The sequence below is a fragment of the Ictalurus punctatus genome, chromosome 1 (genome assembly GCF_001660625.3).
Source record: "Ictalurus punctatus breed USDA103 chromosome 1, Coco_2.0, whole genome shotgun sequence".
Classification (NCBI taxonomy): Eukaryota; Metazoa; Chordata; class Actinopteri; order Siluriformes; family Ictaluridae; genus Ictalurus; species Ictalurus punctatus.
Window position 1 is genome coordinate 4,995,260 of NC_030416.2, and position 140,000 is coordinate 5,135,259.

General features: G+C 40.0%; 8 protein-coding genes across 22 annotated transcripts in view; 4 read left to right on the forward strand and 4 right to left on the reverse strand.

The window, feature by feature from the left end:
- Positions 1–1,657, forward strand: part of nanog (nanog homeobox) — a 2,740-nt gene extending 1,083 nt beyond the window's left edge. Inside the window, exons 2-4 of the mRNA XM_017456798.3 lie at positions 1–87; positions 173–292; positions 444–1,657. The exon at positions 1–87 is cut by the window's left edge and continues 281 nt beyond it. Coding sequence (XP_017312287.1) covers positions 1–87; positions 173–292; positions 444–761 — 525 coding nt within the window. The 3' untranslated portion in view covers positions 762–1,657. The remainder of the gene's footprint in view (positions 88–172; positions 293–443) is intronic.
- Positions 1,658–12,722: 11,065 nt separating this feature from the next.
- Positions 12,723–20,569, reverse strand: tm9sf1 (transmembrane 9 superfamily member 1). 3 transcript variants are annotated; one of them, XM_053679601.1, is made up of 9 exons: positions 20,449–20,569; positions 17,073–17,269; positions 16,843–16,974; positions 16,476–16,598; positions 15,307–15,656; positions 14,855–15,009; positions 14,387–14,572; positions 13,938–14,211; positions 12,723–13,797 (listed from the first exon to the last, which is right to left on the reverse strand). In XM_053679601.1, exons 2-9 carry the CDS (start codon positions 17,259–17,261, stop codon positions 13,404–13,406), a joined length of 1,803 nt encoding a protein of 600 aa, XP_053535576.1. In that variant the 5' UTR covers positions 17,262–17,269; positions 20,449–20,569; the 3' UTR covers positions 12,723–13,403. The 3 variants fall into 3 exon arrangements, with proteins under 3 accessions (XP_053535576.1, XP_017322326.1, XP_053535577.1); XM_017466837.2 differs by lacking the exon at positions 20,449–20,569 and adding an exon at positions 19,634–20,434; XM_053679602.1 differs by lacking the exon at positions 20,449–20,569 and adding an exon at positions 19,355–19,594.
- Positions 20,570–20,572: 3 nt separating this feature from the next.
- On the forward strand, positions 20,573–30,996 carry fen1 (flap structure-specific endonuclease 1). 2 transcript variants are annotated; one of them, XM_017465059.3, is made up of 11 exons: positions 20,573–20,787; positions 22,928–23,064; positions 24,327–24,429; positions 24,910–25,012; positions 28,097–28,160; positions 28,311–28,420; positions 28,609–28,745; positions 29,035–29,233; positions 29,898–30,049; positions 30,453–30,567; positions 30,744–30,996. In XM_017465059.3, the coding sequence occupies exons 2-11, from the start codon at positions 22,983–22,985 to the stop codon at positions 30,819–30,821; spliced, it is 1,143 nt and encodes a 380-aa protein (XP_017320548.1). In that variant the 5' UTR covers positions 20,573–20,787; positions 22,928–22,982; the 3' UTR covers positions 30,822–30,996.
- Positions 30,997–36,476: 5,480 nt separating this feature from the next.
- On the reverse strand, positions 36,477–57,712 carry esco1 (establishment of sister chromatid cohesion N-acetyltransferase 1). The gene is made up of 10 exons (XM_017466843.3): positions 57,611–57,712; positions 52,794–54,794; positions 52,535–52,616; positions 52,246–52,324; positions 50,896–50,989; positions 50,070–50,201; positions 49,824–49,913; positions 49,464–49,607; positions 46,860–47,044; positions 36,477–36,876 (listed from the first exon to the last, which is right to left on the reverse strand). The coding sequence occupies exons 2-10, from the start codon at positions 54,774–54,776 to the stop codon at positions 36,729–36,731; spliced, it is 2,937 nt and encodes a 978-aa protein (XP_017322332.1). The 5' UTR covers positions 54,777–54,794; positions 57,611–57,712; the 3' UTR covers positions 36,477–36,728.
- Positions 57,713–57,771: 59 nt separating this feature from the next.
- On the forward strand, positions 57,772–85,046 carry rbbp8 (retinoblastoma binding protein 8). Of its 4 annotated transcripts, XM_053679620.1 has the most exons (20): positions 57,772–58,133; positions 58,419–58,551; positions 60,286–60,328; positions 65,085–65,180; positions 65,665–65,762; positions 67,501–67,573; positions 67,914–68,068; positions 68,530–68,625; positions 68,863–68,933; positions 69,218–69,279; positions 69,605–69,692; positions 69,828–69,942; positions 73,553–73,623; positions 74,476–74,584; positions 74,861–75,067; positions 76,841–76,874; positions 76,960–77,053; positions 77,951–78,092; positions 82,034–82,138; positions 84,620–85,046. In XM_053679620.1, the coding sequence occupies exons 2-19, from the start codon at positions 58,440–58,442 to the stop codon at positions 82,126–82,128; spliced, it is 1,761 nt and encodes a 586-aa protein (XP_053535595.1). In that variant the 5' UTR covers positions 57,772–58,133; positions 58,419–58,439; the 3' UTR covers positions 82,129–82,138; positions 84,620–85,046. The 4 variants fall into 4 exon arrangements, with proteins under 4 accessions (XP_053535595.1, XP_053535592.1, XP_053535584.1 ...); XM_053679617.1 differs by lacking the exon at positions 84,620–85,046 and having other exon boundaries at positions 57,773–58,133; positions 58,338–58,551; positions 82,034–82,341; XM_053679609.1 differs by lacking the exon at positions 84,620–85,046 and having other exon boundaries at positions 57,773–58,133; positions 58,354–58,551; positions 82,034–82,341.
- A 1,085-nt stretch (positions 85,047–86,131) lies between these two features.
- LOC108264909 (transmembrane protein 241) lies at positions 86,132–102,797 on the reverse strand. 4 transcript variants are annotated; one of them, XM_017466903.3, is made up of 15 exons: positions 102,566–102,796; positions 102,170–102,216; positions 101,852–101,929; positions 99,927–100,008; positions 99,747–99,824; positions 95,735–95,760; positions 95,302–95,353; positions 94,659–94,707; positions 93,659–93,704; positions 92,080–92,115; positions 91,934–91,968; positions 91,747–91,816; positions 91,422–91,515; positions 88,977–89,041; positions 86,132–88,853 (listed from the first exon to the last, which is right to left on the reverse strand). In XM_017466903.3, exons 1-15 carry the CDS (start codon positions 102,635–102,637, stop codon positions 88,790–88,792), a joined length of 894 nt encoding a protein of 297 aa, XP_017322392.1. In that variant the 5' UTR covers positions 102,638–102,796; the 3' UTR covers positions 86,132–88,789. The 4 variants fall into 4 exon arrangements, with proteins under 4 accessions (XP_017322392.1, XP_017322401.1, XP_017322410.1 ...); XM_017466912.3 differs by lacking the exon at positions 101,852–101,929 and having other exon boundaries at positions 102,566–102,797; XM_017466921.3 differs by lacking the exon at positions 99,927–100,008 and having other exon boundaries at positions 95,735–95,758; positions 102,566–102,797.
- A 249-nt stretch (positions 102,798–103,046) lies between these two features.
- Positions 103,047–117,778, forward strand: riok3 (RIO kinase 3 (yeast)). The gene is made up of 13 exons (XM_017466879.3): positions 103,047–103,294; positions 106,182–106,297; positions 107,232–107,374; positions 107,551–107,658; positions 109,397–109,506; positions 110,633–110,776; positions 113,162–113,289; positions 115,291–115,473; positions 115,818–115,977; positions 116,494–116,574; positions 116,669–116,758; positions 116,938–117,045; positions 117,174–117,778. Exons 1-13 carry the CDS (start codon positions 103,259–103,261, stop codon positions 117,279–117,281), a joined length of 1,515 nt encoding a protein of 504 aa, XP_017322368.1. The 5' UTR covers positions 103,047–103,258; the 3' UTR covers positions 117,282–117,778.
- A 10,159-nt stretch (positions 117,779–127,937) lies between these two features.
- Positions 127,938–140,000, reverse strand: part of LOC108255457 (receptor-type tyrosine-protein phosphatase eta) — a 21,014-nt gene continuing 8,951 nt past the window's right edge. For all 6 annotated transcript variants that reach the window (XM_017451921.3, XM_017451761.3, XM_017451612.3 and 3 more), the window contains 3 exons: positions 137,480–137,737; positions 128,677–128,767; positions 127,938–128,564 (listed from right to left, as the gene is read on the reverse strand). In XM_017451921.3, the coding sequence (XP_017307410.1) occupies positions 128,378–128,564; positions 128,677–128,767; positions 137,480–137,737 (536 nt within the window). In that variant the 3' untranslated portion in view covers positions 127,938–128,377. The remainder of the gene's footprint in view (positions 128,565–128,676; positions 128,768–137,479; positions 137,738–140,000) is intronic.

Genomic DNA, 140,000 nt, shown 5'->3' on the forward strand with positions numbered 1-140,000 from the left:
CTGAACGACCGCTTCAACGTGCAGAGATACCTCACCCCTGCAGAGATGAAGACTCTAGCAGGACTCACCGGGCTCACCTACAAACAGGTATACACGGCATAACTGTTCATTTCGTTTCGTCTTCTCATGGATGAATGCAACACTCAACTTGAAACTGTCTTCTCGTTTAAAGGTGAAAACCTGGTTTCAGAACCGCAGAATGAAGCTAAAGAGGCACCAGAAAGATAGTAGCTGGGTCTCGGAGAGGTACATCACAGCTGGGATCCCAAATGGACAGACGACCCATGCTCAGGTAGCTATCTGTGTTTATTTTGAAATGGTTGTGCTTCAGAACCTTAGGATTTTTTTTGTGAATTAAAGAATTGCTTCCTGTCGCATTGGAAGGCCTCCTGGTGTGCTGACTTTCCTTTTCTTTTTTTTTCTTTTTTTCTTGTCCCTCTCAGTTCCAGGTAGATGCACCAATGCTAACCCAAGATCTTTATAACAACCCACAGTTTAGAGATGCTGTATTCAAGAAGAGCCCTCCACAGACCTCCTTTTACCTCAACTACTCTCTGCCCCGGTCTCCTTCCCAGATCTCAACCGGTCGTCAGGGAAGTTGGCGTCTGCCCCCAGCTGTGCAGCACTACGAATTCCTCAATCCTTCCAGCTATGTGCCAGTTGGTGGGGATGCTGGTACTGGCGACGTTGGCACTGTTGATCCAGGCAGCAGCCCTACGCAGATGGCCACAGCACACAACGCAACACAGTGGTCATCTTGAGCAACTGCACTTGGCTGTCTGTAGTTTGTGACGTTGTGTGTAAATAGTTTTGAATCCAACTGCTTTTGATTATAGCTCAGGGTTTCCCTGTTGTACTCTGGAGGGGCTGGGGTCTGGCACAATTCGGTTATTTCTCTCCTCTGTTTGTTAGGTGTAAATGAAACGTGTCCGAGCGGCATAATTTGAACAATTCTAGACCCGGACTCTCCAAGAATGGAATTGGGAACCCTGTTGTAGACTCTGTGAATAGCTTTGATGTAAGGAACCCTTGTATATTTTAAAAAATTTGCTGAAAACAGTCGACTGTGCAAAATTGTCAATGCTTTATGAGCATGGAAATGGTTTTTGTCCCTCTTTTATATGGAAGATCTATTTTTATAACTTCAATGAACCTTCCAGAGTATTTAACGTCTTATCAGGTACCCTTGCTCTTCTTAATCTCTATGTTCAAGGTGTTTTCTTCAGCCCCTGTCTTTCAAGCTGTCTTTTGGAACCACTCTTGCTTGTACTACACTTGCATGTTGTCATGGGGTGATGAGGAATAAATGTTTTTCCCCCCCTGGTGTTCTCGCCTAAAAGCAAACGTTTGTGGCCCTAACTCTTCCTATATTTGTGCAGTAAGCTAAGGTATCCAAAACCATTTGTGTTGGTCATAAGTGTTCACTAGGATGCCAACTTGTGCTTTGTGTCTGGTTGGCTACCTTGAAGACTTGCTAAGACAACACTGACCAAAGAAGGCATGTGTGCGGTGTATTTTTATTTTATTTTTTTTCCCTTTCTTTTTCTTTCTCCATTGAATTGTGTAGCCTAAACCTTTACATGACTGCTGTTTAAGCCATCTAGGATGGATACAGGTTTTGGACAGTTGTCTTTTATATTAAATGTATTCCTTGAAACCTTCTCATACCTGAGGTAATTCATCCATGTCAATAACTAGCAAGCCCAACTGTCTGTCTTTGTATAGGATTTGTTTATTTTTAAGTATCTGAAGTTAAGAAAAAAAAATGAACATGTATGGAAATTAGGCTCCATCTAATTTAAATATGAATGTAACTTCTTGCCTGTGTCTTTAATGAATGTTTAAAGTCTACATCAAAACACCTTTAGGTTTTAATTTGGCAATTAAAACAAATTGAATGTTTTGATGTAGATTTAAAACATTTCACCATGGTGTTCTCAAGATGAAGATAACCCTTGATTAAATGAAAGTGACTTTCCAAACTATTCCAGTTTGGAAAGTCACTTTTTTTTTTAAATCAAGGATTATTTGGTGTAACTTTTAACATGAATCCTGTTTTATAAAAAAAAAAAAAAAAAAAAAAAAATTCTAGCTGGGGATAAACATGGACATGAATGCAGGTTGTCTAGAAATGGACTTTTGAGTTTTCAGGCACAAATGACACGATGGTGAACAAGGTGGCGCTTATGCCACCATCAAAGTTGCTAAGTTTTGGATAATGGTGGTCACACCCGTCTGTGTTTTGGATCATTTGCATTATCAGCAATTTATTTAGTAGTCTGTGTGCCAAAAAAATTCTCCACACAATTATACCACCACCCTGAACTGTTGACCCAAAGCATATACATGGTATTAACATCAAATTCTAACCCTGGCATTTACAGGTTGAAGCAGAAATTGGGATTCATGTTTTAAAATTCAGTTTTATTTGTATATCGCTTCTAGCAACGGATGTTGTCCCATAGCAGCTTTACAGAAATATAAATTCAGGATATAGATTTTAGAGGTATGAATTTATCCCTAATGAGCAAGCCAGAGGTGGTGGCGGTCGCCAGGAAAAACTCTGAGACAATATGAGGAAGAAACCTTGAGAGGAACCAGACTCAAAAGCGACGACATCCTACTATACTGTAGGTGACGCCGGCTAGTGCGATTATAAATAAATCCGGTCTGTAAATGTACTAATACGACATGGTTAAATAGTGCAATTGTGCAACCAGGAAAATTCATTAGTTTTTACATGAAGCCGGTTGTTGAACTTCTCCAGTGGTCACTGATGGAAACTTGAGTGCAGAACTGTTTGTGGCAATTACAGTCCTAAAGCTATCATAGCATAACTTCATATAGATTGAGCCATCTTTAGGTTTTTTAAGTGGTACCATCCTCAGCAATCTCAATGATCTTTAGGCTGCATCTTGTGGGGCCATGCTCAGCAGCATGTGACTTCCAATTGATGAGAACTCCAACCAGGAGTAGGGCATCAGGATGGATCAGGCAAGTCCAGAGATCATAAGGGGTCAGGATCACCGGTATTCCAGGAGTATCATGTGCAGTTCGACAGACAGAGAGGGAACAAGAGGGAGAGGTTATGGTAACACAGACATGACGGTACATATGGTGGCCAGCCACTCCACCATCGACAAACCCAGTTCACCAGAACATTCTATGCCTGTGAGCCCTCTAGATCTGCTCCTTTATGTAAGAAAAAAACTATTAACAAAAAGCTTGACTAAACAAATATGATTTCATCCTGGACTTCATCACTGAGACTGTATCCAAGTCCTAAATATTAATTGGAAGGCTGTTCCATAACTGTGGGGCTTTTGTAAGAGTAAGCTCTTCTTCTTGCTGTAGCAAACATGTTTCAAATTTGGTGAGCTTCTGCTTGTCCCAAGTGTAGACTTCAGATTCCTGTTTCTGGTCGTCAAGACTGGAACCCCATGTGTTGTAGCCGTCCACTTTTTAATCTCCCCAAATTACATCACCCCTCCATAGCACATCTCCATAGCAGCTATCTGAAGAATCATTTTGGTATTCATCTCCTTTTTTCCAAATCCTGGCTTTTCAACTGTCTAATCATGAATTTGCTTGTGCGTAAGAAGTACACGTGTAACATATGAGGTAGATTTTTTTAAAGAATATTGGTGGGCAAAAATATTGAGCTTATTGGCAGAATGATGGTTTATATTTTAGGGTGGTCCTTCTCTCACCCAATAAATATTTCAATACTGTTTATGTTCCCGATATCCGATATGCAGATCCGATATTATTTGTCACGATGAAAACCACCACTGAACAAACAGTTTTCTTTACAACAATTTTGTCAGTTTCACTTCCTCCTTGCACACAAAACCAAACAACTTATTCATACACCAGCCAATAGAGGGGTCTGAAAGAGTGCAAAAAATAAAGTGCAGTTACTAAAGTGTCATAAAATAATTCTAACAAATAAAAAAAAACCAACAACACATAAAACAATCTAAACCATTGCTAGCAGAACTATACTCCAACTACAATCGCTCACAGAGATAATAAATAATCAATTTCCACAGAGCTGTAATTATTTAGATACTTATTAGCAAAATAAAGGTTATACAGTAAACGGTCACATAATTTAGGCAGTCTTAAACAAGCGGATCTTGTTAAAAGCTACATACAGTGACCATGCTGGAACATCAACCCGGGAAGTGAACGGGAATAATGACGTACGGGACATTTTACAAGACTAATGAAGCGCACAGACGACAGATAGAGAATTAAATGAAGCGGTTTTATTTACAACATTCACTCATTCAAGGCGGTTTTATTTCATTCATGTAAAGTTATGTCTTTGGGACATAATTCTGTGAGTTTGTCTCTACTTCTTAGCGCCAAGAATCTCGTTTGTGCATTAATGGCTGTTATGTTAAATACAGTTTATTAATTGAAGCAAAGCAGGTATACTTTCCCCCGTGCACACCGTTGTTGACTCGTCTCCCCTGTGCGCAATTCTCAAAACGTATCATTTATCGATGGATCCGATATTACAAAACCGATATCCGATTATGGAAAAACGCTTAAATATCGGGAAAACCTATTATCGGTCGATCTCTAGTGGTGAACCATCCCAGAAGTGGCCGACCTGCCAAAATTCCTCCAAGAGCACAGTGGCGACTCATCCAGCAAGTCACAAAAGAGCCAAGGACAACATCAAAGGAACTACAGGCCTCTCTTGCATCAATAAAAGTCACTGTTCAGGACTCCACTATCAGAAGGACACTGGGCAAAAATGGCATCCATGCATCTGGATAAACCAAACACAGAATTCCACAGCAACAACATTATACTTACGGTCAAGCATGGTGGAGGAAGTGTGATGGTGTGGGGATGCTTTGCTGCTTCAGGGCCTGGGCAACTTGCAATAATTGAGGGAATCATGAATTCTGCTCTCTATCAGAAAATCCTAAAGGAGAATGTCCGGTCTTCAGTCCATAAATTGAAACTCAAGCGCAGCTGGATTACGCAGCAAGACAGTGATCCAAAGCATAGAAGTAAGTCCTAGTCCTAGAAGTAAGTGAAAGACCGATCTCCAATTATCGGAAGTGTTCTGTTGCAGTTATTGCTGCTTAAGGTGGCACAACCAGATTTGAAGTTTAAGGGGGTGATTAGTTTTTCACACTGGTGATAGGTGTTGGATCACTTTTTTATGCTTCAATAAAAAATAAATTTAAAAAACCCTGTATTGTGTGTTTACAAAGGTTGCCTTTGTTTTATGTTGTATTTGGTTTGAAGATAAAAAAAAACAATTTAGTATGAGATCTATACAAAAACAGAAGAAATCAGGATGGGGCAAATACCTTTTCACAGCCCTGTAATTTAGTAACATGTAGAACCACCATTAGCAACAATAACCTGAAGTAAAGTTATCCATCACATTGTTTTGTAGAAATACTGGCCCACTCTTTACAACATTGCTTCAGTTCATTGACGTTTGAGGGCATTCGTTTATGCATACGTTTGATCTCTTAAGGTCCCACCACCGCATCTCAATGGGGTTAAGTTCTGGACTTTGACTTGGCCATTCCAACACTTTCATTTTTGCTTCTCTAGCCATTCACATGTCAATTTTCTGGTGTGCTTGGCACCACTGTCCTGTTGTATAACCCAATTTCGGCCCAAATTTGTCTCAAGAGTATTCTGGTATAAAGTGGAGTTCATCCATCAGTACGTTTACATGGACAAAAATAATCTGATATTAACCAGATTAAGACGATCCTCTGATTAAGAAACTACCATGTAAACAGCAATTTTTTATTACCTTAATCTGATTAAAGTCACACTCGAAGTAAACACGAACCGAATTAAGACGTGTGGCGTATTCCTGTTTTAGTCGCATTATCGACGTGCGTTACAGACACGTACACACCTTAATCACACTATTAACGTCGTGTGGGAGTTTTCACCGCATTTTGACAGGACGCGTTCACACACGGCAGCGCTCGACCGTTTGACGGCAAACAAGAGAGCACGGCTGCGTCCCAAACCGTGTACTTACCTAATATATAGGTGAAATACATGTATCTGAGTTAGTATATAGCAGGTGAGTATGTGGTTTAAGACGCAGCCCAGGGCTTCAAGCAGGTGTGTATTTGCACGTACAGCACGACTAGTAATCAACCGCACTTGAAGCGTTCGTAAAATTAAAAATAAAAACACCCAAAACTGTATACGGTACCATAATGAAGACGAATTGTATACGTGAAATTCTGGTACGTGAAATAATCGCTCTATGTTCTATAACATGTAAAAGGGGAACATGAAAGGAATATTCTAAAAGCGACTCATGTAAACACCTTAATCAGAATATTATACGTCTTATTCAGAATAAGGTCAATAATTAGATTACGGCTGTCCGTGTCAACATACAGTGCGTTTACATGGACGACAATAATCCACTATTAACCAGATTAAGACGATACTCTGATTAAGAAACTAGCATGTAAACAGCCATTTTTAATTACCGTAATCCGATTAAGGTCATACTTGAAGTAAACACGAATCGAATTAAGACCTGTGGAGTACTCCTGTTTTAGTCGCATTATCAACGTGCATTACAGACTACGTTTACATGGACAGCAGTAATGTAATTATTGACCTTACTCTGAGTAAGATAATATTGTGATTAAGGTGTTTACATGAGTCGCTTTTAGAATACTCCTGTCATGTTCCCGTTTTACATGTTATAGAACATAGTTCGATTAACGGCACACGTCATGACGTCACCACGCCACGCCGTCCCTCTAGAATTTCACGTATCAACATACAGTCCGTCTTCGTTTTGGTACCGTATACAGTTTTGGATGGTTTTATTAAAAAAATTTACGCACGCTTCAAGTGCGGTTAATTATTCGTCGTGCTGTACGTGCTAATAGACAACTGCTTGAAACCGTGGGCTGCGTCCCAAACCGCATACTTACCGTCTATATAGTAGCCGAGATACATGTATTTCGCCTATAGTAGGTAAGTACGCGGTTTGGGACGCAGCCGTGCTCTCTCGTTTGACGGTCCGTAAAACGGTTCGTAAAACGGTCGAGCGCTGCCGCGTGTGTACGTGTCCTGTCGCAAAATGCGGTGAAAACTCTCACACGACGTTAATAGTGTGATTAAGGTGTGTACACGTCTGTAACGCACGTCAATAACGCGACTAAAACAGGAGTACTCCACAGGTCTTAATTCCATTTGTGTTTACATCGAGTACGACCTTAATCGGATTAAGGTCATTAAAAATTGATGTTTACATGCTAGTTTCTTAATCAGAGTATCGTCTTAATCGGGTTAATATCAGATTCTTGTTGTCCACGTAAACACCTTAATCACACTATTAACGTCGTGTGGGAGTTTTCACCGCATTTTGCGACAGGACACGTACACACACGGCAGCGTTCAAGAGAGCACGGCTACGAGCAAGAAGGCACATTTTTGGTCCGAGCAGGAAACGAAGGTAATGCTAGTCATTCTGAAAGAAATGGATATTATGAAGTGCCTCGATGGCCGAAAGAACAGGAATGGGGAGATATTTAAAAGAGTTGCAGAAAGAATGGGAGAGGAAGGTTACATGCGTTCTGCTGAACAAGTGCGAACCCGCTGGAAAATCATAAAAAGTAGCTACCATCAGGCGAGAAAACAGAACAACGCCAGCGGTTCTAATCCTTCATCTTTCCCATATTTCGAAAGTATGCATGACATACTCGGTCATCGACCTTTGTCCAACATATCCGAGAACGGAGTGGACATTGGGTTTGACGCGGACGAGGATGCAGTGGGCGGCGAGTATGTTTGAGCTGGTTGTATTTGCTTTTCTGCTATTAGATAACTAGTAGGTCACAGTAAACAGTCTATACTAATGTGATGTATTTACTTCGCCATATAGAGAGTGTCGTTGGGGATGAAGATAACGCATCATCACGTGACACGTCTGGTACTCCAGAGGAAAGCTTTTCAGCCACAGCACCAGATGTTGATCCACCCAGGACACAAGGTGACATGTTTTTGATGTAAATGCTATTTCGCTTAAATAGCCGCTATGTGTGTATGTATACGTATAAGACAACTCTTTGTAGGTATGTATTGGTTTGACTCATCAGGTTCAGTAGTTGTTACATAGGCTAGCTACTCTATGCTGCACATATTTGTCCCAGCGTTTAAAATATGCATAATGTAGATATTGACGCCGCATGGTGGAATCGACCTCACACCTCCAGGGTCGGTGTGCGTGGAGTTTGCATGTTCTCCCCGTGCTGCGGGGTTTCCTCCGGGTACTCCGGTTTCCTCCCCCAGTCCAAACACATGCATGTCCAAAGTGTCCGTAGTGTATGAATGGGGGTGTGAGTGTGTATGTGAGTGTGCCCTGCGATGGATTATCACCCTGTCCAGGGTGTACCCCGCCTTGTGCCCCATGCTCCCTGGGATAGACTCCAGGTTCCCCGTGACCCTGAAAAGGATTAAGCGGTATAGAAGATGGATGGATGGATAATTAACTGCGAGATGCACTGTGATCTCCCAGCAACAGCAGTTCATGATACAGATGATGAGGCAACAAACTGAATGGGTTCAAGACCAAATCCAGAAATCCGTGCAAAGAGAGGAGAGACTCCTCAGCGCTTTAATTGAGAGCAACGTCCGTTTCACCGAGCGCATGCTATCAGTACTTGTTGAGGTATTCCGAAGCACCGAGCCACAGCCGATGTCTGCATGTCCTTCTCTGCACCCCTTACACTTTCAAGGGTATCACACACAGCCATCTAACTCTCCCATGCATGGTCCTACTGTGTCAAACACATCCACTGCTCAACACGGATCAGAAGAAGCAAATAACTACGCTCGATCGTATACTAACCTGTGATGTAAAATCGTTTGTGAATGCCTGTATTGGCTTGAGTTTAGATATGTTTGCCTACCTCATATTCGCCTGTGTTACAGGAAAGAATGTTGTTATATAATTATAAAATTTTATTCTATAAAATTGCTTACTAAGCGAAACTTACACTCTGGACGGGGTTGAAATGTTTATTTATTTATTTATTTATTTAAACCTCTATTTTTTTGTGAAGTAATATTTAACATAAGCGAGCAGCACTTGAAGAGGTCCCTTTTTTTTTTTTTTTTGCATTTCAAACCCGTGTGCAGTGTCCCTGGAATTAAAGCATATAAAACCCAACAGAAATTGTGTTACTCATTAATCACAGAAAGAAACACCAAGTACTTTCAAACTTTTTTTTGCCTAGTTCACATTAAAAGAAAAAGTGCAGCACTTCTTCATAAAATAATTTCTTTGAATGCAGTTCACATCATGGACTGGAGATAATAACGCTGAATAAAGACTAAGAAGTGTGACTTTCCAAGCTCCTCAAAGCATGCAAATATGCTGGAAGTTAACCACTTGTGCCTAATGCATACTCTTCCGAAGGGGAAAGGTTGCTACCATGTATGCTGATAATACATGACATAAGCATCTGCGCTGGGAGTGTGTTTCTGTGGTGCACTGTGGGGCTAGGGGTAAAGCTCTCTCCATAACTGTTGCCTCCTCCAACCAGCACTGGGGGACTGGTTTCCCCTGAATGACCATCACTCCCTAAAGGTCATATGTCAACACAAAGTTATTGATGTCACTGTGATTTAATGTCATTTAATGTTACCAGCCAAGACCATGGTAAAATATTTTTTAACTTTAGCTTAGTACGTTCACACCTCCAGGGTCGGGGGTTCGATTCCCACCGTGGCCCTGTGTGTGCGGAGATTGCATGTTCTCCCCGTGCTGCGGGGGTTTCCGCCGGGTACTCCGGTTTCCTCCCCCAGTCCAAAGACATGCATGTCCAACGTGTCCATAGTGTACGTATGGGAGTGTGAATGTGTATGTGATGGACTGGCACCCTGTCCAGTCTGTACCCCGCCTTGTGCCCCATGCCTCCTGGGATGGGCTCCAGGTTCCCCGTGACCCTGAAGGAAGGATAAGCGGTATAGAAGATGGATGGATGGATGGGCCTTTTTGCATAGCTGTGATTGCCGCAGTACATGCGCTCCCAGAAACTTGGCAATTGATGCTCCAAAAGCTAGATAAAAAAAGATAAAAGTAACGTCAGCATTACAGAAGTATAGCTGAGATTATTGGTCATATTATCCGATAAACAATATACACTGCGACTTAGGCTCTAGTGGTTTACATACGATATATAGGTTTGAGAGAAGTGAAAAGCACTTATATTTTAAAGTAAATAAAAAAAATGTGTATCGTGCTTGTTACAGACATGTCATAAAACACTTCACAGGGCAGAGAAATACTTAAAATGTTACCTATGACAGGACAAATACCAGTAAAAACAACTGATCAAACAACAAATACATAATTCACGCTGTATACAATAAAGGGAAGATTCATGTGGCTACTTACTAATATCAGTCATCTACGACTGCCTGAAGCACAGATGACGGCCATCCTTTACGATTAACAGAGTCCCTATATCCATCTTTCGGCCGAAGTATGGGAACGTGCGTCCCGTCAGCGCATCCGATTATCTGTGGTGTGTGATGGTGCATTTCGGATCGGCGAGCAATTGCATTCGAGTCCTCCAGACTAGGAACCCGGATTAGATTTTTTGCATTCCTTTGTAAAACATGTACACAAACCCCTTGACCGTGCATTCGTGCACGCCAAATTGATTAGCTATTACTCGGTATCCCAGGCGGTCCAACGCACGTACAGTGTCTTCCTGGGGACTCATGGGTTAACAGCACCCTCCATCACGGAACATATTTTTACAAATGATCTCCGGGACACGCGGAAATTCTCTTTCCATTCGGCGTCATCAAACTCCATTAAAACAACTCTCTCCCACCAGTCCTTACTTCGTACTCACCTCCGAGTTTGTCGCGGTGGCACGAATGAAATCTTGCCGAATGAAAGTACAGAGGAGGCGTGTTGCTGGAGAATCCGTATCCGCCGTCGTCTATTAGCACGTACGGCATGACAAATGATTAACTGCTCTTGAAGCGTTCGTAAAATTCAAAATGAAACACCCAAAACTGTATACTGTCCCATAACGACGACCAACTGTATGTCGATACGTGAAATTGGCGCGGTGACGTAACGACGTGTGCTGTTAACCCATCTACGTTCTATAACATGTAACACAGGAACATGAAAGGAGTATTCTAAAAGTAACTCATGTAAAAGCCACTCATGTAAACACCTTAATCAGAATATTGTCTTATTCAGAGTAAGGTCAATAATTAGATTACTGCCGTCCATGTCAACGCAGTCTATGTCAGTCTGAATGACTGCAAGTTTCCCATCAGACTTCCAGACTGTTGTGGTGATATCCTGGGTTTGGTTTTTTTGCCCAACATCTCCAACTTGGTCTCATCAAGATCCAGAGATTTTGCTCAAGAACGTTTGTCGTTTATTCAGATGGAATTTTGCAAACCTAAGTTTAGCTGCCATGTGCTTTTTGGAGAGAAGGGGCTTTATCCTAGCCACGCTTCCATGAAAGCGTAATTTGTTTTTGTCTTTTTTTCTGATTGGACAGTCATGAACATAAAAATCGATTGTGCTTGTAGAGGCCTGCAGGTCACATGATGTACGTAGTGCTTGGGTTTTTCCTTCCCGTCTCTGAGCATTAAACAGGCTGACCTTGGACCAAATCCAAATTTTATATATTATTCTAGAAAATCTGTATTTATGGCCAAACATAATTTATGCCATCATAATTTCCCCATTTGGTGGAATTATAAAACTTTTTTTTTTCTTTCCATAAACATTTTATGAGGCTAAATAACTAAAAAAATGTTTGCACTTCTTAGCTTGTATTTTAGTTTTGTGCACTACATCGGCTGATCCGTTTATCACGGAGGAATCGCTTTAAATTGCGCAACGACCTTTCATCCTTTTCTGGAATTCTAAACACACCCATTTCTAATGAACATAATTACTAGAAAGAAACCATCACACCCACACAATAAATACAATATCAAACCCCACCAAACACTCCCAAACGTCTCAGCATTTAAAGACCGAGTTTCTTCTTTATGTGCTTTATGGGTTTAAGCTGACAGTTTTTAAATGACAATTTGCTGCATGGTTTTTTTTTTTAAGTCGGTAAAACATTATTTTGAATAAAAATTTAATGAATGACTTATTATTAATAATAATAATAAAAAAAAATTACAACTCATTATCGATTTATAACCTGCTAGGTTAAACAAAAGAAAGAAATACCAACAGCAAATCATGCGTTTCTAAGGTTTCTAAGGAATACACCTGGACCTGACTTTTACACCTCATTGTAAAAACTCATGAACATTAGAAAATCCAGCGGTTGTTATTAAACATCTACACAAAAATTAGAGATTCTTTTCTTTTTTTGTAGGAAAAAAACATGGTAGCTTTATTGAAAAGATTGTATATGTAAATCTGAAGTAAGATCACAGTAAATGGTGACTAGAGTAGAACATATTGCTCCCATATCCCACATTATTCCGGTCTGATAAAATGTGAGTCTTGCCAAGTTTTGTCCAAAGACAGGTAATAGTTCACTAAAGTAACAGACCTTAAACTAGACGGTTCATGTTTTGTATATTTAATTATGCTTAGTTATCCAATACTGCTATAAACAGATTTAACATTAGCATAAATAGTTTCAAGAACTTCTACTTTTGCTAGTTTCTTTCTTGTTGGTCTGATTTTTCCCCCACTTCGTCGTCATAAATACCCTTTCTAAAACTATTCCCTTTATGAACGTTTGACGCGCAACTCAATGCCACAACCGTATTGTCCATGCCACGTAAACCCCCCCCGAAATTTAACACCTATGCATCTATATATGTATGTACATTATATACACACATACATACATCCACCATCGATATGACACTTACATCCCATAACCTATAAAGTACTACTTCTGTGATTTCATTTTAAACTGTTCATCCGAGTATTGTATGCACTATGCACTGGACAAACCAAATACCATTACTAAACAAGTCAGATTCGATTTCAGTAAACTTTTGGTGCAACGGAGTAACAAATGGACATGCAGTAGTTTCCCACTCTGCTTTCATGTCGTTCAGATGCACGTCGTAGATCGTATAATTTAACTAAACTATGTGATCAAGCGTCGGTCTCTCTTCGAGAAAAAAGAAAAAAAAAAAAAAAAAAAAAAATTCACAAAATGTTTTAAAGAGACGGTTTATACTCCATTTCCCGAAAAATAACCCTCTTCCATTTCGACGTCCGAAAAACTGGCGTCCGGCGACGGGGAGGGGGGGTAGAAAAAAGAAAAGTGTACGCGTGTGTGTGTGTGTGTGTGTGTGTGTGTGTGGGGGGGGGGGGGGGTGCTAGTGCATGAATGTTATTCGCCAGCCAGCATCGTTCAGTCCATCTTCAGGCTGCGATAGATGTAACGGATAAATGCCAGCGAGGCCCAGAACGAAACAGTCCCGAGCATGAGTGAGAACACGAACGCGGTGAGTAAGGAATAGCCGAAGAACTCCATGCTCTGCACTAGACCGCTCATGCTCGACCGATTCCAATAGTAGAAAAGCGAGTAGACAAATATGAATAGGCCGGTGGATCCCGTACTCAGGATGCTTCGCCACCACCAGCGGTAATCTTCGCCCGAAAGCAGGAAGTAGGTGAGCGCCACAGAGATGCAGGCTCCCACAGACAGCAGGATGGCAAAGACGCAGAGCAGGATGCCGTAAAGCGTGTACTGCTCCCGACCCCACACGGTCGCAAATATGTAGTAGAGCTCCACTGAGATGGCACTGTGGAATAAGAGGGGTGACACGGACAAACGGAAATGAAAACGTTAGTTTTCTGTTTCAGTGTACACATCGCTGGATAAAGGCTCAAGACCAAACGTAAGACAGCATTTTATTGTCATTCTTATTCGCACACTGGTCACCTGAAAGGCAGGAATCCTCCGATGGCCATGTGCACGGCTGTGTGTTTGTACCAGCGCTGCTCTGGGATCTGGCGGGGAATGTTGCGTGTGCGACACGGAGCCTGAAAGCTGCCGGCCCGGTTCTTCCCCACAATTCCCCCAATGACTGTAAGGGGAAAACCCACTAGCACCCATGCCCCTAGCAACAGGAGCACTGTAGATGCGGGGAGTGCCTGTGTGGAACCACTCCACCAGTGTACAGAGTTTACTACACTCCAGGTCAGAAAGAGAGGGGCTGAGAGACAGAGAGAGAGAGACAGAGAGAGAGAGAGAGAGAGAGAGAGAGAGAGAGAGATTAAGTACAACAAAAACTGCTACACTAATGGCTTTTAATTACACTGTGAACATTAAGACATCAATCAATACAGAGAACAAAGGCCCTATTCAAAAAATGTTAAAACACGTCTCACCGGAGAAAAGGGTGGAGGTGAGGATGATGTTCCAAACCCAGCGGTGGCCATGGATCTGGGTGTAGAAGCTACACGAGCAGTATCCCGACACACAGCTAGTCAGCGCATACAGTACGATCGCTGCAGAGTTTATGGCTCCATGCCGATGAACGTTAAACATCCCGAGCAATGCCATGATGATGATTCCTAGCGATGGAAAGAGCAGGCCGGTATATTTTTTCAAGGCATTTGGCAGACTCAACTGAGCAGCTGAGGGTTAAGGGCCTTGCTCAAGGGCCCAGCAGAGGCAGCTTAGTGGAACTGGGCCTTGAACTCACGACCTTCCGATCGGTAGTCCAATGTCTTAACCACTGAGCTCCCGCTGCCCCGTGTTAAGTTTATTAAATCCTCTCGCGGTCACAAAAGCCAACATGTGCGTCCATTTAGTTTTTAAAAAAAAAAAAAAAAAAATGGTGCGCAGATTCTTACCAGTGGCCAAAGTAAGAAACTGAGCTCCTACTCCAAGCACGGCGCACAGCAAGCTTTTGTTTGATGGAAATCGAAAGACATCTGTGTGAATGATCTTCCAGCCGTTATCACCCTGATCCAGATCGTCGCAGCTCCCATCTTCTTCTACGTTATATCTGGAACAGTTATACAGTTGAGCAGAACTGAATCAGTAACAGAGCTGCAGACATGACCGGAACGCTTCACCTTCCTCACCGAGTACCATCACACGGAACCATACCTCGCACTAGCTACACCCTTCCCAGAAATGTCACAATTATTAGCAACCTATTCCTCTCAACCTTGTCTTGATCAGACGATTAATTTCTCCTGTATAAAACGCTACAGATGCTCTAGTTCCGCCACTCCATATCTGAATACTTTCTCTCATCTCCTTCTTCTGCGTCTCTGGTATCATCTCTATCCGTTCTCACCTGGCAAAGTCGTTCTTTAACACCCTCATAAGGATGATGATAACGAAGCCTAGCAGCAGCACCACCAGCACCAACGAGTTGATGATTGACAGCCAGTGGATCTCCAGAGTCTTCGGGAAGAAGGAGTAGTCCCGGAGGCGCTCGGCTCTGCGCGATGGGGGCAAGTGGCTCTCGAACCAGTGGACGCTGTAGGTGTGGGTCACCGAGAGACCTCCACTATTGCCGTCTACCCCGTCATGTCCGCCCTCCTCCAGAGGCACCGGCTTCACGTCTTTAACAGACACGTTGGCAAAGATCACAGAGTTGCCATTGTACTCAATATTGAAGTCCAAGTGGGTCCACAACCCAACCTGAGGAGAGGAAAAAAGGCAGGAACATTCATTACACCAGGGTTGTACAAATCATAAACTCATTGGATATCCTACAGCGCAAATGAAAGCGCCGGTGTCCAATAACTAGACTTAAAAGCAGCAACTAACGGAACTGGAACTCAAAAAGCGTGAGGAGCTCATGGAGTGCGTCATTCCTCTTATACCACTGCAATTTTCCAACAATTCATAAACATCTCCTAACAAGAAACATCACTACTGTACAACAATTATCATTCTTCTGTGTTATTTTTAAATTTTTTTTAAATCCACCTGTTATTAGTCTTCGATTATGTGAAGCTTCCGCCGTACACATCCCCGTGTATGAGCTGTTACTACACAAACGATAACACGTTAGAACGAAGGCATTAATATTAACCTATTGTTCGTGTTACAGCCAAAACTACTGTCCGAACCTTGCTGCCATAAAAAAAAAAAAAAAAACCTTTCTGACCAATCAGATTCGAGGATTCAATCACACTGTGGTGTAAACAAACATATCAGATGAAACGTTTTCTTTGGGAACGTCGATACACTAGACATTCTTTCTCTGGTTTTTCCTTCTTCTGAGGAATGAATGAATGAATAAATGAATAAATAAATAAATAAATAAATAAATTCAGGCTAGTAATTTATCCAGCTCTGTGTTCTGACAGTAAGTGCAAGAATAAAGTGTTACTCGGCAGCAGAATATCCAAAGCTGCAATAATAACAATAATAAGCAAAAAATTAGGACTCAACGTCAGCAAGCGAGGCAGAAAATCAGAGAAGCAGATTCAGAAGACGTTCAGATAGGCAGACCTTGTGACTGTGAGGCAGGAAACCACTTTCCTCCATATATCCCACAAAGCCCCAGATTGGAATATCATCCAGGACAAATTCAAAGTAATACAGCTCTTCGATTGCTTCTCTCAACTGATCCACCTATAAAAACAATACCATCACCTTTTTTTTTTGAAAAAAAACCCCCCAACAACAACAACATTATACAATACTTCAAAAATATAGATAACATATTTAGCATGCAAGTCTAATTTGTGGCAAAGAGCATTACATTGCAGCATCTGTCTCATAAAATCAATCACAAATGTAAGTCTGAAAATACGAATAATCCCAAAGAACATGATTATATGACGTAAGGAACGATTGCTGACACAAAAGTACATACATCTTTCTCGGACAGCGTGAGCTGACAAAGTGTTTGTCTTTCAGTGTTCTCCCTGAAGCGGATGTTGTATAAAGACTCTGCCATCCTGTCGCCATCCAAAACCTCTCCCAGACTTAAGGCTTTATGGCGCACCTGTGAAATGAATAAATCGACTATAAAGATAACGGAACGATGACGTAAAAAAACAAACAACAAAACTCCAGCTGAAATCAAAAGCCACAATCACCCACCTCTTTGGGTCTGCAGACAGGGAGGGTATAATAATGGTAGGTTTCCTGGGGGTTATGGTAAGGCCCTACTTTATTCACGTAAAGCATGACGGGATCGCCTTCCTTGTAAGTGGCTGTCCAGGCAAGTTGTAGGAACAGAAGGCACAGAAGAGGTAGCCGAGAGCCCAGGATCCAGCCTGGAGTCGCCATCGTGGTCCCTACGTGAGAGCAAACTCATTTAAATGTCACGTTCAAGAAAAACCTTAAAAGCTGCCAAAGTGAAATTTGGTTCGAAGTGAATGCTCAGACCAAAACGCTGACGTCAAAACCACCCCCTATCAACCAAGCGATGGATATAAAACTGAACAGAGCGACGGAAGACATGCATCGAAAAAAAAACAAAACAAAACCCACAGACAAACTAGGTTTACCGCTGACGAGCGACTACTGAAGAGCAAACTCCGCCCTGGGGGTGGGCAATACAGCACTGTGGAAAGGCTTTAGGGACAGGCAAAGAAATGCATACATTCATGCTTCTTCATATACTTTAACACCGGAGGCGGAGGTAGAAACCTATGGTCAAATCTGGCGACTTTTTGAGCAGATGCGGTCGATACGGTTCTCAAGTTCACGTCACAGATACCGGTTATATAAGCTGTGGCTCGGGTTTTACGACTCACCACCAGTGCGGAAGGCCTGACCGAGTTGGGTCTCCGTGAGCATACGTTCCCAACGAACAATCTCTGGTCACCAACGTTTGTCCCGCCCGTACCCTTCTTCACTTCGAAATCTCCTCTTGGCTATATTTACAAGTAATAAAAGCGAGCTATTACATCCATAAACATTTCCTGCATTTCTATTTCCAGACCACACGCTACCACTGCTTCTTTTTGTCTTCTTTTTTTTATAAGTAATTAGTTGTGTTTTATACGACTCCTTTAATACGTTCTATTTTTGTCTTTTTCCACTATAACGACATCCTCCTACTCAGCTGGACACTCGAGCTGTCGATCCGAATCTCACTAGCCAACGAGAGTAAAAAAAAAAAAAAAAAATAAGAAAAAGAAGATCTACGTCAAAATTCTTCTTAAGCCCCGCCTCACAGACGTGTGATTTGACACGCCGGAATTTGTTGCCAATGTAAACGAAAACTCCAGCAGCACGAACGGCGAAAACAAAAGGTTACTTGTACTCGTTTACTCGAAGAGCGCGTTACATTTTAGCCGCCATTTTCCGTTTCAGGGTGTTTTTCCTTCTTCTCTCATTGTATACTTTTGTTTGTTTCTTGGGAAGAAACAAAAACAAACGTCACGTTCAATACTTTCAGCACAAATTTCAGTGAAATTCTGGCACTAAGATAACGCCATACTCGTGTTCCTGCTGCTTCTTTACGTGCAAAATAAAATGAAAAAACCTACGCCGTGTGTAAACCGGAATGCTTTGCATCGGTCCGTGGGTTATTTTCCCATAACAACAAAACACTTGTCTCTAGACCGTGAAGTCGGCGCATGGAACATCCATCAGTCATAGGGATGGCTAAAAAAAAAAAAAAGCGATTCTCCGATTTTAATCGATCAACGTTGACGACGGTTTTAATTCTTGAATAAGTTGTTAATGAATTTCACTGTTGCACATTTACATGGTTTTTATTTATTTATATATTTAATTACAGTAACACGCACTGTGCAGTTTGTGCTTACCTTGTGTGCACTGTCCGCACGTGTTTATGGTTTCTAGTTACAATGTTTGCTACCCAAAGTAAAAAAAAAAAAAAAAAAAAAAATATATAATTGTGTGGGCTCTATTGTTAATGCAAACGGCTATTTCAGTAACATAGCTAAAGTAGGAGTGTTTCGGTCACCAGCGTTTAAAACGTGGATTCCGTGTCTGCAAAACGAACATTTTAAATGAAACATTGATAACTAATCGATATCGAATCGAAACCATATAAACGGGAATCCAATCGCCAAATCGGTCGCGATAACCGGGACTATTTAGTCACTCACGTTACAAATACGTTTGCTGCCGACGTAATAAACCGCTCAAACGTTACAGCAGTCTTTATATTATAAAATATAATATTTATTAAAAATCAATAAATAAAAATAAGGATTGTAGTCTCAAAAAATTCGTTCGCGCTCATTCGCACAGAGCATTCAGCAACCCTTCATTTAACGCGTTTAAATCGCGCTGTGACGTCATCTGGCGACTTCACGCGACGACTTGAGCATGGGGTGGCTACTTTCCCCTGAAAAACACTCAGCAACACAGATAGACAGATAGACAGACAGATAGATATTCACCTGGAGGCAGAACACAGGTAATAAAGTAGACAAAACAGCACAGTTTGATAGACCAAATAAATAAAGTCAACAAAAGACGCTGGAGTTAATCATTTCTACTTCCTTAGTTTATAGTTTCATAGTAAACAAGCTCTAACAATGTTAGCCCGTCTAACTGGATTCATATAGGTGCTAAATTACAGTACAAATCTCACTAGTTTGGCTTTAAGAAGAGGATATAGCTATGCGGCTAGCCTGTATGAACTGCTTCCGTACAAGCGAAATGCAACCAAAAAAAACCTGTTTCCGCTGCCTGAAATCCAGAAATCCTCCTCGGGGGCAGGAAAAGCAGTGGTGTTCTTTCTTTATCTCCGTATAGTCACTACTGAAGATGTGCATGTATCCACATATCTTAACCCCCCCCCCAAAAAAAAAAAAAAAAAACCCACAAAAAAACCCAACCAAACAAACAGGTCGGTTTACTTCTGTACCGCATCCAAACGCCTCAAGAGGAGGCGACTAGCTGCGGTATCCACGTCACCTTAAAATCAAAATATCGCCAATTTTCCGGGATGGGCGTGGCCAAGACTAACGCCTCACCTGTTTGGATACTTTCACTTCCTCGTTTGTGAAAATTAAAAAAGCGCAACAAAAATATAGAAACACTGCAAAAATGCTGTTTTTTTTGTTAAAAAAATATACATATAAATTTGCATACATTTTCAACAAGCTCACTCGGAGGCACTTTCTATGCTTTATGTGTGTGTGTGTGTGTTCAGGATAACTCGGAAATCGGAATTGTCTAACCTACTTCCGGCTTTAGAGCGTTCACGTGAACTCCGAAATCGGAAATAACCCGAATACTCGCAGTAATCCAGCGTGAAACTGGAATTAAAAGGGTTGTTGTTAACGTGTTGTTAACGTGTTGTTAACGTGTTGTTAACGTGAATGGGATGAATCTGTTAACACCGCCGGAAATCACACGAAAGCGCGGTTTAATTTAAAAATTAAATAAAACTCGAATATAAAGCGACGTAACATTTCAATCACTGAGGTATAATATATTATTTAACGATTTCACATCTAAACGGAAACTCAAAAGCCGGCTTAAACACCTTAAATCACTTCTATTGTTTTTCACTTCTCACGACCAGCGCAGTCATGTTGGAATGACGTCACAATATCCAGACTTCCCAGTTCCCACTTAGTGGCGAATGCAGCAAATATACAACCTGCAGCAACAACAACAACAAAAAAAAGCCACCGGTGTCCAGGCGGTCGCGCACCAGCCCAAACTAATCAAACCCGATGAATCGATAGAGCGCTCCTGAGCAACGCAGCTGTGTAAGATCTACTGGTAATGCCTGCTTGCGTAAGTCTTTGCAGCGCGCGAAAAAGACGTGCAGCTCATCCTGTCTCGCGCCCGCCTGACTAGTGTGGACTATCGTTTTTTGGTGAGTTATGTCGTTTGATTATCTTTCGGCTTCTTGCATGTTTACACGCTACCACACTTTCTGGAAGACTGCATGCAGTAGGAGTGCGTCGTGCTACAGAAACATACAAACAAACAAACACACACTTTTATGTCCTTATAATCAGCTCCGCGCGAATGCTTGGTGTTCTCGCGATGTAGCGCGCGACGTTGTTTACACGTTATAGTTCTATGTTTTATCCTAATAGGGTCTGTGTAGTGTTTTTACTGATAATTCATACATTATACATTGACAGAGGGTACATATACACATGTAATCAATGAGGACTTGTATAAATTATACACAGCATTGATGGCTTTTTCAAAATAAAGGTCCTTTTCTGTCATAAATTCTTTTAAATCCATAGATATAGTACTCAAAACAAACTTTTTAATCATCATTTCTACGATAATGGAATATAATTACCTCAAGAAGATTTAAAAAATCAATATCTGGCCCAAATATGTATACAACATTAACTCCATCTTAAGCATCACCTGGTTTCTTTATTTTATTTTTTTTACTTTTCTTTTTTTTTGGTCTAGTAAATGAAGTGACTCATTTTCAACCCGACCTCTTCAACCTCACTGTTTACACAGAAAGTGTTTGCAATTCCTAATCAAATCAGCCATCTCCAAATTCAGTAAACCATTGTTGTGTGGCCAGTGGTCTCTCCATTCCATTGGTTAGAGCGTTGTGTTTCCTGAAAGTTCATACCATTTTACCTACGTAGAAGATTCATATCAACATCGTGATGATGATGATCAAGACAAACCTCGCCTTGTGAAAGCCCTAAGGTTTTGTGATCGCAAAAATGAACCGCGGAATCAAGGAAATATTCGGAGGAGTGTGCGATTTTTCAGAACCGCGGCAGATTTTCTACAGGTTTGGGCCGAGAAGAGGTCACGAGTAGAGTCGAAAAGGTCTCGTTTACCGACAAACGTCACTGAGAAAGACAGTGCAGAACAATCTCATGCAATCACATAGTTTTCTGCAAAAAAAAAAAAAAAAAACCCAAAAAAACCCAACACACACTCAAAACTCAAAAAAAAAAAAAACTGCAGCAAACAATCACAAAATTACGCCGCAAAATCCTGTACAGACTGTTAAACGTCCTGATGGTATAACCCTAGCTACAGTTGCCATTTCCTTTTCAGTTACATCTCTATACATCTCTATAAATTTTGAGTATGTATGTATTAGAGACGCACCGATACTCAATTTCTCAGCCGATACCGATTATTCAGAGTGATATCGGCCGATACCGATAGTCCTGCCTTTTATGCCTTCTTTTAAAAATAATAATTCATTCCACGATTCTGGAAGAAATGCGAATAAAAACTTTATTCTCTCCATTTCAACACGTTGTTTCACAGTAACTGGTCTCAACACAAAACACGTTACTCTAATGAACATGAACACATGAACTCAATTCTGAAGATTAAAGCAAGATTATTAACTTATTGAATATTAGTCATTCATATTAACACTGACTGACTTGTAAAAAACCTGTTAGTCTCACATTCACTCTCCGCAAACACAAGCATTTCTACTTCATCATAAACATCAAACTGCTAATATATAGGCTATATGCTATTAAGTCATATTAACTTTAACTACATATGAGCTACACTACTCTACAAACGTATTGTTCTGCGCTATATATACTTTTTTTTAATTTTTACGTCAATTCCTCTTCATTGAAATCTTTCAACTTTTGTACCGGCGCGTTAGTTCAGCTCGAGCACCGCGACAAGCAAAAAAATAATCAATTAGACTCGACGCCGAAACTCCCGCTTAACAACTGCTCACTCCCGGTGTAACATTTTAATCGGTGCAGAGATTACAGAGATTACAAACTGCAGCTTTGGCATCATTCCACACAAGAGACATCGTCTATACACACAGCACGAAATCGATGTGTTTTCCCGCCCTCTTTTGATTGACAGGATATAATCCGCCCTGATCATGGGATGTTTTTTAACTATCGCGTGAAAAATTCTAGTGCATCTCTAGTGTGTGTGTGTGTGTATATATATATATATATATAAAATCATCTCAATTTTTATTTAAACACTTTTTGTTTTGACATTTAATATCATTGTTGTTGTTCCAAATGAAGTGTTCGAGTCTGTGTGATCTTTCCTATTCGGTTGGCAGTCCTCCACTCGATCGACATGGGAATTCACGGCCTCGCCAAGTTAATAGCTGATCAAGCGCCGACAGCCATCAGGGAGCAGGATATTAAAAATTACTTCGGTAAGTGTGCATATTGTCATGCTGTGCAATTTCACGGTGCAGCGAGCAGTTACGTGCGCAGGAATCGTCCTGCGCTCCGTTCGTCATGCTGGAAGTTTTCTTTCTACACTTCAAATACATTGTGTTGGGTATCGTTATATGGGTGATGTATAAAACCTACCGTTTTTAAACCTACTTTTTAATCAACAACAAAGAAGAGCATTGTCGCGGGGGTATGTATAAGGCATAACGGTACCGATATTGGTCTCTTTTAAAATATAAATTATAATTGTTTTTTTTTTTTTACCATAGTGCATAAAGAAAATATATTCGGAGTAGTTACTGTTACAGAAAAAAACACATTTATCATCTATATCCATTAAATCAGTGGACAAAAAGGGTCTCACCTGGGCGAATTTGATGAATCATTTTGTACGACACCTCCTTAACCTCCTCACACAATCCGCGCTACGGGTCAAAAGTTTGTGGACGCCCGACCGAACCGTTTCTCGTGATGTTAAAAAGCGTTCGGTCCGAATGTGCGCGAGGAAATGTTTGAAATCGCGCCAATATACTCGTTCGTTTCATTAGAAAGCTAAACATCTCGTTTGCAATTTTTTACAATTAAACGGACGACCCGGAGCGAAATATTCCGAAAAGCGGCCGATAAGAGTCCGGCGTCGGTGGGAACTCCTTTAATACTGTTTAAAAAGCATCTCGGGGAAATTCCTCAAGAAGTCAGTCGGGAAAACGCCGAGAATACATTTCTGGAAATTCTCGGCAAGGAGGGTGTCTACTTTGAAGACGCTAAAATACTCAATTATTTTGATTTATTTCATCACAACATAATTCCCAAAGTTCCATTTGTGTTTCTCCAGCGTTTTGATGACTTTATTCTTATTCTAAAATGTGGGGGGGGGGGGGGGGGGGGGGGGGGTGTACATCGGACATCATCCCAATTTGTTTTCCACCCAAACGAGGAATTCCTCATACATGAGATCGCCGTCGTCTTCGATCTTAAAAACGCATTACATCCATAACTGAAATGGTTTTTCTTTCCTCGTAGTCTGACGCCAGGTGTTTCAAATTGCTTATTATCGCAGCGCCTTAGGGGAAAAAAAAAAAAAAAAAGCATCAGTGTTTCCATAGGAACGACGTTACTTACAGGAAGAGACCGCTCAAAATGAACGAACAGCTCTGTTAAAATGTGCTTTTATATGTCTGGATCGTGTACAACTAGCGTGAACGCTTGTATTTCATTGTTCTGCTGTGATCACACCTAGGGCGCAAGATCGCCATAGATGCCTCCATGTGCATTTACCAGTTCCTGATCGCCGTCAGGCAGGACGGCAACGTCTTACAGAACGACGATGGCGAGACGACGAGGTATTGAACAAGTCGACGCTTTCCCACAGCGTTAAGTACCTGGAGTACGGTGCTGAGTCAGGACTCAAAAACGTGCAATGTTTTGAGTTCGTTACTGTGAAATAAGAGTCTGTTAATGTACACTCGGACTCGGGTAACATTAGACAAGTACGTAGAGCTTTTATTTCTCTTGCAGAGTGTAAAATCTACCACGTTACAATTGATTTAAATAGTGATGGTAATTAGAAAGCGATCAAACATGACGCTTGCTTTCAAACTGCGCGGTCAAGCCAGAAATTCGAGGGGTGCCGTAAGTGCCTGGTGGTTACTGTAAAACCCCATGTATACATGTAGTCTAGAGTTTCTGCCTTGTGCAAGAGAATTGTGAAAGGACTGTATCCAAAACATACGACGCAATTGTTCTGTGGGATCATTTAGGCTACTGTATAGTTGTTTGTGCTTAAAATAAGTTATTTCACGTCAATCCTTCTGCGTTGGCAGCCACCTGATGGGCATGTTCTACAGGACCATACGCATGCTGGACAGTGGCATCAAGCCTGTGTACGTGTTTGACGGGAAGCCCCCTCAGCTCAAGTCCGGAGAGGTAATCAACAGCACGGAGGTCCTAAGAGTCAGCACGTCAGCAGCCGTCCCACGAGACGATCCGAATTTACAATGCACCGAGAGGGAGACTTATTTCTCATTACTTCCAACACCGGTCTGCCAAGAACATTACGGACGTAGATGAAACAGCTAAGAGTGCGATACGAATACCGTTTCTGCATCCTGTATATGCGTACCACGTTTGCGCCTTTGTGAGTTCCAAAAAAGCTGGGACGCCGTGTGAAATGTCAACAAGAACAGAATGCGGTGATCGGCCAATCCCGTAAACCCGTGTGTTATTCACAATGGAACATAGAAAACATCTAAAAAAGTTGAAACTGGGGAAACTTTGAGGTAATTCTGAATTTGAAGGCCGCAACACGCCTCAAAAAAAAGTCGCCCTCGTCCGAGGTTTCTCCAGGTCCTCTGAATATTTGGATATGATGTACTGTAGATGTAGAGGAACATTATTGTGAAATTGTCCACGAATTGCAGATGCAGTTTTTCCACAGGTTGTTGAACCCCTGCTCATCTTTACTTCTGAAAGACCGCGTCTCTAAGATAGTCGTTTTTACACCCAGTCATGTTACCGACCTGTTCCCAATTAACCTCCAGCTCTTTCTTTTTCAGTAGCGCTTACCTGACCAGCCCTTGGTCGCCCCCGCCCCAGCTTTTTTGACACGTGTCGCGGCCGACGAATTCAAAATCACCTCGTTTTTTTCTTAAAGTGGTACATTTCCTCAGTTTAAACATTTGATATGTTTTCAGTGTTCTACCGTGAATAACGTACGGGTTTATGAGATCTGCAGATCATCGCATTCTGTTTTTATTTACGTGTCCCAACTTTTTTGAACTGGGGTTGTAAAACCAGCAACCTTCACTTAGATAAGGGGAAATGAACGAAACACACTTCGTTTTTTAAATCATAGTTTTGAGATCTTGGCTGACGTGGTGTTAGAAAAACATAATTTACATGAGATAAATATTTATATATATATATATTAGTGAAAGCTGAAACTCCAGTAAGCTGATTTTCCCAGTTAAAACATCCAGTGACGTACATTATGCACGATATGTGAGCATCTATTGTTGAATAAGTCTCTTACGTATAATTACAGGTGAACCGGCGATTTTCTTTCTTGTAATATGTCTCACGTTACCATTCCACACCGTCTCATTAAAATACAGTTGGTATAAAATGTGTAGACAAAAATTTCCGGTTTTTGTAACGTGGGGAAAAAAAAAAATCACACGCACATACTGTGAATCGCGTCGGCTCTTTTTCCACCTTTAACGTGATGTGGCAACCCGGCAGAATTTCAAGTGGGAAAAACACCGTGAATGCCATGGACGAGTGGAGAAAGTGGGGCACCGCGGCGACCGAGATTACAAAGAACACGATGGTAGAATCATACCATCAGAGAAATCAGAGAGGCACGGTCCTGTAGGTTCATTCTGTATAACATCACCGAACAGGCCACACGGATACTAGTCCAGGCTCTTGTGATTTCAAACTGGACTACTGCAACTCACTACTGTCACTCCATCAAACCCCTTCAGATGATTCAGAATGCTGCGGCGCGCCTCGTCTTCGACAAACCCAAAAGAACCTACGTCACACCCCTCTTCATCTCCGTCCACTGGCTTCCTGTAGCCGCCCGCATCAAATTCAAAGCCTTGATGCTCACGTACAAAGCTTGTCTGGAACACCACCCTCCTACCTCAAAAATCTCCCGAAGGCCTACGTTCCCTCACGCAATCTGCGGTCGGTTAGCGACCGCCGCTTAGTAGCGACCGCCGCTTAGTAGCGCCTACTCAGCGTGGCTCAAGGTCCCTTTCCAGAACCTTCACACTAACCGTCCCTCAGTATTGGAATGAACTTACGACCTCAATCCGGACCACACCATCTTCAAAAAACTGCTAAAGACCCACCTCTTCCGTCAACACATGACCAACCCATAAGACGCCAACCCCCACATTATCCTAAAAAAAAACAAACAAACAAAAAAACTTACTCTGGCTCTTGCACCTCGACTCTGCGCACTTTCTACAACTCAATTATAAATCTTGTACCGTAGCACTACTTGTATCGTCCTCCGCTCGATATATCGCTTTGCTTGTATTTCCTCATTTGTAACTCGCTTTGGTTGAAAGCGTCCGCTGAATGAGTAAACGTAACGCTGGGCGTGTTCCCTCTGACCCCTCCCTGCATCCGTCGTATCCTTCACATGTTTGGGTGGCTAGATAGGAGCGCTTTCTCATTAAAAAAAATCAAAAAAGCATCCGAGCTCGTCTAAATGACCCCAAACCACGTGGCAAAACGTGCTATGGTCTAATGAGACCAAGGTAGAACCTTTCTGAGCATAATTCTAAAAGATACGTTTGGCAAAAGGAAAAAAAAGAGCTCATCACCCAGAGAACACCATAGACACAAGTAAAGCGTGGCGCTGGCAGCATCGTGCTATAGGGCGGCTTCTCTACAGCTGGGACTAGAGTCAAGGGCTCTAGCCAAGATTGACGGAATCATGGCAAAATTTGGCGCAAAAAAAAGGACACCACGCTAACGATCCAAAGGACAACAAAGCTTCTTCAGAGGAAGAAGACCCAGCGTTTTTGGAATGGTCCAGCCAGAGCCCAGATCTAAACCGTATTGATTTGATAGATCAGATTCAACGTGTTTGCAAGGACGAGTGGAATCAAATCGCCGAACCAACAGAAGTTCGCACTCTTGACCAAAAAGACAGAACGCTCCTTTGTCACAAGGAATAGGTGCGTTCACAGAGCGCAAGTCACGCGGCGTGGACACTCGTGCACCCAGGTTATTGTAACCGCGAATTTATTTGGTTGATGCATCACACTGAAGGTCGAAAAGATCTACGTCTGCATTAGGTTGCGTATATGGCAGTTCACGAAGGTGATAGTCATTAAAGATGGCAGGTTAACATGAGGCTGTAGTGACCGAAATATAACGATCGCAATGATTTGAAGTCTTTGTTTGTTTGTTTTTAGAAGTAAAGAACGTTCCTAATGCCACTGAAACGAACTTTACTGAGGCTGTGCTTTTCTTCCTGGTCTCTCTTTGCAGTTGGAGAAGAGAGGGGAGCGGAGAGCAGAAGCCGAAAAGCTGCTAGCACAAGCACAGGAAACGGGTATAACCGAAACGCTTCACATCCCCGAACGTCGAAAAAACAAAACAAAATCAAATCTCCAGATTTGAGATGAGACACCTTGGTGTTGGCACAGTTCTGTAAACAGCTTTGTTTGTACGGCCTTTGACGTTTCATTGTATTGGTCCATAGGTGAACAGGAGAACATCGACAAGTTCAGCAAACGTCTCGTAAAAGTCACCAAGCAGCATAACGACGAGTGTAAAAAACTCCTCACGTTAATGGGAGTGCCCTATATAGAGGTATTGTTGTTGTTTTTTTTTCCCCCCTTCGTTCAGCAGAATTCAAATTTCTTCACGGTTATTCCTTTTGATCTGTGAACGTATTTACACTCGAGTGTCCAGATGTTAAAACGAAAAGCTCTTCAGGTTCAGTACACACACACACACACACAAACGGCGCGGACGCTAACGAGAACGTTCTCGTCCAGGCTCCGTGTGAGGCCGAGGCCAGCTGTGCGGCTCTGGTGAAGGCAGGAAAGGTGTACGCCACGGCGACCGAAGATATGGACGGATTAACTTTTGGAACAAGCGTCCTGCTGAGACACCTAACCGCCAGTGAAGCCAAGTACGTCGATCAAGCTGTTTTAGGGTTACTGATTCGGTCTTGTGTCATGCGGCATCGATCCTAGAAGAGTTGAATTCCGCCCAAATTCTGGACCAGTATTTCTTCAAGTGTTGTTTATGTTGAAAACTTAAGATCTCGCCGAGAAAGCTGAAATCCAGTAAGATCCCGATACAGTTAGTTGAAGCACTAATATCAACTCTGCTCACTGTGTGCGAGTCTATAGCAAGATAAATAAATAAATGTAAAAATGCAGACGTTTTTAACGGTTACGTTTTCGCCTCACTTGTAGGAAACTCCCGATCCAGGAGTTTCACTTCAGCCGCGTTCTGCAGGAGATGAGCTTGTCACATCAACAGTTCATCGATTTATGCATCCTACTGGGCTGCGACTACTGCGGCACAATCAAAGGGATCGGCCCCAAGAGAGCAATCGACCTCATCAAACAGCACGGTTCGATCGAAGAAATCCTCGACAACATCGACCAATCGGTGAGTTCACATACACGAGCCCATTTAGCGAGAAATCCATCTCTGCAGTATTTGTGTTCGAGTTTGAAGACGCATGCCGTTTAGGCCAAAACGGCCTAGGCCAGAGCGAACGGGTTGGACGTTTTAGATACCGTCTATCGGTTACGTCCAGCCCTTTATCCCGAGCCGGAGAAGTACCCGGTAGTCTCCATCAAGAACAGTTCCTCGTGCTGGTCGTCATCATCAGGGTCTAAGAACACGATCGAGTATAAAGAGCACGTTTAAATAAATCGGATAATTAGCGCGCATTTAATCGTTCAGGGAAGAGGTAGGTCTTCGGTCTTCATTCGAAGGACGCCACGGGAGGTTCCTTCCACCGCCCGGGCGCCGGTACAGAGTAGAGCCTTGATGCAAGTCTTTCTCGTATCCGAAGAGATAACGGGTCGAGTCATTCCACGTTTAACACGGTGCGGAATTTAATTTTAATTTAAAAAAAAAAAAACCCCATATAGATCATTTTAAATCATAACTGAGCGTATAACCCTGGTTAAACGTCTCCTAGTCGAGAGTGACACCGTTTCGCTTCAACGCAATCCTGACCGTTGTGTTGATCTTACTAATGTTAATACGTCTCTCTCTGTCTCTTTGCTTCCACGCATGCGGCGTGCTTCTCTGAATCCTACAGAAACACCCTGCCCCAGAAGACTGGCTTTACAAGGAGGCTCGAGCCCTGTTTCTGGAGCCCGAGGTGGTGGACTGTACCGCCATGGAGCTCAAGTGGAACGAGCCCGACGAGGACGGACTGGTCCAGTTTATGTGCAGCGAGAAGCAGTTCAGGTAAGCACGGCTGCGTCTCGCTAGAAACCTCTCCACGATCTTCACACTACCGATCCCTCCGAAGGATCGAGATGAATTGTTAATCCGATAAAACGGTAGAGTCTTCTGAATTTTAGAGTCCAGGTAGTGTCAGGATCATGCTTACTAAGAAAAAAAAAGAAAAAAAAAAGCGTCTAGTCTTCATGCAGTCCTTACTGTTAAATGTCGACGTTTTAAGGAGAGGAGAACATTTTAGACACGAGGCAGAGCAACTGTGTAATAACGAACAGCCATCGGAGAGAGGCGAATGAATATGGCATGGGAATGATACTGAAAAGCACCCAGCTATGCAGTCTAGTGCCTACGTACACGATTTAACAGTTATTATTCTTATTATTCTTATTATTTTTGTGTTCATCGCCAGTGAGGATCGTATCCGTAACGGCTGCAAGAAAATCATGAAAAGCAGACAGGGGAGCACTCAAGGGAGACTGGACACGTTCTTTACCGTCACAGGATCCATCTCTTCTAAACGCAAGGTGTGTACAGCGGTTTACTTTCGGTTTGATAGAATGTCTGCATGTTGCTGCGCTGGATGAGGAATATTTCAGCTGCTCCGGGGAAAAAAAAAATAAATAAAAATTCCTTACTGTGCGTCCCCAAGCTTCGTGTTGGTTCGGAGTCATTTTGATTTCCATTTTTCATGTAACTGCAGGAGCCTGAAGTAAAAGGCTCAGCCAAGAAGAAACAGAAGACAAGTGCAACACCAGGCAAGTTCAAGAAGGGAAAATGAAGGGAAAGAAAAGAAAAAAAAAGTCCGAAGTGAACATCTGTGGAGCTACAGCGGGCTGGAACGGAACAGTGGACTGTGCTACGACAGTCCTCGCGGTGCTTGATGTGTGTGATGTGTGACACAATGCTGCAAAACTTCCTGTTTGAATTAAATAAAGAAACTTTTCTGAACAATGCTTTTGTGTAAAAGGTATTTAATTTGACCAGGGGGTGTGTGTGTGTGTGTGTGTCTTAAATCCCATTGGACAGTGGTTAAGATAAACTACTGGTCAGAAGGTCACGAGATTAAATCCCAGCACTGCCAAGGTGTCACGGCTGGGCTCTCGAGCAAGACTTCCAGAGTCAGGGGTTCTATTCCTGCCTCTGCTCTGGTGTGCGGAGCTTCGAGAACCCCCTGCCACCCCCACCCTCCACCCCTGGGGTTTCCTCCAGGTACTCCATTAATAGATTTTACTTCACATGAATGAACTCAAGACATCCCCCATTAATTTGACAGAAAGCTAGGGATGTTCCACATGAGCGTCTCTGAGTTGAGAGCATCGGGGGATGCTCAATGGATTGTTCATTTATCTAAACGCAACTGTATTCTAAAAAAAAAAAGCCATAGTGGAAAAATGGACAGTTTAGAGTTTTAGATTTGTTCGGTGCAGTGATTCTTATAAACAGTGGCTTGGAATGTGCGTTCAATAGACTGTAGGGTCTTTGCAAGCTCACGGCGGATGTTTTACGTTGCTGCGTCGTTACGTAATTCGGTAACGTCAGTCGCTTGACCTTGATGTAGGACTAAATGTTGATTTGCTTTGTAATTTATTGACTTCCTGGCCATAGAGTTCAAATTGCCTGGCTTAAGATTGGGTCTGCCTGAAACGCTCACACATCGCAGGTACGGTAACGCGGGGCTAACTGCTCCAACATTATCTAACGTCAAGTACAAACCGAGTTTGAGGGTGATTCTGTATCCTAGCACAGACACCCCACCACCAGACATGAGGTGTAAATTAGCTCCCTTTAAGAAGGGTCAGCAATTATAGATTGGCACAATTGCTCCAATGCTAGCAACAGATGAGTGTGATGCAGAGTTTTAATAAGGGTGTCACGCGTACCTCTGTACATAATCTTCGACCAAAGTTTTTGAGGTTTGGATTAAACCCAATTTGCTGTAAACCCCCTGCTGTAAGAAAATACATTTGTAAAAAAATCAGAGGAAACCGGGTTGGGCAGCTTGCAGCTAATGTGCTGAGGAGGATCACTCGGTGGGAAAAATATCAGTGCCGACGTTCCACTCGTTTGACCTGGAATTGTTCAGTCCAGTGCAGAGCATATAACGTGTTTAAAAATGGAGACGCAACCCTGTGAAAGCATGACGTAAATAATATCCACACCGATTATAACGTCACGTAGAGAGCATTCAGATTCCTCAAGCCTGTTCGGAATGAATGTCCAAACCATGAGTGCTAAGTGCAACGCAGTAGACTTCACAAGAAAAAAAAAATGACTCGAACCTATTGCACAGTCGTGTCTTTTTTTTTTTTTTTTTTATAAAGAGAGCTCTTAAATATCTTCTTAATAAGAAAAGAGAACGCCGCCATCAATGGAATGGAAATAATAATAATAAGGTTCTCACAGTAATCATAGCTAGCTCCATCTCGTTTTCCTGTAAGTCTGTTGCTGTACGGTGTACGACAACAGTACTTATTATGAATACCGCGTCATCGGTCGCTACACGCACGACTTTGTTGGAATATTTCAAGCGGTGCACATTAACAAAGGGTTATTCAGGAACACACAATCACCCCTGCTGGTTAAGAGACGTGAAACCCAATCATGGTTTCACAGAACTAACCTGTTATGCTAGCTGTCCCACTGTAACAAAGTGAGCAGGGGCTTTGAACACATGTAATTAAGAAAACTCATAGCTATAAAACATTATTTTAGTCTTATATGATTATATGGAAAAAGTTCTACACACAGGAAATAAGGTCGCTCGACACTCCCGGAAACGTGTCTGTGATTTGATGGGTTTCCTTTTGATCAGTCCACTAAAGCCAAGTTTGACCATTTCAAAAAATCAATTCAGTAACTTTATTTAGAGATTATGCATAATAATGTATTCGGTTACCAAATACGTTAAGAAATATTAATTTGTTTATTTATTGAAGTCATTCTGGAGGGCACTTGTTTGTCATATTTCGCCCTGTACATCAAAAAGTCCAATAATAATTTGTTCGCTCTTTTGGCTTTTCTGACCACTTTTGCGATCCTATTCGATGAAATATTGGGCTTTATACGTGGTGATGTTCGCTTCTAAGGAATCACACTAACCTTGACTTTGCAGCATCTTTTTTTTGTGGATGCTGATCCTCAATGGTTAGGGACCAGGGCTCCTGAGGAACTTAACCTTCTAAGGCACAATTTTTTTGTGGGTGATGAACAGAGTTCTTTTCCGCCACTGTTTCCAGCAGTGTCATTATTATCTGTAGCCGAGATCCCAGTTGAACACGTTTACCCCCATTAACAAGGACGGATGTTCAGGTAAACCGCTGCTAGCTTCTCAAAGTGAATGTGTTTGGTAATGTACAAAGAACAGATTGTTACAAGCGTATTGTTGGGTGTAGGGCAGTGAGAATACAGTCAAGGGCAAAGATCATCCCTTTTGGCCTTTTTCTAAAAAAAAAAAAAAAAAAAAAATAAAATCTGCTCAACTTTTATAATTACCATTATTGTAAAAACAAAGCAGTTCAGATCCAGTGCTGCTGAAAACATGGCACCGTGTGGCTGAGGCTCATTTTCAATGTTCCTTTTCGTAAACAAAAATAAATATGATCAAAAGTTATTTCTACAAAAAGACACTGCTTCAGCTGTAAACTAATATTCGATTGAAACACACTGACAGAACCAAAAACGTACAAATTCTGAAATGAAACCGAAATGCTGCGATATTTTGAAGGTTGAACGGATCGAAAATGATCTCTATTGCCGTCAACGCCATGCATATCGAGCTCAGTATGTTCCAAACAGGATACAACGTATACGGTGAATATGCGATGAAAATAGTGGAAATTATGTTAAAGGGAAACCTGAATTTAGAGAACCAGACGTATTAAAAGCATTCAGCATGTGGAAATGTTTCGCTGGTGCAAAATACAGAGTCATGAATATTTTTCAGGCATTTTGTCATTTTCCACTTTAACCCTTATATAATGTGAACACTGAATCTGCAAGTGCAAACAGCTTAAGCTTACACTATATGGCCAAAAGTATTTGGAAACCGGACCATCACACTCAAACAGTGCTGTGAAAAAGTATTTATTCTGGTTTTTGTGCCTCTCGTTCTAAATTGTTTCAGAAATTAAGACGAAATCTAAGATAAAACAAAGGCAATCTGAGTAAACACAAAATACAGTTTTTGAATTATATTTATTGAAGCAAAAATGTTATCCAATACCAACTAGGCCTGTGTGAAAATGTATTTGTCTCCATAGTTACTAATTCCCAAATCTACTGTATGAAAACGCATTCATAATGGGGTTCAGCTGGACTAGACGCAACCAGGCCTGTTACTGCGAACCCTGTTCCATCACATCAACACTTACATAGAACTTTTTCAACAGCATGAAGCTGGTTAAAAGCTCTTACTCAGCAACACACCATGGCAAAATGGAAAGAAATTCCAGAAATGATGAAGAAGGTGACTGAAATATATAATTCTGGGAAGGTTACAAAGGTATTTCAAAGGCTCCGGGACTCCAAAGAACCCCAGTGAGTGTCATTATCTCCAAATGGAAAAACTCGGCACAGCAGTGAACCTTCCCAGAAGTGTCCGATCTTCCAAAATTCCTTCAAGGGCACAGGAACTACTTATCCAGGAAGTCACAAAAGAGCCAAGGACAACATCAAAGGACCTACAGGCCTCTCTTGCATCAGTAAAGGTCACTGTTCATGACTCCACTATCAGAAAGACACTGGACAAAAATGGCTCCATGGAAGAGTGGTGAGGTGAAAACCACTGCTAACCCAGAAGAACGTTAAGGCTCGTGTGAATTTTGCCAAAAGACACCTTGATGATCCTCAAGCCTTTTGGGAGAATGTTCTGTGGACTGATGAGTTGAAAGCGGAACTGTTTGGAAGACAGGGGTCCCGTTACGTCTGGTGTAAACCAAAAACAGAAATCCACAAAAAACACATCATACCTACGGTCAAGCATGGTGGAGGAAGTGTGATGGTGTGGGGATGCTTTGCTGCTTCAGGGCCTGGGCAACTTCCAATAATTAAGCGAAACATGAATTCTGCTCTCTACCAGAAAATCCTAAAAGGAGAATGTCCGGTCTTCAATCCGTAAATTGAAACTCAAGCGCAACTGGATTATGCAGAAAGACAATAATCCAAAGCATAGGAGTAAATCCTACTCCTAGAAGTAAGTGAAAGACTGATCTCCAATTATCAGAAGCGTTCGGTTGCAGTTATTGCTGCCAAAGGCAGCACAACCAGATTTTGATTTAAAGGGGCAGTTAGTTTTTCCAAATTGATAGGTGTTGGATAAACTTTTTTGCTTAAATTACAACAACTGTATTGAGTGTTTACTCAGGGTGCCTTTGTTTCATGTCGTATTTCACTTGAAGATCGAAAACTACTTAGTATGAGGTACACAAAAACAGAAGAAATCACGAGGGTGGGAAATACTTTTTCACAGCACTGTATGTGGTTCTTCCTCAAACTGTTGCTGCAAAGTTGCAAGCACACAACTGTCTAGAATATCTTTGTATGCTGTAGCTTTAACATTTCCTTCCATTGGAACAAAGGAGCTCAAACCTGTTCCAGCATGACAATGCTCCTATGTACAAAGCAAGATCCATAAAGATCTTGTTAGAACCAGAGGGGCCCAAGATCTGATCTCAAGCCCACTGAACACCCTAGGATTAACCGGAAAGCCGACTACACAGGAGGTCTTCTCACTTGCCATCAACGGTCGACCTCACTACTGCTCTTGTGGCTGAATGGGCACAAATCCCCACAGTCACGTTCCAAAATCTAGTGGAAAGGACTTTCCAGAAGAGCGGAGGTTGCTATAACAGAAAGGAGAAGCCAACCTTGTGTTAATGCCCATGGTGGTAGTTTTTGGGATGGGCACATATGGGTGTGATGGTCAAGTGAGCACATACTTTTAGCCATTTAGTGTATACCTAAATGTTTGGATAAATCTAGTCCCAAAAGTCAGATCAATGATCCTACCTGAGATGGAAAAAAAAAGAAAGAAAAATGTTCTGTTATTGTAAGGTAGCCTCAGGAGAGAGACATTGTTTGCAGTAGTATATTTCATATATTTTCCCCTATGTTCAACGAGGATTAGCAAACATTGATTTTGTAACTGTGCTCTACACAAAATGGCTTCTACAAGATATAGGAAGTCTTAAAATAGGCTTTGAACTAAACCTGAGAGAACTGCACACGCTTTTAACCAAACTTAATCGCTATTTGCTACTCTGAAGTGTTACCCAATGCACATTTCCATATGAGATGGCCTTGATGAAGTAGACATCATAATTGCATAAGGCAGGTATACATGATTTCCACTGGTTGAAAATGTTACTTATTGAATAGAACCTATAATTGATCTGGGATTAACTCCTCCCTGCCCATACCACTTTGGAATCTGAAATGAAATTATATTAGGATATGTATTTTTAAAAATAAGTATCCGACATGATCAACATTCTTTTTAAAAGAAGCTCGCCAACGATAAGCCCGTGCCTCTTATTAGTAAAAGCTGCTAAAATCTTCCCAGGTGTAGCTCCGTTTTCTTGGGTCCATTTTGTGTTTGGATGCAACGGTTGACATTGTTCCTCTAAAATTGCTGTAATATTCGAGGGGAGGGACTTTGTGAAAGTGCTGGGTCCGTTTATGAGTGTCGTCAGTTTGAACGTGTCCCACTGATGAAGTTGTACACCAGAAACTGTGAGGTTCCACAGTAATGAGTAGCAAAAAGCTTGCCGTCAGGTGTCGGGTCTGAGAAAGCGATCTCATCTTTGCTTAAATGCGACCCATAGATGAAATTGTTCCTGAAATGGAAAAACAAACAGTGTGAGTGAGAACATGACGGTAGAAAAATTTTAAATGTAGAAAAGATGATGTATTTAGCAGTTAAAAGAAGAAACACATTTCCAGTCTAAATACACTGATTACTGATAATGGTGTATATTAGAATTTATAAAGTATAACGATTATAAGTCTAAACACAATGATTACTGATGATGGTGTATATGAGAAATCAGAGTATTTTGACTATTACAATTCTAAATATACAGATTTTCAAATAAAACACAATCACTGGGAAAGAAATTTGTTAAGTAAATGAATTGGTTCTTTTTATAAAGGCACTCTAGTTTTTTTTTTTTTTTACTGTAGACATGTTACTACAATCATTTGTATGGATAGAGCTAGACTACAAGCCCTGTTATATTGTGTGAGAGTGAGTCATTCAAGGAGTTTGCGGTATATTTACTGTATTATTCAGCTTTAGCTGCGCTAATGTTTTTGACAGGCTGGAGAACAAAATACACATATAGAGGGCTGTGAAAACAATTGTCTTTATTGTTTAACCTTTTGATCTTTTGTTCAAATTCACAAAAATTCTCTGCCCTCATGGATACCAAACAATTGCAAACACACAACATGGGTTTATAAAAAAAATAAAATAATAATAATAATAAAAAAAATTCTTATTGGCACCATTTTAGTCAACACTGAATAGAAACCGAGTCTTCTCCTATAACGCCTGATGAGGTTGGAGAATACACGGTGAGAGGGTTCCTCCATACAGAATCTCTCCACATCCTTCACATTTCGAGGTCCACGCTGGTGGACTCTCCTCTTCAGTTCACCCCACAGGGTTTCTATGGGGTTCAGGTCAGGGGACGGCCATAGCAAGACCTTGATTTTGTGGTCAGTAAACCATTTTTGTGTTGATTTTGATGTATGTTTTGGATCATCGTCCTGCTGGAAGATCCAACCACGATCCATTTTAATCTTTCTGGCAGAGACAGTCAGGTTTTCATTTAATATCTGTTGATATTTGATATCCATGATGCCATGTATCCTAACAAAATGTCCAGGTCCTCTGGCAGAAAAACAGCCCCAAACATTAAAGATCCACCACCATAATTTCTGCAGTAGCGTTAGTACCGTATGTAAAGAAAGTACCGTATGTAAAGAAAGTACCGTCGTTGCGATTCTTCCGGACCTGATGGGGGCAGCAAAATACGCACAAGTGTTTTATTCGGTCCACAAGTGGTAAAGCAGAACAACAACTACGTAGTTGTTGTTCACTTGTAGTTTTACACAGGGAAAACTACAAAAGATGAAGTTCAGCTCCTCCCCGAGTTGTTGAGAGGAAAAGAGGAAAGAGTCGAATATGGAAATACTTTGCATTCGAGGCGGATAAAAACGGACATATAATTGATGCTTTGAAGCCGGTGTGCAAACGATGCCATCGTTCACTTCAAACAAAGGGAGGAAACACCTCGAATTTGGCGAAACACCTGAAAGACAGGCACCCCGATCTCTTCAAAGAACTCAAGGTGAGTGAGATTCAAGTCATATTAACGTCAAACAAACTGTAAAACTTCTAATCCTTATCCTGAAAGGCGGTCCTACATTATGTTTGTTTGAGGCAGCTGGCATTGTTGCCGTGAAACCAGCTAACGTTACGCTCCGTGTAATGTTAGCGATAGCCGGTTATTTGTTAACGATGCTAACGCATTGTAATGTTATAAACTCCCTCCTACTGGGCCACCATGCATCGCCATTCAGCCCGTGTCCTGTCAGCAAAATCTAGCCTAATGTCACTAGATTAAATAATTATTTTAATGGTTTTAATAAATCTTTTCGGCCTGAGACCATGTCAGTGAATTTAAACTAATGCTTGCATTCAGCGTATAAGGTGTGTGTTTAGGAGTGCACCTTAGCACCTGTAGACTCCACTGTTTTAGTCATTGTCAGACAGTGTTTGATAACTAAAATCTCTCTCTATCTCTCCAGCATCAGCCAGAGGAGGATGTTCACCAGGAGAGTCAGGAGTAAAGTCAGCAAACATTAACACAGTCAACCTTAACAGAAGCTCTTCAAAGGCACAGAAAATGACAAAAACCTCAAACGAAGCAAGGAAACTGGATAGGGCAGTTGCTGAATTCATACGCATGGATCAAGTTCCTTTCTACACTGTAGAAAAGCATGGATTCCAGCAAATGCTTCAGCAGTTCAACCCCAGATACCAGCCATCAAGCAGAAATTACTTCATCTATACAGAGATCCCCAAACTATACACCGAAACCAGAGACCTCATTTCAGAACATCTCAAAGAAAATCCATTTTATGCCTGCACAATGGATCTGTGGACAAGCAGAGCTGCAGACACATTCATGTCCATTACCATGCAGTACATAACCAAGTCCTGGGAGATGAACTCCTGGTGCTTGGGCTGTAGTGGTCTGAACACTGAGCACACAGGGGAGAGTTTGAAGGAGGCCTTTGAGAAGAAAATACAGGAAGAATGGAAATTGGACATTTCTAGAATGGTAGGCATCGCAACAGACAATGCGTCCAATAACCAAAAGGCCTTCAAAGATGACTACACATGCATCCCATGTTTCGTACACAATTTACACCTTGCAGTAAATAAAGTAGTTACCATCAACAGGGTATCTGCAGAACTGTCAAGGCTTCGCAAAATAGTATCTACATTCACTAGATCACCAAAGCTCTCACGCCAACTCACCAAAAAAACAGACAGACCTCTCACTCCCAGAACATAAACTCATACATGATGAACCCACCCGCTGGAATTCATCGTATGATACGGTCGAAAGGTTTTTGGAGCAGCGCAAACTGTACGTGCCGTCCTGGCAGAGGACCGAAAAAAAATGGCACCTGATGCCTAAAGATCAGACATTACAATTTAAGAGAAGTCCTTGGACCAGTGAGTCCTTTTACAGATGCACTCTGTGGTGAGAAACACAACCCTCTCATCTGTCTTACCACTGAGGTGGAAGATACTGTCTTGTCTTGATGATGAAGACAGTGATTCTATACTTGCTAGGGAAATGAAAGTTGCAATCAAAGAAAATCTCAGGCAGCATTATGAGGAGTTACAGCTGCTTTTGAACACTGCCACCTACCTGGACCCTAGGTTTAAAGATAGCTTTGTTGCAATTGAGGCTAATGTGAAACAAAGGCTTCTGGACCAAATAAGGAATGATGCTGATGGCGGAGATGGAGCCCATGTGCCAAGAGGAGCAGAGGTTTCAAGCCAAGACAGGCCATCTAAAAAGTCGAAAACTGACTTGAAACACGTCCTTTCGAGTATCCAAGGAGAAAAGAAAGGCAGTGATGCCACAGCGACTCAGGGGCTTTCCACAAGTGACCGTTTAAATGGAGCGTTTCTGGTATACAGCAAAATGCCAGAACTCAGTGTTGAGGAGGGTCCACTCACCTGGTGGAAAACCAATGGGAGCACATATACCTCTGCTATCAGAGTATGCCAGAAGGTATCTCTGCATCAAGCTGTGCTTCTGAGAGAGTATTCAGTACTTCAGGGATTATAGTCAGTCCAAGGCGTTCAAGACTGACCCAGGATAACATAGATATGTTGGTGTTCCTTTCCAGAAACCTTGAACTGGTCAAGAAAAAGTTCAAGAAGCCATGAAAAGTGATGCCATTTTTGTTTGAATCTGGTATCGTAATGGTAAAGTTGTGCCTTAAAAAAAGTCTTGGTGATTTTGTAATTGATCTATTTTGTAAGTGTTCCATTTTATTTATTATTTGAAGGCTACACGCCATTGTTGTGTTTTTAAAAATGTTCAACTGTTTACATATTTATTATATATCTATTTTGTAATTGCTTTTTTTTTTTATTATGTGACTGTTGCCACTATTGTTTTTTATAATGCTCAAATGGTTAAATAAAGGAATTCATGTTTAAGTATTATTTATTTATTTTTACACACCGTGGTATCGACTTTAGTATCGAGTATCGTGTATTTTTGCTGGTATCGGTACCGACTACTAGATTTTTGGTATCGTGACATCCCTAATAGACACACGTCCAATTCCAGATCGATTCATAACATTTCCAGTTGACTGGAACGTCTTAATTCTTGCCCTGGTGGTGGAAACGCTTGTGCTATTTTCTTATAGCCACTTCCCATTTTGTGAACCTTAACAACCATTTGCTGCACATCACAGCTATATTCCTTAGTCTAACCCATTGCTATGAATGACTAAAGGAATTTGTCCTCATTTGTGAAACAGGAAGTCATGGTTGAACAATTTCCTGTTCCTAGTCACCCAGGTCTACTAACATTTTTAAATAATATCAATGCAAATATACTTAAAATATATTTTTCTTGTATGAATTCATAGGGGTGCCAATAATTGTTGCACACCTATATTTAACAATGAATTTTTATTATTATTATTATTATTTTTTAGATAAATCTGTGTTGTGTTTGCAATGATTTGATATCCATTTTTATCCATGTTGGTATTTTTTGTGATTTTTTTTGCGCAAGAGGTCAAAAGGTTAAACAATAAAAGACCATTTTTTCACATTTTTTCTTTGCTCATATTGTATTAGATAATAAAATGCATGGAGAAAACATCAGGTTGCTGTAAATGTACAATAAATGTTTTACATAATAAAAATACATGCACTCTGCCTCATTCATCAACCTTTTAGTAAAAGGGTTGTGTACGTGTTTGAAAGTCAGATCAAAAGATTCAGAAATGCCGATTTTTCTTCGTAATCACTTGTGTATGTTGGCAGAAAGGCAACGGTGGAACACAAGTGGGCGTTGCTTTGACTCACTTCAATGCCAAGAAAATATTTAGCAGTGTAACAGAACCTTAGTGTATTAAGTAAGCATGGTGACAAAAATATGGTGTGACCTAAAAACAGAAGGGGGAAAAAAAACAACAACACTGTAACCAGGTGATAATGCAAACCAAGCATGTCACACCGTTAGCAGGGAAACTGCTAACAGAACAGATTTATAAGACAGCTTTTGTCCTCGCATGTACGAAATCTTCAAGGCATTTGTTTATGACTTACGCACGGACCGGTCAGTTCTCCGTTTATACAGCGCCATTTCTTTTGTCATAGTTGAATGACTAGTGTTAGTCTTGATTTATGGGTGTACGTTGGCTTGGTTTCTCCATTTTCCATATTCGTTCCTAATATTCTTGAATGCTCGTATTCTTAAATGAATAATTCTTTAGTTGTTTTCTTGTATTCTTTAATTGATGCCAATAATATAAAATGACTGGGTTTAAAATCCTCTATGGTATTCATTGCCCCTTGACCTAGTGAACTAGCATGAGGAAGTGTTTTGGATAGAGACGGCAAAGCACTTCTTTAAGGTCGTGGTTTATATTACTTGGTCTTCTTGTATGTAAATTTACACACACAGAAAAAATAAATCTGTTCACTTTTCACTACAGGCTTTCCACCTAAGGACATACAAAGCCCATGTGCGAGGATCTTGCATTTAAAAAAAATTTCCAGCACTACTAAGTTACAGCCTTCAGGTGATGATTCAGTCCAAGTGCCCAAACTTTTCCAGCCTCCAGGGACAGAAGATCTGCTTTTCACTCCAAGTTTTTCACAACTAAGGTCTTGCCTTCCACCTCAGAGCCATGAGCAGGTCTCTGTAGCTTGGTTGCGAAGTTCTGTGCAACACTGGAAGAATGTTGAGGAGAGAAGATGGTGAGGCCAGATGTGGGGTAGCCAGCTTTCCAGCTCTGCCATCGAGAACAACAACCTGTTGACTTGGCATTGGTGAAAAGGTCCACTAGTTCCTCGGCAAATATGTCCGGGTGCAGACGTGGTGGCTCTTGGACTTATGTGCCATCTCAGCAGAGTATTCGCTGCATACTTTGCCCTGGCAAAGTAGATTGTGTTAACCACTGTTGGTGCTGTCCATAAAGCAAGTTGGCAGAGAGATGCCTCATATCCCGGATTATATGTACCCCACCACCAGGACAGAGGTGGTGTTGGAGCAGTTCACTGCATGATTGCAGACAGGAAGTGGACACCTGTGTGAAGAGAGAGGGGGAGTAGGAGCGGGACGAGGGATCAGGGCAGGAGAGGGTCGGATTGTAGCTGAGACCAAGGGAAGAGGTTAAGGAGGGACCGTTCCTTATTTCCGAGAAGTGGGGGGAAAAAAAACGAAACACTTTTTAAGCTTGTTAGTGGATGGGTCTTGCCATAATATAACAAAATGTAGGATTTGTATGGTGCTCAATAGGGAGGCTTTGCTTGGGTCATCATCATCAGTTAGATTTTAACTGACCAGGGCACTGTGTTCATGTTGTAGGTCACATTTCACAAAACTTTAAGTATTATTATTTTCTTGAAGTCCATTTGTAACAGTACATTAAAAATAATCATTTTGACTGACCCTGTGCATGATAAATTATGCTTTTCTTCACAGCAGTTTGTTCAGCTCTGCACTGGAGATTTTCAGCAGGTTTTCCATGGTTTTAGTATTTTTTTTTTCTTTTGAGAGATTAAAGAAGTTTTTCTAATCCTTCGATTTGAGCGCTCCTCGTTTTGTTTTGTTCTTTTGTTCAGAAGCAAGCCTTGAGTCCCAATAAAACCATATGAAAACTGGATTGTCTACACTGTTGACATGAAATGCTAGACATTCCGTTACTCTGCTCTTAAACTCAGTCTGAAATTCTGTCAACAGGGGGTTATGATCTGAGATTTCTACTCAATTCTAGAGTACGGTTGATGTCTGGCAGAAAAAAGAAAAAAAAGTATAATCTCTGCAGAACGTGCTTTGACTTTGCCATAGATCTGCGAGGTTCAATGACTATGTTGACATGGACAGCAGTAATCTAATTATTGACTTTATTCTGAATAAGACGTATAATATTGTGATTAAGGTGTTTACATGAGTTGCTTTTAGAATACTCCTTTCATGTTCAGGTTTTACATGTTATAGAACATAGATCGATTAACGGCACACGTCATTACGTCACCGCGCCACGCCGTCCCTCCGGAATTTCACGTATCGACATACAGTTGGTCTTTGTTATGGGACCGTATACAGTTTTGAGTGTTTTTATTTGTAATTTTACGAATGCTTTAAGTGCGGTTAATTATTCGTCGTACTGTACGTGCAAATAGACGACCGCTTGAAACCGTGGGCTGCGTCCCAAACCGCGTACTTACCTACTATATAGTAGCTGAGATGCATGTATTTCTCCTACTATACAGCGGGTAAATACGCGGTTTGGGACGCAGCCGTGCTCTCGTTTGCCGTCAAACGGTCGTGTGTGTACGTGTCCTGTCGCACAATGCGGTGAAAACTCCCACACGACGTTAATAGCGTGATTAAGGTGTGTACATGTCTGTAACGCATGTCGGTATTGTGACTAAAACAGGAGTACTCCGCACGTCTTAATTCGATTTCTGTTTACTTCTAGTATGACTTTATTCGGATTATGGTCATAACAAGGTCAAAATAAATAATCGCCGTTTACATGCTAGTTTCTTAATCGGGTTAATATCGGATTATTGTTGTCCATGTAAAAACGCACTGACTGTAAAGCCTAGATCTCTTTTTTCCCCCCGTTCTCCAGGACTGCTGTTCCTGCACTTTGTGTATAGGAACCACGACAACATCAGATGCATTTTATGACATCAGACGCTCCTCGTCTCACAATAAGCAGGAATCAATTAAAGTACCAAGTTGGAAAGGAACACAACAAACCAACTAATAATGACAAAGCAATAACACTGTTAAGACAGAGTGCTAGCCTCTATTGCCATGCAGTCGACTAGACTTGTGGAGATCCATGTGTTGAAACAGTCATATCGGACCAAACGGAGCCCCCTAGATTTCACCTTCGAAACTGGATCTCCAGGGGTAAACTTCAAGTGCAGCTGGGATGTAGTCCATTTAAACAAAACTTACTCAAGTGGACATAATCTTAATCTTGTCGTCAAGTTAGAAGTGCCTAACGGACTTTGTTCAACTACAGTTCTTAATGTGATACCATCTCTTGATGGTTTTCTTTCGTGAAACCCGTCATGCTTTTGGGGTACGCTATTAAACAAGAACTCTTCCTCTGCTTCCTCTCATGGGAAATCTTTTCACCACTCTAGGTAGAATGGAGTGTGGCTGGATAGATCAGGAAGAATGGGACAGTCCGGAGATCTTTCCAGATGGTTGCGTATACCCTCCGTCTGTGTGAGGTGGCAATGCTGTAGTCGGTGAAGAACATCAATTTCAATCTTGAATATGTTTTTTTTTTTTGGGTTGCATCTCTGGCCCCCTGCACAATTGCTGGACAATCTTGGTATTCTTATCGCTCAGTGATTCTTAGTCTCAGTGACGTATGCTGACTGGCCATTGTACATTTGAGATTCATTCAATCTCGATCGGCCCTTTGGGAAGTGTAAGGATCCATATCTGCAAAATCTTTCGAAGGAACCGATAGGGCCATCTCCTTCCTGGGTTGGGTCCAGACCAACTATTCGGACATTATTATATCTCTCTCTGTGTAGCTCCGCAAGTTTGGTCATGTCCAACCTGCATGCGACAACGTCTCCTACCCATCGGATTACATAAGTTTGAATGTGCTTTGAATGCTGAATAGTTTGAGTAGTATAGTTGGAGAAATCAACCGTGTTTTTTCAGGAAAAGATAGTCCAATCACATTACTCCATTAACACTGGCTGCTGCCTATGATAGATGTCTACGCTCTCTGTATCGGCGCGAAACTCTGGATTACTGTTCCAGAAGTTATTAGGCATGCAGGCTCGATAAATGGTTTTAGAATCCGGATTAAAGACCAACCTGTTCAAACTGCAGTTTTACTGTAGTCATACTTCCTGACAATAAACAGTACAAATACACATTTTGTTTTATTCTTTGTCTAATCTTTTATATTAAGCACTTAAAATGTCTCAAAATGAAACCGAAATAAAACACTATAATAATAATAATAATTATTATTATTCATTGTGCATAATAGGGTTTTGCGATATTTATTTCTTCCCTGCTCACGATTTTCCATCGTCCACAAGGGATAGCTCAAATAAAGACATGAAAATTAGCAGTTCCACCTTTCTGGTTTTAGGAGAGTACCGGAGTGCGCAGTAATATTGGTGAAAAGTGATGGTTAAGGCTCTGGGTTACTGAGCGGAAGGCCGGTGGTTCGAGCCCCAGCACTGCCAAGCTGCCACTGTTGGGCCCTTGAGCAAGGCCCTTAACCCCATGGGTGACCCTGCGCTCTGACCCCAGCTCCCTAACATGCTGGGATATGCGGAAAAAAGAATTTCACCCTGCTGTAATGTATACGTGACTAATAAAGACTATCATTATTATGAGCTGTCCAGTTGGGAGTTGTGGCAATCGCAAAAACTCAGGTGGTTGCTAGATTTATAAGGTGGTTCTGCAGTGATGCACAGTAAACAGTGAAAAAACAATAAGCACCACCATACATATGAATGTGTCATTATTGTACACATAGGGATCATATTGTTATCACACAAGTGTCCTGCATAATATAATTTAATTAATAATAAAGTTATTCCCATATTTTTATTTCATCTACATGTCGGTTGTTTATGCATATGTAACATTCGTGCATATGCATGTAGTATGGGGTTCCCAACATGGTTTCTCAAAATGTATTGTGGCCCGTAAGAACACTTTTTGGCTATCACATGTAAAAATTAATCTGTAGTAAACTGAGTAGACTTACAAGGCAACAATGTTATTATTGTAGTGAGACAAAGTGCAAGTCTTCAACAAGCAGAACGCTTCAGTCTTTCATTTCCCTCTGATGATTTATTTATCCGATGACCAACCAATGTTGAGAACTACAGTATCTAGCTACTGAATCTGAATTCTGAAAGCTTTAACAAAAATGTACCTAAAATGATTAATCAGATATGCCTGAACCATGTTAGGTATGTGATTCACTAGACGTATTGCTACAGTGATTAAAAGGTGATATAATGGCTGATGCTCACCTGAGACACTCGATCATTCGTGATGCAATGCCTCTCCTCCTCATCATGCTGAAAACCCAAATGCGACTGATCCCACAAACTGCTGGCTCTGGAACAGTAGAGCAGCACCAGGCCCTCTGGCGCTCAAACATCACCTTCTCCCTCTCGGATCCTTCTGGCACTGGCTCTTCGATCACCCTGTAACCCTATACACAGGAATCAATAAATCCACTGGTGGATTACTTCTGAAAACGACACAGAAGTACGATATGCAAAACCAAAAAAAAAAGTCATCCAAATAAAATTAAATGGAGATGCAACTAAATGAGTAATGTCACTTTAGTCATGTCTGTAACATTCGGCCTTTATATACACGGATTATGGTGTCAAGTTCAAATCACTTATTTATTACAAAACACACACACACACACACACACACACACACACACACACACACAATATTTATTGTTTCATATAGACCTAAATGGCCTTAAAAAAATTTATTAAAAAAAAAAATAATTAAAAATAATAATAATAATAATAATAATAAAAAAATCACACACATATAGAAGATACAAAAATCTACACACCCCCTGTGAAATTGGCAGGTTTTGGTGATGTAAAAAATGAAACCAAGACAAATCATTTCAGAACCTTTTCTACTTTTATTGCGAAATCACAACCTATAAATTAAACTGAAAAACGTAAAAAGTAAGAATCATTTTAGGAAAAATCAATCAATCAATCAATTAATTAATTAACAACCCTGGTGCATTAGTTTACCCCTAAGCTAATACTTAGTTAAAGCACCTTTAGATTTGATCACGGCCTTCGATCTTTTTGGGTAAGAGTCGATCAGCTGGCACGTCTTGACTTAGCAATATTTTGCCATTCTTCCTTACGAAGGCATTCTAACTCGGTCAAACCGCCTGGGCTTCTCCTGTGCACATCCCTCTTCAGGTCCGCCCAAAGACTTTCTATTGGATTTAGATCTGGACTCTGGCTGGGCCGTTCCAGATCCTTGTACTGGTGAAGCTGTTCCTTTGTTGATTCGGAGGCTTCGGGTCGCCGTCATGCTGAAAGGTGAAATTCCTCTTCATCTTAAGTGTTTTGATCCAAAAATGGATTAGTATGTGGAGCTATTCATTATTCCTTCCACCCTGATTAAAGTCCTGGTTCCAGCTGAAGAAAAACAGCCCCATAGTACACACGTGTATGTATGTATGTATATGTATGTATGTATGTATGTATGTATATATATATTATATATATATATATATATATATATATATATATATATATATATATATATATATATATATATATATATATATATATATAAAATAATAATATATATTTTTTAAAAAGCTTCCATCTTTCCACCTTACCCTGTAGCCCAGAAAGGAAAAATTCAGGAGACTGTCAGATGTAGGGAGCAACCAATACTTGCCAGAAATTGCTGCAATTCTTGTAATGTTGTTGTAGGCCTCCCTGACCAGTTTTCTCCTGTTCTACGTCACTGTCGTGCCACATTTGCTCCACTTGTTGATCTTTATAGTGTTCCACGGTATATCCAATGCCTTGGAATTTCTTTGTGACCCTCTCCGGTTTGATATTTTTTAACAACAAGATCCTGTACCTGCTTTGTAAGCTCTTTACGGCCCATGGCATTTCCAGTTGGATGTTACCAGGACGATGTCAGGAAAATGCTATAGGAACAGCTGTTAACTTGGGGCTAATTTGGGGTTAACCAGTCACTTTAATTGATGGCAGGTGTATAGTAACTTGTATTTCACACGAGTTTGAATGAGACTGGTTGATTTTGAACCCTGCCACATTTCCAGTTATACAGGGTGTGCACACTTATTCAAGCGGGTTACTTTAATTTTGTTGTTTTCCTGCTGGTTTTTTTTTTTTTGGCAATCTCACAATAAATGTGCAAAAATGTTCTTATACAGTTTAATTTAGCCTCATTTTTTACATCGCAAAAACCTGCCATTTTAATAGGCGTGTGCAGACTTGTGTATAGAAGGTAGCCGTAAGCTGCTTTGCCATGGCGTCTGGCTTTCCGCTCCGGGCCAGTTTTACGGTGGTTTTGCGGTCGTCACCAGACCCGAATCGACCGTGGTACGCACACACCCAGTGACACTGGTGGCGACGAGTCATTGCCATTTTATCAACATACAAACACACGAATACGAAGAAAATCAACATTTTTTACAAAACCTTCGTAAATCTGCCATCGATTTTTTTTTTTGCTCGGTTTGGTTCACGCAAACATTTACACGCGCCATTTTTTGGTGTTGGCCTACTTGTTGTTTCGCTCATTATATCGCACGTATCATATATCCACTAGACCACCCCCCCCCCCCCCCCGTATGTTCTATTTGATGTTTAATTCAAACGATTCGGTTTAGTAAAACAAATAATTCTAAATCCTTCTGCGTGATGTCACTGCATGCGTTAAGTGAAATTTTAAGCAGCCCCAATTTAAAATGTTTTCACATGTACATGATACTGGACCAAAAAAAAACCCCACAACAACAACAACAACAACAACAACAAAAAAACCCCAATTACATTACTTAAGCTTTTTAAAAAATAAATAAATAAAAAAGCGCTGACCTCCTGAATGTGTTCAGCGATCAGACACCCAGTCACCTTCTTGTCATTTGAAATGAAGAGGAAGGTTTTGGTCTGGGAAGGGACCTTAGTCTCCACTTGCTGGAATCCCAGATCATTGTCCACCATTTCTCTTATCTCCTCCACCTCAAATCAGACAAAATGAGAACGAGCTATTAATAAATTCTAATATATTCATCTGATTTATTAAAGGTTTTATTTAGCGTTAAGTAAAACCAGTGAACGAAGGACTTCTTTTTAACTACCCCACTACAATTTTTTTTTTTTTTTTGGAACCCTGTGCTGTATTTATATAGCAATGAAAGCACTTTAAATTAGAAGACTGATCTGAGTAAGCAGTACCTTTTTCAGTGCGTATTTAGGGTCATCTGGGAGAACAAGTATAATCTTGCCATCTGGGTATTCCCCTAAAATCCTCTCCTTCTTCCAACCCTGTAAAAGATTCAAAATAAGTTGCACTGATATCGGCGTGTCCATAAACAAACACAGAGGCTGTTATATAGGTAGTCCATCACTTCGGGGAGGGGGACAAAATGATGGGAAACAGAACTGTTGTAATATCTGGTAAGGTAAGGCTAAAACACGCACCACATATCTGACGGCACTGATGAACTGGTTGTGGAAGAGCAGGTGCTGGGTCTCATCCTCGGTGGTGGAAGGAGAATACAGCATCCCACACACATTGCAAGTCGTGGCTCCAAATGCGTTCTGGTTCTTCTCCTTCATCACACAAGATATAATCACAATCAGACAGGAACTTTAATTAATACTCTGTACAAACGTGAGATTTTTTGGGTGAGGTCTACGATTCCAGGTAGTGTCATAAGAGAGAACTCGATAACAATACTGATTCAGATCATATTTGCACATCGCATTTCAGTAAAAAAAAATTAATAAATCTATGGCATACTAGCAGCTAAAGAAGTGAAAATAAATCTAAGAAATATACAGTATCTCACAAAAGTGAGTACACTTCCAGTGACCAGTATGAGGGAGTGTGAGAGCGATGACACCGAATTTAACACACCTGCTCCCCATTCACACCTGAGACCTTGTAACACTAACAAGTCACATGACACCGGGGAGGGAAAATTGCTAATTGGGCCCAATTTGGACATTTTCACTTAGGGGTGTACTCACTTTTGTTGCCAGCGGTTTAGACATTAACGTCTGTGTGTTGAGTTATTCTGAGGGGACGGCAAATTTACACTGTTACACAAGCTGTACACTCGCTACTTTACATTGTAGCAAAGTGTCATTTCTTCAGTGTCGTCACATGAAAAGGTATAATCAAATATTTACAACAATGTGAGGGGTGTACTCACTTTTGTGAGATACTGTATGTCGCTTATACTTGTATATATGTTTCAGGCTGCTTCAAAATTCTTGGAGCTGCTTATAAAATGAAACTTACGGGGGTTTTTTGCTCTCCTTCGAGGCTTGCAGCCCTTAAATTATCCGTAACCTCATTCCTAAGCTCTGCGTCTGACCCACTGCCACAGCTGCCCCTAAAAAAAATAGATAAAAATAAACAAATAATGCATTGCTCATCAAGTAGAAACAGTGCACTGATGAGATACACCACTTTAACAGAGCACCCTGGCGCTTTTTTAATCACCCGCGTTCAGCTCCACAACCCAGCAAAAACGAGTTTGGTCACATGAATGTCCTAGCAAAGATAATGAAATCATCCATATCGCCCAATCCTACTGGACGCTGTTAAATATCACATAATAATTACACAACACTGATATGCAAGTGATTTAAGTGAGTGAATTTATCCTTTAATGACATGAAGCGAGTCAAACTACACTCGCTGTCCACTTTAATAAGAACACCCGATCAGCCAATCACGTGGTAGCACAACGCATAAAATCATGCGGATACAGTTCAAGAGCTTCGGTTAATGTTCACATCGGAACGGGGGGGAAAAGCGTCATTTCTGTGACTTTAACCGTGGCGTGGTTGTTTGTGCCAGATGGGCTGGTTTGAGTATTTCAGAACCTGCTGATCTAAGATTTTATGTAGAGTTTATACAGAATGGTGTGAGAAACAAACAATGGTTCTGAGGGTGGAAACGCCTTGTTGATACGAGAGGTCAGGGGAAAATGGCCTGATGGGTTCAAGCTGCCAGGAAAGATATGCTAACTCGTATTGATCATTCTTTACTTTAACCGTGGTGAGCAGAAATACATCTCAACGTGGACAAAACTTCAAACCTTGAGTTGGATGGGCTACAACAGGAGAAGCCCACATCAAGTTTGGGCGAGTCTGCGCCCATGACAGCCTCAGATGCTTGCTCTTGGCTGACAGGAGTGCTTTGATGTGTTGTGCATTCTGAGGTGCTTTTTTTTCTTCACCGCGGTTGCAAAGAGTGCTTATGCGAGTTACTATAGACTTCCAGTCTGGTCATTCTGGCCTGCAGACCCTGTGCTCACAGGACACTTTTTTTTGTTTTCCACAGCATTCTGTATAAACTCTAGAGATTGTTGTGGTTGAAAATCCCAAGAGCTCAGCGGTTTCTGAAACACTCAAACCAGCCCATCTCACACCGACGACCACGCATTAAAGTCACAGCGCTCACCCCGCCCCCTGTTCTGATGTCTGATGCGTACATTAACGGAAGCTCTTGATTGGTTGATTAAAACGGTTTAAATAAATAGGTGTACAGGTTTTCCTATTAAAGTGAACGGTGAGCGGATATGCCTACTACAGCTCGGACTTAAAAGAACTTTTATTACCATTTCAAAGACGGGAACGATACCTGTTTTTGCCTTCTGAATTTTCCGTTGGTGTCGTAGGAGACCCGTCTTGCTGGTTAGAGGACTTGATACCTGTCGACGCTAGTAACGGGGAAATATATATTCCGAATAAATGTTATGGGTTTTGAAAGGAATAGGTCATAGTCCACAGAAGAAGTCACAATGCTCAGATTGAGACAAAAGCAAAACAACAACATACAACTGGAACGCAAAGCCCAGATTCCACAATTCTCGAGACAGTCGAATGTCGATCACTAAATGTGGGTATAGTGAACAGTGATTGATGTTTACCTGTAGGGGTCTTGCTGCATATGTGCTTTCCCGGTGTTCTAGAGGACTCTACAGCCAAAGATGAGGGTTGTTCCATTCTGCCCTATGAATAAAGTACACATAAAAATGGAATAAATGTGCCAGATATAGTGTATTGTTTGTGCTAAATACGTTTTCTGAGATAAATACAGACGCTTGACTGGTAGAACTGATCAGTATGGTTGTGTCAGAGGCAGAATAAGGGCAACATTGACATGTACATTAGTCCTGATGTCTTTACCTCCTGTTTGGGAACGGCTGGCTTGCTAGTATCTTCACCTGGCTCATCCAGCTCAAAGTCATCTGGTGAGTATTTTGGTCTGGGATTATATGGCTTATACTCCACAACAGGCCTAGGCTTTAAACTGGTAATACCATTGGGCATGGGTGGCGCCACGGCCGGGAGTGTCCTCTTGCACTCGCTCGATCCCACTTTTAACAAGTTTGCTGGAGCAAGTGGTGTGGGAGAATGAGGAGGAGAATGAGGAGGAGGAGGGGGAGGAGGAGGGCTCGCTTGACAGGTCGATACTGAAACGGGTGAAGTCTCTGTGGAGTCTTTCGCGTCGTCCTGACTAGCCTGATCCGATTTCAGTTTTTTAACACGCGTCCATGTCAGTTTGTCCCTCTGCAGCTCAACCTGCCTCAGTTTCTGGAATCGGGACAGCTTCTTTTTCTCTTGGGTTTTAAGGGGGACGGACACTTGGCTGAGGAAAAAGCGTTTCTTGGGCGTACTCTCGTGTGCCTTGGGTTCCGATGTCTCCTCGGTGAGGCTTTCTGGGATGGGCAGGTCACTGGAAACGGTGGGAACTGTCGCATTCTCTACCTCGTTTTTACTCGGAATCATCTCGCTGGATTGAATGCTTTCTTCTGTATTCTCTTCTTTCGCTGCCGCCGTGTCAGACGCGATGTCGTCTGCGATTTCCTCACACAGAGCTAGGAGGTTGAGCTGCTTGGGGGGTGGCCTCTTTGCAGCAGCTGCTCTCTCCCTAGCCATTGCTGCCAGCCGAGCCTTGGTTCTGGCCTGAGGGTTCATTGCTTGCTTTTTGGGCGGTTCTGCACTGGCCTGTGCGAGGGAACCTTGTGTGGTGTCTTTTGCACTGTCTTGTGGAAGAGAAGGAGGTGATGTACTCTCCTTGCATACCACAGCTTTGCTGGTTTCTTCGAGTCCTGTCGATTCCTGCAAGTCCTGGCAGGGCAGCTCGTTATTGTCTAAGGCACTGAGGTCACCAGGGACGTCGTCCAACGTTTCAATCTCAACCACACAGTGTTCAATCTCAATATCGTCCAGTGTTTCTGAGGTCGGAGAGCCCTGCGTCATGCCAGGAGCGTCACAGACCACCAGATTCTGTAGAGTATCCTGTAGAAAATACGTATTCACCATGGCAAATGCATCAATATCCGAGATGTTTTCACTATTTAACTCACGCTTGTTCAAGCTAGTTTCTTGAACGGCATTAGAAAATGTTTGTAGGGGAGGCTCTCTCATCACACCTACTCCAGCATCTAAATTTACAGTGATTTTCCCAATGGGGTCAGCGGAGAGTTCTTCCTGTTCCTCGAGTGATATAGTTTTTGTTGTTTTAGCCTCAGAAGACTGACTCACTTGGGTCACTGAATGAAACACTGCAGCATCATGATCATCATTCAGATCAAGACCAAAATGGGTGATTCCTCCAGCTTTGTTTTTGTCTGGCAGTGTTGTTTCTTCACTGTGCGAATCAGGAGGCTGACCATAGCTGTGCTCTATTAATACAGGGTACATCACTGCCGACACCGTGCAAGCTGCTTCCGAAAGCGGAGACTGACATTTATCCTTCTTCACTCTTGAAGAATATTTCTTGCTTCCTTTTTTAAGGACAGGTGAAGTCAGACACAATTTATCCCCGTCTTTGTTTGAAGCTTTAATACTGATTTTGGAGCCTGGTTCCTTCGCCACTGCAGATTTGATTGATGTTTTTCTCCTTTTCACACCGGTCACCTTATTTGAAGGCGTTTTCAGTCTAGACGAGCGACGAGGCGGGTTTTCCACATCATCTCTTAGCTGTGTTGAAGATTTTCTTTTGGACTTAACGGAAACTTTCTTCTGTGGCGCTCCTAACCTTTGGGACCTCGTGGGCCGCAGGGGTGTTCGGCCAGGCTTCTCGGACGCGGTCAGACTCGGGGCCACCTGTTTCTTATTATCTTCAGGTTCAGTAGATTGCATTTTTCGTTTTTGACATGGCATTCTAGTGAAAATGGAATACTGAAACACAGTAGCAAACGAGTCAATATTTGACACATGAGCAACAGATTAGCAAGCAAGAGAAGTTAAAAGATCGGTAATAATGGTAAGGTGGTAATTTAATAATGGCTATTGCAAACAAATGAACAATTATTTGACGAAAGATAACGCGACAAACTATAAACAGCCATCGCAAATGTGCATTCAACATACTAAAAACAATTATATCACAAATAGCGGTCAACTGACTGTTTTTTCCGATTAATCAGCGTCGATAACTGAACGATGGAACTATCGGTTATGGGCAAAAATCCACACCGATAGTTTTTCCAGTTGCTTCCATTGCAGAGTGGCTCAGAAAGGTCTGCAGTAATTATACAGTACAAGAGTGGCCCCTAGAGGCGAAATAACAACTATCACTGACAAATTTTGTTGTGTTATTTGAAGTGTTTTTTAAAAAAAAATCATTTTGGATGTCTCGAGTCGATGGCAGCCCATAAAACATTGTGGGAAAGTTATGAAATTTGGCACACAGATAGAGGACGGTCTCAACATTAACCATAGCAAGATTGGACCATTCTCTCTAAAAACCCTCTAGCGCCACCAACTGCTCAAATCTTGACTTATGTTTATACTAATAACCTTTGAACCGTAAGGCCTGGAAATAATTCCTCGGCTCAAGATGATTCGAATGCACCCTATGACGACATTTTCCGTCATAAACATTTTTCTGCCATTTTGAATTTTCTGAAAAACCTACTTTTCCGACCTTGTCCTAGACGGTTCATCATGCTGGCAAAAAAGTTATTAAAGACACAACTAACTTCTGCGACTTTCCAGCTGTGATCCTTGGAGATTTTTTATCCACTCGAACCATTCTCTTCACAGTGCGTCGAGACGAAATAGACACACGGCCAATTCCAAGTTGATTCATAACATTTCTAGTCGACTGGAACGTCTTAATCATTGCCCTGATGGTGGAAATGGCCATTTTCAACACTTGTGCCATTTTATTATAGCCACTTACCATTCTATGAAGCTCAACAACCTTTTGCCGCACATCACAGCTACATTCCTTGGTCTTACCCATTGTTATGAATGACTAAGGGAATCTGGCCTATGTGTTTCCTCATATTTTTACCCCTGTGCAACAGGAAGTCACGGTTGAACAAATTCCTGTTCCGTCACCCAGGTGTACTAAACAAATGTAAAATAATCAATGGGAATATACTTCAAATAGATTTTTCCCCCTCATATGAGTGCATCAGTGTGCCCATAATTGTTGCACATCAATATTTAACAAAGATTCTTTTTTTTTTTTTTTTGGTAGAAACCAGTGTTGTGTTTGCAATTGTTTGATATCCACGAGAGAAGAGTATTTTTTCTGTGAATTTTTTTGAACAAAACAATTTTTCGCAGCCTTCTTTGCTCATATTTACCAAGGGTACCAATATTAGTGGAGGGCAGTGTATGTGTGTATATATTTCTCATTTTAAAAAAAAGTACAGTACATTTTCATGATGCAGTCAGTGCTGTTTATTTTTGTAATAAACTTCAGCAATATTTTTACCTTGACTGTTATGTTTTCATTTAGCATCGACTTTTTTTTAAAAACAAAAAAAAACAATTACCAGTCGATTAATTGGTTATCGGCAGGTACCGCCCGACTTCGTTATCGATATCGGTAAAATCCACAATCACTCGACCTCTACATCGGAAAAACGCCGGACACGTTTTGCCAGAAAAGCAAGTCGTACTAGTGATGTCGAAGGCTGGATGACGAGTCTGCGTATGCACCCAGAGAACGCCGAAGTCGTTCTCGGACCCAGCACGAACACTATTAGAAATAAGATGCCTGAGCACATCGTCACCTGATGCCAAACGAAACATACAGAACGCTCGGCGCTATATTGTTATTTTGTGACGTAAGAGTAAAACGTGCGAGTGTGTAACGTCAGCGGAATTCATTTTTTAGTCTGTTTAATTAAGATTCACATTGATGGACTACTGCTTATCCTGCACAGGGATATGAGTGTGTGGTAGTTACGCTGAAGCGCACAAGCTACAGAAATATTTAAAAACGCATGTTTCCGGCATGTCTACGCTCCCATGCCGGACACCACAACACCCTGATGCTCTCTCCGGCTCTGCTAGGGATTCTGGTACCTTCGTACCATAATAAACCTGCCCAAGAACAGCGTACGTACTTTGTGTTTCTCAGGAAACCAACACACAGGAGTGCAGAAAATAATAATAATCAGAAGAAGGAAAGAAAGAAAGAAAGAAAGAAAACCCCATCTCTGTGTTGTATGGAGTAGAAGTTCTGAGGGCTCGTAAAAGGTGCTTGGAGACTGCAGTATAAAAATAAATAAATAAATAAATAAATAAATAAATAAATAAATAAACAGTGACTCTACTCTAACTTTCTGCATTGTGATGATGCCAAAAAAAATATCAAGATGAGGATAAGAAGTTTAATAAATAAATAAATAAATAAATAAATAAATAAATAAATAAATAAATGAAATGACCAGCAGGAGGTCAGTGTGGTCTGTCCCTCTTGGTGTTGGAAATCTACTTCGATTGAACAGTGGAGAAAACAACTCTCATTAGATTCAATTCTACACACTGGGTCTCATATTAAAGCGAGTTTTGGGGGCGTTTCTGGGTCTCCAACAGCTGAGAAAACGTCCAAACACGCACTTAAATAACAAAAAAAAAAAAGAAGTGTCAAAACATCAGAGCAGGACATGACACTGAAGTACTCTTCTGACAAGCCACAAATGATGTATGGTGTGGTTTTTGGACGCTACCGTAGCTTTAGCAACACAGCTAACCTGCGGACGGCCATTCAGAAGCGGTTCCTTCAGTAGAGGATCGCTTGCCGGAAACCCCGAAGACACACATAAACGCACGCAAAACGCATAAGAAGTCAACAGAACGACACACACGACTTCAAACTTACTTATAGTGCTCGGTTTTCAAAAACAGCTGGTCTGTGCAGTGTGAAGTTTACGTTCCCTTCCGGAGCTTATGTTTTCTTCGTCGGCCTCGGCTTTGTTGGTGGGTTTGTGTGAATATATCGCCACCTGTCGGCTCGGAGTAAAGCGCCGACGCGCTGATGTATAAACCGTAATCCAGGAGTCTAAAAGAAACTCTTGCATGATGCCGAATTTGGCAAAAGATCTCATTATGTAGGTTCGCTTTTAAGTCCAGTTATACCGTGCTGCTTTTTTGTTGTTGTTTGTTTTGTTGTTGTTGTTTTTCGACCTAACCAACAGATGGCGCTAATGATGGAGCCAAAGACTTCTTTGGCGCCGTATTCGTCAAGTTCTAGCTGTAGCTCTATGTAGTCTTTCGGTAAGAATGAACTTTTATTGTAAATTCTAGTGTTTGCGTTAGGAATCAGGTACTTTGATAGAGAAGCAACAATAAGGGGAAGCAACAATGTTGATATATACATATATATTTTGAGATATTTTTTTTCCTGCTAACATAACATAAGATAATACAATACATTAGCTAGCTAACGCCGAGATTGTCTCTAAATTACTGTTTGTTCAGGAACTTTCCATTCCAGATCAGGTTCTCTAGCAGACCCGTTTGAGAGTGGTGTCTTCTTTACCCCTAACCCCTTAAATCCAGGTTGACTGACTGGAGAGAAGGATGAGCAGTGCTCAGTGTACTGATGAAGTCTGCACACAGGGTTCTTGCACAGAACCTGCCTTCCAAGATCTGCTGGAGCACCTCAGACACTTCCATGATACTACAGTCCAAGGTCACGTGTGAAATGATCTCACTTTTCCCCATTTACGTATTGCAGTGATCGTGGTGATGAGAACAGACTTCTAGAGATGATCCTCACAGTCTTGAGTGCTTGCAAAAGTTTCTAGATTTCTGCATCAGTATGACCTAAAACATCGTCAGATCTCCACACGAGTCCTAAAAGCAGATAAAGAGAAGTCAATTAAACATGTGAGACTAAATAAATACATCTAACTTGCTCATTTATTTCTTGAGGAAACACCTCAATCCGGTATTCCATATCTGTGAGTGGCAATATTATGTAAATCTCCAGGATTAGCAGATTAATACGAAGGTCATATTAGAGGCAGATGTTTTCAATCAACGGGATGACGATCAGGTGTTTGATTTAAAAGAACAGGGCTCTATCAAAGTCTGATCTTCACGACACACGTGTGTCGTGGTACGAACAGTGGAGAGTTCTGCGGAGCTGAGAAAAAGAGTTGTTGAAGCGCATCACGCTGGGAAAGGTCACGAAACCATGTCGGAAGAGTTTGGACTCCACCAATCAACAGTCAGACAGATAGAGTGTGTACAAATGGAGGGAACTCAAGAACATTGTATTTACGTCCCCAGGAGTGGTCGACCAACAGAGATCCCTCCAAGAGCAAGACGTGTAATCGTGCACGTGGACAAGCCAGAAGACTGTTGGAAGAAAGTTTTGTGGACGGATGAGACCAACATAGATTTTTATTTTTTTTTGGGGGGGGGGGTGTTAAATAAGAAGCGCTATGTTTGGGAAAGGAAAACACTGCATTCCAATATAAGAACCTTATGCCATCTGCGAAACATGGTGGTGGTATCATGACTTGCCATCATTGAAGGAGCAATGAATTCTGAAGTACACCAGTGACCTCTAAAGGAAAATGTCAGGACACCCGTCTGCACTGAATCTCAAGAGACCCTAAGCAGACAAGTCATTCTACCAAAGAACGGTTAAAGAAGTTAACGTTTTGGAAAGGCTAAGTCAATGTCCTGACATTAATCCGATAGAAATGTTGAGGAAGGACCCGGCGCAGGCATTCGATTGAGAAAATTCAAAGTGATTCGATTCGATTGTCTCAAAGCAGCTTTACAGAAACAGCTTTACAGTGTGAATTGATCCCTGTTGAGCGAGCCGGTGGTGACGGTGGTGAGGAAAACCTCCTTAAGATGATACGAGGAAGAAACCTTGAGAGGAACCAGACTCGGAAGTGAACCCGTCCTCATCTGGGTAACAACGGATAGTGTGAAAGTAAAAGAAAGTTCATTATGGTTTTTATATGAAGTCTGTTTCGTTGAACTAGTCCACTGATCACCAAAGGATTTCCGAGTGCAAAATTTTATGTAGTAATTGCAGTCTCAAGGCCATCGCAGCAATCACAGTGAGAACCATTACATGGTATATCCAGCAGTATCGTCCTAAGCAATCTCCAGGCTGTATCCTCTGTAGAAAACATCCCACCAACATCCCGGAGTTGAAGCTGTTCTGTATGTATTTGTTTAACCAGGTTCTCTTTATCTACTTGTATGACTTGTTTGAAAATCAGATCATGTTTTAGGTTATATTCATGCAGAAATATAGAAAATTCGAAAGGGTTCACAAACTTTCAAGCACCAGTTGTTTTTGTTGGTTGATGTACAGTAAGCGTGTAAGCATCCCAGGCTGTTCAGTTGCTCGTGTCGTGGTTACAGTATAGTAAAAAAAAATGTTTCTTCTTCTTCTCAGGACTGCAGTTAAAGGTGAATAAACTGAAGAAGGAGCGATGCTTGTAAGTGGAGTTAAAAGAAAAACACATCAGCTTTTTTTGTTTCACTTTTCAAATCCGTTTTTCACTCAGGCATATATTTTTATTCAGGGGGTTCAGATCCAGGTCTATTTCCATTCTGAAAGTTCATTTCAGGCCGGGGAATAGCAGAGGTTGAAAGAGTACAAAACATGCTGGCTTGAGGAAAAATGAATGAAGAAGACAACTAAATAAATTACTTACTGGTGAAAATCTACCTGAGTAGATTTGAATACGTTAGTGTAATTTAATTCAGTTCAATTTTATTTGTACAGCGCTTTTTACAATAGACATTGTCTCAAAGCAGCTTTACAGAAATATATAAACACAATGTGCGAATTTATCCCAAGTGAGTGAGCCGGTGGCGAGGAAAAACTCCCTAAGATGTTAAGAGGAAGAAACCTTGAGAGGAACCAGACTCAGAAGGAACTCATCCTCATCTGGGTAACAACAGATAGTGTGAAAGTAAAAGAAAGTTCATTGCGGATTAATATGAAGTCTGTTTAACCTTAGAAGCAACTGTAGTCCCAGCAATCTGGAATTGGAGTAGATGAGAGCTCCATCCAGAGGTAGGAGATCTGAACGGATCAGGCAGGTCCGGAGAGCAGAAAGGATCAGGATCTCTAGTATCTCCATAAAATCGTGTGTGGCTCGACAGAAGGAGAGAGGGAGAGAAGAGATTGTTAGGACTGTGCTTAGCGTAATAGAAAGTCTACTCATGGTAGGCTTGAGTGAACAAATATGTTTTCAGCCTAGACTTAAACACTGAGACTGTGCCTGAGTCCCGAACACTAATAGGAAGACTGTTCCATAACTGTGGGGCTCTATAAGAGAAAGTTCTTCCCCCTGCTGTGACCTTCGCTATTCGAGGTACCGTCAAATAGCCTGCATCTTTTGATCTAAGTAGGCGTGACGGATCATAGAAAACCAAAAGGTCTCTTAGATACTGTGGCGCGAGACCATTTAGTGCTTTATAAATTAATAAAAGTATTTTATAATCAATGCAAGATTTCACTGGGAGCCAATGCAGTGTGGATAATATCGGTGTGATATGGTCGTATCTTCTAGTTCTAGTTAGGACTCTAGCAGCTGCATTCTGAACTAACTGGAGTTTGTTTATATTCCTACTGGAACATCCAGACAGTAAGGCATTACAGTAATCTAATCTAGAGGTGACGAATGCATGAACTAGTATTTCTGCATCATGTAGTGACAATATATTTCTTATTTTAGAAATATTTCTGAGATGAAAGGAGGCTATCCTAGTAATATTATCTACATGAGCGTCAATGATAGGCTGGAGTCAATAATCACACCAAGGTCTTTAACTGCTGTACATGATGAAACAGAAAGACCATCCAGAGTAACCATGTGATCAGAAAGCTTACTTCTAGCTACACGTGGTCCTAGTACAAGTACTTCTGTCTTCAGAATTAAGTAAGAGGAAGTTAATAAGCATCCAACGTCTAATGTCCTTTACACATTCCTCAACTTTATTAAGCTGCTGTCTGTCGTCTGGCTTCGCTGAAACATACACCTGTGTATCATCAGCATAACAGTGGAAGCTAATTCCATGCTTACGAATAATTTGACCTAGAGGGAGCATATATAAAGTAAAAAGCAGTGGGCCTAAAACAGAACCTTGTGGAACACCAAATTTAACCTTGGTATGTGTGGAGAAGTCTCCATTTACATCTACGTACTGATAACGATCGGTCAAATAAGACCTGAGCCAGGAGAGGGCCGTTCCCTTAATGCCAACAACATTTTGGTCTGTCAAGGAGAATAGTGTGATCTATAGTATCAAAAGCTGCACTAAGGTCAAGTAATACAAGCAACGAGACACAACCCTGATCAGAGGCCAGTAGTAGGTCGTTTACTACTTTAACTAGCGCTGTCTCTGTGCTATGATGAGGTCTAAACCCCAACTAATACACATCATGAATGTTGTTCCTACGTAAGTACGAGCATAGCTGCTGTGCTACAACCTTTTCTAAAATCTTGGAGAAAAAGGGGAGATTGGATATAGGTCTATAGCTGGACAGTTGAGAGGGGTCAGGGTCAGGTTTTTTAATCAGGGGTTTAATAGCTGCTAATTTAAATGATTTTGGTACATAGCCAGTGCTAAGGGAAGAATTGATTATATTTAAAAGCGGTTCAATTACTCTAGGACAAATCTGTTTAAAGAAACATTTAGGTACAGGATCAAGTATGCAGGTTGATGATTTTGCTGAAGAGTTTAATGAAGCTAGTTCAGTCTCTACAAGGGGAGTAAAACATTCTAAACGTTGATCTGTTATTGCTATATTGTCATCTACAGGGTTAGTTATAAAACTGCTTGGTTTTAATTGAATAGCCTGAATTTCACATCTAATATTTTTAACTTTACCAATGAAAAAGTACATGAAATCTTTGCTGCTGTGTAATGATTGTGTGCTTCTCTCTGTAGTGGTTTTATTCCTAGTTAATTTTGCTACCATGTTGAATAGAAATCTCGAATTGTTTTTGTTATCTCCAATTAAGATGGAGAGATAGACTTTTCTATTCTTAGCATCACTAAGAGATTTTCTATAATTCAGTAGGCTCTTCTTCCATGCTGTTTGAAATACTACCAATTTGGTTTGACGCCATTTACGTTCTAATTGTCGAGTGGTCCGTTTTAAGGTTCGCATATGATCATTATACCAGGGTGCCAGCTTTTTCTCTCTAATTAATTTTCTAAGCATTCAGTCACTTGATCGAGTGCTATCGGATCAGACAGTGATCCAAATCTAATTGATGCCGCTGGGAGGTTGTTGATGAAGCTCGGTGCAGTAGCTGATGCGAAAGTACGTTTTACGGGGTAACGAGACGAGGTGGAAATATTCTGATCAATACGTATTATGAACGAGATAAGATAATGGTCTGAGACAACTACAGACTGCGGAAAAATGATAATATTTTCTATACTTAGTCCGTATGTTAGTATGAGGTCAAGAGTGTGACCACCATTATGAGTAGGATTTACTTTTGTTCTATTTCTACAATTGACGCAACTAGTCCAAAAACTTCTAATCTGACCAACTGTGCTGTTTTACTGATATATATGTATGTGTGTGTGTGTATATAAAATATATACCTCACAAAAGTAAGTACACCCCTCACATTTTTGAATATGACACTTTTCTGCAATGTAAAGTAGTGAGTGTACAGCTTGTGTAGCAGTGTAAATTTGCTGTCCCCTCAAAATAACTCAACACACAGACATTAATGTCTAAACCGCTGGCAACAAAAGTGAGTACACCCCTAAGTGAAAATGTCCAAATTGGGCCCAAAGTGTCAATATTTTGTGTGGTCGCCATTATTTTCCAGCACTGCCTTAACCCTCTTGGGCATGGAGTTCACCAGAGCTTCACAGGTTGCCACTGGAGTCCTCTTCCACTCCTCCATGATGACATCACGGAGCTGGTGTATGTTAGAGACCTTGTGCTCCTCCACATTCCGTTTGAAGATGCCCCACAGATGCTCAATAGGGTTTAGGTCTGGAGACATGCTTGGCCAGTCCATCACCTTCACCCTCAGCTTCTTTAGCAAGGCAGTGGTCGTCTTGGAGGTGTGTTTGGGGTCGTTATCATGCTGGAATACTGCATACTGATCATGCTCTGCTTCAGTATGTCACAATACATGTTGGCATTCATATTTTCCTCAATGAACTGTAGCTCCCCAGTGCCGGCAGCACTCATGCAGCCCCAGACCATGACACTCCCAGCACCATGCTTGACTGTAGGCAAGACACACTTGTCTTTGTACTCCTCACCTGGTTGCCCCCACACACACTTGACACCATCTGAACCAAATAAGTTTATCTTGGTCTCATCAGACCACAGGACATGGTTCCAGTAATCCATGTCCTTAGTCTGCTTGTCTTCATCAAACTGTTTGTGGGCTTTCTTGTGCATCATCTTTAGAAGAGACTTCCTTCTGGGACGACAGCCATGCAGACCAATTTGATGCAGTGTGCGGTGTATGGTCTGAGCACTGACAGGCTGACCCCCCCAATGCTGGCAGCACTCATACGTCTATGTCCCGAAGACAACCTCTGGATATGATGCCGAGCATGTGCACTCAACTTCTTTGGTCGACCATGGCGAGGCCTGTTCTGAGTGGAACCCGTCCTGTTAAACCGCTGTATGGTCTTGGCCACCGTGCTGCAGCTCAGTGTCAGGGTCTTGGCAATCTTCTTATAGCCTAGGGCGTCTTTATGTAGAGCAACAATTCTTTTTTTCAGATCCTCAGAGAGTTCTTTGCCATGAGGTGCCATGTTGAACTTCCAGTGACCAGTATGAAGGAGTGTGAGAGCGATGACACCAAATTTAACACACCTGCTCCCCATTCACACCTGAGACCTTGTAACACTAACAAGTCACATGACACCGGGGAGGGAAAATTGTTAATTGGGCCCAATTTGGACATTTTCACTTAGGGGTGTACTCACTTTTGTTGCCAGCGGTTTAGACATTAATGGCTGTGTGTTGAGTTATTTTGAGGGAACAGCAAATTTACACTGTTACACAAGATGTACACTCACTACTTTACATTGTAGCAAAGTGTCATTTCTTCAGTGCTGTCACATGAAAATATATAATCAAATATTTACAAAAATGTGAGGGGTGTACTCACTTTTGTGAGATACTGTGTATGTGTGTGTATATATAAAATAATATAATGCATTTATATCATTCCTGGTTGCTCTCTCCGTTAGTGATGCGCAAAGACTGGAGGAGTTTTATAACAAGAATCAGCATTTACGTGAGCAACAGAGAACACTGCAGGAATCCATCAAAGTCCTGAAGGAAAGGTACTTTATACGGGTTCATCTCAATTTGACATCGATTACTTGCATGTACTTTACACTGTTCTATAGATATACTCTATCTAAAAAGTGTGTGACCGATTAAGAGAAATTCATTACGGAAATGATTTGCCTAAAATAAAACTATATATGATCTCTTTTTAAAAAAAAAATTATTTATCTATATTATATATTTATTTAGATATTGACAGCCGAGCTGACCAGTTTAATTCTGTAATTGTATTTACGTTTCTCAGAAGTCACATGTTCCATTAGTTTTATTTCCTTGCAGAAATGCACTACGAACCATGTTAGAGCGTTCACGTTGCTTCTAGCCTACGTACGTCTCATCAGCTCGTAACATACAATTGCCTATAAGAGGCAAAAAAAAAAAGGGCGTGGTCAGATGCCCCCTTCTTTCAAAAATCTAGAAATATAAAGTGAACCATGATCTACATGTGTATGTGTAACGTGATGAATATGTTACTAGATTACAATCTGGACCTTGTGATCGCTGCAGAGAAACAGAAAAACAAATGAAAAAAACACAAGCCGCGTTTGAAAATCTCCCGCTCCTCAATGAACTCCGTAAGTACATACCTGCCTCTCTTTCTGAGTTTCTCTTTGGACTGCGGTGCAGTAGGTTGTTTTTTTTTCCCCCGTCCTACACTCCTGGGCCAAATTCCTTTCTAAAAACCAAATCCGAGCTAGTTTTTCCAGTTATGTCATGTAGATGTGTGTTGTAGTTTGAAAGGGTGGCAATTCATCTACATTTGTGCAGACATTTTCAGATTTTAGCTTGTAGATTTGGTTGTCCGTGTACCGGCCCCAGGCAGTGTGAAGCGCGAGTATTGCGCCGGCTGGCTCAACTGAAGTAAAATACTTGTGTTTGTTTTTTTAATACAGTGCTGTGAAAAAGTATCTGTATATATCATGCTAAATTGTTTCAGAAATTAAGACAATATCGAAGATAAAACAAAAGCAACCTGAGTAAACACAAAATAGAGTTTTTAAATGATAATGTTATTTATTGAAGCAAAAAAATGTTATCCAATACCAACTAGGCCTGTGTGAAAATGTATTTGCTCCCATAATTATTAATTCCCCCAATCTACTGTATGAAACCGCATTCATAATGGGGTTCAGCTGGACTAGACGCAACCAGGCCTGTTACTGCAAACCCTGTTCAATCACATCAACACTTACATAGAACTTTTTCAACAGCATGAAGCTGGTAAAAAGCTCTTACTCAGCAACACACCATGACAAAATGGAAAGAAATTCCAGGTGATTGAAATACATCAGTCTGGGAAGGTTTACAAAGCCATTTACAAAGGCTCCGGGACTCCAAAGAACTCCAGTGAGAGCCGTTATCTCCAAATGGAAAAACTCGGCACAGTAGTGAACCTTCCCAGAAGTGTACGACCTTCCAAAATTCCTCTAAGAGCATAGCAATGATTCATCCAGGAAGTCACAAAAGAGCCAAGGACAACATCAAAGGACCTACAGGCCTCTCTTGCATCAGTAAAGGTCACTGTTCATGACTCCACTATCAGAAACACACTGGGCAAAAATGGCTCCATGGAAGAGTGGTGAGGTGAAAACCACTGCTAACCCAGAAGAACGTTAAGGCTCATGTGAATTTTGCCAAAACACACCTTGATGATCCTCAAACCTTTTGGGAGAATATTCTGTGGACTGATGAGTTGAAAGCGGAACTGTTTGGAAGACAGGAGTCCCGTTACATCTGGTACATACCAAACACAGAATTCCACAAAAAACCCTCATACCTACTGTGAAGCATGGTGGAGGAAGTGTGATGGTGTGGGGATGCTTTGCTGCTACAGGGCCTGGGCAAATTGCAATAATTGAGGGAAACATGAATTCTGCTCTCTACCAGAAAATCCTAAAGGAGAATGTCTTCAGTCTGTGAGTTGAAACTCAAGTGCGATTGGATTATGCAGCAAGACAATGCTCCAAAGCATAGGAGTAAGTCCTTGTCCTAGAAGCAAGTGAAAGACTGATCTCCAATTATCGCAAGCATTTGTTTGCAGTTATTGCTGCTAAAGGCGGCACAACCAGATTTTAAGTTTAAGGGTGCAGTTAGCTTTTCACAGAAAAGTTTAAAAACTGTATTGCGCGTCACTCAGCTTGCCTTTGTTTTATGTTGTATTTGGTCTGAAGATCGAAAACTATTTAGTATGAGATGTACACGAAAACAGAAGAAATCACAGCACTGTAAAACGTAATCTACACATGTCTGTCATGCATTTATTATGTCCTTTTTGAAGTTTGTTGGATTATCTGTGTGTATGTTGACGTTTAGAGTCGGAGAGAAATATGCTTAGAGAAGAGAACAGGAAGCTCAGTCTTCAGCTAGAGCAATTACGTGGACAAATGTAAGTGAAATGAACAAGTGCGCACGCACACACACACACACTTCATGTTACTGTACCACAAGCACATTTCATGCTCAAGGTTCCCATTAATTACCACTAAGATTGAAAATTTTAGCATATTTTTTTCTCAGCACTTCTAATATTTCATTAAAACATTATCAAATGACCGTTGGTTAAGGAATGGCTTGAGAGAGAGAGTGTGTGTGTGTGTGTGTGTGTGTGTGTGTGTGTGTGTGTGTTTCATTCACTCAAGACAACGATTGTATTGTTGACTTTAATATTAAGGATGTTGACGGATGTAAGCATCCATTTCGCTGGTAAGTAATTTCTGCATGTTTAGTTTGCAGCAGGCCTCGTTCACCGAGCCAGAGGAAGGCATGATCCCAGACTCGCCAAAGCAGCCAATGTCCTTTCCCGTAGTCAACAAGATGAAGCGCAAGAAAGATCAGAGCCACATTCGCTATGCCGAAAAATTGCAGTCCCAGCCACTACCTGGTTAGTCGTGCACATTTTGTGCCCTCTGCATTTTAACACGAGTACGCTGCTCACTCCTGGTTTTTGCTCAAAAATATGCAAAAAGAGTCATTATTTCCTCACTTGAAAGTTGTAGCGCCCCTGCTTTCTGTCAGGTTAAACGTAGAATATTTTGAGTCCACCGGGTTAAGCGATACTGCATGAGCAAAAGTGCTGATATTCAGTACAAAAGCATGAGTGCAAGTGTGAAGTCTTCTATACAACCGTTCTATAAACAAATACCCCTAAATAAAATCTGAAAGCGTGCCATTTGAGGTCACATTCATTATTTAAGTTCAACTTCAATATACTGTGGTAGACAGCTTTAAAAAAAAAACAAAAAAAAACGACTAGCTTTGTCAGTGTCCAAATATTTATGGACTGACCGTGCACTTTCACGGCGAGTGTGAAAGGCGTAATTTTTGCTGTTTTCTGTTCTGTAGCTCCCCGGAAAAGAGAGCTGGCTACATCTTTAGGCTGCCATGCTATCGATGTGCTTGTTCCAGAGACATGTAATATGGATGTAACATGCATTGAAAGTAAGAACTACTAATTGATGAAATAATGCCCAAAATCACATCATCAGACTATATAGATCATCGTCACTATACATTCACAATCAAAAGGGGGTAATCAGAAAAGTGTCAATTTTAAAAATATATTTTTTTTTATAAGCCGGTATACTGTATACACCAGTTATTTATACTTCAGCATGCTCTGCTATTACTTTTCCCTGACCCTGCTACCATTCGTAATGTATCTGTTGATCTATTTAGAGTGCAATACCAAGATTCATGGCAGAACTGTGGTTGCAGAAACTTGCCATATAGACCTAAATTCTGAGCAGGTTTGTCAGAACCTTTATTGCTTTTTCAGTGAAATGTACTTATTTTAGATATTATGGATTAACACAGAATGTATTTAAATGAAGTACTATTTACTCCCCCCCCCCCCCCCCCTTTACCATACAACGAAAATATTGGACTAGACACGATTGCCTCAGTATTGATGTAGGGATTTTGAAAAATGAGTGTTTGTGCTGCGTGAATGAACTTTGAATACGCATTCTACATCTGGAATCGACCGCCGTAATCTTTTACGTTGTTAACTTTTCTCATGTCTTGCCTTCAGATGCGTGAGAGTGATGTAAACTTTCTCAGTCAACCTAAGCACAAGGTGAAGAATTTCACTAGGTAAGTAGACTTTCCCAGCAAGACAAAAACACGATTTCTCATTATCGGGAAATTAACCGATATGGAAAGAAAAAAAACACCAACAACGTATGATGTGATTTTGTATGTTAGAGTCTTAGTTTATTAATATTTCCGTTTTTGCCGTCATCATCGACTCAAGTGTCTCTGTATTCCAAGACTCCAAGCATTTAGGTTGCAATCAGCTGGCAATCCCACCTGCATGTCCTCACTTCAGCTAGACTCGTCTTTAGCATACAAAAGAAATCATTTTAGCCTCTCAGAAGGAGGGAAGCAAAAGCACATTGTCTCTTCTCCGTCCTAATAGTTGTCCGGGGGCCAAAGAGCAGACTATGGAGAAGAAACATGACGGGCCAGAGTCTTCACAAAAACTGTCTGGCAAACACATTGAGCAGGTAAATGTCCATGTAAGACAGTGTGTTGGGTGTTTCTGCTTCTTATAAACAGCTCTGTAGCTGTAACTTTGCATTTTGTGTCGCATTTCATTTTGGCGTTACTTGTATTACATCCTTATAAATACACATTTCAAGGAAGCGTGCAAAAGGAGAAGCTGCGAGACGGAACAGGCCACGCCTGATGCTTCATGTACGAGTCCATGTACTCCATGCAAGAGTCCTTTGCCGAGCCAGAAATGTAGTCCAAATGGTATGTATGTAACATTTTCTAATAGTTCAGTTCAATTCAGTTGTATTTGTATAGCGCGTTTTACAATGGACATTGTCTCAAAGCAGCTTTACAGAAATATATAAACACGGTATACAGATTTTAAGTGTGCAAATCGATCCCAAGTGAGCGAGCCGGTGGCGAGGAAAAACCCCCAAAGATGTTAAGAGGAAGAAACCTTGAGAGGAAGCGGACTCAGAAGGGAACTCGTCCTCATCTGGGTAACACCAGATAGTGTGAAAGTAAAGGAAAGCTCATTATGGTTTAATAAACCGTAATGAACTAGTGTAGCAAAACTAGTATAGTAATAGTAAAGCCGCTGTGGAGAGAATGCACACATTTGCCGTCATTGTGTAAAAGTACAAACGCATTTAATTTCCAATTTTGTGGCACATGTCGTTTACCCAGTTTAATTTGGCATAATACTGAACTAAGTGAAGTGATTCCTGACCTTGGATTTGTCCAGGTAAATTCCAGGTTATTCGTTTTTACTCGTGTTGAGGTCTGCAAAACTTGTCGGATGTTACTGTGGCTAAGCAGTCTAGATCAGGGGTCGTCAATCTGTCGACGTCAAGCTACGGTTCGACCGCCGAGGCTTTTTAGTAGATCACGACCATCTACGTACTGTCAACAATCACAACACATTTTAAAACTTCACTAAAACTGCAAACTCTGTTTATACTGCCTGTAATGTAACTTCATTGTTGCAGTTACACACGGGATACGTATTCAAATTTTGTTGTATTTTATTTATAGCATGTAGCGTCTAGTAAGGATGATTTTTAATAAGATCAGTAAATGATTTAGTAAAAAAAAAAAAAAACGCAAGGGGAAAATATCCACCGGTTGGCTAGATAACTGCTGCATATGTAATTGGTGTTGTGCAACTGTATGGGCATGGAGTAGCCCATGGAGGACATGATTCTGGCCAATTACAGTTATGAAATGATGTTACCTTTGCAGATAGTCCCCTCTGAAAGTATTGGAACAGCAAGGCCAATTCTGTTATTTTCGCTATACATTGAAGACATTTGGGTTTGAGATCAAAAGATGAATTTGAGATGATAGGTCAGAATTTCAGCTTTCATTTCCTGATATTTACATCTAGATGTGTTAAACAGCTTAAAACATGGCGCTTTTGGTGGCAGACGTCTCAATGCTTAGGTAAGCAAAAGTGTAGGAACAGGTAGTCTTAAAGTAAATAACACTTAATATTTGGTTGCATATCTCTTGCTTTTAATAACCGCTTCAAGCTGGTGACCCACTGATAGCACCAAGCTGTTATATTTTTCTTTTGTGTTGCTTTTCCGTTTTTCTTTTGTGTTGCTTGTACTGCAGCTTCTTTCAGTTGTTTGTTTCGAAGGGAAAATGAAATGCTGCTCAAGTGGGTTAATGTGGATCCATTTCTCTGTAGATTGGAAGACACATTCTTTCTGTAGACTTATGTAGACCTATGTTTTGGATCATGAGAAGATCCATTCTTTCGCCACACTTTGGCCTTTCCGTCACTCTGGTAGCACTTGAAGTCTTCTTCGAATGGTGGATTGTGATATCTTCATCCTTGCCCTGTGAAGGTGATGTCACTAACTGTTGTTTTGGGGTTTTTTCCCACAGCTGTCACACTGTTTGTCATCAACTGCTATTATTTTTCTTGGTCGACCTGTTTCAAGTCTGGTTGTTAGTACACCAGTGGTTTCTTTCTTTTTCAGGACATTCCAAATGGTTGTATTGGCCGTACCCAGTGCTTGTGCAATGGCTCTGATAGATTTTCCCTCTAAGATTCAAAATGGCTCGCTATTTTCCCATAGACAGCTCTCTGGACTTCATGTTGGTTTATACTTTTTAACAACAAATGCAGTCTTCATAGACAAAAGCGAGATCTTAAACCGAGACTAGATATTCAGAGCTATTACTTCTTTAAACAACCAATTTAACAGGGCACACCTGGGCAGCAAGAAACACCTATCAGTCACGTGTTCCAATATTTTTGATCACTTGAAAAAATGGGTGGGTTGAAACAAAAGGTGCCATGATCTAAGTAAGCAGCCTACTTCAGTTATGTTTTTATTTATCAGGGCGTAAATAAGAATTGTGTGGTCCTCACCAACCTCATTAAACAAACAAAATAAGCAAAAAGTGACAACAAAACAACAGATGCAACAGATTTCAATATGTAGTCATTTTTCCCCCAAAAGTAGACCAACATTCAAAAACCAGGTGAGGAAAAAAGTACACCCTTCATACTGCCACAACCCTTTCAAGAGTAATTAGCAGCCAGGTGTTATCAATGAAATCCACAAGATTAGTTCTTCATGAAGAAGTGTGACTACCTCTATAAAAACAGAACATTTGGCAGTTTGGTGTTTTGGAGGACTCGGGTGTGTGTCTACATCATGTCAAGAAGAAAGGACAGCAGCCATGACCTCAGAGTAGAAATTGTTGCCGCGCTTCAATTTGGGAAAGGTTAGAAGGCCGTCTCCAAACTATTTGAAACTCAGCATTCTACAGTGAGGAGGATTGTTTACAAATGGAGAGCCTTCAGAACAGTTGCCAATCTTCCAAGGAGTGGATGTCCCAGCAAATTCAATCTGTTTAATGGGTAGATATATAAAGAAAAACCAAGATACATCATGTGACCTACAGGCCTCTGTAAGCACGATCAATACTTGTTCATGAGGGCACAATCAGGAAAAAACTGAACGAGTATGGCTTTCATTGAAGGATGGCTATGAAAAAGCCCATTCTCTCCAGAAAGAATATGGCAGCATGACTTTGGTTTGCAAAATTGCATCTGAACGAACCACAAACGTTCTGGAACAATATCCATTGGACTTAGAAGACCAGTGTCTTATTTAGCGAAAATCAAACACAGCGTATGACCACAAACGCCTCGTACCAACTGTCAAGAATGGATGATTTGGGCTTGTTTTGTAGCCACAGGACTTGGGGAAACTTGTAGTCATTGAGACGACGATGAACTCCACTTTATACCACAATATTCCTGAGACAAATTTGAGGCCATCAGTATAGCAGCTTAAGTTGGGCTGACATTGGGTCATGCAACAAGACAAGGATCTCAAGCACACTAGCAAAAGAAGAAAAAAATCAAGGTGTAAAAACCCATTTTTCAACATTTTTGGCTGATCACTGTTCAGTGTTAGAAGGATGGGTACTTCATGGGGGCATTGTATTCTAAGTCTCAAACCACCCCTTGGATAACTTGAAATACCAGGGGCCCCAACCATGATCAAGGTAGGCCCCAACAGATTTCTTTCACTGGCCAAATGGGTCTATTGTTGGAACTGTTGATTTTAAATATGATGTTATTTTTCTCCAATTGTTCAATGATTTGGCGGATACCCTCAACAGCATGTGGATTTAGAGGATACTGCTTGGTACATTCTTGTCTGTTTCCCAGATAGGGTGTTTACCTAAACTCTCTTTAGTGAGAACACATTAAGGGGAACTTACTTTTCCCATCTTTGAAATTAGAACATTTCATTTTTATGCAGTCTTGTGTTGCAGAATTAATATTGTGTATCTGTGTAAATAAGGTTCATATTTTCTCAAAGATTTTCTCACGCCCTTTCAGATGAGAGCTGGAGCATGGACCCAGGAGCTGCTCTGTCCCAATATGACACAAGTATCCTTCCTCATCCAGAGGTATTATTCTACAATACATATTTCTTTAGCTTGGGTAGTAAATTTATGGTGTTAAAGTAAAAGTGATAAAGTATACACTTTATTCTCAATTTAAAACAAAGCACATTAATCTGATTCGTTATAAGTGTTAATTCAGAAAGTATTCAGACCCCTTTACTTGATTGTTGATTTGATTTCAATCTTTTATAATGACCATTTTACCCATCAATCTACACTTAATCACCCATAACGATGACGTGAAAACATGTAGTCAGAGATTTTCCAAAAAAAAAAAAAATTTAAATCTCTTATTCAGAAAAGTATTCAGGCCCTTTGCTGTGGCATTCCAAATTGTGGTCAGGTGCATGCTGTTTGTTTTAATTATCCTTGAGATGTGTCTAGAACTCAATTGGAGTCCACCTGTTACAATTTTAATTGATTGCTCATAGTTTGGAAAGGCACACACCAGAGTCTATAAGGGACCACAAGTCACATTACGCTGTCAGGACAAAAACCAAGCTATGAAGTCCAGGACAGTTCTGTGGGGACTTCTACAAAGTCTCGAATAAAGTCTCTGAATACTTTTGTGAATCAACGAATGTGTTTGGTTTATAATTAGCTTTCGGAAATCTCTAGACACGTTTTCACTTCACCATTACGGGCGATTAAGTATAGATTGATGGGGGGGGGTGGAAATTCAAAATCAAATCTACATCACAACAATGTGTGGAACAAATAAAGGGATCTGGATACTTTCTGAATCCGCTGTAAGTCTTGCATTGGGACAGACAGTAATAACCACCAGTCAAGAGATATCAAGGCGCAACACATAAGCGATCTAATTTGTTACAGAACTCTTTTCTTTTCTCACAGCCCAAAATACAGGCAGAGACTGTAGACCTGGACTGCACATATGTGAGTCATAGTTTGCTCGTAGCTCACCAAAAGAGGACTGAATTGAAACGGACAAGCAGCATCACAGGTATCTGCAATTCTGCTGACACTAGAACATTAGAAATGTGTCAAATGTAATGCCAGGACAATTGCACTAATAATCTCTGCTGCTGCATTGTGGACTAAGAGAGCATTAATATACATGCACATTTTTTGTGCTTTTATAGAAGGCACTGTATTTTATAGCACTGACTCATTCATTCTACTTTATTATGTCTCACAGTAGACTCAACTGAGTGGTTTCCCTAGAAGACATAAAAAGGTGAAATGGCTAATTTATAAGTTCTAATCTCTTTTTTCATAGGAATAGGGCAGAAGGCTAATGACAGCTTAGCAAATATCTTTGACACCACCGGGCATGAAGATTATGAGTCCTGCCCTCCGGATGAGATGAGTGCCATGGAGAATGAGTATGTTCTTGAGAATGAGAATGAGGAAGAGGAGGAATGTGAAAAACAGGAGGACGGCACGAAACAAGATGAACATTTGGAGGAAGCGGAGGTTATGGATGGTAACGCCTTTTACACTTGCTTATTAAAGCAATCCTTTGCATCATTTCCTCATGTAATAAGCATTGGTACTTGCATCTAGAGCAAGTTAGTAACATTACCTCGAAAGATTTACAATGCTTTGCAAAAGTATTCACCCCTGTAAGAAAAAATGAAGAGGATGTAGAAATCTCAAAGAAGAATAACTTTATTCCAGCACGGCATTGACAAAGTACATGAATCACTTCCGGTTCGCCGGAGTCAAAGTGAACCCCGAACAATATCAGCACAGACATTTTATACTGTGTTTCAGACCAGGTTTTCTGTATGTAATGTAAATGAAGTTTCGTGCTACATGTAAATTAAGGACAGCATTTGATGCGAGCGCTTTCCGTTCTCACAGTATGGGTGTTGTTACAAGTGTGACCCCAAATCGTGAGGCGATCGGATTATCGAGACGAATGTCTTTTTTGAATGCTAATTACCGTCACGTAGCTCCTTTGTTCACTGAGTCGCAGTGGAGAAACTAATTGACTGGCGTCCAGTTAAACAAACTGTCTCTTTGATTGTACCCAAGTTGTGCTGCCATATTTTTTTTTTTTTTTTTTTTTTGGAGAGGAGGGGCTTTTTCCTAGTCACCCTCTCTGAAAGCCATACTCGTTCAGTATTTTCCTGATTGTGCGCTCCTGAACAAACCTTGATCGCGCTTACAGAGGCCTGTAGGTCACATGATGTGTCTTGGTTTTCTTTATATATCTACCCATTAAACAGATTGAATTTGCTGGGCCGCCCACTCCTGGGAAGATTGGGAACTTGAAGGCTCTCCATTTGTAAACAATCCTTCTCACTATAGAATGGTGAATTAAAAATGTCTTGGAGATGGCCTTATAACCCTTCCTAGGTTTATAAGCAGCAACAATTGCTTCTCTAAGATCATGGCTGATGTCCTTTCTTCTTGGCATGATGCCGACACGTATCTTATTGCTCCAGACCACCAAACTGAAAGTATGATTATGATAATGATTAACCAGTCTTGTACAATGCATTACTATCACCTGACTGATAATTACTCTCTTAATGATTGTGGAAATAGGAAGGGTGTACCTGTGGTTATTCGTTTGCGCGTAGAAGTTGATAAGGACCACACAATTGTTATTTAGGCCATGATGAATAAAAACATAGAATTGGAGGAGGATATACTTTCTTTTACACATGACTGTAGGATATCTTTGTATGCTGTGGAATTACAATTTGCTTTCACTGGAACTAAAGGGCCTAGCCCAAACATGTTCCCACAATGCACCTGTGCACAAAGCGAGGTCCATGAAGACGTGGTCTACCAAGGTTGGAATAGATCAAGTTGAGTGGCCTGCATAAAGCCCTGACCTCAACCCTACCGGGCACCTTTGGGATGAACTGGAATGCCGACTGCGCCCCAGACCTCCTCGCCCAAAAGTTGGTGCCTGGCCTCACTAATGCTTGTGTGGCTGAATGTGCAAATCTCCACAACCACGTTCAAAAAATCTAGTGGACAAGCCTCAGGTGTCCACAAATGGGGTTTTTTGGCCATACAGTGTAGTGTGTGTGTGTGTGTGTGTGTGTGTGTGTGTGTATGGCTAGGACAATGATAATCTCATTCTCTCTCGTCTTCCTCCTATTCGTGCCCCACTGCCTCAATTACATATGAAGAATGCTATATTTTGTACGCACATTTTCGTTGTTTTATTTTTTGAATGTAATTGGGATCACAACATTTACATGGACATTTACTAATGCACGTTTGTTTTTGTAAACAGAAGAAGAAAACCCCATTGGCGGTTCCTCTGAGAGGTGAGATCTGGAACTAGATGTACTGTCAACAAGGTATTTTAAAAACCAGTGCTTAATCTCGCCGTGTTCTTTCTTTCTAATTCAGTGCTAAGGACGAGTCCATTGCTCGTGTGGTAGTTGTACGCAAGAAAGCTGAACGAAGAAAACTTCACGGCCACACATGCAAAGAATGCGAGCTTGTGAGTAAGGTGTTCTTCAAAATATATCTCCTCTCAAACTGCACCGCATACAGTCTCTTCCAAAATGATCGGACAGGCAAGGCCAATTCTTTTGTTTTTATTGTACACGTTGGGATCAAAAGATAAATATAAGACGATAGATCATAATTTTTTTTATTATTATTTTTTTTTTAGGTGAGCACAAGTATAGGAACAGGTAGTCTTAAAGTAAATAACACTTAATATTGCATGTCCCTTAATTGCAATAACCGAATCAAGCTGGTGACCCACCGAGATCACCAAACTGTTGCATTCTTCTTTTGTGATTGGTTTCCTGGCTTGTACCACAGCTCCTTTCAGTTGTTGTATCTTTTCAGGAGGTGAAATGGATGCTCAGTCGGGTTAAGATCTGGTGATTGACTTAAAATTGTCCACTTTTGTTCCCCCTTTTTATGTTGTGTTGGCGGTGCGTTTTGGGTCATTGTCTTGCTGCATGATGACGTTCCTCCCATTTAGATTGGATACATTTATCTAAATTGGCAGACATGCCACTGTTTCTGTAGACATCTGAATTCATTCATTCATACTTTCCAATATTTTTGATCACTTGGAAAAATAGGTTCAAACAAAAGGTGCCATTTTCTAAGTTGTTCAACACGCACATGTGTAAATATCAGGAGCTGAAAGCTGAAATTCTGATCTGTCATCTCAATGTTGAGTATACTGTATAGCAAAGACAAAAGACTTGGGCTTTCTGTCCCAATACTTTCAAAGGGGACTGTATGTCACCAAATGTTACTCACGTCATTCAAAATAGTGCACTTCGCACTACTAGATGTTCAAGAGGTTTTAATCAGGTTTCTTGAAGTTCACCAAATAAATAAATCCATTCTAATGAAGGCATGACATGTTCTTTAGTATTATGCAGACCTCCCCGAGGAAGAGAGACGGAAGAAACTGTCGTCCTGCTCGCGGCACCGTTTTCGTTACATTCCGCCTTCGACCCCAGAGAACTTCTGGGACGTGGGCTTCCCTTCTACACAGACTTGCATAGAGAGAGGTACTGTCTCTAACAGTTGTTTAGTTTTTACCACAGCATATTTTAAGCAAATTTCAGTTGGTGAGGCCATGCTAAATCACAATTATTGCATTTAATGTTGCATTAATAGAAATTGCTGTGAATATATTGCGTACGTTGTAGAACCTATAACATGAATATTTTGGGGGAAACGATTGTGGCTTCATATGGTAGCTATAATCCGTTCTTTAAAAGGTTATCTGAAATATTGATGTAACTTACAAAAGAGCAGCTATACTTCCAAGCTGCAAAGAATCTCCTGATGAAATATCAGCTGTCTTTGATGACTCGGAGAAGAGTGAAAGCCGTCTTGCATATGTCTCTTGCTTGTAGCTCTTCAGTCTTCGTCACAGATCTGGTGAATCAAACCAGTCATACATTTGTGTTGCTATTATTTAAATTATTTATGCATAAGAAATCTCACTTCCGCTGCACCTTATGCTTTGTTACTCATGCCTTCAGGCATATTGTTCCACTTGTGTTTACTTAAGATCGTAGTGTTTTAATTTGCGCTACACTTTTTAATCACCGTTTTTCGCGTCTACATCGTGAGTGAGGAGGAACGCCGCCTCGTCGCAAATACATCACTTACAGCTCGCTCCCGTTACAATAAACAGAACTGACACTGCAAATGCAGCATATAATGACAATAACCTTGAATTAAACTGAAACAAGCAACTCGCACCAATTCCCCCAACCTCTTGCACACAGCGGAGCATTTTGGATATAAACACAAGTTTGTGCTCGTGCATCACTGTCGTGCTTCCGTGCTACACAAGCTCAGCTTTGTAAAGTTTACAGGTTACAGTCTTCTTCGTGGCATTTAATATAAAATCTCCAATGCCTTAGAGGACTTTGAGGTCGCACACTTTTTTTCAGGTGTACACTTTCCGATTACGCCTCCGTCTGATGGTGACTGAGGTCATGTTGGGTATAAAAGGTAATGCTGATATAAACAATAAACTGAAGAAATTCATTGTCGTTGACTGTGGGTATTCTGAGAAAGCTAGCGGTGTCACATTTATGTTTATACGGCTTGTACTTCCGGTTAGTAAAAACCTCTAGTGTACCATTTGAGACGATACTACCCTTCTAAAATCCATACACTAGACGGTAGAGTACGCAGTGCATAGTGTAAGTGTATAGTACGTCATTTGGGACACAACTTTAGTATTTACTCGCCGATGTGTGAACAGAAATAACGCAGTGAGTAAATGTAGTAGAGCTGCAACAACTAGCCAAAGTAAGGCGATGAGTAAACGCCACGTGCAGACCAACTAATTGATGATGAGATTCGTTGACACCGACTTTCATAATCGATTATCATCAATTAGCAGGTCTGCACGGGGCGCGTCAAGTTTAGTTTATACTTTATTGTCCTTTTGCAAGGAAATTCATCTTGGACGCTGAAGCCGCACAATAAAAAAATAAAAAATAAAAACATTAAAAAGAGAACCATTCTAAATACATTTATATTTACAATTACATCTTGCTGTTTGAAACATTAATAGACACTGGTAGAAATCGGTTGCTTTTGCATAGTGGAATCCTGTAACTCTTCCCTAAAGGTTAATAATTGATGTATTTTAGATAAAACCTGACTTGAATCAGTCACCATTCTTTGTGTATTCTTAAAAAAACCAACTGCTCATATATGGATCGAAGCGATGTAGATTCCCTTACACCCATGATTGTCATAGCAAGTTTAACAAGACGAGCAAGCTGAGATTTTGACTGGACAGAAAGGCTACCGTACCAGGCTTGCATTCCTTAATTTATCAGACTACTCAGATCAGCCTGGTCAAATAAAAGCATAATCTTCTGACTAACAACAAACCACTTTATGAGCCTTTTTAAAAACTACAGCCGCTGCTGAAATTCTGGACGGAGATTTTCACTGCGGGCTTTCCAAGTAAATGAGCAATCGATGACCACACCCAAGTAGTTCTAAGTACCCACTTGACTAATAATGGTGTCACGAATGATTACTAGACCATAATCACCTAATCCTTTCGGGTCAAATATAATTTCCTCTGCTTTCCCGACATTTCCAGTAAGGTTATTTGTGTCCCTCCACAGCACAAAATTGCTCACTTTCAGAATGATATTCAGACGTATCCCCCCCCCCAGCTCTAGAATGATTACTTGGCGTTATTGTTGCCTTTTCTAAAATTAGGAAAGACCTCTTTGTTGTTAATTCGTCTAATCTCACAATGAAAATATTAATTAGCTTTTGGCTTTAGAGTATTTACGTGCAACCCTTTTGCTTTTAAAAAAAGAAAATAAAAATAGTAGTCTCGGGTGGTACAATTTGTCCGGCTTTATAAATAAATTAACTGGTAAGTTTTACTGAGCAGCAAAACCCAGCAGCCTTCCTTATGTTTTTTTGTTTGAAAAGTGGTCTCTTACATAAAATGCTGCTTTCTTTCATACAGATATTTTTCTGTAGCACTTAATTTTGTGCTAGAAAACTAAAATTTGGAAATCTACCATGTTTTTGTACTGATTCATTAATGTAGAAGTTAAAATAAGTAAGGAATAATTGAAGACGGGCCATCGAATCATTCGAAAAATAATGCGCACCCTGAGGCGGCAATACGGTAATTTGGTGACGTGAACCGGAACCGTGACGTGCTCAAGACCCGACTGGAACTACTTTAGCTGTGCATTTACTGAAAAATCATTGCACACCTCAGAATGTCCGTCAGCCAATCAAAATCGAGAATTCAGCAGAACCAACTGTGGTATAATAAGCTATCACAAAGTTTGTACAAAAAAAAAAAAAACAACACAACTTTTGCACAGTACTGTACATACTGGTAATATGTGGGAGATTTACAACCCTAATACTGATTTTTTATTTATTCCCCCCCCCCCCAAAAAAATGTATAAAGACAAGGTATTTGATGTTTTATCTAATCAACTGCATAGTTAAACATTTATGTTGAAATTGACGCATGCAACCCATTTAAAAAAAGATGGGACACTTTATCAGATGACCACTGACAAAACGGCCATCGTGTTCTCCGGACCAACGAGGAAAAGGACCCTCCAAGCTGTTATCAGCATCAGGTCCAAAAGCCAGCGTCTGTCATGGTATGTGGGCGTGTCAGTGCCCATGACATGAGTAACTTGCACATCTGTGAGGGCAGCATTAATGCAGAAAGATATGTACACATTTTGGAGCGACACATGCTGCCATCCAGAGCAGGACAACGCCGAACCACGTTCTGCCCGGATTATAAGCGCATGATTGCGTAAGCAGAGAGTGCGGGTGCTAGCATGGCCTGCCTGCAGTCCTGACCTGTCTCCGATTGAGAATGTGTGGCGCATTATGAAGCGCAAAATAAGACAACGAAGGACCCGTACAGTTGCCCAGCTGAAGAAATGCTTTGATCATTCAACATCTAGATGCAGTACATCAGTATCACATTGATTGTGTCCCTGGTTTCTGCTTACAAGCTTTATATAGTAAGTTGGTCTGACCATCACCGACCATCTTCCTCAAGTTTTAATTTAAACACCATTTTTGACACATTTGATACACACTGGAGCATACTTCTCTTTCATTTTACACTTCATTTGTCAATCCCAAAATATATTCATTTCTTCCCCGAAAACATTTTCAGTGCTGTTATTGGTAAATGGTCTGTGTGCCTAGACCACATTCCTACAAACATTTTAACTCCAGATGTTAAAGCTGCTGTTCTTGTTTCTTTACACAGTAGTGGGCATGGAACCCAGAGATTTGTTCAGCCACTATCTTATCTGGGATTCATCGAAAAACGAATATCATATTCAGTCTTTTCCCCCATGAGACCCACTTCCTAGTTCCTTGAGAGCTTTTCTTGAGAATTGAACACGTATATGCCACATGCTTTAAAAAACGTATTCAACTTGTAAATGTATTATATTTTTAACAGGATACATCAAAGAGGACAACCAGGCAGATCCACGTTTGAGGAGGAAGAAACCTTACCTTGCTACATTCTCACCAAAAGCTAAAGCACTGCAGTGACACTCCACAGGTGATATTAGATATTAGTAGCCTCATCCAATCTCCATGTGTACTGAACACAGTCAGCCCGTGGAAAATACTATATAAATCCAGTTTTGATCTGGAGGCTAATTATTTTTTACTTAATCTTTCTAATGTGTGTTTAGTATATGATTCAGGTTGTAAATATGAATACTTTGTACAAGATTGTTGAAATAAATAATGAGCATTTAATTGTTTGTTACTTGCTTCAACTATATTTGATTAGCAACACCTGCAACACGTAATTTGAGCCTAAAATCACAAGCAACATTCAATCAAAAAAGACAAGATCACTGGGCAAGTCAGACAATAGTTCCACGGCAGCCATCTGACAGTCTGTCACTGCCATATTTGAAGAACACTTTAGTTGCAGTTGCATTTATATAGCACTTTTCAAGACATTCAAAGCGTTGCGACGGCAGCCACAGTGCGCCAGAACGCCCACCAGACATCAGATATTGGTGGAGAGGAGAGAGTGATGTAGCCAATTCAGGGATGGGGATTATTAGGGGGCCGTGATAGATAAGGGCCAATGGGGGAATTTCGCCAGGACACCGGGGTTATACCCCTACCCTTTTATTATGTGTGTCCTGGGAGTTTTAATGACCACTGAGAGTCAGGATCTCGGTTTAACGTCTCATCAGAAAGACAGTATCGTGTCCTCGTCACTATACTGGGGCGCCAGGACCCACACAGACCACAGGGTGAGCGCCCCCTGCTGGCCTCACTAATACCACCTCCAGCAGCACCCTTAGTTTTTCCCAGGTCTCCCATCCAGGTACTGTCCTGGCTCAACCCTGCTTAGCTTCGAACACTAGGTAAGAACTGCAGGTTGACATGGGTCTGGCGCAAAAAAAAAAAAATTAAAAAATTGTGTGGCGACAGCTGTCACTAGCAGGTCAGTTCAAGTCACCATGGAGCCCAGATGTAGGCACACTGCTCTCAGTTTCCTGAGTAACATCTCTCTTGATGACCAGCTGATTTTTTTAATGACTGTGATGACCAAGGTGAACCTTCAGATGGTGCCATTATTTTGTTTATGGATCCTGATCTGACTTCAAGGTCTGCAAGCTCAATGCTGGCCTCAGGATACCCAACGCATTACTGGAGCACACCCACAGCTGCTGCAGAACAGTTTGGATATTGTGTAGCTATCTCTTTATAATAACCACAATTAGGGAGCGAGAGACACCTGTCCGTAGCCCAATTCCGTGGTAATTTATGGCAAACTTTAAAAAAACTACAATACATGCATGGAGACTGAACAAAAGAGGAATTTCAGTCTGTTTTTTTTTCCCCACTGGCTGTTTCACAAACCAATGGGCTGTGCTTCTATTCATGTATGAAAATCCTTTCAGTGTTCTAATTTGTTAACATAATAAACATTATTAGCGTTCGTGTAAACTAAAATCTTTTTAATATTATTAATCGGCCTGAAATATTTATTGAAAAGTTTAGTGTAATTGTATATTTATTAATAATATAATTACTTAGAAGGGTTTATTTTCCATTCGATGTGCAACAAGCTCGCATCGAACAAAGAACTGTAAGAAGGTTCCTTTGATCAAGAATGGCGCAGCAGATCATTTGTTTTACTGCAACGAGTTTTCCATTATGAAGAATCAAGTATTTTCCGAAAATGGCTTGTTTTGTGGAATGAGAGAGCAGCTTCATGATGGCTTTGGAACACAAGCCTGTCATTTATATAAAACAAAAAATCATCCAGCCCATCCAATATAAGAAATGCGAACATAATGTGTATTGTCCCTTCTATAATTGCAGGTGCATTTGGCAGGTCATATAAATGATTTTTTTTTTTTTTTAATCTATAGTTTCTAAATATTCTTTCCGAAAAATTTATTTCCCATCCATGTTTACGTATTTTAAAAAAACACAGTTAACCAAAGAATTTGTCAGTCCTGTTATGTACAAATCAGGAAACATGCAAACTTACAATCAAGTCACTGTAATAAAAGCAATATCCTTACATACATACTTGGGGCGGGGGGGGGGGGGCATTTTTAAAACATTTTTAACAAAATGATCAGATGTTAATTTTTAAAAAATAATAATTTCAATTTAAAAACAATTGGTTCTTTAAATTACTATAGAACAACTAGAACATAAATTGTATGTGTATAATGTGTGTATATATACGTTATGCAATTTTATAATGTAAAACATTTTTTTTGCAGTGAAATTATACTAATCCTTTATCAATTTAATGTCAAATTATTTTTCAAACAGAGTTGATGCTTCCAGTAATATAATTGATCCTAGTAAAAGAAGTGCTAAGGTTGTTCGCGCCTGTGACAGGAAGACGGTTGTGTTCAAACAGTTGGAAAAGATATCAAGTTTGATGCATATACTGTATGCAGTAATATTAAGTATTATTTTCATGGATGTGGGTTACTGGTTGGTTTGCATCTTTGTCTGGAGCAAGTAGGTTATGAGCTTTTCTTTGTTATAGGTAGGCCTAATGCTACAAAAAGAACATTGTACCTATGGTCAAGCGTGGTGGAGGAAGTGTGATGGTGTGGGGATGCTTTGCTGCTTCAGGGCCCGGGCAACTTGCAATAATTGAGGGAAACATGAATTCTGTTCTGTACCAGAAAATCCTAACGGAGAATGTACGGGCTTCAGTCCATAAGTTGAAACTCAAGCGCAGCTGGATTATGCAGCAAGACAGTGATCCGAAGCATGAGAGTAAGTCCTAGTCCTAGAAGTAAGTGAAAGACTGATCTCTGATTATCAGAAGAGTTCGGTTGCAGTTATTGCTGGTAAAGGCGACACAACCAGATTTTATGTTTAAGGGGGTGATTAGTTTTTGACATTGTTGATAGTGTTGGATGACTTTTTTTGCTTCAATAAAATAAATAAATAAAAACTGTATTGTGTGTTTACTCAGGTTGCCTTTGTTGTATTTAGTATGAGAAATACACAACAGAGGAAATCAAATACTTTTTTTACAACACTGTATATGTGTGCAGTAAGTTTACACAAAGAAATGTAAAGAGAAAAAAACCCCAGCTGACAGTGCCATGTCTAAGGCAGAACTGTGTCCATTAATATAATGTATATTTTTATTCATTATATTAATGGACACAGTTCTGCCTTAGACATGGCACTGTCAGCTGGGGTTTTTTCTTTCTTTACATTTCTTTGTGTAAACTTACTGCACACAAGTAATATCTAAAAAAATATAAAAAATATAAAAATATTTTTTTATATAAATATTGTATTTATATATAAATAAATATATATAAAATATAAATATATTTATATATAAAATATTTTAATATATAAAAAAATAAAAATAATATCTAAAAAAAGATATAGAGATATTAACATAAATACAAATGGTAATGTATATTTTTATTCATTACAATTTGTATTTATGTTAATATCTCTATAATATCTTTTTTTTTTTTTGTGATGTATTCATTTTAGCATCCTTTTGAGTATTTCTTTTGGTCAACCCTGTTGCCATCCTTTGATGGAGATTTTGTCTCAAATTTGAAACATGTGAGACAAAATGTCCACTTGATGGTATAAATGCGCTAATGGTAGTTCATGGTACTAAAGAAATGATATTTAAAGATTCAAGAAAACAGTCATTAAATAAATAAGCATTGGTCCCTAGCCTATCACAATATGGTAATAATTGTGACATCTCATAAATGTACTTTCGACCCAGTTACAATTTTTTGTCAAACTTTTTTTTTCAGACGGGACAGCAAACATACCTCCATGTGTTTAGCATCCAAGATATGAAAGGAAGTTTCATCACTCCCCCTCACTTACAAAGCAGCATGAATAAAAGTTCCCAATTTATACATGAATTTCAAGGTGGTAACAGTGTTGACAGAAGAACTATACAGTCCCCTTTAAAACTATTGGAGCGGCGAGGCCAATTGATTTGTTTCTGCTGTACACCAAAGACCTTTGGTTTTGAGATCAAAAGATGGATATGAGATGAGAGTTTAGGATTTCAGCTTTTATTTCCTGGTATTTACATCTAGATATGTTCAGCAATATAAAACATAGAACCTTTTTGTATCAGACTGCCCGATTTTTAGGTGAGCAAAAGTATAGGAACAGATAAGTCATGAAGTACATTAAATAACACTTATAACATATTTGGTTGCATATCGCTTGCTTGCAATAACTGCATCAAGCCTGCGACTCACGAACATCACCAAATTGTTGGTTTCTTCTTTTGTGATGCTTTTCCAGGTTTTTACCACAGCGTCTTTCAGCTGTTGTTTGTTTCAGGGGGTTCTCCCTTTAGTCTCCTCTTCAGGAGGTGAAATGCTGCTGAATTGGGTAAAGGTCTGGTGATTGACTTGTCCAGTCTAAAACCTTCCACCACCCCCCCGATGAAGTCCTGTGTTGTGTTGGCGGTGTGTTTTGGATCGTTGTCTTGCTGCATGATGAAGTTCCTCCTGATTAATTTGGATGCATTTCTCTGTAAACTGGCAGACACAATGTTCCTGTAAACTTCTGAATTCATTCTGCTGCTATCAACATGAGTTCCATCATCAATTAAGATTACTGAGCCTGCTCCAGAAGCAGCCATGCAAGCCTAAGTCATGACACTACCGCCACCATGTTTCACAGGTGAGCTATGTTTTGGATCATGAGCAGATCCTTTCTTTCTCCATGATTTGGCCTTTCCATCACGTTAGTAGAGGTCAATCTTGGTTCTAGAAGGTTTGTGGCTCATCTCTGTATTTTACTGCAAATTTCAATCTGGGGTTCTGATTCTTACTGCTCATGAGTGGTTTGCATCTTGTGGTATGGACTCTATATTTCTGCTCTCAAAGTCCTCTTCCAACGGTGGATTGTGATACCTTCACCCCTGCCCTGTGGAGGTTGTTGGTGATGTCACTGACTGTTGTTTTTGTGTTTATCGTCACGGCTCTCACAATGTTTCTGCCATCAGCTGTAGTCGTCTTCCTTGGCCAATCCATTCAGTGTCTGTTGCTCGGTACACCACTGGTTTCTTTATTTATCAGAATATTCCAAATTGTTGTATTGGCTATGCCCAATGCTAGGGCAGTTCCTCTGACTGAGTTTCCCGTCTTTTCTCAGCTTCGAAATGGCAGTGTGTACACTGAGCTACACAGTCAGTTGTCATAACCAGCTAAGTCAGTTCACCCCAGAAAGTGACATTACACAACCTAATGTCACACTCAGTACGTTTACATGGACAGAATAATCCAATTTTAACCCGATTAAGACGATACTCTGATTAAGAAACTACCATGTAAACAGCAATTTTTTCTTACCTTAATCCGAATAAAGTCATACTCGAAGTAAACATAAATGGAATTAAGACGTGTGGCGTATTCCTGTTTTAATCGCATTATCGACGTGCGTTACAGACGTGTACACACCTTAATCACACTATTAACGTCGTGTGGGAGTTTTCACCGCATTTTGCGACAGGACACGTACAACCTTGTGACGACAAACAAGAGCACGGCTGCGTCCCAAACCGCATACTTACCTGCTACTGTACCCAACCCAAACTGTACCACCGCTTCAAGCAGTCGTCTGTTTGCACGTACAGCACGACAAATAATTAACCGCACTTGAAGCGTTCGTAAAAATTTTAAATAAAAACACCCAAAACTGTATGTTGACGCATGAAATTCAGGAGGGAACGTCGGACGGCGTGGCGCAGTGACGTAATGACGTGTGCTGTTAATCGATCTATGTTCTAGAACGTGTAAAACCGGAACATGAAAGGAGTATTCTAAAAGGGACTCATGTAAACACCTTAATCAGAGTAAGGTCAATAATTAGATTACTGCCGTCCATGTAAACGTAGTCACGGACTGATTTTGGTGACCGTCAACATCTATTGGATTATGCATTTATAAATGTTTTTGTCAATGTTGTCATGTAGTTCTATGCACAAAGCCCTTCAGTGCAGTTTTTGTTTTTCAGTTCCATTTTTAAAATCAAGAAACAGTATTAACCAAGCATTATAAGACGATAGACATAATTTACTTGAGTTTCCCTAGACAAAACAGTCATACATGATGTGTCTTTAGAGCATTAATAATGTAAACAAGCACAAAATAAAAATCAAAGTGCCCTGAAAAATACCCTCAGCATGTAATATAATACTGAGCAATAGGACATTAGGAATTACTGAAAGTGGCAAGAGCATACAACAATGCTATGTAATGATGACATGCTAACTAATAATATACTAGTTACCAAGCTGGCTAGTTTAGTTACAGTCTTAAACTCAATCCAAAGTAACTCCGTGTCCTAATTTAAAAATGAAATTTACTAACCGCAGAATCTATTTCTGTTACATCATCCAGCTGTTAATACAAAATATATACATACCTAGCAAGAAGATATACTGTTTTTTAAAACCGTTTGTTGTTATATTTAGACACAGCATATTGCCTGTGTAGACCATGCCATCAGTAATTCCTATTACAGTACAGTGATCACAGATATGTAAATATGCAAACACAAACATCTGGAAATGGCATTTTTTGATATTAAATACTCTGAACTGTCATGATTATCAGCGGTTATATTGCATAATATTAGAACGAAAAGAAAGATAAGCCGAGGCGAAGCATCATTATGTGATTGCGTAATGAAATTTGTTTTAGCTCTCCAGAAGGCTGTTTGCGTGAATTGACAGCGCCTCGGCAACATGGCTTGTAAGGATGCTGTAAGGAGAAAAATTGAATGAGGTAATCCACATTAGACAATGGGCACTTATACATTTTATAGTACACTGCTCTTCTAAACTTATATTCACAATAATTAATCATTATTAATGGTCACCTCACCAGCATAATGTTAGGGGTCCCAGTTCTATGCTGAATATAAAAATGGACAGAGCAGAAGCCAGTATCTGTAAGTGAGATAAGACAAACGTTTAATAATACAAGACAACAAAAGTGAATACTGCCCAGTTCGATATCACTAAACTTGTAAATAGTACAAGATACTGTTTTAAAACACCTACGTATGTTCAGTTTAATTCGGAAAATATCGTATACGGCGCTGCGTGAAAGTTTAGAACTTTCGACGTCTGCATAAATATGACCTAAATTATCATTCACACAAGTTCTAAAGATAAGAGACAAAGAGAACCCAATTAAACAAATGAGACAAAAATATTATACTTGACCATTTATTTATTGAGGAAAATGATCCAGTATTACATATCCGTGAGTGGCAAAAGTATGTGAATCTCTAGGATTAGCAGTTCATTTGAAGGTGAAATTAGAGTGAGGTGTTTTCAATCGATGGGATGACGATCAGGTGTGAGTGAGCGCTCTGTTTTATTTAAATAAAAGGGATCTATCGAGGTCTTCACAACACACATTTGTGGAAGTGCACGAACAAAGGACCTTAATCCAGTAGGAATGTTGTGGAAGGGCCTGAAGCAAACAGTTCATGCGAGGAAACCCACCAACATCCCCGAGTTGAAGCTGTTCTGTACTGAGGAACGGGCTAAAATTCCTCCAAGCCGATGTGCAGGACTGATCAACAGTTCCTGGAAATGTTTAGTAAAGTTTCAAAAAGTAATGTAAATAAAGAGCCCCTTTTGTGTTGTTGCAAGCCTGCCTCCTGTTTCCTTATTTCCCTCAGAACTTAAAAGGGAATTGTTACACTGTTGCCAAAACCCAGTATTTGAAGAAGATCTGCCATAATGAAATCCTCGACCACTCGCAAAGATCGTCAAGACCCTGACTGGCATCGACCAGACTCGACACCAGGTTTTCCAGACTCTTCTATAAGCAAAATCCAGCAGAGGCCTCTACGGCCATGCCCCATTTCAAGCTCTCAAAAATGGGACCGCAGGATGGGACTCACAGTGAACCCAAAGAAGTGTGCAATTGGGTGGGTGGAAGTACAGTTTCTGGGCTTCGACTTGGGACATGGGCAGGTGCGCCTCAAAATTGATAAGACCGCAGCAATTGCGGCCTGCACGAGACCCAAGACCAAAAAGGGGCTGAGGCAGTTCCTGGTGCTGGTTGGCTACTACAGAAGTTGTGTACCTAATTTTTCAGAAGTCACCAGCCCACTGACTGACTTCATTAAAAAGGAGCTGTCAGATCCGGTCCAGCGGACGGAGCCATGCGAGCATGCTTTCTGCCAGGTAAATGTGGTTTTGTGTGGGGGCCCGCTGTTGCATTCACACTCTCTCCCTTTTTTTCTGCAGACTAACATGTTGGACAGAGGGTTTGGGGCCATGGTGGTCATGGATTACCTCTGTCATCGGGGGGAGTCAGCTGCAAGCTGTCCAGTCCCTGTGCTTCACAGTTGGTATGAGGTGCTTCTCCTGAAAAGCTGTCTTTGGTCTGCGCCAAACATGTCTGCTGTTACTGTGGCCAAACAACTCTATCTTTGATTCGTCTGTCCAGAGCACGTTACTCCAAAAGACCTGGTCTTTGCCTACATGGCACGCCTCCCATGCAGGTCAAATTTGTGCAATCTCTTACTGATTGTAGAAGCATCCACTTTGACACCAACAGCTGCTAGACTTACTAGCAAATCTTGCGAAGCAATTTGGGGGTTCTTGGAGACTTCATTGTGCATCAGATGGTCTGCTTTGGGCCTGAATTTGCTGGGAATGGCCAGTCCTAGACAAATTGGCAGTCGTTTGAAATCCGTGCCATTTGTAGATCCTTTTCCTTCCTTACAGTGGAATGATGTATTCATAAATAACTTGGAGATATGGAGAGCCTGGTCCGATGGGTGGTGGATGTCATAATCATAATGTATATGCTGGCTGGATACTAGGCCACAACACATGAAACGCCCCTGAAATACATCACCTGACCGGAATGCTACCGAACACCATTTGGGAATCTTAAAACAGTCAGTAAAGAAATGGAACATCTCCAGCAAAGAAAAGGTGAAAAGTGAAGAATTATATCGTCAAAGATTTCTTCTATCCATGCCAAGGAGGTAATCAATAAGCATCATTAGTGAAGAACATACCAGTCTTTGTTGCAGTAACTTTTATTGTATGGACCCCCTTATTATATCTCATTCTATAACTGTACAAAAAAAAAATACAATTTTATAATTTCTAAGATTGTAGTAACAGTAAACAGGGGTGTACTTACTTTCTTTGTATACGGTATAAAATGGTATAAGTCAGTTGGAACAGGTATGTACAGGACATTTAAAATGAAAGAATAATGTCTTAAAAACTCTATTCATGTATCTCATCCATTTGTAATGAATGAGTATGAAAGAAGAATGATGATATCTCTGACCTTGGCCAGGAACAGCCAGACCGCGCAGTGCACCAAAGAAAGTCCGCTCTTCAACTTCACCGATGCTAGCACCAGAAAAAAGCCAAGTATAGCACTGTTGGTAAGAATGCGCATTTCATTAGCACATCAAGTTGCATTTAATACGTGAATTAATACTTATTTGGTTTATAGTTATGATTACTTTCTTTTTATACGACTTAACATGTATACGTACAGCAGCGTCCCAAATTGCTGCCCAATCTCTTATAAATTTAACTTTACATCAGAAACACCATATAAATCTACTAAATGCAAAGTTGATTTGGTTCATGTGGAAACTTCCTACCTGGCAAAACAGCCACTATAGAATGTATAGGACCAAAGGAAGGGAAAATCCAGAGCACCAAAAAGATCACCTAAGAAAAAAAAATTATAGTTTACAAATGCTATTGGATATTCATCACAACACTCTCCAGGAATAATATGCCACAATGCAAAAAATAAAAGTCACTGAGAAAGAGATGTCGGATTACCTGTTGGATGTGTTGCAGTAGCTAACAGCAAGATGCTTTTTTAAAAAAAAAAAAAAAAAAAAAAAAAAAAAAGTTTCTTTTTAACAGCAAATGAAAAATAATAGCTAATTAAAAACTGTAAAAAATAAGTATGTCAGTTTATTTACCTGACCATGTAGTTGATTAACTGTTGTTCAAGATCACTGTTTAAAAAAAAAAAAAAAAAATCTTACAGACTCTCATAAACGACCTTTGACACACACTGAATACATTTGGGTTTGAGATCAAAAGATTATCAGATGGGAATTTCAGTTTTCATTTCCAGATATTTACATCTAGATGTGTTAAACAACTTCGAACATGATGGCATCTTTCTTGGCAGACCACTCAATTTTTAGGTGAGCAAAAGTATTCGGAAAAAAAGTAAAGAACACGTAACGTTTGGTTGCATATCCCTTGCTTGCAATAACTGCATCAAACCCATGGACCACTGACGTCGCCAAACTGTTGCATTCTTCTTTTGTGATGCTTTTCCAGGCTTGTGCTGCAGCTTCTTTCAGTTGCTCTTTGTGGATTGTGCAATCTTCATCCCTGCCCTGTGGAGGTTCTTGGTGGTCACTGAATGTTGTTTTGGGGCTCTTCTTCACAGGCCTCACATTATTTCTGTCATCACATGTGCTTATTTTCCTTGGCCAACCTGTTCCATGTCTGGTTATTAATGTCACGTATTGGAGGCTAAGGTTAGGATGCAAATGCAGATAAGAGCTTTATTATACGAGAGACAGGCAGACAAATCCAAATCGTGAAACACAGACGTGGTCATAAGCAGGCAAAAGTCAGGCGATTGGCAAACGGGTATAAAAGAGGCAAAACGGAATCGAAGCCTAAACAGGATTCAAAAAGATCAAGATCAAAACTATGACCCATGAAACGAGGGACAAAGGGTTGGTATTCAAAAAACTCACGCGATACTTTGCAAAGTATAAAGAGACACAAGGGGATTATAATTCTTTTTACAATACCGGGGCGGAGACAGGACAAACCTTAACAAAACACAGATGTCAGAAGAAAACAAAGTCAAGGTCACTGAAAACCCGGCAGCGCGCGTTCGTGGAAATCATGACAATTAGTACACCAGTGGTTTCTTTCTTTTCCAGGACATTTTCAAGGACATTCCAAATTGTTATACTGGCTAAGCCCAATGCTTATGCAATGGATAGATTTTACTTCTTTTCTCAGCTTCAAAATGGCTTGCTTTTCCCATAGACAGCTCTCTGATCTTTGTGTTGGTTTATCCTTTTTGACAACAAATGCAGTCTTCCCAGGCAAAATTTTATCGTGTAAACGATAAATCTAACAGGACACCCCTGGGCACCAAGAAGAACCACTGAGTCACATTGTAATATTTTTGATCACTTGAAAAATGAGCGAGATCAAACAAAAGGTGTTGTTTAATTCACCTAGATGCAAGTATCTGGAAATGAAAGCTGAAATTGTGATCTGTCGTCTCATATTCATCTTTTGGTCTCAAACTCAAAGGTCTTCAGTGTACAGCAAAAATGGAAAAATTGGCCTTCCCTTCCAATACTGTATAAATAAGAATTTGTATGTACTTATGTGTTATTTAGAAACAAGCAAGTTAAAAAACAGGAGATAGATTTGTTTCACTGTAAATAGCACAAATCACAATAAAAAAATTCTATAAAGCGCAAACACTACAAGATCAAAACTGGTCAAAATAGTAACCTCAGATGGCTAGACGTTGAGTTCCTCTGGAACACTTTGTATGACCCTGAAATAGAGGAGAAACAGAAAAAGATTACATTGAATATACTGCATTGTATTTATTATCATTCTATTACTGTACAACAGTTAAGTTGAAACTCAAGTGCAACTGGATTATGCAGCAAGACAATGATCCAAAGCATAGGAGGCAAGTCCTAGTCCTAGACATAATGAAAGACTCATCTCCAGTTATCGGAAGCATTTGGATGAGGTTATTGCTGCTAAAGTTGGCACAACCAGATTTTAAGGGGGCAATTAGTTTTTCACATTGGTAATAGGTGTTAAAAAGAAAGAAATAAAAACTGTATTGCGTTTACTCAGCTTGCCTTTGATTTATGTTGTATTTCATTTGAAGATCTAAAACTAAATCAGGAATCAGGGTGGGGGCAAATACTTTCTCATTGTACTGTATAGTATATAGATGAACATATTGCAACTAAATCACCAATGCATTTGTGCTGATATTATAGAATCATCGATAAAGCGTTCGCCCTATCCTCCAGAGATTACGAGTTCGAATCCCAATGATGTCACAGCCGTCTGTGTCCAGGAGCCCAAGGGAGCAAAATTAGCTCTCTCAATCAGCACTCAGTGACACTTGCTAATCATTGGCATCTGTGAGCTCATACATGCAGAAGGTGTGCATTACGTTGCATGAGCAACAGTACGAAGCATGACGTGCTTCATGGCTCACGTGCCTCAGAAGAAGTATGATACAGTTCTCTGGTTGGTAGCTGTCATGTAAGAATTGGTCATGACTAAATTAGGGAGAAATTCCCAAAGAAATAAATAACAGTGTATAATGTGTGGATTTATAGACGCATAGCAAATCCTTGGGTACACAATGATTATGAAACTTTTTATTTTTTTTAATCATAAAATGACACAGGCTATATGGAGGAATAATTAAATCAATAAAATTCTAGATGTAATAACTTTCAAAACTACAAAACAGTCTCACCAACACAGCAAAAGTGGATGACCGCCCATATGTAACCATTTAGCCCAAACTGAAATGGAATAGGGTGAGATGAGATTAAAAAAATTTGCTTGCATTTCCTCATTCCGCAAGTCGCTTTGTATAAACGTGTCTGCTAAATGAATAAATGTCGATGTAAATATCATTTTCACCATTACGCAGGACTGATATCACTATAGTTCAACATAAGCAAATGGGGTGTAGTTTGTTTCTGCTGTATGATTAATTTGGCTACCACGAATTACATCATTAATCTACATCAGTAATATCCAGTACAAATCTGTCCTACTTTAGCACTGTTCATCAAAATAGTAACAACACATTAGGTCGAGATATACATCATTCCTACTAACCTTCAGAACAATCAGTTGATTCCCATTAGAAAGGGGTTACAAATAAATATTTATGACACAAGAAATAACATGGTTCTGTAACAGGACGTTCTCAGGGAGAACTTGTCTACACTGTAATAAATTAATATTAAGATCACAATCAGGTGTAGTTTAAAGATATGATTTCATTCACTGTGGAAAAACGTTTGATAATGTGATTGGTCGTGGAGGTGTACAAACAAACTGTCTATGTAATGTTGTTTGGTGTGTGTGTATAAGAGGAGTTATTTTACCTGACGATTTTGAAGTGCAAGAGTAATAGCTGACAGCAGCATCAGGCTTTCACTGGAAATAATGATCAAGTCAAAATTACTTGGCGAGAACTGCAAATACGAATGCATCTTTACGTTGAGAAACGCCAATACCAATCCTACATTCAATTCAGTTGTATTTGTGTAGCACTTTCAACAACAGACATTGTCTGTCACATGTTTGAGGTAGTAAAAATATGCATCTCTTTGTAAATTCCATAAAAAAACAGACTGGGCTATGATTTTTCCTGTTCTATTGTTTTTCCACTTAAAAATGAAAAGAGCGCTACTTGCGATGGTCTACATGTGACACAGAAAATGCCTGTGTTTTTACAATACCTTACTACTACTAATGTAAAATAGGCACTAAGAAATTTCTACCTTCCTGGATATAGACGATAAAATAAATGCCTACCTGAATGTCTTCACCCACGATGACCTCTTGAGAGTAAAACCAGAAAATAAGAAACTGAATTATTTCAGGGGTTATTATTAGGTAAACTTACTTCTAACATTCACTACTGGTCAAAAGTTTGGAGACACTCGACTGAAACATTTCTCATGAGCTTAAAAAACTTTTGATCTGAAGGTGTGTGATTAAATGTTTGAAACCGGTGTTGTAGACGAAAATATAATCGTGCCGGCATATTCTTTTCTTTTATTAGAAAACTAACAATTTATTTAGAAAAAAAAAAAAAATCTTATCACAACATAATTCCCATAGTTCCACTTGTGTTATTCCAGAGTTCTGATGACTTTATTCTTATTCTAAAATGTGGGGTAAAAAAATTAAATAAAGAATGAGCGTGTCGAAACTTTTGAACTTTCTATAGTGTATAGCTACTTGTGTCACGTAATGGAGGCGCAGACAGATGCAAATGCAGATAAGAGCTTTTATTAAAGAGAGGCAAGCAGACAAATCCAAAACATGAGACAATAGCGTGGTCAAAAAACAGGCAGTAGGTCAGGCGATCGGCAAACAGGTATAAACAAGGCTAAACAGGAATCGAAAACGAGGGCGAGAAAAAGATCGAAACTATAACGCGTGAAACGAGGAACAAGCGCTTGGTATCCGGGAAACTCACGTAAAACTTCGCGAAGTACAAAGAGACACGAGGGGTTTAAATGAGAAAAGTAATCAAGGGTGAACACAAAACAGCTGAGAGTAAAGATGACACATACGGGAAACAACCAATGACAGTACTGGGGCGGAGCGACATCCTCAGCCGAGCAGGAAGGTGGAGCGTTGTCCGAAGCGGAGCCTGCCATAGTGACATCCGAGGCAAAACAGGGAAGAAAAGCGGAGCAACGTCTTCAGCTGAACAGGGAGACTGCGCAGCGTCCTCAGCTGAGCTGGGATTTTGAGCAGCATCCTCAGCGGAGCAGGATTGCAGAGCGACGTCCTCAGAGAGGCCTGGCGTAGTGACATCCGCGGCAGAGTAGGGAAGCAAATCGGAGCGCTTGGCTGCAACGGGAGGCAGAGAAACGTCCTCAGCTGAACAGGGTGGATGAGCGGCGTCATCAGTCACGCAGAGAGACTGCGCGTCGTTCTCCATCGACTCTGCAGGCTGAACTTGGTTGGCTGTGTCAGCAGACTCAGGTGAAAGTTTAGTTGGCCGTATCGTCGACCTGGGACAGGAATGTAGCTTGGGAGGCTGCCTCGTCAACCACTAGCAGGAGCTCTGGAAATGAGACAACCTCTTGGGTCTCGTGCTGGAGTTCTGGGGAGATCACCACGTTGAACTCCGACTAAGATTCTGGAGGTCGCCACATTGACCTCAGACAAGTGTTCAACAAGTGAGACCTCCTCATAGGTCTCATGCTGGAACTCGCCACGTTGACCTCCAGCTGGAGCTCTGCAGGTGAGACCACCTCATGGGTCTCAGGTTGGAGCTCTGGAGATGAGGTCGCCACATTGACCTCCAGCTGGAGCTCTGTAGATGCGACCACTTCGTAGGTCTCAGGCTGGTGCTCTGCCCTTGCTCTCTTGTGGAGCCGTTTGTGGATATGCCAGTTGTTTTTAAAACCCTGCCGGGAGCAGAAATGTGATCCGTGGATCCCAAGATTACTGCATGTAGGACACTGTAGGGTGGCTTCTTTACGGCAGCCCTCGGTCTTAGGCTTGCTCGTCACACTGACTCACCTCAAAAGTTGATCCAGGTTTTAGCTCTGCCCTGGATGTCCAAACTCCTTCATGAATAGTCCTGCAAGCGGAGTTACATTGTTGGGGGCTCTTGACCCTTTACTGGCCAGATGCTCCGCCCAATCACGGGCCGGGCCATAAAGCCGGGACACAATGAACCCAAGCCATTGCCTCTTGTCCGCCTTGTGGTTTGCCAGGCTCGAAAAGTACATTTGGCAGTGGAAAATGAACTGCCTTGGGTAGCCACCCAATCCATAATTGGGGTCCGGGAGTACTATGTCCGTCCACTGGGGAAACTGGACCGACATGAATGGTGGCCAGGCATTCCTATGTACACTGGTGTGATGCTCTCCTCGCTCTCCTGCTGCATCCATAATGAGGCGAAGTATTCTGTCATGTAATGGAGGCACAGACAGATGCAAATGCAGATAAGAGGTTTATTAAAGAGAGGCAAGCAGACAAATCCAAAACATGAGACAACAGCGTGGTCAAAAAAACAGGCAGTAGGTCAGGCAAACGGGCGTAAACAAGACTAAACAGGAATCGAAAATGAGGGTGAGACCAAGATCAAAACTATAACACATCAAACAAGGAACAAACGCTTGATATATGGAAAACTCACGTAGAACTTCGCGAAGTACAAAGAGACACGCGGGGTTTAAATGACAAACGTAATCAAGGGTGAACACAAAACAGCTGAGACTAAAGATGACACATACGGGAAACAACCGATGACAGTACAGGAATCACGACAAAGCACACGTGTCAAAAGTACACAAACTCAGTGTCACTGACAAACTCAGAAGTGCGCCACATGCTCCAGTGCTAGCGCGAGGGGAAATCGTGACAACTTGGATGTTCAGCAAACTAGATCTACGATTCATATTCTGTTGTTTAGTTTACATCTAAAAAAAAAAAAAGTGTAGTCATCTAATAGCCTGGTACTGTGACAACCTCTAACTTTTCAAGTGTTCTGAAACTTTAATCAATATATACCGTATTCGTGCATAGTTGTTTGATATACATTTCAGGCAAGGCAGGCAACGGCCCCCGAGGGCTGATCATTTAAACAGTCAGAAAATTTTCATCTTAAAATAATACGCAACACCTCAGCAACCCCCTTTGCAGGGTGCTATCTCATTTGAAGACTGGTTTATACTCGTGCGCCACCCCTTCACGCTCAAGTCGCGTGAGCTTTAAATCCTGAAAATGAACAAGGACGTACCTAACTGGCAGCCAGGAGCGCAAGAGAAAACAAGAAGAGGAGGAAAAGAGTCAACAGGACAGTTGTAAGTGATGGAGATGAAGACAAACAAAGCCGCATCTTGTCATCCAATTTCAGTTTTATTTCACCTTATTATTTGTAAGATGAATTACTTTTAATAGTTAGGGCTGGCGTGTTTTGAGGACCGTTAGCAGTTCTTCATGTGGGCTGAAACGCAATAGGTGGTTCCGCTTGGCAAGAATCTGTACTGTGTCGCTTGGGGCAGCGGTGGCTTAGCGGTTAAGGCTCTGGGTTACTGATTGGAAGGTCGGGGGTTCAAGCCCTTGGGCCTTTGAGCAAGGCCATTAACCCTCTCTGCTCCAGGGGCACCGTATCATGACTGACTCTCTGCTCTAACCCCAACTTCCTGGCATGCCCTAACCCTAAGGTATGTGAAGAAAATAATATCACTGTGCTGTGAAGACTCATTAAATAAAAACGAAAATACATTTACAGCACATTTAATGTTGATGGATGATAATTTCAACAAATACATTTTTACATTAAAAGTTGACATTAGTTAGTAAATGCTAGTGTACTGTAAATACTGAGGTTTGATTTCCTATTTGTAAAATACACCATGAAGCTGTAAAAAAAAAAAAACCCCACTATGTTCTGTTAGATGCGTTTTGACTACTTAAATGAGACGTTTTCGCTGTACTCGTGTTTGATGCACGTGAATCGAAGAGGGCTTTGGCTGAACGTTCGTCGCGATGCCGTCACATGACGCGGCTTGGCCCAAATCTGTGGACAATCTGCGGTAATTAAGAAAAAGTTCCTCCGAATATTGTGGAGTTCTTTTCCGCGATCGCGAAATCCTCGAGGGACCGACTAAAGAACATTTTACATCTTCACGCAGCATTTGGTACTGCTACGGGATGTGTAATTACACTACGCTGTTGCACACTGGACTTTAACTGGCTGCTGATAACTGTCAGTTTGTTTACATACTGCACTGCATCCCGAATGTCATATTTGCAGAAAAGAAATATTGCTCCTTAGACATTTTTTTGTGCTTACCTCTTTTCGAGTCCATCTAACAAGAAGAGAGAAGACCACTTCTGACACGTTTTGCAACACAAAAAAGAACGGGATCGGCTAGCCACAAAACACACAAACAGATCAGTTAAAAATGTGAGACAACAAGAGTGTAATTACAGCATTACACTTTCATTATCTGTGCAGAAATTACAGACATACCAGAATGGACAAGGCTTTGGATCCACCATATATGTTCCCCAAAAAAAGGACTGATCCTGGAAGCCAGGACACTGCTGCAGATCTAGTCATTTTAATAAAGGATCATAAATGTTGGCTACAATGGTGTTATTACTACTCAACTCATAGCTCAATAAAGAACACTGGGTCTCATTTATTCTCCTGGTTACAAAGGGATTTATTCATAAATCCTTCATATGAGAATTTACACATGACATCCTGTAAAGTCAGAAAAACACATTTGTATCTTCTCATGCTCCGGAGTGTGTGTAAATTTACACATAAGAAGACTAATCTTGTTTGATCGGGTTCAAATCATATAATTTGCAAACAGTTACTGCCGCATTTTAATACGCGGATTATGCGCTCAAGTTTAAATCGCTTATGGTCTCGTGCTAATGCTATTAAAGAAATATTAAACGGAAAAAAAATAATAAACCAAGACAGCATTCCAACCCAAATTCATTTTAAACCAAATAACACTAGTCATTCAATGAATCAAAAGTACTCCCTCTTCTGCCTTCTTCTTCTTTTGGCTGTTTAGTGGTCATTCTGCACTTTCCACTCTATGAGCGTTGCCTTTTATAGAGTTTTGTGGGCGTCACTAAATGCAAATCAGCTAGCCTAGGCCGTACATTTATGGGTGATTGCATTCACGTGCGTACGTTGTTGAACAGCGAAGACGATTGGTGTATCCGAAACTTTAGTAAATCCAGAGGAAATGTTGCGTTCAATTTGGCTTACGCAAACGTTTACATGCAACTTTATGAAAAGTAGGCAGAATGCTGACTTTCATTTTTCCTGCCATTTTCTTCTGGCTGGTTTGGGTTGAAGAGGACTATACTGGTTACAAGTGATGTCAGATGTCCCAAGGTACAAATCAGAATTACACATTAAAAATCAGCTTTCTTCCAACCAATAGAACTAAGGTTAGTGCTTTTGCTCACTCAGACTCTTTCCCCATGGTTAATCATGAGCAAAACTTCAAGCGTCCAAGCAAATTCAGCCCAAGAGCGGACCATCTAATGCAAAAAGAAAACTCCAAGAGCCACAAGATTTCATCCCAGGATCTGCTAGTAAGTCTTGCAACTGTTGGTGTCAAAGTGCATGCGTCTACAATCAGAAAGTGATTGCAGAAAAAGCCTTTGCAAGACTACATACAGGCAAAGACCAGGCCTTTTTGAATAATGTGCTCTGGAACGACGAATCAAAGATAGCGCTGTTTATTCACAGTAACAACAGACATGTTTGGCGCAGATGAAAGACGGCTTTTCAGGAGAAGCACCTCATACCAACTGTGAAGCACGGTGGTGGAAATGTTATGGTGTTATGGGGTTGCTTTGCTGCCTCATGGACTGGACAGCTTGCATTCATTGTCCAACTATGAATTCTGCATCATATCAAAGAATGCTTGAAGATAATGTGAGGCCATCTTGTCCGAAATATTCCTTGTGGTTTTGTTCAAATATATCAACTCTATTAATAGGCACTGTTTCAAAGATGATCAAATGTTTGCTTGTACAAATATGTCAAAAAAGCCAACAATTTCCATGAGCTGTACTTATTTTTCCCCCCACATGACTGTATATATTTCAGATAGCCTTTAAGAACGCCTTTGTCAAAAGAATCACTCATGGCTGGATCGGGAAGCTTTTGCAAGTTTGCGATGGACGTTAGCACATCACACACACACACGATGCTGTTTCCAAACTACTTAACAAATTCGAAAAGCCTGGAGGTGTTCGGATCAACCGAGAAGTGGACTTCCACAAACATCCACCGATGAAGGCACAACCCACGTGTTCAAAATGTATGGAGAGTTTTGGGACACCCTGTACCTCCAGCGAGTGTTTTTAAATGATTTATACACTACCAGTCTACACAATTCTGCAACATTATTTTATTACCTGGGAAAACCATTGATTTCCACCCATCCCAGTTTCCCAGTCACCAAAAGCAGAAGAGCTCCAATGCAGGTTTGCCACCTGGTATTCAGAGATAAGTCAGTGAAGTCCAGAGCAGCTGAGCATGAAGTTAATTATTATTATTATTATTTTTTAATTGTGTGTGTTTAAGAACAGCGAATAAGAAAATGGTTTCAAAAAGCAAACGTTATTAGGAAGTGAAGAATATGGGAAGAACCAAGATTTTAAAAAAAATAAATAAATACAGATCTGCTGATAAAGTGCATGTGGATGCTATTAAGCCACCTGTGTCAGACTTACCCCTGGAAAAGGGTGGGATATGTAAACTTCAAGACAGAAAGTACATACTGCAAAAAGAGAATAACTGTTTTAGCATTTAATGTCAAGTGTGAATATCATACACAAAGACCAATATAAAGTATAATAATAATAATAATAATAATAATAATAATAGTAATGTTAGAAGCAGAATATGGCAGTCAATCAGATTTTCAGTAAATATATTTCCAATGAGGTTATTCACATGAAATTTTCACCGGACATCTGTATTAACTCAAGAAATCCACACATTAAAGTCTATAAATAAAGTTATATATGAGTGCATATATATATATATATATATATATATATATATATATATATATATATATATATATATATACACACACACACACACACACACACATATATCCCCACCTTATTTGAGAAACAGGATCCCACAAAAAAGATGCAGAAGAAAACGCCTGGAATAGCTCGTGCTAAATTCATCGGTCAGAAATCCTCTGATTGGAAATCTTTTAAAAACATATATAAGGGAGAAACTCGCGGCGAACATCCATCAGAAACCCGACTTCACCGCGGTAAAGTTTGATAACCTATCCACGTAAAGATTTGCTACAAAACTACTTCCTGTATCCAGTGACGAAACGCGTGACGTGTAGCCGCGTTCGATTACAAAAATAAAAGTCCGTTATGAGCACCGTAGCAGTGATTCGGGACTCATTGTTCAACGATGAAGAAACGATTAAAAGACTGTGGAGGACGTAAATATTATTATAAAAAATGAATAAATACTGCACACTGTAGAATGAGAATAATAACACGTCAAACGTTTTAGAATAGCAAAGCACGTATAATAACTTTTAATTTGAAGAATTTTTGCTGCGCTTTTCCCCCTTGTTCCTGTTTCGACACAGCACTGGCTTACAGTGTTAACGACGCCTGACAGTCGTGAGTGAGCACTGCTCTCTTATTGTAAGGGTTTAAGAGATATACGAGCTTAGCTAACTAACTCTTTCTCAACTTTAAATTAAGTAATTTATTTAAGATTCTTCCGTTTGCTAAGTGCGTATATCTCCTTCGGACATTCGTTGTCATCAAGCTGCCATTATGGATCAGGTAGACGTCGTCGCAGAAGAAATAAAGGTGAGCCTTCCTAAGTAACCTAAATAAGTATTAGTGTTAGTGTCACTTAATCACTTTATGTAGCAGTGATATACGGGTGCCCAGGCTGCGGCCTGTAACACGGTAATACACTAACTAACCTTAGTTATTTATAATGGTGACGTAATGTAGAGTGCCGCAGGAAAACGAGTAATCATTTTAGCGCTTCCGGTTCCATAAGTCAATAAGTTTTGTTGAATGGTTTTTTTTCTTCAAATACCTGAAATAAGGTCTGTGGTAAACACAAGCTGAATATAATTTCACGTTTTAATTTATTACATAAAATACACCAGTAATACTCCGCTCGTGTGTGTGTGTTTTTCTTTTTAAAGTTGGTTGCTAACAAGTGGGTAAATGCGACTACAGAGTTTGTCGGGGAAATTAAACGTCATCACGCCGAACAGGAAAAAAAAATACTACATCTACTGTAAATCTACTACAGCCTCGCTGTTTTCCAACTCAAACTGCCCAATTTGTAGATTTATCAATTTTATAGTATTTTTAAATTAAATAAAAAAAAAGATTGAAAGAGTTGTCGGAAGCTTAGTGGTGGTGACGTTGGAGCCATGCGACCGTGGTGTAGTTTGTTTACAGCCTAATTTTAGCTGTTTACTTCTGGAGATTGTATTTAGTCTTCAAAATTCAATATCTTGATGAGTAAAACGTGGAAGAATCATAAACGTTTGTTGGTCACGGGAGCTTATTTTCTGCAATGGGAAAATCTTATTGGCTTTTTTGTCGAGGGAACCAGGGTGATGCTAACTTCCGGGTTGGCTTACGTCAATACGTCATCTGTACAGTACGATAATATTTGACTCTGTTTTCTTTTCTTTGGCTTTACAGATTACAGTTTATATATATATATATATATATATATATATATATATATATATATATATATATATATATACACACACCCCACTGCTACACTAATTTCCCCATGAGGGATTAATAAAAGTATATTAACTTGTTTGGACGTTGACCCACAGTAATAAAGTGACGTCATCGCCAAGACCGGTTGCTCAATGGCAGATTCCCATGTGACTGATTACAGCACGAATGCTTTCCTTAAATTTTTGGTTGGCATTTTGTCCACCACAACATTATGATGTCAGTAATACTGTTATGTCGGCCAAGATGGCATTAACCACAACAACAATAAAATTTTAAAAAATAAAAGCCCCCCTTTAGTTCAATGTTTTTTATCAATGTTTGATTATTAATCAGGGCCTAAAAAATTACAATAAAAACAATTTTGTGGTTTCTATAAACAAACAAATAACTTCAGGTGACGACAACAACAATAAACACACACACTCACACACACACACACACACACACACACACACACACACACACACACACACAAAAAGAACAGATTTCAATATGCAGTCATTTGTTAACAAAAAGTAAACTGACATTTTCCCACAGACATTTGGGTGGGACAGATAAGTACACCCTTCCTACTTCCACAGTCATTAAGACAGTAATTAGCAGCAAGGTCTTACTAATGAAATGCACAAGATTTGTTATTCATCAATAACAAAGAAGCTTCCTGACATGCAGGGGTGTGCGAAGAAAAGAATTTCACTGTGCGGTAATGTATACGTGATTATATGCTTTATACATTTTTAAAAAATACTATAAAGTGCAGTAATAAATGAAACAAAGTTGCTGTTTAGTTTGACGACCCTTTGCTTTAAAAATAAATAAATAAATAAAGCCTAGTCTCTTGTACAATTTGTGCAGTTTTATAAGGAAATGTTAAGTAAGTTAGGTTAGGTAAGTTTTATTGAGCATCTTGTAGAATCAGTCACAGTTCTTCTGGAGATTTTGACCGTCGCACTTGCAGCAAAACCCAGCAGCCTTCATTGTGGTTTTTTGTCCAAAAAAAAGTTCTCTTACGTAATATGCTGCTTACACACGTTTTTTCTGTAACATTTAATCTTGTGCTGAAAAAACTAATGTTTGGAATTGGAAATTTTTTGTACTGACTCACTAATGTAGAAGTCATAAAATAAAAATCTATAACAAAATTTGTACTAAAAAAAAAGGGGGGTGCCTAAGACTTTTGCACAGTACTATATAAATAACATAACTGCCACATATCAATCAGTTATAATGAGGTGCGGTGGCTTAGGGCTGGTGGATGGATTGGGGTTTCGAATTCCGCCTCCGCCCTGCGAGTTTGCATGTTCTCTCTGTGCTTCAGGGATTTCCTCTGGGTACTCCGGTTTCCTCCCCAGTCCAAAGACATGCATTGTAAGCTGATTTGGCATTTCCAAATTGTCCACAGTGTGTGAATATGTGTGAGATTGTGGCCTCTGTCTAGGGTGTCCCCTGCCTTGTGCCCCAAGTTCCCCAGGATCCAGGCTCCCTCGTGACGCTGTGTAGGATAATAAGAATGTAAAATTTATGTTTTATTTATGTTTTGGGAAGACAGGATTATTTTTTCTATCCTAACAAAATTGGTGTCAAAATACTGGAGTGTGAAACTCCACCTTGAGATGTGTTGAAAAATGCGGCCACCACCTGCCAATCAATCCACAGGTGGCATAGGTATTTACTCAAATATCTGTAATTCATTGTTAGTCGTCGTTGTTGTTTATTACATTTGTTACTTGATTTAGGAGCCTACCCACACTGTTGTAAATGTACATTTTCTTCTTCTTCTTATACTTCCACATGGGAATCTATGGCAGCCCATTGAACACTAAAGTTTTGTAATTAAATCTGACCATTTCAGTCTCAGCTACCTACACAGCAATATTGTGTACTCTGTAATAGGTTTACTATAATAACCTTTTCAATGCACTGTTGTAGTACTTGAACTGTCTGTTTATTTGTTTGTTTGTGTATTTATTTTTAGAGCCCGTGGGGTACTGTAAATGTGACCCCGACCCCTTGTTCCCTGACAGATGTGATGAGTGAACAGCTGGCCAAGCAGCTACATGAGGAATACAGCTCCTTCCTCACCTGCCCCGAGTGAGTCCAAGAGCATATGGCATAAAAAGCCATATGCCTTTTTATTGGTCTGTTTTACTCTAGTAGCATTTTATGCTGTTTTAGCACCAGCGCTTTTCTACACAGCCCAACAGCAGGCCTCATTTATCAGTCTTTTAGTAAAGTTTTGTTGAAAATGTTTTGCCAAATTAACAAAAGTTTTGGAAACACTGATTTTCCCCTCATAGTCCTGTACATTGAGCACCTGTAAAGTCACACAGATCATTTCCCTTAACTCATGCCCTCAAAACTCAATGTACAGAGGGCTGAAAACGTGCCTGAAACAGCCTATGGCTACGCATAGACTGGCCGTAGGACCGGTCCTCGGTTTCTATGGCGACATTTCTTATGTCATAATTGAATGACTAGTTTTATTCAAATTAAAGGGTTTGCTCACTTTCATTATTTTTTAATATTCTTTAATCAGTGTCTCACAATATATGATTTAGCTAACAAACTGTTTGCAAAACAGTAGTAAAATAAACCAAAAAAATCATTAAACTGAGTTTGATGATACTTTCATTTAATGCCTACAAAGACAAAGAAGATTAAGGTTTTTTTTTTTTTCCATTGTATTACATCAAATCAGTAGCATCCATTCAGTACCATTTTAATTTGTAATCATTAAAAACGTAAAAAAAAATCACCATACCTACGATATTTCAGAAAATCCTATATCGCGAAATTGTTTATGACGATATCGATGTTATATCGATATATCGCCCAGCCGTAATGAGAACCCTACCGGGATCAATCCTGTAATACTGCTAAAATCAGTACAGCACTGCACGCTAAGCCAGAAATGTTGTTCGGAGACTCTGACTGATATGTCTTACAGTTCTGACAGTTATATGGACACATCTAAACCCAGAATCATCTCAAAAATCACGTCATTATCACGTTTTGTTCTTTTCAGTGACTTGGACCTTGCCAGTATACAGCAGGAGACGGAAACATCCAGTGACCTGATGCTGGCTCAGATGCTTCAGATGGAGTTTGATAGGGAGTTTGACACACAGTTGCGCAGAGAAGAAAAGAAGTTCAACGGAGAGAGTAAAGGTAAACCTATCTTGAATCCATATACTGAAGAGCGACTGATCAGTGCTAAGAATAAGAGACAGATCTACAGAGGACAACTAGTTATTAGTCAAAGACCTGCATGTTTATCATGCGGTACGTATTTCTAGAACAATGTTATGAAGTATTTGATTTCATGAATTATTGGTCTTTTCTAGTGTCGATTTCCTTTGAAAACTACCGCATGGTTCACCCATTTGAGGACAGTGACAGCTCTGATGATGAAGTAGATTGGCAGGACACGCGCCATGACCCTTATCGCCTTGGTAAGTGTTAGTTTTTCTTGAATCAACAATGAATTGCTTGGCATGAGTTACCCTAAGCCTAATACGTGTACACCAGTGCCGTGCGTACTTATTGTAGTCGTAGTCATTGTGCATAACTGTGCACCCATCTAGTAGAGTTGATAGGCACAGTTCTCGATTTTTGTTTACTCCTGACCCACATTAGGTTTCATGCTACTTGTTTAGATTACAAGCTATTGCCAGCTGAACAAAATATCTAGGAGAATGCTGTTCATTTATTTCTTTTATTTGGTACATTCATATTGTCCTGTAATGTTTCGACATCTTTTTTTTTTTTTTTTTTTTTTTTAGATAGTTCTTTACTTTTTTTAATATTGCTGGCTGGAACCTCTAGAGAAGAAACACAAAATAGACCAGGGGCACTGCAGACAGTCCATGCTAGCTAGCAAGGAAGCCTACTTGCAAAGAGGTCCAGACTTGGAAGCTTTAATCTCTTTTTATTGTGATATTTGTCTATCCTACAGTTAAAACTACAGCCAGAATGAAATATCATCTCAAATCATTGTTGGTCTTAAGATATTTAGGTTAATAATAACAAGATTTGTGCCTATTTTAATTGATGTGGAGGTGGTATATATTTTGTGAAAATGAGTAAACAGACCAGGCATTTTCAAAGCAACACATTTTAACAGCAGTTGCAGTGCCCTCCACTAATATTGGCACCCTCGGTAAATATGAGCAAAGAAGGCTGTGAAGACTTGTCTTTATTGTTTAAGCTTCTGATCTTTTTGTTTAAAAAAAAATTCACAACTACTCTGCTCTCATATACATCAAACAATTGCAAACACAACACAAGTTTATTAAAAAAAAAAAAAAAAAGGTGTACAACAGTTATTGGCACCCCTATGAATTCATATGAGGAAAAATATATAGGAAGTATATTCCCATTGATATGTAAAAAATTTTTTAGTACGCCTGGGTGACTAGGAACAGGAAGTTGTTCAACCCTGACTTCCTATTTCACAGGGGTATAAATATGAGGTAACACACAGGCCAAATTCTTTTGGTCATTCATAACATTGGGTAAGAGCAAGGAATATGGCTGTGATGTGCGGCAAAAGGTTGTTGAGGTTCACAAAATGGGGCGTGGCTATAAGAAAATAGCACTCCAAAACTACAATCCGAAGTCACCGACATCACCACAAGTTGTTTGGAAGGGATTCAATAAAAAAGCCTCTACTCTCATCCAAAAACAAACTCGAGCGTCTTCAGTTTGCCAGACACTACTGGAACTTCAAATGGGATCGGGTTCTATGGTCAGATGAAACCAAAATAGAGCTTTTTGGTAATTTGGTGAGGTGGTTTTGGAGCACACAGAGAGGTAGCCGTATGGAAAAGTACCTCATGTCCATGGTTAAATATGGAGGTGGATCTTTAATGTTTTGGGCTGTTTTTCTGCCAGAGGATCTGGACATTTTGTTAGGATACATGGCATCATGGACTCCATCAAATATAACAGATATTAGATGAAAACCTGACTGCCTCTGCCAGAAAGCTTCAAATGGGCCGTGATTGGATCTTCCAGCAGGATAATGATCCAAAACATACATCATAATCAACACAAAAATGGTTTACTTAAATTTCGTGCATTTAAAAAAATGCAGTGTTGGAGAGAGTCTACGAAGCAAGATGATGCTGAACTGTCACTTTTGGTAACCTAAACCTCATATGGCCTTGATATTATGTGTGATTTTAACAGAAAAGCCAACCACTACACCAAAGAAGGGTTTTGCAGGGAAAGGCAAGAACATTACCACGAAACATGACGAGGAGGTCTGCGGACGTAAAAACACCGCACGAATGGATAATGTAAGTTAGTTACCGTGTTGGTATTTCTGTAAAGCTGCTTTGAGACAATAGCTGCGTTTACATGGACAACAATAATCCACTCTTAATCCGATTAAGACAATACTTTGATTAAAAAACTACAATGTAAACAGCAATTTTTACTTACCTTAATCTAATTAAGGTCATACTCGAACTAAGTTCTAATCGAATTAAGACGTGTGGAGTATTCCTGTTTTAGTCGCATTATGGACATGTATTACAGACATGTACACACCTTAATCACACTATTAACGTCATGTGAGTTTTCTCCGCATTTTGCAACAGGACACGATCACACACGGCAGTTTTACGTTTTACGGCCAAACAAGAGAGTTCGGCTGCGTCCCAAACCGCAAACTTTCCTACTATAGGCCTGTAGTGGGGAAAAATGCACGTACACGGCTACTATACAGACGGTAAGTACTCGGTTTGGGACGCAGCCCACGGCTTCAAGCAGTTGTCTATTTGGTACGTACAGCATGACAAATAATTAACCGCACTTGAAGCTTTCGTAAAAAAAAAACACCCAAAACTGTATACGGTCCCATAACGAAGACGAACTGTATGTTGATACGTGAAATACTGGAGGGACGGCGTGGCGCGGTGACGTAATGACGCGGGCTATTAATCTAATTATGATCTATAACATGTAAAACGGGAACATGACGGGAGTATTCTAAAAGCGACTCATGTAAACACCTTAATCACAACATTATCTTACTCCGAGTAAGGTCAATAATTAGATTACTGCTGTCCATGTAAACGTAGTCAATGTCTATTGTGAAAAGCGCTATACAAATAAAAATAAACTGAAGTTTCCTCTTACTATATTTAGAATATATATAATGGGTCAAGAGTACACGTATTTCTAGGCTGTTTTTCCAACAGTCTTTACATCCCCACACATGCTAAGAACATGTTGACATGTTGTCCCAAGTTCTAATAATAATAATAATAATTATTATTATTATTATTGTAGTGTAATAATTTGTTGTGTAGCAAATTTTTTCCAGTTTCTGGTTTTCTTTTTTCTTTTTTTTTACTCTGCTTCACCTTTTCTCATACAGCCTTCCTTCTCAAATGTCCCCTGTTTCTTTATGTTGCACAGTTTGCTCCAGAGGTGCATGTAGGTGATGGGATAGGCATGGACCTGAAGTTGTCAAATCCAGTGTACAACTCTCTGAAAAGACACTGTCAAACTGAGCAGAGACGCAGCGCCCGACTTCATGAGAAAAAGGAGCACTCAACTGCTGTAAGTCCTACACAACAATGGAGACTGGATTTACACATGAAAAGTTATCACTACCCACTACATTGCACAATTTTACTATTTACTTAAATATACAGTGTATATTTACACTGGTTGTGTCCGCTTTCAAATCTGTCGTGCCTATGCCTTGTACTACTGTTTCCACTGCCTCACTTGCGATGCTTTTTTTGTTTTATTTTAACCATTATAAAGTATAGCTCAATAGCCCTGTCTGAAACTATTGGAATGGGAAGGCCAAGTCATTTCTTTTTGCTGTAGACTGAAGACATACGGGTTTGAGATCAAAAGATGAACATGACAAGAGGGTTTAGAATTTCAGCTTTTATTTGGTGGTATTTATATGTAGACGTGTTAAATGACATAGAACATAGCACATTTTGTATCAGACCACCCAGTTTGTAGGCAAGCAAAAAATATTGGAACGTGTTCCTGACAGGTGTTTTTTTGTTACCTAGGTGTGTCCTTTTTGATTGTTTAAACAATAAATAGCTCAAGAGAACATCTGCTCTTGGTTTTAGCCTTCAGTTTCACCTGTGAAGACTGCATTTGTTGTGAAAAAGGATAAGTCAACATGCAGATCAGGGAGCTGTGTATAGGAGAAAATCAAGCCATTTTGAAGCCGAGAAAAGAGAGACACTTTTGGAGGCATTGGACAAACATTGTGAGAGCTGTGAAGATAAACCCAAAAACAACAGTCAGTCAGTACGTTTACATGGACAACGATAATCCGATATTAACCCCTTCTGGCTTTTCCACATGATTGTTTGCAAACATCAGAAGGGCAGCGATGTTCTTTTTGGATAGCAGTGACTTTCTCCTTACAGTGCAGCCACGCATACCATTTGTTATTCAGTGTTCTCCTGATGGTGGACTTATGAACATTAACATTAGCCAATGTGAGAGAGGCCTTGGTTACGACCCGGTCTAGGTCGGGCTGCAACATACAAAAAAATAAAAGAAAAGAAAAGAAAAGGGTTGGCGAGACCACGATTGTGTTTGCTTTGTTTTTATTCGCCAGACGGAGCACTTTTTATATATACATTGGCTTCAATCTTCAGAAACCGGCCAGGCCAAAATAATAAACAAAAATACCCTCTAACTTTACCAGAATAAAACTAACTAAACTACAAGAAAAGAAAACAAAAATACACCGTCTTCCCTCACTCCCTAGCTAACCCAAAACCAGGAGAAAAGAAGAATCAACACAAATGGCGCCGACTTCCTACTAACCACTCTTTAACCGTGCACTATTTACAGAGGTGACTATTAGTGTGTTAATTTCCAAAATAATATATACATATATACACAAAAGTATCACATGAATCGTAACTGGGCAGAGCATAAACAAAGTCAAATCAGGCATAGGGTCGTACACAGGCGAAATAGTCATACACCGGCAAAAAGAACTTCTCTCTATACACAAAGCGATGGCAATGACCTGCCCTGAGATGGAGACTGACGAGGCTTAAGTACACTTCCTGGAAATGTGAAGGCAACCAATCCTGTTGCACAAGGCCAGAGCAGGCGTGGACAAGACGTGATCATCCATTAGCAAGCCGGAACGTGACGCATGCAGTAGGTAGGGCCTAAAGAAGGGGGAGGAGACAAAAGAAACCCATCCCACCACCGACATAGACGCACAAATAGCACATAGAGTAGACAGAAATGCATTGGATAACGCAACACCTTTAGTTGCTTAGAGGTTACCCTGGGTTCCTTTGTGACCTCATGGACTATTACACGTCTTGCTGTTTGAGTTTGTTGGTCTTCACTCCTGGGGAGGTCTTGAATTTACACCATTTGTACACAGTCTATCTGACTGTGGATTGGTGGAGTCCTTACTCTTTACAGATGGTTTTGTAACCTTGTCCAGCCTGATGACCATCAACAACTCTTTTTCTGAGGTCCTCAGAAGCCTTCCTAATAGAGTTGAGGTTATAACAGCAGGGGGGGGGGACTAAATCTGGAATGGGGCAAAAAGCAAATATGGGCGTGATTGGTCAGGTGTTCACATTCTGTTGGCCATGTGGATTTTTATTTATTTATTATTTTAAAAATGGTAGTTCAGTGTACTTTCTGACAAAAGGTAATAAACATTATAGGCCAGTTTTATTTAGTCAAATATTTGTGACAGCAATAAAAAAAAAAGAAAAAAAAAAAAAGGAAGTTTTAAAGGCAATTGCTAAACATTCAATGATGGAAGAAGAATATTAGACAGAAATATGTTGCCATAATGGTGCTCTTATCAAATTCAAAAATAAGCAAGAAAAATTAATTGCATTATATGTCTATAAATTGTAAAATCTAGTGATGATTTTTCTTTCTAAATTTTTACATGTGCTCAATTTTAATTGTTTCCATCTATAGGAGCATGCAGTGGACCCCAAGACCAGATTGCTCATGTACAAAATGGTGAATGCAGGAATCCTGGAGAACATTAATGGATGTATCAGCACAGGGAAAGAGTCTGTCGTGTTTCATGCTGATGGGGGGAGGTGAGTGCAGGCTGTATCTGTGAATTACAATGGTCAAGGTTTCGAGCCGAGGTTCCCAAAATTACAGGTTGCTCCGTTTACAAATGAGCTTGCAAGAGAAACTCACCATTTCCTCATTTATTTTACAAATTACTATTAGAAATATCGAAGATGGATTGTGTGTATTAATGCTTTGAAATGTTTCTACGAGCCACATTCAGACAAGCCACATATAAATTTGATATGGTACATTTTTTCACTATTCTAACACTGTACTAGTGTAGGTTCAGCAAGAAATATAGTCCTATCCAAATTTCCCTATCCATCTACCTCCACTAAACAAACTAATGTTGTGTATCAAATCACATACTTGTGTATTATTCTAGGCTGTTATTGAGTACTAGCACTAAACCTTTTTCCAATTACAATTAGTGTTTGAATAAATAAAACCTAGCTTTTAAACCTACCAATTTTTTTTTTTTTTTTTAACATTATTAAATACTTTGGAGAGTTTTCGAGTCTCAGACATTTATCACAATGGCAGCAGAAAGTTTTGAGAGCCAAAGATTGTTAGTGTGTTTTAATATTGCTGTGCATGAAATCTCTAAAGATGTTACAGATTGACTTGGAAACCTAGCAGACAGGGAAGTTTTGGCTCGGACATGCCACCTAGTGAATGTCACTTTTAAATCTTCCTGATGTACAGTTAGGTCCATAAATATTTGGATTTGGAAAACATGATTATTTTAGCTGTCTACCACAGTATATTGGGGTTGAAATGGAATAATAAATATTCCTCAAAGGGCAGACTTTCAGCTTTACTTTAAGAGTATATATGGTCCCCTCCACCACGGTTTTAAGGGAACATAATGGAACAGTTGGCTGCTCAGCCGTTACATGGTCTGTATCAAAGTCAACTGTCAAAAGAAGACTTTGCCAGAATACATAGAGAGGGGTTACTAAAAGATGCCTCAAAAGCAGGAAGTCCAGGCTAAACATAATTTATTCTTTAAAAAGCTTGTACAGTTCTGGAACAACATCCTCTGGACAGATGAGACGATGATTAACTTGTGTCGGAATGATGGGAGGAGATGAGTATGGAGAAGGGAAGGAACTGCTCATGAAGGGAAGCATGCCACGTCATCCTATGGCTGCCAGTGGAACATGTTCCCTTGTATTTATTGATGATGTGACTGCTGATAATATCAGCACTGATGATATCAGTGCTATTATCTACTCGGATTCAGCCAAATACTTCAGAACTCACCATTCGCTCGAATCGGATGTACATACCCTGAAATTAAAGCTGAAAGTCTTCATTTGTTTTAGCGCATTCAGTTCATTATTATGTACTGCTGTAGACATCTAAAATGTCAATGACTTTGTCAGTGTCCAGATGTTTATGAGCTATACAGTACATGAGCTATACAGGCAAGTGTGTGAACAAAGCTGCTTGTGTCGCCACAGGATGCACATGGAAAAAGTGTAAACCAAACCCCTCTGCCTTGCATCCAAGACATTGTTCAAGAACACTGTATGATCTAAATGCCATCAGAAGATGTCAACTCCCTAGTGACACATTCTTCTCTTCTTCCTTTGTTGAATAAAATGTATTGTGCTGGATTTTCTTCACTTTTATGAAATTATGAGTGGATTATGCAGGGAATTGTCTGGTTGAGAAGCCAGGGATCATGTAGTTTTAAAACCTCTATTGGAAATCGCAAATTGCAAAATGTATTGTCTTTGCACCAGGGGTCATGCATATGCTTACACTTAAAGAAAAACTATTTCTTGTCGTGCGTGTCAACGTTTCCGGCAAATGTCTAATGACAAATGATTAATTTGAGTGCTATTTATTTATTTATTTATTTATTTAAAATTTCAAGCATTTAAAAACCTAGTGCGTACACACCAGGCACGAGTTGAATTTGCTCGTACTGGTTCAAAAGAGTTAATATCGGACTTGTTTATACATTGAAAAACAGCTGAAACGTTGTAATGTTGCTCTAAATCATCTCTTAGCTTCGAGGAGATGCTAATTCCAGAGGAGTGTGTCCTCAAGGTCTTCAAGACTACGTTGAATGAATTCAAGAACCGGGACAAATACATTAAGGACGACTACCGCTTTAAAGAGCGTTACAGTAAGCTGAATCCTCGTAAGATCATCCACCTGTGGGCTGAAAAGGAGATGCACAACCTGACCAGGTAAGACTCCAACACCCTTGTATGTAAGCGAGCAGTTCTCCACTATTGCTATTTTTGAGGTTTATATCTGCGACTATCCTTAATTTTCAGCTGAATGCAACAGTATTAAAAAGGTTTTTTTTTTTTTTTTTTTAAAGGCGTTTTTGTCTCTAGTCTAATCTGGTCTTTCTGTTTTTCCAACCGGGTGGGATGTAAATGCCCTCAAATTAATGTCAGATTAAATGATTTAATTTTAACTCTAATATATACTGTGTAGACAGCTAAAATAATAACAACTTTGTTAATGTCCATAATATTTATGGACCTCACCATACTGTACGTCTTTCTCTTGGATACATATACAGGATGAAAAAAGCTGGGATTCCCTGCCCAGAAGTGGTGATTCTGAAGAAGCATATTCTTGTAATGTCTTTTATTGGTCAGAACCATGTGCCAGCTCCTAAGATAAAAGATGCCATGCTAACTTCTGAGGACCTGAAGAAGGCATATTACCAAGTACTACAGGTATACTCTCCCCAGATTTCCATTTGCTATAATTAGGACATTTTCCCTTTACTTGTTGAAAATGACTTGTTTTTTCAGAAAGAAGATTAGAGTAGAATACAACTTCCCTTGATAAATCTTTCAACACTTTATGCATAAGTAATGGCTTGAAAACTGATTTTTAAGGAGTAACTGTCACAGACACACAAGATACATGAAAATATTAAAGAAAACATTCCACCAACAGTTTCACTATTCATTAGTTTCATCATTGGAGCATCTGTATCAAACCTGTGTCTGGTCAGAGTATGTATAAAGTCACCATAATATTTCAACAACCTAAAAATGCTTGATTTGCAATTAAATCAAATAAATTGGTTCCATTCCATTGCTTATGCGCACCAAAATGGTGGACTTTTATTCAAAGTATTAGCTATGATATTCCAAGATAAAGCATTTCTCCGGAATACTCATGACTAGAGTACCCAGCAAAAATAATTATTTGTAGGGCACTGTAGTTCTTCTTTTTCTCCATAGATGATGCAGCAGCTGTTTCAGCAGTGTAACCTTGTTCATGCTGACCTGAGTGAATATAATATGCTCTGGCATGAGGGACAGGTGGGGAAATTCTCAGTCATTTTCACTTTCAAATTCTGTTTTAAAATGCTTATTTAGTTATTGTAATATTAGAATTAGTAGGATTCTTCTACAGGTGTGGTTGATTGATGTGAGCCAGTCGGTTGAGCCCGCTCACCCTCATGGTCTGGAGTTTCTGTTCCGAGATTGCAGGAATGTATCTACAGTAAGTGTCTCTCTACATAATGTTCTATTGCCCAGTTATTGTTTTTATTTCTACGTATTCAAGCTCATCATAACTTTTACAGCATTCTTCATAGATTCAGCTGGGTCTTTCCACAGTGTTTTATTACATACAATAATTGCAGTAATTTATTCACATGCATTTTTTCCCCCCCGCTTAAGTTTTTCCAGAAAGCTGGGGTAACAGAAGCTATGCATGTGTATGAGCTCTTTAACACCGTGTCTGGACTGAAAATCACGAGTGACAATGAGGCAGATTTCTTAGCCCAGGTAAGTGTACAATGATTGAACTTTTAACATTAATAAAAAAAAAAAACTTTACTCAAATACTGTTGTTTTTTTTTTTTTTTTGTGTGTGTAGAACAGTGTTTCCTAAATCAATCCATATGTCTTTACAGATTCAGGAACTGGAGAAGATGAATGAGGACCATGTCCAAAAGCGAAGCAAGAAGGCCTGTACCAATACTTGTGAGAATGGCCCACCTCTGTTAAATGAGGATGATTAACAATAAGATAACATCCAGAAAAAAGGCAGGTTCACAAGTTGACCGGGGTAAAATGTGAGGATGTTTAAGTGCATTACACAGCATTTTCTGCTGACTAGGCATCTGAAACACCCATCTTTACACACCTTCTTTTGATGGATTGCTTCAAATAGCAAGTAAATGGTGTACTAATAGATCAACTATATTAGTACACAGCAGCATCAAATCTTCCGTTTGAGCACAACCTGTTATTGATCAGTGTTGCAATATGGGCTAATAATGGGACAGAATGAGATATGTGCAACTAGATTAGTAAATATGACACGGTGTCGTATTTCTCTCTACATAAAATACCAGTTAGCATGAATCGAATGCTTATTTAAAGCATTTGGTTGGTGCGGAACATGCTTGATGCGTTGATGTTTTCTGATTTTTGTGGCTTTATCTTAATGTTGCTGTATGCTGGCTTCGTGTAATATTTTACAGCTCATGGAGAAATGAATAAACTTTGAAATTGATCAATGGAATGTGATTAATCAAATGTTTAAGCACACGTTACCAGAAGGTTACAGTCTAGTGATGGCAGGATGAAGAGTCAATCGTTAATTTCTCAAAGCTTCAAATTGGACGTTCAAGACAGCTTCACGACTTCTGTGTTTCAGCACACATAGTGCAGTGTCGTGTAGTCTATAGAGACATCATATCAAATACCGAGAGATTCTCTTTGATTTCAGTTCTTCAAACACACCTGAGAATGTGATCAGTAGTATTACATCATCACAACATATCATTTACTTCCAGGCGGATAACTCCAGTAGCGCTGCATTGGTATAACACAATTATCGGAGATATTCAACCAATATATTCGGGGGGAAAAAACAAAAACTTTCAGCGATTTTGTACCTTTTAAATACTGGATGTTGTTCAACTTGGATCTAATTTTAATATTAGCAAAACTGTTGTTTCATGTCAATCACTTGCCATAACAGGACAGTGTGTGTTTAGCGCTGACTTTAAATAAGTAGTAAAAAACAAATTTTAAGTTACTAAAAGCAGTATTGATCATCTATTTGTATTGTATTAAAAGTGACCAATAAACTAAAGTTAAACATGTCAGACTGAAGTGCATACAAACGTTCGCTGGGAAAAGGTCAACCTATTAGTTTGGCAACATGGATAGATGGTTTTAAACTCGTCGCTTTTTCTGCACTGTGGAACTGAGGGATTGAGATATCTCCCGAGTGACTTTATTCATGTTTGTCCTAATGTGTTATTAGACAGTTAAGCTGAGCATAGGAACATATTTTCAAGCATCAAAAGTGCACTCATGGAGCACCTGTACACCTATTAATTCATGCAATTATCTAATCAGCAAATAGTGTGGCAGCAACGCAGCGCATAAAATCATGCGGATACGGGCCAGCAGCTTCGGCTAATGTTCACATCAGCCCTCAATAGTGGGGGGGGGGTGTGATCTCTTTGAATTTGTGTGATCTCATGATTGTTGGTGCCAGATGAGCTGGTGTGAAAACTGCTGATCTAGGATTTTCACACAATACGGTCTCTAGAGATTACTCAGTATTGTGCAATAAAGAAAAAACATCCAGTGAGCAGTAGTTCTGTAGACCGAAGCACCTTGTTGATTAGAGAGGTCAACGACGAATGTCTAGAGTGGTTCGAGCGGACAGAAAGGCCACATCAACTACGATAGGCATTCTGTACAATTGTGAGCAGAATGTTGAACTTTGAGGAGGAAAGGCTACAACAGCAGAAGACCACGTCGGGTTTTTTTTTTCTTCTTGAGAGCAGAAAGATGAGAGAGCTGAGTGGGCACAGGCTCACCATAACTGGACAATTTAAATCTGGTAAAAATGTAGCCTGCTCTGATGAATATCGATTTCTTCTGAGCCACACAGATGTTAGGGTCAGAATTTGTTCTTTCCTTGTTGAAGAAAACCCCTTTCACGACATTTAGCCAAGTCAAGAACACTCTGGAGGATGTACAGTATGTGTATCTACAGTATTGTAGAAGTCTACAATCAAGAGATGCCTTCATGAATGTAAATACATATGGTTTACCTCAAGATGCAAATCACTAGTAACACTCAAGAACAGAATGGCCAGATTAGGCGTAAAAACGCCTGACCAGTTCTGATGCAATATTAACTTGTACAAGAGTGAAGGGAAGAGAAGAGTATGAAAAAGGAAAGGAAGCGCTCATGTTCCAAAGCATACCACATCATCTGACAAACACGTAAAAGCAGGGTTATGGCATGGGCATGTTTGGCTGCCAGTGGAGCTGGGTCACTGGTGTTTTATTGATTAGGTGACTGCTGATAGAAGTAGCAGGATGAATTCTGAGGTGTATAGAGCTATCAGGAGGATCTGATCATTTTTATTCACAAAAGTCACTGAGCTGCTTGTTTAGTCCCTTGCAAAAAATTTTTTTTAACCTTACTAAACAAAATGAAGAAAAAACTACAAACCCAATAAAGAACTCCTCGAGAAAGACAACCCCCTGAGCAGATTAATAATACGTTTATAACTTTCTTTCAAGGCATATACTCAGAAGTTAACACCGTCTTCAACAATATCAGTCTAACAAAGTTAACAAGAGCAAGCAAAGTCCACAGACAAACCAATAGAAGCAAGAGATCTATAATGCCAATAACCATAGGCCCAACAATAAAGCACCAGGACCTGATGGCCTTCCTGCTGAGTTATGTAAGCAGTTTTCAAAGTTTCAACGGAAACCCCTTCGGTGGTCTGGATCAAAAGGAAGTAGAATAGACGGTTACATTTGTAACGGTCATTCCATAACTGATGCCTTGATCATCCGGGTAGAATGGCCAGAGGATGAGCGTCACGTAAAGGGGACCTTTTATATGCTACCCACATGGGGTCATGGGGAAAGGTGACAGCTACAGGTTCTCAGCAAGGGAACAAACAAACCGGAAATCTAAGTAGTTCCAAAGGAAACTAGTCACAGAACCATGGTTACATACGTCATCTTTCATTGTTCAAGGTAATTTTTTAAATCTATAATCAATTTTTACCCCCCCCAGTTAAAAATATTCCAGACTTCTTGTAGTTATTGTGTCCATAGGATATGAACCTAGGTGTAGACCCAATTCCTAACAACATGCAAAGATTCCTTTCTACTCTCCGTGTAATTCAGGGGCCAGAGAATTGTTGTTTCCTCACGTCTTCTTTTCACGTCGTCTTTTTGATTATGATATGGCTGCTCAGCCAAATCCTCCTTTCTGATAATGTTAGCTGGCCTATTCAAGTCTGAATAGATTGTACTAGCCAGGCTTTGCACTGTGTGCGGGCACAAACGATTCGATGAGAGACTGTTAATGCCTTCACCCCCAACAACGAATACTTCTTTATTTTCCTCGATGTCAGCCGTGACTTTGTGGCCAGGAGTTAGCCCGCTTGCTAGCTATCGCTTTGTGCACTTTGTGCACTATCCTACTTCTTGCGCCATTCGTCTGTTCCCTCTGCCAAGGACAAGAGACAAGGGGAATACACAACACAATGCACCAGGAATGTTGAAGGAGAGCCACCTCACCCCCCGCCTGAAGAAAGTTCTGACCATGGGACAAATCAGGGCCAAGAGGAAGAGTCTCCACACCCCTCACTAACAACCACCATTGAGGATTTACCTTCTTCAGCTCCCCGAACCCCATTTAAGTCACCCTATCTTCAGACACCGTCTCTCCCTTCTCCCCCCTCCTGGAGTTCACTGACTACATGAAAGAGCTGGTTACTGCTGGGACTAAACTTACCCACCCTACTCCCATTTTCTTTCCCCTAAACGGCCCTCACTGTCCACCTCCACCGTTGGCATTTAGTCCTCAGCCAGTTTTGACACATTTGTCACACTCCAATACAGCAGACTCCAACTGATATGTGCTGGGCCCTGGCTACAAGGACAAGCCAGGGCCCAGTCTGCCAGTAGCTTTTTCAATTCCTGTGTTGATAGTTAAGAGACATAGAATAGTGAATCTGCTGAGAAAGAGAAAACGCTTTGCAGACTCTGCAAATTTAGCATTAATTCCTCGTCAGCCACAGCCTGATGCAAAAAATGGGACAGATGGGAAAGTTTTTAATACACTAAATTTAGCCTTATTAAATATTAGGTCTCTGGCAGGAAAAACATTTTTAATTAATGATTTTATGATCAAGCACAATCTTAATTTCATGTTTTTAACTGAAACTTGGTTAGACCAAGATACCAGTGCAGCTGTTCTTATTGGGTCTTCCCCTTCAAACTTCAGTTTTGTAATTGAAAATAGGGTAAACAAGAAAGCAGGTGGAGTTGCCATTTTGTTTAATGACTCCCTACAATGTAAGATGTCGTCTTATGGAAATTTTGATTCTTTTGAATATGTGGTTCTTCAATTGAATTCCTCTTCTCAATCTATACTTCTAAATGTTTACAGGCCACCTAAATACTGTGCAGCCTTTTTTGATGACTTTGCCGAGCTAATGGCTATAATTTTGTATTGACTTTGACTGTGTAGTTATTGTTGGTGATTTTAACATCCATGTTGACAACCCCCAGGACAGAGAGACTAAAGAACTGTGTGGTGTTCTTGATAACCATGGACTGACTCAGCATGTGACTGAGCCCATGCACAATAAGGGGCATACTCTGGATTTAATCATCTCCAAGGGTCTGAACATCTCAAAGGTTGTGGTAACTGATGTTGCTCTCTGATCATTCCTGTGTTTTCTTTGAGAGCGCCATCTCCGTGCATACTAAAGTTCAAAAAGAGGTAATCAAACAACGACAAATCACTGAGAACACCAGTGAAATATTTGTTCAGGCTTTCTCTTCCACACCCGCCCTCTCATGGGTCTCAGTAAATGAGCCTGTAGATAATTTCAATTCTAAAATTACAAATGTTATCGACACCATTGCACCCATTAAGGTTAAGGTGGTCTCTGGTAAGAAAAGATCTCCATGGAGAAATGCCACTCTGGTATGAACCGGAAAGAGAGAGTGTCGGAAAGCTGAACACAGGGGACAAAAAACAAATCTCCAGATTCACTATGACCTCTATAAAGAGAGACTTCGCATTTATAATTTAGGACTAAGAAATGCAAGGCGGTCCTTCTTCTCTAACATCATCACCAAAAACAATAATAACACATGCACTTTGTTTGCTACTATTGACATGCTAACCAACCCTCCTGTGTCAGTAGCCTCTGACTTTTTATCCACCAGGGCCTGCAATGACTTTACCTCTTTTTTTACTGAGAAAATTAAAAAAATTAGACAAGCAATCAGTGTTTCCATGTCAGGTACAGGATATGTACTGCCTCTATGTCCATCTACAAACACCTCAATTAGCATGACACAATTTCATCCTATCACTCATGAGAACGTGGGGGGCATTATACAACACCTGAAATCCTCCTCCTGCTACCTTGATATTCTGCCAACAGGCTTTTTCAAAAAGGTTTCTAATTGCATGGCCTCAGAATTATTAGAAATTGTCAACAAATCTCTCCTCTCAGGTTTCTTCCCACAGAGACAGAGAGAGCAAAGGTAAACCTATCTTGAATCCATATACTGAAGAGCGACTGATCAATGCTAAGAATAAGAGACAGATCTACAGAGGACAACTAGTTATTAGTCAAAGACCTGCATGTTTATCATGCGGTATGTATTCTGTATGAACAGACTTTCTAGCACAATGAATTATTGGTCTTTTCTAGTGTCGATTTCCTTTGAAAACTACCGCATGGTTCACCCATTTGAGGACAGTGACAGCTCTGATGATGAAGTAGATTGGCAGGACACGCGCCATGACCCTTATCGCCTTGGTTGATGGGTACAGTTCTCGATTTTTGTTTACTCCTGACCCACATTAGGTTTCATGCTACTTGTTTAGATTACAAGCAGCTGAACAACATATCATCTCTTTTTCTTGAGAGCAGAAAGATGAGAAAGCTGAGTGGGTGTAACAGATATGAGAAAAATAGTAAATAAAATGTTTTTTTTTTTTTATTTGTGTTATTTTATGGAATGTGTTGCTCTGTAAAGTGTATTAATGTTGCCAAAATCCTTCACACGGTTATTTAATAGTTTGCTGTTATTGGTGTTGGGAGTACTTTATTTGTGTTATAGCGCTCTTTGCTAATTGGTAGCAGATGTATCATTTCCGGTTTCTAGTCAGTCGGCGTCGAGTTTGACTGAGAGAGGTATGTACTTAAGCCAGCGCGATTATAAAGTTTGAATTTTAAGCTTTAAAAGTTGTTTCAAGTGCACAACCCTGTTTAATCATTTATAGTATCATTAGGATACACTGACTGTCATTTTTTGCTGTGTATTTTACTTGTAAAATGAGTTTGTGAAAGATAAGCAAATTAGCACATTTTGTGAAGATAAATCCTGTTTGACGACGTTTTGCTCTCTTTGAACTCTAAACAGATGTCGAGCTTTTCTGCAGGACGAATAAACCTGAGTTCAACAAGATACGGCAGTGTCCAGTGTCTACTGTGCACCAGAACACAACGCAGTAGGGCTGCACGATTATGGCCAGAATGATAATCCCGATTATTTTGATCAATATTGAGATCTCGATTATTTATCACAATTAATTGATTTTAGTGACAACATTTTTATTGCACGCTCACATTTATTAAGTCTTCTCATGCCACAATTAATTTGAGCTATGACAAATTAATTTACCTTCTGATAAACTAAATTTAAATTTTTCAGTTAATTTTACAGACTGTATGCAAAAAACAACCTTTAACCTGTTCCACCTTGTAAACAAATACAATAAACATCAATGTTTAGTGTTTGAAGTCTGCTCCTCTTAAATATATTTAAAGCTACACTATTAGACATTTTCCGCTGTCATGGTTCTGGGCTGGAGTCAGTTCTCGAACTGCTCCGTGTATATATCTGAATATATATATCTATATAATCTATATAATCTGTATATAGGATGTGATTGATTTAACAGTCAGATGCAAAGCGCTTTAGTTTAATGGTGTTCATTACTGATGCACCGATCAGGATTTTTACGACCGATACCGTTCCAAATACCAATCTTTTTTTGTTTAAGCTTTAATCAGAAGGTCTGTCATAAACAGTTAAATGTAAGCTCTCTGCTCGTGGTCACTGTTAATGGAACTAAAATAATAGCAATGAGATACTGTTGGTTAATTTATAAACAAGCATAAAATATTTATTTTTAAATATCTTTAACAACAGAGAGTCCTAATTAAGAGTAGACTAACACAAAAATAATCCATATTCGGAAAAAGGATAATAGCCTTCTATGGAAATAGCTTACTAAGCTTAATGTCAAATTGATATTAAATGCAACCCATAGTAATTAAACATTTTTATCTCTCATTTTATTTATATTTTATGAAGTTATTATAATATCCATTATATACAATTATATTATATTATTTATTTACAACTAAGCACATTTTCTGTCTTTATATTTTAATAGTTTTATTTTTGTTTGTTTATCAGTTTTAGATTGCTTCCCCAGTACTGTCCATGTCTGCTGATATGTTTTGGGGGGGATTAAATCAAAACATGGAAACTGGAGTTCACTTTTCTAGTGATATCTGGCAACCGTGAGTTTAAATGGAGTGAATTAGAGTTAGTGAAGGACAGAGGCAGTGTACTCTATGTGTACAGACTGAACAGTTGCTACGCTTGATTATGATTGGTGAGGAATTTTTTAATAAAGAAGTTTGAATTAAACCCACCTTGTAGTGTTAGCATTATTATTAATAATCCGCGCAAAGCCGCTGTGGACACAAGCAGGTGCAATTTCAGGTTATTTTGTGGGATCAATAAAAGATGACGGTTTGTGAAATCAGGAAGTTGAAGCAGATGTTCAGTGTTACTCGTCATCATAATGGCTTCTCTACAGTATTTACACACTTGTTCGGTTGACTGAAGAGACAAACATCAGTGTGAAAGTAACTGTTGTGCGGAGCAGATGCATTTTGGACTTCCTGTAGTTTTTATTTTGATTGTATTATACAACTCTGAACAGGTCACTCGCACCGGCGCGAATAAATATTTATTCACAATCGCACAAAATACTTTTCAGTCACAAATGTGAGTGAAATGGTGGCACTGTAGAGCCCTGAATTTATCTGCATAGTTTTTTCCCGTTTGGCGTGATGAGGTTTAATGTCCCCAATAACCTCTGTAACGCCATTTAGCATCATGCTAGTTTCATGATTTCCCCTTGCACAAGCACTGGAGCTCTATGGTGATTGGCTGTAAGTGTACGAAGCGCTTGATTTGACCTGCAGCAGAGTTTTCTATGAGCGGAGGACGAACTTTAAACGTCAATATCACAGTCGATCATATTCATGTTCATCATGTGGGCAGTCAAAATCGTAATCGATATTCGATTAATTGTGCAGCCCTACAACGCAGCGTAGCCGGGCTAGGCAGTACGGACCGGCTCAAGTGTTGGGGCCTGTGAGTTGGTGCACATACACTAAATAAATAAGTAAATAAATAAACAAACAAACAAACCAAACCAAAAAAAAAAAAAAACCACGACCCCCTTGGCTCCTTTAATGAACTGCTAGTCAAAACTCTCCATCACTCTCGCCTAAGAATTAGCTACTTGGAAACAACGAGCTGAGTGAATCCGCTGCACACGAGGGTCCAGCAGGTAATAGTCGATTCAGCGGTGCAGATTCGGCGGTAGAGTCCCTCCTTACACAGGCGTAGTTACCGTGCTACTTAGCACAGTTCTCCACAGTCCTTGTCCCTTCAGTTTCACGGTGAAAACTGCGGTGACGGTTACAGCTATCCGTCTCTCACGACGACATTAGCTTGCGGGTTATGGTTTATACTTAGCCCTTTTCAAGCTAGTGCAAAACAACAAACGCTGAGAACCTAGCTGCACTTCACTTAAACCTACGGTTCACAAAGTTACCAAACTGCGAGTTGCACACGACTCTTAGCTGAATAAAATGATATTTGTGCCACTACTGTAACAGTACTTTAGTGTACAAACATCACCTTGGCGTTAAATTTCCATTTTCTTTTCCCGCTCTGCTCCCGCGTGTCATTCCTGCCAAATGCGCTTCACCTCTACTCCCTTTTCTCACTCCCCAACAAAAGTGATCTCTGATTGGCTACGAGTGTAATTAACCAGGAAACGTATTGGCTTAGACCAGTAGTTTTCAAAGTGGGGCCGTCGGGGGGCGCCTCAACAATGTGGTATGGAAAAAAACAACAACAACAAAAACAATTATACACACACACACACACACACACACACACACACACACACTTATAATTATTTATTTATCTATAAACAACTTTAATTATATATATTTAAAAAAAACATGCTACACAACTTTAATTGCTAAACAGACAAAACATCAATGTAATTAATAAAATAAGGGGAATATATTCAGAAGTCTGTATTTTTATTGTTTTAAAGACATCTTGCAAAAGGGGGGCCTCGGTCAAATGTTAATGCCATATAGGGGGCCTCGCCCTGGAAAAGTTCAGGAACCCCTGCTTTAGACTACTCCACTGAAAACAAAATTACAACTCACCCTAAAACAAACGATTATGTGAAATGTAGTTTTCCACTGAATTTACCCAAATATGTAGCAAGCATACTATTCAGCTGCATTTTTGCAAGGCACCTACAATTGTTTTAAGTAATCTACATCGAAGGCATATTCTACACAGAATAGCAAAGGAACAATATATTGAGACAGAACACCCTAAAGATTCTATAGGGAACCCATTTTATTTGGATTTTTAACACTTCTCGATGACACCTAAAGTCGTTTTGCTATTGTTACAGATCATTGAAACTTTCAGTACCTTTATGGTGTGTACACAAACCCCCCTATTTCAATACTCTGTTTACATGCTCTTGTTGATTTCTCACTACTCAAGTGTGCACTGTACAATAAATTTATTTTGAATGGCGTCTTGCATTGGTGAGATTTCATTGGGTGATCCAAACACATCAAAATTAATTAAGGTTAGTTTGCAACGTTGTAGTTTAGAACCCAGCTGCTACTTAGTTACCATGAGTGAGCTTATTAACTATGAAAACCGGTAATGCATTGTTTTTGAGAAGTGTGAGGAGAACATACAATGTGATGTAGCATTATACTGTTCTACTTTACACCCATTTACTCATAGGTGACTATGCAGGAACTAATGAGTAGTTCTTCATGAACACATGTTAATAATAGTAACTACTAAGAACTTCAGGAGAACGTTCAGTAGTTCGCTAATAACTAAGCAGTAATTACTGAGTCTTGCATTTCTCCTGAAAAACTACTAGCCAACTATGGCTATTTTATAAATCACTTCAACATTAATCCCAAAAGCCAAATCTTAAAGTAAATGTGGACTTCGTTTTTAACCTGGCATGCATAGTGAATCTTGAACTCACATACACACACAATTTTATCTGCCCCACGTGGACTCCAGTCATGTTCTAGAGAATCAAAATAATCAAAACACACCCGAGCTCAATTTGGAGTGCCTTAGCCAAGGGTTTGTATATTTTACTAAATGAGATGTATTAAGTCAAAAACTGAAATATTTGCAAAAATGTTCTCTCCATTCCTCACCCATCTAAAAGGGTCATTTAACAAACTTCACCTAAGCTAGTATGGTTTTTCTCCAGTACATTTGTTTTACACAGTCAACACTCAGTGTCATTTATTGTCCATGTTAAAAACAAGACAAAAGCAATTCACTTAGTTCCATTCGTTTTAGAGAATACTGCAACTCAATCCAAAGTAATGCATAAACATTTTCATAAATACAATTGCCAAAAATACATAAGTTAATTAGGTTACATGAGCTTATTCTTTACATGACTGTTTAAAAAGGTAGCCATCTTATTTGCAATATAAAATTTTTTGGAAGGTCCATAATGATCAAAGTATTAAAACTTTTTTTTTTTTTTTTTTTTTTTTAAGAAATTGCTTTCTATAAACACATGAACTAGAAATTCACACTGAAGTAATCTCTATGCCTATAAAAAAGGAGCATGTGCAAGTATTCAGTTTCTCTCATTTGCACAAACATATTGCTACTTTCTGTACCTGTGGCAGGTAGCAGAGCTCTACATATAAGGGTTGATGTAAGGGTTTTGCTGAATGGGTTTAACCCTTTTCTTCTTATTCATTCTCTGGCCACAGTGCTTCTTGCCATCAGATGACTGCTGTTTTGCCAGAACAGGAGCATTATGTGCACCCTCCTCTGCTTCTTGACTTGATGCTTGATTGGTGTTGAAGTCTGATTGAGCTTTTCTAAGTTTGTACAGGGGAGGGGGGAGACAACTTATGGAGTTTACAGATTCCATATGTGCACATGATAAATTATGTAAAAATAAAGAAGAAAACAAAAAAAAAACAAACAAACCTCTTGAGGACAGACCGCCTATGAGTCACAACTCCAAGACAAACTAGGAAGATGATGAACAGCAGAACCAATATGACTCCTGCGATCACACCTGACAAAAAGAGGTACACGTTTTGACATGAATGAATAATGCAATAATTAACTGCAGAGTAGATTACAAAAAGTTTTACTTTAAGTCTAATTTTACTAATAATTTATTTTATACCAGTGGTGAAAACAGTACAGAGATACTATACTTAAAATAAAAAATAGGTATGGCTACTGTATTAGAAATAGAATGGAGCTATAAATCCATTTAAGTATAAATCTTCCAGAATAGTATTAAAATACTTGTACTTCATTACTGTACTTTCCACCACTGTTATATACATAATGTGTTTACATAAAGACTTTTGATGCTCAGCTGATTTGTTACCATTGTTGTTTGAATAGATGGCCTGATAAATTATGATTAATTCTTGGCTACACCACCTGCAGTCTATCCCAGGGAACTTGGGGCACAAGGCAGGGGACACCCTGGATGGGGTGCCAACCCATCGCAGTGCACAACTGCACACACAAATCACACCAACAATTTGGAGAGGCCTTCAATGCATGTCTTTGGACTGGGGGAGGAAACTGGAGTACTCGGAGGAAACCCCTGAAGCACAGAGAGAACATGCAAACTCCACGCACACATGGCAGATGAAGTATTTGAACCCACAACCACAGGAGGTGCGAGACAACTGACCCTGCACAGAAAGACGACTTTTTTGGATCAAAGTCTAGTATAATCTTTTTTGCACAAATAAGGACTCCATTTGACAGATCAGGCAAGCAAAAAAAAAAAAAAAGTTCAAAGCTAAAAGGACAAACAACATTCACACAGATCCAGAAAAACCACCAGTTGATTGGGCAGCACAATTGTGAGTAAAATCAAGAGTGAACTTTGCAAAAGAACTTTGCACAGATCGACAGCAGCTTCTGGAGAACGCCCTTATTTTCAGATCAATTCTAACTCAACTTCCACGGATCTGATGGTGGAGAAAGCAGGGAGAAGAATTCCAACCAAACTGAACAGAAGTGGAAATTATAAACTCTAGGGTGGGTTTTTTTTTTTTTTTTTTTTTTTTTTTAAACTAAAGTGATGGTGAGCTTGTTGATGGCATCATGTATTCAAAAGGTGTACAGAGGCATTTTGGTTACAAACTTGCAGAAAATCACTGAAGAAATTATTCAAAAGGACAGAAGTGGATTTTTCAGCCAGATGATAATTCAAAGCATAGCAGCAGCCATTCTTCTTCTTTTTAACCAAAACTAATGGCCCTCCCAGAGCCCTGGCCTAAGTTCTATAGTGCATCGATGGGATGCAATGGAGAAAAAGTAAAAACAGACTTAATACTCTAGTGTGGATGAACTGAATTTTTTTTTGGGCTAAAATAGGGAGGAAAGTTCCACCACAACGGTTACAGAAAATGGCCAATTCCATTCCCAGACATGGTCAAGGATGGCAAACTAAATACTAAAACACTGTAATTGAGCTTTAATAAAGCCAATCCAAATACTTTGTCTTATGACTGTTTTGCTTGAGAAGTCTGTTTATGGTATCAATCTTTAAAACAAAAGTCAAACTTAAGTGTGGCTTAAGTGTTCAAAAACTTTTGCGGGCCACTGTAGATCAGTTTCGTTCTGAAGAACTTTAAATATTCAAAAATGTGGTATTCAAAATCAAACCACCAATCTATGCCTTAGGTGACCAAGTTAAAGGAATGAAATGCTGTGCTTATGAAAAAAAAAATGGCCATGGCTAATTAGCTTAATCTCTGAGCACTCCAACCTTCAAATGAAGTTAATTTCTCTTCTTGAAAATTAAACAGCTAGGGGTATAATTCGATTAATTTTCTTAATTAATAATTGCACACACTTTAAATCACATGACAATCATATTTAAAATCACATTGCAGATTCAATGTCAGCTGGTGGTTTTTAAAATAGGGGAAGCACAGCTGTTTTAGAGATTTTACAGTCTCCTCCAAAAAGTATTGGAATGGCAAGGCCGATTCTTTTGCTTTTGGTATACACTGAAGACCTTTGGGTTTGAGATCAAAAGATGAACATTAGACGATAGATCAGAATTTCAGCTTTGATCCCAGTTTTAATTTCCACCCTAACCACATAATGAGAAGCAGGACAGTAGAAACAGTAACAATAATAAAATGTGACTAAAAACCACATTCTCCTAGTGTCAGTCTACTTTGGCCTATAGCTTAGCAATGGCTGTGCACTAATGTGATTAAACTTTAATGATTTTAAAATGAATTCCTTGCACCAGCACATTAATTTTGCCAGCACAGAGACTATCATGACCATGTCAAAAGTCCATGTGTGGATTTGGACATGTTTTAGATCATTGCCCTGCTGGAAGACCGAAGTTACAGCTCCTTTGAAGAGGCAACCAGATTTTCATGTAAAATGTCCTCGTCAACCAGGGAGGTTCCCAAGGGTTTTTGGAGAAGAAAACACAAACAAACCAAAAAAAAATAAATAAAATAAAATAAAAAAAATTAATAAAAAAAAAAAAAAAAAACCCACACACAAAACAACCACCTCACATCACCACAACTCTGCCATAATACAGCCATTGCTTTTTGTAAAATAAGGAAAAGCATTTGGTTTGTAAAGTATTTACAGTACTGTTAAAAAGTATTTCTTCTGTTTTTGTGTACATTTCATACTAAATATATATAGTTTTAGACCTTCAAAAGGAAATACAACAAAAACATAGGCAACCTGAGTAAACAATACTTCATTTTTTGCTTCAATTAAAAAAATAAATAAATTATCCAGCACCCATCACCACTGTGAAAAACTTGCCCCATTAATCTTAATCGGGTTGCGTCACCTTTACCAGCAATAACTGCAACCAAATGCTTCGGATAACTGGAGATCAGTTTTTCCACTTACTCCTACTCTTTCATTGTCCTGCTGCATAATCCAGTTACACTTGAGTTTCTGGTAGACAGCAGAATTCATGTTTATTCAATTATTGCAAGTTGCCCTGACCCTGAAGCAGGAAAGCATCCTCACACCAAAACACTTCCACCACCATGCTTGACCGTATGCATGGTGTTCTTTTTGTGGAATTCTGTGTTTGGTTTGCACCGGATGTAATGGGACCCCTGTCTTGACAAACAGCTCCACTTTTGACTCAGTCCACAAAACATTCTCCCAAAAGGTTTGAGGATCATCAAGGTGTGTTTTGGCAAAATTCAGATGAGCATTAAAATGTTCTGGGTTAGCAGTGGTTTTCACCTCACCACTCTTCCATGGAGCCATTTTTTCTCAGTGTCTTTCTGATAGTGGAGTCATGACCAGTGACCTTCATTGATTCAAGATAGGCCGGTAGGTCCTTTGATGTTGTCCTTGGCTCTTTTTTGACTTCCTGGATGAGTCACTGCTGTGCTTTTGGAAGGTTGGCCACTTCTGAGAAAGTTCTCTGTTGTATGGAGTACATTTTCACACAGGCCCAGTTAGCATTGGATAACTTTTTAATTCAATAAATAACCATTTAAAAACTGTATTGTGTAGTTACTCAGGTTGCCTTTGTTTTATCTTACATGTTTTAATTTCTGAAATTAAAATCAACCAGCCCTAGAGAACCCATGTCACACCCCTCTTCATCTCCTTCCACTGGCTTCCTGTAGCCACCCACATCAAATTCAAGGCCTTGATGCTCACGTACAAAACCTTGTCTGGAACAGCTCCCTCCTACCTCAACACTCTCCTGAAGGCTTATGTTACCTCACGCAATCAATAAAAGACCAACGCTTAGTAGCACCTACTCAGAGTGGCTCAAGGTCCCTTTCAAGAACATTCAAACTAACTGCTCCTCAGTGGTGGAATGAACTTCCAACATCAATCTAGACCACAGAATTGGTCACCATCTTCAAAAAACAGCTAAAAGACCCACCTTGTCTGTCAACACCTAATCAACCCATAAATAAATAATAAAATAAAAAAAATTACTCTGGCACTTACACCTCTACTCTGCGCACTTTGCTTTTTCTGGAACTCAATTAACGGATCTTGTATTGCTACCACATTACTTGTGTTCTCTGCTTGATATTGCTTTGCTTGTATTTTCTCATTTGTAAGTTGCTTTGGATAAAAGCGTCTGCTTAATGAATAAATGTAAATGAAATAATTTAGTACAAGATATACACAAAGAAGAAATCTGCAAATACCTTTTCACAGCACTGTATATTTCAAAAAATTTTTTTTTTTAAATTCCTTTTTTGCCCAATTACATGAGATACATAATGACTGATTTTTTCTTCATGATTCACAAATTTCTTATAAATAATAATTTAAAAGAAAAAAACAAAACCAAAAAAAAAAAAAAACACAACCCCATCTACCCAAGTATAAAGACTGCTGACTAAGGCAATACAAATGCAGCTTGAGCAGAAGCTATTTGCATTGATTATCCTGAGATATCCTTAGAACTTTACTGGAGTCCACCTGTGGCAAATTCAATTGATTAGGCATGATTTAGATAGAGGGGAGAAACCCCCCCCCCACCCACACACACACACCTGTATGTATAAGGTCCCAAAATTCACAGTGCACATCAGACCAAAAACCAAATCCAAGGACCCCTCTGATCAAATTGAGTTGAAACAGATCTGGGCAAAGGCATAAACCCACTTCCAAAGCTTTGAATGTCCCCAGGTACTGCTCATCAACAGGCTAATGCCATCCCATGGTGGCAGCATCATGCTATGGGCTGCTTCTCAGTGGCAGGGATGGTGTACTTGTCAGAATCGAGGGAAAGATGAATACAGCCGAGTGCAGCGAGATCCTTGAAGAGAACCTGCTCCAGAGTGCACACAACCTCAGGCTGAGGTGAAGTTTCATCTTTCAGCATGACAAGGACTCAAAACAAAGCAAAGACAACGCTGGATTTTCTTTAGGACAATTCTCGGAATGTTCTTAAGTGGCCCAGCCAAAGCCTATACTTGAACCTCATAGAAAATCTGTGGAAAGACCTGATGGCAGTTCACAGATGCTTTCCATCCAATCTATTCAAGCTCGAGTGGAAGAATTAGAGACGACACCCAAATCCACATGTGCAATGCTTGTGGAGACTTACTCAATTCTTGCCAAAGGTGTTTCAACTGTACTCAATAAAGGATCTGCCTATTTATCTAAATGAGAAATTTCAGCTTTTGATTATGTATAAAACCAATGATGCAAGAATGATGGAATCACCACACACAGGATATTCACCTGGAAATGTTTTGCTTTGCAGCAAATAAACCAATCACAGATATGACAAAAAGTTGTTTAAGAGCTGAACATTCTGACTTCGTGAAACATACTTCAAACACGTTAAATGAAATTATTTTAATCAAATATTTTCCAGATTAAGTAGAGGAAAACATTATGGAATCACCTTGTAATTTGCATTTCTAAAACAAAATACCAGCACAAATCTAAAAAAACTAATTAGTCTGCAGTTAAGAGAGTTCCTTACAGACCTTAACCTTGAACTTCATGAAAGGAAACATGATCCCATCAGTTGAAACAATGGAGAGGATTATAAAGCTCCTTCAAGAAGGAAATCCAATACAGAGTGCTGAGAAAAGATGTTTGTTGTTCCCAGACAGCGGTGTCTAAAATTTGGTGCACATATGAGCAAAATGGCAAAAGTTATAAAAGGAAGACATACACGTACACCAAGGAAGATGTCAATGCTTCAGGAGAGAAAAATCAAAAGCAGTACGCCTTCAAAATAGATAATGCACAACAAAACAAATGAGTGGAAACATGAGTCAATGTTTGTGACAGAAATGTGAGAAATCGGCTGAATGAAATGGGATTTACATATAGAAAAGCCAAACAAAAACCAGCACCATCCCATACTTGAATTGGGGGGGGATTATTAAAACAATTTGATTGAAAAAATTTAGGTATGTTTCATGAAGCTCAAATGTTCAGCTATTAAAGAAAATGTGTTATTTCTGTTATTTATTTGCTACGATGTAAAAAAGCAAGGTGAACATCCTCCAAGCATGGCGATTCCATATCTTTGCCAGGGGTTGTACATTTGCACATAATTTCTAAAAGCTTATTTTTGCTTTGCCATTATGTACTGTGATTGGTGGCAAAAAGTCAATTTAATACAAATGAACAACAAAATGTTCAACAACTGAAGAGGTCTGAATACTATCCAAACCTAGGGTTAGGGTTGTGTATACTCAATCACTAACAGGAACATCTGCACACCTTCTAATTTATGCAGTTATCCAATTGGTTAATTGTGTGTCAACAGCATAATGCATAAAATCATGCAGATACAGGTCAAAAGCTTGTTCATATCAAACATCAGAATGGGGAAAAAGGTTCAAGGTTATCTTTATTGCGACTGAGGAGCAAATTGTTGTACAGTCAGCAGTAACCAAACATAGCCCTTAGACCAACAATAATAAAAAGAAACCAAAACAAACAAAGGAAGTATTGCAATAATTACAATATAAAAGTCAGGTTAAATTATTTAGAAAACCAATGGCTGCTGGGACAAAAGTTTTTTTTTTTTAACCCATTTGTCCTACATGTTGCCAGATTGTATCTGCAGCCCACCGGAAGCAACTTAAAATCCCGAGACAGGAGATGGCTGGAACAGCCAGAATTAACTGGACCTTCTTCAGATGTCCTGACCTTGTACAAATGGGTTAAGTTATTCAAGGTCGTGCCTGCAATTTTGCTGCACACCTTAACCTCTTCAATCTGTTTTAGCTTTTAAATGTGAGGGCAGATTCAATAAAACAAGAGTAAAACATTTTCATAAAAGTATTAACATTAAAACTTTGAAGCTTATGATAAAAGTACATGTGCTGTTGGGCTTTCTCGCACACAGAATCCACCTCAAACGTTAACTTATCAATTTCAAATGTCAAGATAGTTATATTGCCACACAACCTCAATAGCCTGGTCATTGATCACAACAGGGGAGATGTCTGTAGTATTCTTAAAATATATTGTCATCTCTTTAGTTTTAGACACATCCAAATTGGAAAATACCCAATAATCAATGAATCCTGCCATTACAGAACCATGCTCAGGATCATCACTGCTGAGGAGAGACACAATCACCGAATCGTCAACAAACAATGGTAGGACGCCTCTCAAAGTGGCTTTAGCACTCATTAGCATGCAGTACAAATAAAAGAGGTGAAAGAACACACCCCTGGGGTGATCTGGTGAAGGAAAAACATCTGATAAGACACTTAACCTTCACACGTTGTGACCTTCTGGTTAAAAAGTCTACCAGAAACAAAATCAGGCAAGGATCAACATTGTGGATACTTGCTAGCATTCTTGCGAAAACATGAGGCAGGATACAACTAAAAGCTGAGGAAAAGTCAATAAAAACTAATCTTACAACAGTCTTTCACCCTCAAGGTGCAACAGAATCATGTTTAATAGGGTGCCAGTTGCATCATACACACACCTACCTGGCCTATAGGCAAATTGGAACAGGTCCAAGTTATGAACTGTATTCATAAGCAGATCCTTCACAAATGATTTCCTAACCAAAGAGATAAATGCTACTTTGGAACATTAGTTTTTGACACAGGTACAATATAATGATGGAATCCTTCCAGAGGCAAGGGACCCCATCAGAATGATAGTCTTGTTTTTTGAGCATTGTTTCCGTTAACACAAGCAGACAAGTACTGTTGTACTCAGTCAGAAACCTTTGCCTGGAGCTCACCCACTTTATTTAGGAGTGACTGAACATTAGCCAGGATAACTATAGGAAGGGGTATCCAATGGAGACCCGTTGAGCCTCTGACGCACACCACCAGGTCTCCCCCTTTTACGTCCATCGGCAAGGATGTCCAGCTACAGCTCCCGTCAGAAAGACCCAAGCACACGATCTCCATAGGGAAAGCTGCCGGGGGCACTATGCCTACACCAGAGTTGCATAGTAACAAGAGAAACTCACTACTGTGTAGGCTCCAGGTACCCACAAAGTCCACTCCAGATGCAGCATAGAAACATCACAAGGAGGAAGAAGCCCATCAAATTGAGAGGAGTCATTGTTGCTTATCACCCACAGTTCAGTTAAACAATCAGTTAGTATCTTACATTAGTAATGGTTAAACCCCCCCCCCACACACACACACAACTATACACTGCTGCTGCATGTCCCCATTACCATTGCACACCTGACATTGATCTCATGTCATTTTCATTGTGACTTTAACCATGGCATGTGTTATTACCAAGGCGTTTCCAGCCACAGAACTGCCACTCACTCAATGATTTTTGTTTTTTTAAAACATTCTGTGTAAACTCTAGAGACTGCGTGTGTGAAAACCAGCAGTTTCTAGCATACTCAAACTAGCCCATCCAGTACCAATATCCATGCCACAAACAAAAAAAAGTCACTGAGATCACACTTTCTTCTTTCTGATATTTGAAGCGAACATTACCTGGAAGCTTTTGACCTGTAGCTGCATGATTTATTTTTTTGCATTGTGTTGCTGGCACATTATATGAGTGATCAAATATATAATAAAAAAATTCTTATATAAATGATTATCAGATTTTTTTTCTTAAAATAAATTTTACTTCACATTTTAGTGTAAGCCAATAACCACAAACATTACGTTAGTTTGCAACACATTACACATGTATTCAATCTAGGAAAGTGAAAAAGAAAATGTGCATTATTATTTGTAAACAACTGCCATGTTTGGTTGAAACATGCAACTTTAATCATGTGTCTTAGGTTCCCTAATTTTAAAGACCTCACCTCTTGGATCAGTTTGACAGCGGATTGAAACTGGAGCACCCTTTACATCTCCTGAACATAATTTCAGCGTCACATCGTACCAAAGGGCAGGATGAAGATCATGAAACTCGAGCCTTGTTCCATTTAAGTACTGAGGGTTTCGTCCCTTCATCTGCACTTCTACTCCTGTCCATTGGCCAGATGGAGCATCCCAAACTAAAACTAAAGCAGTTCCTCCAGGCAGATGCTCACAATGCACACCAGTCACAGTCAAAGATGCTTAAAAAAAAAAAAAAAATACATAAAAAGTTACTTTTCAATCTCAGAAGGGAAGTATATTTTAAAATTAAAAAGATCTTTTTCCTGATTAAAAACGGTCCCAAAATATTAAATTAAAATTGGAATTCAATTATACAAATCAGCCAATTATGCAGCAGCAGCACAATGCATACAATCATGCACATACATGTCAAAAGCTTCAGTTTCTGTTCACATTAAACATCAGAATGGGGAAAATGTGATGTCGGTGATTTGATTGTGGCATGGTTTGTGGTGCCATATGGCCTGGTTTAAGTATTTCAGAAACTGCTGATTTGGACAGAATGGTGTGAAAAAACAAAAATACACCCCACCCCGTGAGTAGCAAAAAAAAAAAAATTGGCAAAACACACCTTGTTGATAGAGGTCAGAGAAGAACTGGCAGACTGGTTCAGACTGTACTGTTACAGTACTGTCCGATTTCAGACTGCATAATATATTGAAACCTGTGGCAGATTGGCTACAACAGAAGTAGACAGGTTGGTAGCTCTTTCTGGCAGCTCTAACTAGTCTGGCCATCTTCCTCTGACCTCTCATCAACAAGGCATTTCTACCTACAGAACTGGCTCTCACTCAATGTTTTTTGTTTTTCCACATAATTCTGTGTAAACTCTACAGACTCGTGTGTGAAAAACAACAGGAGATCAGCAGCTTCGGAAATATTCAAACCAGCCCATCTGGTACCAAGATTCATGGCTTTGGTAAGATCACAGATTACCAGAACATACCTGAACATTAACTGAAGCTCATGACTTGCCAGCCAACATGTCTGAGAACGATAAAGTTTACCACACCAAATAGAAATAAATCTGGTCATCTAATTTCAGTGTGTGTTTTGCACAGTAACATTTACGCATAGTACATGGGATTGTTGCTGCAGGGGTAGGATCCAGCATCAGCTGTAGTTGCAAAGGAGGAAGGTCAAAATCGACAGGTAATGTGTGATTCTCACCTGTGTTGACCACTCTTCCATGCTAAATTCTTTCAGCTGCAAGATGTTTGAGGGTTTTCTTGCATGTGCTACCTGTTTCATATTCTCCTCACATTTCAATGGGCTTTGACTAGGCCATTCCATAAGCCTCCATTTCTTCTTTTGAGCCATTCTTTGGTGGATTTGTTAGGTGTACATAAGATCATTGTCCTGTTGAAAGGTCCACCTTCAGTTCAACTTCAACTTTCAGACAGATGGCCTTCAGACAGATCTTCAAGCACTCAGATATGATGTGGAATTCAAAGTTGACTCAACTATGTGAAGCAACTCCAAAACATTTACATCACCATGCTTCACAGTTGGAATAAGGTGCTTCTCCTGAAAAGCTGTCTTTGGTCAGCACCAAACATGTCTGCTGTTACTGTGACCAGTCAATCTTTGATTTGTCCGTCCAGAGCACCTTATTCCAAAAGGCCTAGTCTTTGTAGAAGACTATTGTAGAAGCGTGCACTTTGACACAAACAGTTGCAAGGCTTACTAGCAGATCCTGTGATTAAGTTTTAGGGTTTCTGGAGACTCCTTTTTGCATCACATGGACTGCTCTTGGGCTGAATTTGCTAGGATGGCCAGTCCTGGCCAAATTGGCAGTCGTTTGAGATCTGTACCTCTTGTAGATGATTTTCCTTACAGCGGAATGATGTGTTTCAAATAAATATGGACAGCTTTTTAAACTCACTTTCCAGAGTCATAGGCATTCAAAACCTTTTATCTGAAGGCCTTATGGAACTCTTTAGATCTTGGTATGAGGACACCACACACACACCTCAATAACAAAGGGAACATCAGACACTAGATATGAGAGGGGTAAGACAGGATCCACCTGCACTCTCTAAGCAGGTTCTAATCACTGGCACTCACTGTGACCCAGGAAAGTGCTAACCTGGGCCATGGTATGGTTCCAAGGAGGGGAAAACCTGGCTTCTTCCAAGCACTTCATTGAACTGTTCCAACATGTCCTTGACCATTACCCCGAGGGTAAAGAAACCCGAGACCAGCTACTAGCCATATTACAAGGACCCAGAGGAGTGGCTGAATATGCACTAGAATTCCACACCCTCACTGCAGGTAGAATGATCCAGCCCTCAAAAGGCCTTGAAGTCCTCACAGAAATGGCCTGCCAAGACAACAAAATGACTAGATTCCCCGAGTGATCTCACTGTTCGTCTGGACCATCTACTGCTTAACTGTCAAAGGTCCAGAGAAAAGTGGACCCCACAGCCCATGAGTAACTTT

Coding starts and splice junctions, on each gene's coding strand:
- tm9sf1 (XM_053679601.1), bottom strand. CDS start 17,261: ATGGCGACTCCAGGCTGGATCCTGGGCTCTCGGCTACCTCTTCTGTGC. Junction 15,010..15,306: donor TTAAAGAACGACTTTGCCAG/GTGAGAACGGAT, acceptor TAACTGTTCCAG/ATATAACGTAGAAGAAGATG. Junction 14,212..14,386: donor CACCTCCACCCTTTTCTCCG/GTGAGACGTGTT, acceptor TCTGTCTCTCAG/CCCCTCTCTTTCTGACCTGG.
- fen1 (XM_017465059.3), top strand. CDS start 22,983: ATGGGAATTCACGGCCTCGCCAAGTTAATAGCTGATCAAGCGCCGACA. Junction 30,050..30,452: donor TGCAGCGAGAAGCAGTTCAG/GTAAGCACGGCT, acceptor GTTCATCGCCAG/TGAGGATCGTATCCGTAACG. Junction 30,568..30,743: donor CCATCTCTTCTAAACGCAAG/GTGTGTACAGCG, acceptor ATGTAACTGCAG/GAGCCTGAAGTAAAAGGCTC.
- esco1 (XM_017466843.3), bottom strand. CDS start 54,776: ATGCCATGTCAAAAACGAAAAATGCAATCTACTGAACCTGAAGATAAT. Junction 52,325..52,534: donor ATGCAGCAAGACCCCTACAG/GTAAACATCAAT, acceptor CCCCGTTACTAG/CGTCGACAGGTATCAAGTCC. Junction 36,877..46,859: donor CGAATGATCGAGTGTCTCAG/GTGAGCATCAGC, acceptor TTTCCATTTCAG/GAACAATTTCATCTATGGGT.
- rbbp8 (XM_053679620.1), top strand. CDS start 58,440: ATGAGCAGTGCTCAGTGTACTGATGAAGTCTGCACACAGGGTTCTTGC. Junction 65,763..67,500: donor CCCGCTCCTCAATGAACTCC/GTAAGTACATAC, acceptor GTTGACGTTTAG/AGTCGGAGAGAAATATGCTT. Junction 69,943..73,552: donor CCAGAAATGTAGTCCAAATG/GTATGTATGTAA, acceptor ACGCCCTTTCAG/ATGAGAGCTGGAGCATGGAC.
- LOC108264909 (XM_017466903.3), bottom strand. CDS start 102,637: ATGAATTTAGCACGAGCTATTCCAGGCGTTTTCTTCTGCATCTTTTTT. Junction 100,009..101,851: donor GAAATCAATGGTTTTCCCAG/GTAATAAAATAA, acceptor TAAAATGACTAG/ATCTGCAGCAGTGTCCTGGC. Junction 95,354..95,734: donor TCGTGGGTGAAGACATTCAG/GTAGGCATTTAT, acceptor CATTATTTCCAG/TGAAAGCCTGATGCTGCTGT.
- riok3 (XM_017466879.3), top strand. CDS start 103,259: ATGGATCAGGTAGACGTCGTCGCAGAAGAAATAAAG. Junction 110,777..113,161: donor AAAAGGAGCACTCAACTGCT/GTAAGTCCTACA, acceptor TTCCATCTATAG/GAGCATGCAGTGGACCCCAA. Junction 116,575..116,668: donor TGCTCTGGCATGAGGGACAG/GTGGGGAAATTC, acceptor ATTCTTCTACAG/GTGTGGTTGATTGATGTGAG.